Genomic DNA, 144,179 nt, shown 5'->3' on the forward strand with positions numbered 1-144,179 from the left:
TTTTTAAAGCAGTTGGATGGGATTTATAAAATGTTAAAATTACTGAAAGAGTATGGTAATTGTGAATCTTTTTCATATGAATACATTTTGGAATATGAAAATGGGACAGGAAATAATTTTTATTAACCAGCCAATAATTAAGAATCAGAAGCCATGATGCTTGTTTATGAATTCCATTTGAATTTTCTCTAAGCACTTTCTTCATTTATGCTTCATTTATTTCATCTTTTAAGGTACTGTTGATTTTTACCTCTTCTGCTCATGACACTGAATTATGAGGTTTGCATTATAATAGCTCCCCCGAGTTAGTAATAGAATATTAACTATTTTGAGATTGTTACCCTTGTGAAAATACTATTTTAATTGAACAAAGGAAACATTAAAATTACAAAACACAGAGTGGTGGAGTATGGCATATTTTTATATATTTATAGTCTTACTTTTTTTTTTTTTTTTTTTGAGACGGAGTCTCGCTGTCGCCCAGGCTGGAGTGCAGTGGCGCGATCTCGGCTCACTGCATGCTCCGCCCCCCCGGGGTTCACGCCATTCTCCTGCCTCAGCCTCCCAAGTAGCTGGGACTACAGGTGCCCGCCACCTCGCTCAGCTAATTTGTTTTGTATTTTTAGTAGAGACGGGGTTTCACTGTATTAGCCAGGATGGTCTCGATCTCCTGACCTAGTCTTACTTTTTAGTGACATACTCATTACATTTTTACGTGTAATTTTCTTCACAGTTTTAAAAATTAATCACTTTATAAATCAGGTTACTGGTGCCTAATGAAAAATTTCACATTAAAGTTTGAGTTAAGAGGAGTAAATACTAGTTTTTTCTGTCACGTCAAAAATCAGACATATCAGATTTCCATACTGATTTCCAGTGAACTATCTCCTCCTAAAAGGAGGCCTGTAATGAATGAGGGATAAAGCAGGCTGCTTGGTAGGTTGTTCCCAAGGCAAAACTGTGATATAAGTAGGTCTTGGCATCTGCCTGTTCTTATTTCTGGGCTTGTTTCCCATTTTCTTGGTCTCTGCCTCAATTCTCCTTTGGCAGGTAGGAACTTCTTTCCTCTCAGCCTGTCCTCCCTCTCAGTTTTATCAAAACATGGACTAAAGAAGGGCTTTGATTTCAGTCCATTTTACTCTGTGTGAATTGAAGCCAGTGAATTATTTCTCCCATGGTTACTTACATTTGAAGTCTTAGCAACAAATATTGAAGAAAATACTTTCTTCTTTGTAATCTACATTTACATCGTTACTATGTAAAGAAAGCATATTTTTAAGCACAAAATCAAGTCTCCCTTAGTGTCTCCATGATCATGCATTTAATGCTTAAAATGGGTAACGATGACCAGGATCATAGTGAACACTCCTATTCAAAATGCTGGCGGGATAAAAAGAGGAGATACGTGAAGAATTTTGCCTTTGAGAAACAGAGGCATATTTGAGAAATCTTTGGTATTTTCTGAGAAATCAGCATATTTAGTTATGATTGAAACTCTCAAGCTAACTTTCAGATCTTGTTCTCTTGAATTTTATCTTTTTTTTAAAGATGATAAGCAAAAATTTTTATTTTATTTATTACTTTGTAAACTTTTATTTTCAGTTCAGGGGTACATGTGCAGGTTTGTTATATCGGTAAACTTGTGTCTTGGGGGTTTGTTGTACAGATGATTTTGTAACCCAGGCACTGAAATACAAGAGAACCAAGATCTGTATCCTCTTTAGTTGCTTATTTTATTGAATATGTCATTAAGTTTTACTTATATGCTCACTCTTCTCAGAGACAAAGAATGGTGAGTTAGAGTTATATAATATTTAAATAAGAAACATTTAAGAAGAATGACCATGTAAATATGGACCACTTGTTTCTGACGTATAGCTGTCATCTCATGAACTAGACTGTCTCTGATAGGCAAATACATTTCATTGGAAAGGTAAAACACTCTACCTAGAAAATGATTGTTGGAAAATCAAATATGAAATCTGAATTATTTGCAAACCAGAAAGCTCAAGATCTGTGCTCTCACCACTAGTTTAACTCTGCCCCCTTGTGCGTACAGGATGCATTGAGATGGGGCCAATAAGCTTCCTAGAAAACGAGGCAAGTCCAGTGTCTCTCTTTAAAGGATTTGATTAAAATCTCCTAGAGAAATCATTTACAATTTCTATATCTCATAGAATAATTTTATAAGGTATTCATTAAATAGTTTGATAACATTCTATGGAAAAAAATAACCTACATTAAAATTATATTTAGGAATAGAACATCTCTCAAAATTTGTATAAACTTTACACTCTACAATGAAAATGATATCCTCAGGAACAACTTGTGCAACAGACCAATGAATGAAAAGATAAGACATATGAATCTATACCCAGGTGATTTTTGGTATAATTCCCTGTCTTACCTCTATAACATTCTCAAGTATGACTGTACTTGCTAAAATAGAAAACATTTTGACTTAAAATTCTAACTTAACAAAAGAATATTTGTTTTATTCTAATACATTTATTATAGTACTTTAAATACCAAACAACTTTTAAGTACTCATTAAAGTGAACTCTAAAGTACTCAATTAACTTTTAAAGCGAATTGACTTTTTATAGCAAAAACCTTAACAGTGTACTGAAGGGTTTGTGATATATGTAGAAAGAAAACAACAATAGTAGCCAAAGACGGAAGAGACTGCAAATGGAATTAGACTGTTGTAAGACTCTTATGTTATAGGGAAGTGATATAATGTTAATTTAAGACTTACTGTGATAAGTTAAAGATGTATAATGTGATCCCTTAATACATATATAGCCAATAAAAAACCAACAGAGGAGATAGAATAGAATACTAAAATAGTATTTGATTAATCCAAAAGAAAGTAGTGGTGAGGACTAAAAGAATTAAAAAAAAAAAACAGAAGGAATAACAAGAAAACATAGCAAGCTGATAGAATTAAACAAGATTCCACTAATAACTGTGTTCAATTTAAATAGGCTAAAAACTCTGTGTAGAAGGCAGATCGTCAGACTAGGTAAGAAAAGCAACACATAATTATATGCTGCTTATAAGACAGTCCCAATAAATATAAAACAAAGCCAATGGAAAAGTATAAAATACAATACACCATGCAAATTCACACATTATTGCACAAACTAGACTTCAAGGAAATGTGCTTTACTAGAGGTAATGGGGGTCATTTCAGAGTGATAAAAGGATCAATTCATCAGGAACATAAAAACATGAAATGTACACACATAACAGAGATACTATGATATAAAAAATGGCAGAACTTAAAGAGAAACAGAAAAGTTCACAGTAATAGTTGGAGATTTTAGCACTCCACTGTCTATAATAATTAGAAGACGTATATGAAAATAAAAGCATTCAGATTGATGAACACCTATAATGACCAACAACAAAACCATCTAGAACATTGTACTGAATAACTATAGAACACACATTCTTTTCTAATACATGTGAACATTAATCAAGATAGAACACATGACAGATCATAATACAAGTTTTGATAAATATGTAAGCATTGAAATACACAATATGCTATTCTGAACATAAGAAAATTAAATTAGCAATTAATAATAAAATAAATCTAGAAAATAATAAAATATTGGGAAATAAGCAACCACTCTTAAGCAACTAATAGGGTAAAGAAGGAATCACAGGATGAATTAGAAAATATTATGAATTAAATAATATGAAGACACAATATATCAAAATTTATAAGATGCAGCCAAAGCACTACTTAAAGGCAAAATTATGTCTATAAGTATGTAGAGTAAGAAGCTATAAAAATAAGCCATAAAAAAGAAAAAAAATTAAAAATTAAAAATTAAACCCAGAGTTACAAAAATAAGAAGTAATAAATATGAGTAGAGATAAAAAAAAGAGTAAACCATGAATCAAATCAACAAATTTGATATAAAAATAATAAAAGTAAGAACATTCTATATAAATTTATTCTCCCCTGCAAGGAAGAAAAAAAGGAAAGAAAACAAAACACAGAGAAAAAACACAAACTACTAATATAAGGAATGAAAGATAATACTTCACTACCAATCCTGCAAGCAATACAGATAATAGAGGAGTATCATGAATAATTTTGTGCAAATAAATTCAACAATTTAGATGTGATGGAAAAGTTTCCAAAACAAGTATAAGAAGAAATTAAAAATCTATATACCTGTGTCTATTTATAAATTTTTTATAACTGAAAAGTTAAAAATTATCCTTCAAAAAATTGCCTGGCCCATATGGCCTCACAGATTAATTCCTTCAAACAAAACACTCTTCAATTCCTTTCATCAGGACATAGATCCTTAATAACAAAACCTAAAAAGGGAATTACAGGGAAAGGAAATTTTAGACCATTATCTCTCTTGAACTTAGATTCAACAATTCTAAAAAATTTACAAATTAAATCCAGAATACAAATAAATGAATAATTCATCATGACCAACTGGGGTTTATCCCGGGAATGCAAGGTTGGCTTAATATGTCAAAAATCATTCAATGGAATTTACCACACTAATAATAAAAGAAAAGGAAAACATAACCATGTTTATACATGCAATGAAGATATGACAAAACTCAGCACACATTCATGGTTGAAAAGAATTATTTCAGCTTTTCTGTATATTTTAAATATTTTTATTTTTACTTTTTATTTTATTTTTTATTTTTTGAGATGGACTTATTTATTTTTTCACTCTGTCACCCAGGTTGGAGTGCAGTGATGGAATCTCAGCTCACTGAAATCTCTGCCTCCCAGGCTCAAGCGATCCTCCCACCTCAGCCTCCCAAGTACCTGGGACCACAGTCGTGTGCCACCACACCCAGCTAATTTTTTGTATCTTTTTGGTAGAAATGGGGTTTTACCATGTTGCCCGGGCTGGTCTTGAATTCCTGAGCTCAGGCAATCCATCTGCCTTGGCCTGAGCTCAGGCAATCCATCCCAGCCAAAGTGCTGGGATTATAGGCATGAGCCACTGTGCCTGGCCTATTTTAAATATTTTTAAATATACTGTTGTGAAAAAAACTGTAGAGACATGATTATGTACAATATTATAAAAATATAATTATCCTTAATTGATCTATAGATACAATGTAATCCTATTAAAAATCCCAGCAGGGTGTCTGTCTTTTTTAAGAAACTGTTTCTAAAGTTTATTTTAGAAACACATACACACACACAAAAGAACAGGAAGAATGAAAACAAAGAACAAATTTGGAGGACTTACCCTACCTGATTTAACACTTACGATGAGGATATAATAATCAAGACAGTGTGATATTGGTCTAAAGATAGGCATGTAGATTAATGAAACATAATAGAGACTTCAGAAATAGATTGATCCACATATAAATTTCCAAATTTATATAATTTATATTGGTGAATTCATTCACCAAATGAATTCAGTGTGGAAAAGGAACCTTTCAACAAAAAGCTCTGGAGCAGTGGATATCTGTAAGGAAAAATACTAAGCTTCAATTCCTGCCTCATGTAATATATAAAATTAATTAAAATTAATTACAAAGTAAAACAAAAATTGTCTAGAAGAAAACATAGCAGAATATCATTTTGACTTTAAAGTAGGCAAAGTATTCCTAAACGGGGTAAAAAGAGACAGACATGTCTTTTTTCCTATTTTTGTTACAAACTGTAAGTGCTTTTATCCATTTTAATGGCTTGCCTATTCCCAGCATTATGTGGATATTTAGCACAAGCTTTTCACTTATATAACAAAATGCAATTTTACTGCTACCAGATATATTACACTGGAGGTATAATGGTAACACTCAAATAGATATTCAAGGTAATTTTTAAGGAAAAGCAGAGTGAGTTAGAGTGCTTTGGTCAAACTTCCAAGGAGGTGAGACTTGAACCTCCTCTTGCTGCTGTAACAAATGACCACAAACTTAGTGGTTTAAAACACAGATTTATTCTTAAAGTTCTGGGGTCAGAAGTCCAAAATCAGCTAACATCAAGGTGTCAGCAGGGCTGCACTTCTTATGAGGCTCTAGGGGAGAATCTGGTTTCTTCTGGAGGCTGCAGTATTCCTGGCTCATCTTCCCAACCTCAAAGTCAGCAATCACATAGCTTTGTCCTCTGCTTCCATCTGTAAATGTCCTTCTCTGACTGCTTCTCCTGCTTCCTTCTTTCACTAATAGGGATCACTGTGATTACATGGGGCCCACCCAGTTAATCCAGGGTAAACTCCCCTTCTCAAGATTGTTAACAAACATATCTGAAAAGGCCCTTTTCTTGTGTCAGGTGACATAGTCACAGGCTCCAGAAATTGGGGTCCTTATTCTGCTTATCATGTCTGGGTAGAATCAGGATAGCAAGAGAGGAAGCACCTTTTAGATCGTAAAAGAATGAGTGTGGTTTCATTGCAATGAGGAAGCTTTCTACTGGTTTAGAGTCTCACACTGGGAGGTAATGAGAGAATGAATCAGCTGAGGGGTGGTTCGGTGGGCAGCCAGGTAATCAGGAATATTGCTTTCCAGGCACAGCAGTTTTTTTTTTTTTTTTTTTTACTTTTCTGGTCAATGGGAGTATTTTGAAGTTTTTAAAGTGTGGAATCAAAGGTCCTGGAGCTTTATAGCATCTTAGGGGAAGTCGTGACCCCATCCTGTGCCTTCAGGAATATGAAGTGTGATGAAGTTCATTTTAAAGATAAGACCACAAAAGTCTAGCTGTTGCCTTATCTGAGGCATAAATAGGGAGTGTTAGCTAGCCTTGTTACTGCATGAAGAGTGATTCTGGTTTGGAATTGGAGATACAAATCCTCTACATATTACCTTCCAGGGTCATTCATTTGTTAACTTTTCCTTTGGCCTAATAAAGAAGAGATGAAATGTGTCTGGGCTTTTCTGCCAATCAAAACTTCTTGGAGTCACAGATGCCAATTTTAATGACAGTCAATTAGCATGTAATATTTTTATATTCCATGGGAAATAACACTGAACCTTTGAAATCCATCTGAATTCAAGGGGAATTTTTTAGACAACCTGAAAAGAATGCTTGCTTGGTTGTCAGACTCTGAAAAGAATTTAATGCTTGTGAATATTTCCAGCCTTCAACTTTATCTAACAAATTTCTTCTTAATATTGTTATTCTTTGGAGTTCTGTCTCTTTCTTATACCTATTTAAACACCACCTCATATTTTCAGAATTCTCTGTAATAGTATGGCTAACTATGAAGTCTTGCATATTCATGGCTATATATAAGATTTCATTTGATTAAAAATAGAATTGGAAATACAGGGTTAAAGGAACTTATCACTTAAAAGAATTTAGGAATTAATGTCTTTAAGAAAATAGTAAGAAGATTTCATGTTTTTATATAGTTATCCCTTTTGATGCCTTTTTTGGTATGATGTTATTTCAAAGTTGGTTCTGAAATATACACTTTATGATTTTTATATCATTTTTTCTAAATACACATTCATACATTTTGTTTACCATCTTATGAGAGGTATCTGCAATTTTTAACAGGTATAAGTTTAATCACTTATCCACATTGCTCTTATATCCAACAAGCTTTTTATTCTCAGTATTAGCACAATACCTTAAGTAACGTATGTCTCTTGGTTTAACACCAGGTACCATACCTATCAAAACTTCCTTGGTACAGCTACATTTTTCTTTTCCCTGAACACCTTGCAAATGCTACTTTCTACCTACAACCCAAGACACAATTAGTTTCTAAGATACCAGAAACATTGTTGGCAAAACATAACAATCTAGGGAGTTGCTTATTGAAGGATGGATACCTCTACGTTGTTTCCCACAGTGGTGTGGGAAAATAATAGTGCATTAGGTAAGGTTATTGCAATATTGCAGAACTACCAGGGAGATTTTTACCCCTTGATGCTTAATTTTTATTCATTTCAATTCAGGTGAAATAATATCTCTTCAGCATTTGTTGGCACATGAAAGAAGATTAGCATGTAGAAACCTATATATCACTCTGTATTATGAGAAAGGAATAAAGGACTATGTCATTCTTAGGTCCTTGAGCTCTAATGGCAAAATGTGGTAGCAGAAAAAATATGGGCCCCTAATTTTCAGCAGGAATCATTTTTAATAAGTCCATGACAGTGGATCTTCTTCACCCTGCAGTTGAGACTTTGGACCACTCCAGAGAGATGAAGAGGAATGGAGGATTGTTGTTCTTCTGCTGGGGCATTTGCTCACAGCTCCACACATTGTGAACAATCAACTTTCTTTAATGGATGAAAGACAACTAGTAAGGGCCCTGTGACAAAGGATAGCAATGGGCAATGTGGCAGACCAGGAGTAGTGATGGATTATCCATTGAGAAAAGTGATTAGATCAGCTCCTTTAGAGAATGGATTATTGGTACATTTGTTCTGTTTCCAAATCTGTTGTTCCTTGAATTTCTTTAAAGGTGGCTAAAACTGAAAATCACTTTTTTCTTTGAGTCGGAGTTTTTGCTCTGTTGCCCAGGCTGGAGTGCAATGGCACAATCTCGGCTCACTGCAACCTCCACCTCCTGGGTTCAAGAGATTCTTGTGCCTCAGCCTCTCGAGTAGCTGGAATTACAGGTGCCCGCCACCACACCTGGCTAATTTTTGTATTTTTAGTAGAGATGAGGTTTCATCATGTTGGCCAGGCTGGTCTCAAACTTTTGACATCATGTGATCCACCTGCCTTGGCCTCCCAAAGTGCTGAGATTCCAGGCATGAGTCACTATGCCTGGCCAATTGAAAATTACTTTAAGAGAACAATGATCAGCCTAAGACAAATTCAAACCTAGATGCAAACAAAACAAAGTTATACAGTTTTCTCATTAACATAAGCCAGGTGGAGGACTGATCCTTTGGAAATTATTTTCTGTATCATCTGAGTGGCAAAAGTCCCCTTAGAATAGTCAAGGACGTTGATGGATAGTTCCTGAACTTGGGCTTAGAGTTGACTGTCTACAAACTCTAGGTGAAGTTCAAGGTATTTCAGCTAGGTTTGTGTAGTTTGGGGTCTGTAAGTAGTTTCTGAAAACTGGCACAACAGTGGATTATTATCTCTTGGATCTGAAAGCTAAGATGTTGTTAAATGGCTGTGGATGATGTCATTCCACAATAGGGAGCCTGGACTCAGAGTGGAAGGCCTTGACAGTTGAGGGCAGTAGTACTATAGATCAGTGGATTTTGGTAAGGTCTCTGGCAGTGGGGTTCAAGTGACATCTTTCTTTGACAAACTCCATAAATGCTTATCTCACAGACATCCACATGACTGTCTTAATTCCTTCAAGTTTTTGCTTAAGTGTCACCTTGTAATGGTTCTTTATTTAAAATTGTAGCATATTTCCACCCCCTTCACACTCCAGAGGCCTCCAATGCTGCATTCCTTTCTCTCTTTTCCATAGTTCTTATTACCATCTAATATATTATATCATTTAATTATATATTTTGTGTTCTTTAGTTGTGTCTTGATTATAAGCTCCAAAAGGGCAAGGATCATTGTTTTTTTTTTACAGTGCTGAAACTCAAGGAACTTTTTTGTAGTTGGTGTGCAACAAATATCTTTTAAATGAATGAATTAATGGAAGGAGTGAACGTGGTCCTTGATACACTTCAATAATGCTTAAAATAATCATAAACCAACATTAGGCAACACACAAGTGTCCTGCCACTGGAGGGCCCTAGGTAATAACAAAAGTCTCAACAATCTAGCCATTAATATTTTATGTGGGGAGAAACCCAAACTTTTATTTGCTGAAGATTTCCAGCTCATCAAAACTATGGTTAGTATATTTGGCAATTTCATGCATTTGCAATATTTACTTTTTAAATAAATATTTTATCCTTCAACTGAGTTCTTTAATTTTTCCATTTGGAAGGCACAATTTCCAGGTAGAAAATCATTTTTGCATTGAGTACTTTGATTACTAATGTAATGAATATATTTATACCAATTTGTAATTTTAAATAACAACCTTCTTTGGAGCAAAGTTCTTATCTGTAAGATCCATGAAGATCACCACAGTTTGGCTATGAGAGGAGATAGGGTTAATGAAAATTTAACTTTTCCAGAAATTCTGGGAGTTCATATTGGCATATTTTAGGTTGTTAAAGATTTTCTTTATTTAGTTATAACGTGTCAATAATTTCCAGGTTTATCTTATAAATTCATACATATTTTAATATATGACATATGAACATATATATATATACCTATACATATATGATACATGAATACATACTACATGTCTATAGGCAATATATACATATATATGAGTATTTAGTATTAGGGATTTTATTGAGATTTACATTTTCTAATGACTTTAGATTCAATATGAACCTCAGAATTTGCATGGTCAATGTAGTAAGATCATATTTTCCCTTTCTGAGAGTCCCCTAAAAGAAGAAATTAAATTCAAAGATTTAGAAGTGCCATCAATACTTTGCTCAAAAGTTTGACAAATCCATTATTTTTTAATGGAAGTTTTTAGAGCTCCCAACTCAAGAAGTCTTACTTAGGAAGTAAATCAAAAGTTACACATTTCAAACACAGAAAAAAATGAGAAATTTTATGGCAGCCTATTGTGAACCAACCTAGTTTGCGTCAGTGGAGGCTGGAATTGGGACGGTCTAAGTCTCAGGTAAGCCAGGCAAAGATTCACCTGGTGCAAGAGAGACACCACCAACAGAAAATACGTGGTTCCCAGGACACTAAAATGAAAGAAATTCCTCACCAGCAAATGTACCTGTTGGGGTGGCAGGGGCACTTCTGAGGATAGGGCACAGGGCCAGATGGCTGGTTTCACCACCTGCCGATGCCAGGGCACCGTTTTGGATCCCCCATCTTGCTCTCATTGTCTAGGTGTTTTATGACACCTCTTTCCACCATGGGGAGCTTTTTATCCATGTCACACATCTGCAAGGGAAGATACAAAACCTTTTATACTCAATATTTTAAGATAAGTAATCTAACATAGTCTTCCATTTATCATATTTTCCTTTATCCACAGGAAGAAGAGATAGAATTTGGTGCTCTTGTGTTAAACAAAAAAATCTGATTTTCTATACTTTTAGAGTTACAGATGCTAGTTTGAAAACAGCATTTAATTACCATGGAATGCTTTGAGATGGAGTGTGTGTGTGTGTGTGTGTGTGTGTGTGTGTGTGTGTGTGTAGTGGTCCCATTCCAAAGGAGATAACGTTAAATCATTCAAGCCCAAAGAGTTCTAAGGAAACATCCAAGACATCCTAGTGAGGAAATTTTCCTGGTACCAAATGCCAAGCAGAATTTTATTCTTAAAAGATTTTCGGGTTTAAACTTTGACAGGATGTTTGAAATAAATTTACTATTTGGAATTTCATACCCTTCTTGCTCCTTCATAAATAGTCTCTTCTTGTCTTCTCAGCATTGCATTTACTAGCCACAGCAGTTTGGGAGGGCTTACAGTTTAAAAGCTTCAGAGAGGAACACTTTTGCTCAGACTGAACCAGAAATCAAGGACATAGGATAATGTTATGGACAGAATGGTGTCCTCCAACATTTATATGTTGAAGCTCTCACCTCTGTGACTGTATTTGGGGATAGGCCCTTTAAGCTGGTGAAGTTAAACGAGGTCATTAGGATGAGACTCTAACCCAACAGCAGTGGTGTCCTTATAAGAAGGGGAAGAGACACCAGGGGTGTGGCCACAGAGGAAAGACCATGTGAGGACACAGCGAGAAGGCAGCCATCTGCAAGGCAGGGAGAGAGGCCTCAGAAGCCAACTCTGCTGACACCTTGACTGGGGACTTTCTGCCTCCAGAACTGTGCAACAATACATTTTGTTTGAGTCATCCAGTCTGTGGTATTTTGTTGTGGCAGCCCTAGCAGACTAATACAAGTAATAATAAAACATTAACAAGAAGATAGGAAATAGTAGTTATTTCAATATGAGGCCCACTGGTTGTTTGCAAAAATGGCTACACTTTTTTGCAGCTCCTTCCATTAAGAGGTGATGTCTGTTTTTTCACCCCCTGGATGTCTTCTGATTGTTTTTCCAGAATCTCTTTCTGCATCTCCATCCTGTTCTTGCCCTCAGGCACTGACCTGTATAGACCATACCAACAGCTTCTCTGCCCTCTGACTTCTATTGCGTTGGCTGTCAGGGAGCACCAGCAGGTGATGGGAGAGAGACAAGAGGGTGATTAAGGCACCAATTTGCCCAGAAACTTGCCTGCAGAGTCACTATGGGTTGGTTGTATCTCCTAAAGGAAGGTCCTCTCCACCCAGACTTCTACCTGCCTTTGGATTCTGGTAGCTGCCAGCTCCCTTCATCTCTTCAGGCCTAAAGCTGGTAGAGAAGGGATATGGTTTGGCTCTGTGTCCTCACCCAAATCTCGCCTGGAATTGTAATAATCCCCACATGTCAAAGGCAGGACTGGGTGGGCATAATTGAATCATGGGGTGGTTTCCCCCATGCTATTCTCATTATAGTGAATTAGTTCTCATGAGATCTGATGGTTTTATAAGGGCTTTACCCTTCATTTAGAACTCATTCTCTCTCCTGCTGCCCTATGAAGAGGTGTCTTCTGCCATGATTGTAAGTTTCCTGAGGCCTCCCCAGCCATGTGGAACTGAGTCAATTAAACCTCTTTCCTTTATAAATTACCCAGTCTTGGGTATTTTTTCATAGCAATGTAAGAATGGACTAATACATGAAATCTGTTTCTTTCACATCCCAGGGTCCAAAGTACAGCATGAACCATTGCTGTTTCCTTCCCTGCTGCCCAGGTCTTTTAAATTAGTTCTTTTATTAAATTTTCTTCAAATTATCCTTACGTGATTGTCCCATTACTCCCTTGCCTGGACTCTGAGGGATACAACACAAAGACTATCAATCTATTCCACAGAAGAAATCATTTTTTCACCTACCAAATATCACCTGTGGTGGTGGTGGTGGTTTTGTAAGTGGTGGTGGGGTGTGCATACAAGATTAGTATTTGTTTCTTTCTTGGAATTGCAGCACATCAAGTGATAACTTAGCATTTCTTGTCTTGCCTTCCCTGTGTGTATACTTCTGCATGTAAATCTATTTTCAGCCTGGAATAAAACATTTCTTCAAGGCAGACCAGGCTAATTTCATGGGTCAAGAGGCTACCATTCTGTCTTTAAAAAAAGAGCAACTGTCTGACTGCTTCTTACAGTATTTGTGTCAGGTAGGAATTATGCTAACTCTGCTGGTAAAGTACAAAGAAAATCATAAACCAGATGAGGGGTTTACTTTCTAAGTAGTGGGAAGCACAGATTTTAGTCAGTTCAATATTGGTGTGTGTGGTAGATTACAAAATTGGTCACAACTTGTTACAACATTCCCCATCAAAGGAGAGGTTGTATTAGTCCATTCTCACAATTCTACTAAAGACATACCCAAGACTGGGTAATTTATAAAGGAAAGAGGTTTAATTGACTTGCAGTTCCACATGGCTGTGGAGGCCTCACAATCACGGCAGAAGGTGAAGGAGGAGGAAGGTTATGTCTTACATGGCAGCAGGCAAAGAGAGAATGAGAGCCAAGTTAAAGGGGAAACCCCTTATAAAATAATCAGATCTGGTGAGACTTATTCACTACCATGAGAAAAGTATGGGTGAAACTGCCCCCATGAATCAATTATCTCCCACTGGCTCCCTCCCATAACATGTGGGAATTGTGGGAGCTACAATTCAAGACGAGATTTGGGTGGGGACACAGCCAAACCATATCAGAGGTCTATTTCTTCACCCTACAATTCCAGAGTGGCCTTGTGACCAATAGTGTGTGACAGAAGTGACAATAAGCAAGTCCCAAGTGTGAGCCTCAAAGGCTTTGCATACCTCTTCCCTTGGGACTCTCCCACTTGCTGGAGAGAGACCATAAGCAGAGAGGCTTCTATTGTCCTAGCTATCTTAACTGAGGCCATCAAAAACTTGCTAACTCCAGGTGACCTACTAGTTAACTAAAGACCTATGAATGAATGCAGCCAAGATCAATCAACAGTATCCCAGGGTGGAAAAAATCATCTAGTTTAGCCCAGCCCAAACTGTCAAAATGCAGAAGTGGAGCTAAACAAGTGAGTTTGTTTTAATCTAAGTTTTAGGAGTGGTTTGTTATGCAGTAAATCTTGGTATATTATTGTAGTTCATCAGGGCACAAGGCCCTTCCAGTTCACTGTTCTGCCATTCCAAAAGTATCAGCTGTATCCTGATATTCACAAGGAAGCTGCTGGAGTGCTAACCATTACGTTTGTATTCCAGACTGGAGGAAGAGGAGAAAGGCAAGAGGAGTCTCCCACTTGAAAAGATGGCCTCTATTAAAGGAGCTTGCTTAAGAACACCACCCAATGTTTCCCTTATATGTCTCCTTAGCTATGCCTATTTCCAAATAAAATTGAGAAGTATAGTTTTGATAGCTGGGCACATTGCAATCCAAGCCCCACACAGGAGTTCTGTCATTGAGGAACAAAAGGAAAATTGGATATCACTTAGCAGTTAGCAATTTTACTACATTATTGTCATGAACCCTCTGGGATTTTAGGACAGCTTAACTTTGAGTCTGTTGATGAATGACTCTTATTCTATTACATAGAATTCTTGTGTCATAACTAGGTTGGAGTTCTCATATATGCCTTTATCTTATTATTATTTTTCTTTTTGCAAAGTGAAAGCAAGTTTATTAAGACATTAAAGGAATAAAAGAATGGCTACTCCATAGACAGAGCAGCCCCGAGGGCTGCTGGTTGCCTATTTTTATGGTTATTTCTTGATGATATGCTAAACAAGGGGTGGATTATTCATGCCTCCCCTTTTTAGACCATATAGGATAACTTCCTGATGTTGCCATGGCATTTGTAAACTGTCATGGCGCTGGTGGAGTTTAGCGGTGAGGAAGACCAGAGGTCACTGTTGTTGCCATTTTGGTTTTGGTGGGTTTTGGGGCCAGCTCCTTTATTGCAACCTGTTTTATCAGCAAGGTCTTTATGACCTGTATTTTGTGCTGGCCTCCTATCTTATCCTGTAACTTGGAATGCCTTAACTGTCAGAGAGTGCAGTCCAGGTTTCAGCCTCATTTTACCCAGCTCCTATTTAAGATGGAGTTGCTTTGGTTCACACACCTCTGACATTTCCCCCCTTTCTTTTATAAGAGAATCCTTAATCCTAAGGGTTGCAGAGGAACAAAGATCCAACTTCTGTAACTTCTTCAGGCTGAACAGGGGCGATGATATTCCTGCCTACTTATTAAGGTCTCTCATATTCAGGGTAGAGAGGAGCTCATTCAGAAAGCATCAGTATGGCGAGGGCCATTTGTGATTCTTGAGTTTTGACAAGAGGTGATATCTGGAAGATTAATAAGTGTTTAGTTTAAGAAAACATTCAGTAAGCTTTTTCTGGTATTCCTATACAAAGAGTAAAACAGCAATATAGTCCACAAAAGTAAAGCAAAATAAGTTAAGTTATTCCAAGTAAACTAAATTAGAAGGCTTTTTATGAACTGGGCAACTGTTGGAACTAAGCTTATATGGGGTTGTTAACTGATTGTAATGTGCCCAGAATTAGAATACTGATCCAGATTTTTACATTGCCCATCCCTCTTGTTTCTTCTGAGCAGCACTCAGAGATCACTGATTGGTTCACAGGAATAAGCAGGGTTACCCTGAATTGCAGAAACAAACTTAAAAACAACTAACGAGACTAGAATTTAATAACAAGTGTACCACAGTTCTTAAAACATAATATTTCTGTCTCCAGTTTCCCATTTTTACTAAAGACAAATCATAGTAAGACTGACTTGCTTTATTATATTTGGCCTAATTATTTGTATAAAGTGCAGCAAGAATAATTATTTTTCCATAGGCTTTTTAATTGGCTTTGAAGGAACTCTGTTTCATAAGGAATCTCAGATAAGACTTTTTTAAAGTCGAGTCCTGCCATGGGTTTGTACCTTCAAATACCTATGAGTTGGGTAAATTTCTCTCCATTTGAGGTCCCAAGATAACTTGGGGCCCTGGACCTGATAGAAAGTGACATTCTTTACTTACCACAGGTCAGAAACCCCATATGGGGACTGTGTAGGCAAGGTATAAGGCAGTTCCCCAAGGGTCTCTTATTGGCTCTACAAGTCAAGTTTGATTCCTTAAAGGAAAACACACCATTCCAGTGAAAGCCTTGGTAAAATAACCAATTTCTCCAAATTGTGTCCTGTTACAAAAGAAAACAGATTCTTATTGCACCTATGCAAATAACTATATTGCCATAAGTTAAGGATACTCACTAGTTTCCAAATTCCAGAGAAATCAGGTACAGAGAAACAAATATGCTCTAAATTTTGTCCATAGGAGTATACTTTATTCAATTGCTGAAAGCTGTAAATAGCTCAAAAAAAAAAAAAAAAATTAATCCTTGACTCTGAGAAACAAAATAAAGGATCAGCAACATTTTAAGTGAAGTTAAAAAGATTACTTCAGTTTTCTATTGCTTCAGTTAATTCAGTTAACTCATGTTCTATTTGATATTCATGAACATTCCAGCTCTTCATGAGAGTTCTGAAAGTCGTTTCTTCTATTCTAGTGTTACAATTTTCAATTAGAAACCTGCATTTAAGAACACCTGCTAGAGTTCTATAGTTGATTATAAACCACCTTCTAAAGAGGATTAAAACAAGACAACAATTGTCTGTGGATGACAAAATGTTTTAGGACAGTCACTATTGAAGCCACAATTGATAAGGAAATGTAACTTCTGTGGCACACAAAATTTTATATAATTATAATTATTAATAACATATACTAAGTCATATTAGAATTATAGGAGTTTCCCATAACTTTGGAACATATACCAATAACACATTTATGCAAATATAGTTCCAAGAAAGCAAAATACCATTTCACATTTGTTAATGCTTCCTGTGTGATTTTTACACCAAATAAGCCAAATTTAACTTTTACATTAATGTACTATTAATGTTAAACTCAATGTTTAATAAAACCTTATAGACATATTTACCCAATTTTAATGTGTAACTGTAAGGTAAGAGTCTTATAAACCTTTTATAGCCCTTGACATTTTTTTTTTTTTTTTGGAAAGAGCAGATCAGAAAAACCTGTTGTGCTTTTATTCCAATGTTTAATTTATGGAAAAACTGAATAATACCCCCTTTAGCCAATATGTTCACACACAGAATCTCTTACAATTAATTTTTATGAACCTTCCACAACTTGTTTAAATCTTTAGATTACTTTCTTACTTAAAACAACCCTTTAACACCTTAATCTAGGCAGAAAAAAGGTCCGCATTCCCATGACTTCTTATAATCTTTCACCAAAACACATTTTACTTTCTTTACACACTTTGCATGCAAAATTGTTTCTTTAGTAGTTTTAATTACATGTTATAATGTTAACTCTTAGAAACTTTTATTTTTGGTGGAAACCTTAGTAAATTTGAGATTTTAATTATGTACTAGGTGTGGACCCTAGCCTAGGACACACCAAGCATAAGTGCAGATAAGAGCTGACTCTCCAGCATAGCTAGGGGGCATGGCTAACCCTACATGTCCTCAGGCCTCACCTAGAATCTAGTGGCTTTAAGGTAGGTAAATTGAACAATTTTCAAAAGTCAAAGAAACAGTTTGACCTTAAAGCATTTAACAAATCTGATATCTGACTTTAATTTAGACCAAATGTCTACATTTTCAAGACATTTTATTTTGCCAATAATCATTAAAACTGTCTTTATTTCCAAAAGATTACTAAAGTTATGTGAACAAAAAGCATTAAAGCTTCTATTGTTCTGACAAAATATTTGGTTTAAGTGCTTATTTTTCTAAGCCAATTAATGAGAGCTCTTTTATATATAAACGTACAACACATATACATACACAGTCAGAAGATTCAGCACTTGTAAGATTTTTCATTTGCCAGTTTCTTAATTGGATTATGGGCTTCAAGGTGGAGCCCTTGGAAAAACAGGGCCAGGAAAGCGTGTGTTTCTAGGGCTAAATAAGCAGCAAATAAGCAGCTGAAGGCAAAGACAGATCCTCAAAATTCAGGATGTCATTTTAGACTGGCTCCTGAATTCCCAAAAGGAGGGAAATAATATGGGAGAAGACAGTGCAGTGCTTCCACTCTGCATTTCATTTTGCAAGGCAACCCAAAACCAATCAGCCCATTTTGTATCAGCTCATCCTTCATGGGAGTCTCATCTCCTGGGGGTGGGAGGGGTGGGAATGTTTCCTTATCTTCCAGGTGGCCAAGAGCATGCTTCTCTGATCCAAGTGTGCAGAGAGTCAAGTATCCCTTCATAACTACTATTAGCCATGCCGTAAAGTATATTTCCTACCTAGTCATTATACACCAAAGCTCTCTCATAATGTGAAGTAATTTCTGATATCACCCGAATGCAAAGCCATCAGATAACACAATGCAAAACAAAACAGAGCCTTTGATTTTGAGAGGGAGCTATCTGCTTTTAATTCCTGGGGTTTCATGAAGAAAACAGAAGTGTTTTGTTTTGTTTTGTTTTTCCCAAAACGGGGTCTGTGGCACCTCCTCTGTTTTTCCCAAGGACTCCCAGGCTACCAGAAGTTACCTTAGGGCCTCTCATTTGTGCACTAAGAGTGGCAAGAAAAAAAAAAAAAAATGGAGAAAAATAATTCAGCCGACTGAGAAGAAAAAACCTTTTTCCAGAAAAACAAGTTCCAAGAAGAGAAAAGCATAAAGGTCTTTAAAATATATCTATAGCTTGTTTATCCACTTTTAATTAAGCTGATTTTAACCATAGCACTCTTTAATAAAGTCCTTTTAGAATTTAATATGCCAAATGGCAGATGTTTCTGGGTTTCTGGCTTTTGAACTTCACCAAAGGTCACCTGCTAGGTGCTTAGAGAAAGGAAAATTTAAGACAGTCCATGGAGAAGAGACTAGACAAAGATATTAAACCAGAAACTACTTACTTCCCAGGTGGGGAATCGAATTTGGACGCCACTGTGAAAGTGCAAAACCTTAGCTAGTGGGTTATAGCAAGGGGCAGTCTCCATTTCTTTTCCCAGAATGAGTCAGAGTAGCTAATTTTGAGCTTGCAAAGGCTTTTATTTAATATAATTTTTAGAGCTAACTATGACATGAACCCTAAAATTCTTGTTCCCTGAAGGCGGAGACCAAAATTACTGCCACATGGTTAAAAGGTCAAGCTCCCAAGGGCATAAAACAATGTGGAGACTTCATCTAGCTTTTCTGTTTGTTTCAGGGAGCTGAAGCCAAGTTTGTTACTGACCAGTTTGCTGGATTGTCTTGAAAAGTGGGCTTACAGGTGTTCTAAGCCTGTGTTTTATCCTGAAGTACCCCTCGACATGGTAAAACGAATTCATAGCACAAAATACACCAGTTTAGCCTTAGAATTCTTTTTCACATTAATTAAAACTTTACAGAGGAGCTACACACTGTTCTTTTTTTTTTTTTTTCCATTCATCCAACTGTTTGCATGGAGAGAGAGAAGCCAGAAATCTGACTGGTAAGAAATTCTTACCCTTTGCTGGCACGCCAGGCTTCTGGGTTCCCTTTCCCTGAGCAGCCCTAGTGATCCGGCTTGCGGGCTTGCGGCACCATCGGCCTGGGGGCCAAGCTGCACCATAGGGAATATTTTTTTCATTCTGTCCAGAGCAAAATACATGTGATAAAACGTAGACATTAGCTACTCTGCTTAGCACCCAATATCAAACTGGCAAGGCTTAAATTTGCCCCCAGATGGGCCCCTTTATCTTTAATCCCACCTCCAACTTGGAGTTTCAACACGTGGTCTCTGGGCAAGGTGATTGCCCTGAGTAAGAGAAAAGAAAGGCAAAGAAGAGAGAGAAAAGCATTGTCTGTGGCAGGGTGGGGAAGGTGAAATGCCTAGGGAAGCCAGAGAAAAAGATCCACCCATTGCGGTGACACTGAAAATTTTAGGCGGCTGCGGCTGCTATTGTGAAGGGATTTTTTCCCAGCAGTCTCATCAGCTCTCATGCTTCCCCTTTCAGGGAGGAAAATCTCCCCATGTTCCATGATCCTGTACATGCCTAACCCTGTCACCCACAGCCATCAGCAAAGAGTACAAGACAGATTATTCCAAAAAGAATAGCAGTTAACATCCCATAATGCCAAACCTGTTCTTAGCCTAGAGGGACTTCACCGAGAGGGGCCTCTAACCCCCTAAATCTTAGAAGGGACTCTAACCCTCCTAAGTTGGGCCTCTAACCCAAGATCGGTCGAGCGTTGTTGCCTTTTATTAAGAGGGGCCTCTAACCCACTCTGTCGTAGGAGAGACTCTTAACTCCCCTAAGTTGGGTCTCTAACCCAATCTCATTCTTTACTGGGTACTCTATCACTTGCCCAAAGTCATCCAATCAGTGCTGCAGTCTATTTCCTTTGGGTCAGAGGGGTCTTCTTAATATTGTCCCTTTGTGGTTTGTGAGAAAGATGTTACCGGACCCCACCACTCACCCAAAGTTAGCCTTTGGGTTGGGGGTTTCCACAGTATAGTTGCTTCCGTGGTCACCAGAAAAATGTTACTTATTATAAAATAATACACTTCAATTCCTGCCTCATGTGGTGTATAAAATTAATTAAAATTAGTTACAAAATAAAACAAAAATTGTCTAGGAGAAAACATAGCAGAATATAATTTTGACTTTAGAGTAGGTAAAGTATTACTAAACCAGGTAAAAAGAGACAGACATGTTTTTTTTCCTATTTATGTTACAAACCGTAAGTGCTTTTATCCATTTTAATGGCTTGCCTGTTACCAGCATTATGTGGATCTTCAGCACAAGGTTCTCACCCTTTCATGTTTGCTACATGGTTATCCTGCATGTGACTAGCAGACAGCGTGCACCATGGGACTCATCACACGCTTTTCCACACTATCTAACTGGTCACTGCCTGTTCACTGGGTAAGCCCACTGATCACATGCTTGGATGTTCTGGCAATGGAAAATTGCTATAAGAATTTCTAAACACTAACTCTTGATTTCTGTACTTATCTCATTGCAGTGACAAATGGCTCACAGACCAACAAATAGTTCACAGACCAGCAGTATGCTCTGCACCAGGGAAGTTTATAATCTTGTTGGGAAGATAATAACTAAGGAAGGGAAATAATAATTTTTAAGGCAGCATGTAAGAAAGTGGGAGGTGATGTTTCTGTTCTGTCCCCAACGAGCAGACTTATAAACAAGAATCTGGGTGGAGAAGGTGCGTGGGAAGATGATAGGAAGTATCTACCAGAAAGTACCTTTAGGGATGTGGGAATGCGAGGGAGGGAAAGGAAGGATGCCAATTCGAGTGCGTTATTAGCAGGTTATTTATTGCTGTAGGAGATGAATCATGCCAGACCCCTCAGACTATGTAGGGACTGAGTTGTCCCATACAACATACTGACAAAGCTGAAGTATCTGTCCTTCAACTTTCAGATGTCATTGCTTGAGGGTTGCTTTGTTTCCGGGGAATTCTGGAGCAGAAGCACTTCCTCCTGCTGTACATATGATCTGGGCATGTTCCATTGACCACAGAAATCCTTCAGGCAGAGTCACAGCTTCCTGTAGAAATGGTGAGGAGTGAAGGGACATGAGTGGGCATGGTCAGCATCTGCTGATGCCATGTGTTCTATAAATAAACCCTAGGGACAGTGGAGAATATCAAGGGTTATTCGAGAAAGTTTTCTTGGGGGAAGTTTACTTTGAATGTGGCTATAAAGAATGGATACAAACAGAATTTCAGAGAGAGAAAGGCCTAGCACTGGGAATGCAGATAGTGAAACCAACAAGGACAAAGATGGTAGTAAGTAAATAGCCATGGGAGCTACAAAGGAACAGCCTACCCGGAATAGATGTACCATATTGCCTGGAGTAGAGGTGCCACACTGGGGAACATGTGCGGCTTGCATGGTATTGGTTAAAGATGTGTCATGAATGAAACATAAATAATAAAAAATGATAATAATTGCTGACATGGAGTGGGCATTCGTATGTCTCTGCTACTATCATGCCCATGGAGTGGGCATTTATATATGCCTGCTACTGCTGAATGCCTTATTTTCATTGTGTTTTATGTAGTATGCATGAAACTTTATTCCATGACTTCAGGTGTAAGCAATTTTATGGTAAACAATTTTTTAATATAATTTAAATCTACTCCCCAATCTTACTCACTCAGGTTATGGAAAATTCTCTCTTGGTTCTGTTTTATGGGAACTCTTCCCCTTTCTCAGACCACGCCTGAGTCCCAGAACAGAAATTTAGAGATGAGTCTGCTGGCCTTGAATTCACTTTGCTGTGCTCAATTTCCAAGCTCATGGGGCTCCTTGAAGACAAGTAACTCTGATGTTCTGTGTCAAGCACCGGCATAAGAATCTTTGTCAAGGAAAAAGTACTTTGTGGCTTTTCCCATTTAAGGTTCTGAAGGTTTCCTTGTGGAAACCAGGCACTACTCCCACTATTCATGGACCTAAAATGTCCCATTCACCATCTGATATGGTTTGGCTCTGTGTCCCCACCCAAATCTCATCTCAAATTGTAATCTCCATATGTCGAGGGAGGGACTTAGTGGGAGGTGATTGGATCATGGGGGTGATTTCCCCCATGCTGCTGTCATGATAGTGAGTGGGTTCTCACGAGATCTGATGGTTTTATAAGTGGCGGTTTCTGCTGCGCTTTCTCTCTCTCCTGACCCCACTTAAGACGTACCTTACCTCTTCTTAGCCTTCCACCATGATTGTAAGTTTCCAGGGCCTCCCCAACCATGTAGAACTATGAGTCAATTAAACCTCTTTTGTTTATAAATTACCCAGTCTCAGGTAGTATCTTTACAGAAGTGTGAGAACAGACTAATACACTACCCTTTAACCCTAAGGAAGGATTCTCAAAATCTCTTACTTCTATGCTCATCTATTTCTGCCCACTGAGATGCTGAGACATCCTGGGTGTTAGGGGTGCTTGAAAATTTCTGTTTTCACTTCAAAGATCTAAACCACCAAGGAAAGAGCTGCAGAACTCATAGCACAATGTCCATCCAGCTTCTCAGGATAAGAGAGAAGGGCTATCTTTCATTCCATCCAGTGCTCTATATCTATAAATACAAAAACTTTAACTGATATTCAATAGATTGTTTTATAATTGGCACAACAACTCTATGGGACAATATTATAAAGCTCACTAAGGAAATTGAGGCTTAGTGAGGTTTTAAAAATACACCTAAGATTTCGTTGTTTGTTAGTGTGAAGTATGTCTACTTCATGATGTAACACCTAAAAACTACGTATGCGGTCATTTAAATTTCATTGAAAGTCAACTGGAGGCCTTTGCAAATTTTGAAGCACTTGTGCAAGGTTAGGAAAACAGTCTTTTGAAGGTTTTGAAGCATGGAGAGAATGGAGATGTGGAAAATTTTAAAGGAATTGGTTCAGCAATGCACAGATGAGGTTAGGAGCATCAAAACTAGAAGATGTCTCCCACGATGATTCATTGATTACTGAAAGGAACAGAAGAGGAAAGTTGAGAAGAGATAAAGATAGCATAAGATTTTGACATCTGTTCTCCTTATACCCCCATCTGTTTCATTAAAATATTTAAGTTTTTCCTTACATAATTATCACATAAATGGCTGCATGGAGCATTTAAAATCTAATAATCTTGTCATTATGCTCTCAAACTAATTCACTTATAATTACCATTGAATCTGAGATTAAATCTTTCTGATGAACTTTAAGATTAATTTGCTAGTGGAACAAACCCTTTGGAACTTTGACTGCAATTGTGTTACATTTATAGAATGCATTTTAGATGAGGTGGCAGATTTATATTATTGAGATTATCTGTATTGGAACATGATATAATTTCCTATCTTTTCAATTCTTCTTTGATGACTTTCTATAATGTTTAAATTGTTTTCTTTATATCAAGCTTGCACATTTCTCATAAAGTAAATTTCTGTACACTTTATAATAACTGATGCTATTACAAATGGGTTTAATTTCATTATACTATCTGATTATTGCTAATATAAAACAAAGCTATTGATTTGTTAAATTAATGTCGTATTTAACGCCATAATACTGAATAGATTTTATGGGTTCCAAAAGTTTTCCCCGTTTTTTCTGGGTTTTTCTAGATAGGGAAATTATATTATTTTAAAATAATAATTATTTTCTAAGAGTAATACTTATCTTGCCTTGCTTTAGCACATTGGCTAAAAACACAGACAATGTTAAATAATAATGATAGTTAAAAGAAAAACTTTTATAGCAAGTGGAATAAGTCTGATGAAATCTAAGCTATTAGTGATGCAATACTTCAATTTATTGTTTTTGATTAGGTTTGTTGAATAAAGGGCTGTCGTTTGTTTCCAAAACCATAATTCCAAGGCCAGTCACTTCTTTAAGAGGAAACTCATTATGAATGGGAGATGGTTTAATTCTGTAGGATGCTGATGTCTTCAAGAGACAAGATCTCGGTACCTGAAATATCTGTTATTACATGATGTATTGTTGAATGGTTCATTTCCAGATAACTTTTGACTAAGTCATATCTATCTCTACTACTATTAAAAATGTCTCCTTTGGGGGAATGGCATACTAGGAAGATTATACTATCAAAAACAGCAATAAATACAACATACAATTCGTTGTTAAAGGGATTTAGGAGTTAACTCACATTGGGTCCTTATTTCAAGTAGGGTTGCATGATTCATATAGTTCACTTTTATTCTTTGTTATGTACCAAAATAAAATGACATCATTAATGATAATCTGAAAATAATTAGAATTGTGTCACTACTTGCATTCCTTTAGAGAACGAATAGACATATTGGCAGGGAAAGTAATCAGAGGTAGTCCTGGGGAAATGCTAAACGTTGAAAGAGGCAGAGATCTTTACCACCTGAAGTGGAGTCATGTGCTCAGAGGGAGGATGCTGGAGAAGTGAGCCCATTGTGGGTTACTGACACTGGCCAGGAAATGAAACAGGTGTCCAAAATGAAACTTAAAAAAAGGAAAGTTGGCTGTTTGGCTGGGACAGAAATTATATCCCATGATGCAGAAGAAGAAGGCCATCAAAACCACCATGACCAAACCTCCAAAGCTAATGTCAAATGGATAATTGGAAGAATTTTGCCTGATTGGTGTCTTTTCCTTATTTTTCCAAGGACGTACTTTAGCGGTGATCCAAGAAGATTATAAACCTCAGACAAAGTATGCAGGGGTTCTTATCAAATTGATTCTAGATACTTGAGTCTTTCCTTTGGTTTTAGACATGAGCTCCTGAATAGGAGAGTGGCTACTGAGAGCTGAGCTCTGGCTGAGTCTACACGGACACAATCGCTTGATGAAGAAACAGAGGCATTCCTCTGAGAAAAACTGGCATGAACAAGTCGACATAAAGGGAATGGATGATTCAATAAAACGAAAAAGAAATGACTTCAGAACACATAGTAGATATTCAAGAAATGGCTGATGGATGGCATTGAATTAACTTTGGTAAATGAAATACAATCCCACATTGCCTTATGCTAAACAGGTGTTCTCAAGTACTTCAATGGTGCCTGTGAAATCTACCTTTGCTGTAGGATCAAATGTGCACTTCACTTAGCATTGGCCCACAAAGTCTGTTGAGTAGATAACGCACCCTATGCTCTTTGCTAATGTTTTTACCATTTTTGGTCCTTGACAAGACACTTAACTTGTTGTCGTGAGGTAATATTTCATGAGTTGTCAGTGTAACACTCATGACAAAAAAAAGTGTTAATTGTATTTAAATAAAATCATAGAAACATTCTCTTATGGCATGAACCCGGGAGGGGGAACTTGCAGTGAGCTGAGATTGGGCCACTCTACTCCAGCCTGAATGACAGAACGAGACTGTCTCAAAAAAAAAAAAACAAAAAAAAAAAAAGAAAAAGAAAAAGAAAATATTATCTTACACAGACTGTTAAAATTAGTATATCCTGGTAAGCCAATATTTTGGTTATTTAAATATTATATATTGACAATGCATACATTGAGCAAAATTAGCATGATTTTAGTTAGTTTCTGATAGTCCACAAGAATCTTGTGATTTCTTAGATTTTTTTTTTTTTTTTTTTGAGACAGAGTGTCGCTCTGTTGTCCAAGCTGGAGTGCAGTGGTGTGATCTCGGCTAACTGCAACCTCTGCCTCTTGGGTTCAACAGATTCTCCTGCTTCAGCCTCCTGAGGAGCTGGGATTACAGGTTCCTGCTGCCACACCTGGCTAATTTTTATATTTTTAGTAGAGATGGGGTTTCACTATGTTGGCCAGGCTGGTCTTGAACTCCTGAGCTCAAGTGATCCACGCACCTCAGCCTCCCAAAGTGCTGGGATTACAGGCGTGAGCCACTGCACCCGGCCAAGATCCTTATTTTGCAGCAGTAATCATTGTATGACACTACATACAAAATCTAGTCATTTGTAATTTGATTTAACTGTTATTTAAATATAAGGTAAATAGAAAGTTTAATGTATAATTCTGAATTACTTTCCAGAGGGACAAAAAATATCTTAAGGAGGTTGAAATTTTCTTGAAAGAGAAGAATTTCTCAAATGGCTTCACTATAAAGGAGATATATTTTTAGGAAGATGTGTGTCTCAGGGAACATTATAGAAGAGGGATCTTATTTATGATCAAAACAATAAAGCTTTTTTAAACTTTGGAAAGCAAAAGGAGACCCCTGAAGTGGGGAGTGGGCTCTCTGTCCCTGTGGCCTTCACCTTTTTAGCCTCATGGTGCCTTAGAATGAAATCTGCATGAGTCTAGTACAAGAGCAAAAGAGACCAGATACAATTCTCATGACATTAAGAGCATACTGTAGCAAAAATTGGTGGTTCAAACTCTGCAAGGTTTGAAACACTGTCTACATACCAATAAACAGCAGAGCTAAAATATTTAATTAATGCCATACCAGACGCAAACAGCTGCCAAGCTCTTTGCCATCCATAGTTCCAATGCTGCTGTGCTATTATTATATGCTATGCTCTATGCAAATATTTTGTTTTCAATGAAAAGATCCATTTGTAGCAAAAAATGCTTAGCTCACTTTTGAAAGTCCTCTGGCATGCCTCTGGGATAAGCAGCAAAGGGGAAACCTTCAAAGTCCCAAAGCACTTACAAGGAATTTTGTGGAAGCAGATTATGTTATCTCCTCTGTAAGTGAGACTGAAGAAGTGCCATATGACTAAGGTACCTCTCCTGGCTTTTTCCTTTTGAATTATGCACTTGTTGTTGGATTGTCTAACACCCCTTTCTTTTTGAGGATGACTCAGCTCTTTTCAAGGAACTGCTTATTCCTTGGCCAGTGATAATACTCTGCCAATTTACCTATCTTCTACCAGAGGTAACAAAACACAAACCAGGCTGATCAGTCTTTCCTTTAGAATTTTCCACTTGTAACTTGGAAAAGAGTGGTCTTTACTGTCAGGTGGCAAACCAAGAAGATATGTGTCTAGGAGCTGCTCCCAGTCTCAGGGAGAAAACTCACGTGCCGCAGGAGATAATGAAGCTGACAGCTGGTAAGAAGCAGAAACTAGCTCTGGGGCACCCTGTAACCTCAAGCCCCTGATTTCAGCTTTCTGCAGCCCTATCTGATCTTCTCCAGTGATGTGAGGCAACCAATTCCCCTTTTTGCCTAAGTTGATTTTTAACAAAAAACAAAGCAAAACAAAATTTATTTTTAAATGTATTTTGACCTTCTTTTCATACAAAATTTTATTAATCTTCCTTCCAGTCTCAGCTCAAATGTCATCTGCTCCATGAAGATCCATATATCATTTCACACATATCTCCCAGAAATTCTATATTATATATACTTCTAGGTATAACTCTTTGGGCAAACATGTTTGGCACTTAAATTTTTTTTGCTCTGCCATATTGCCTCACAAAAGCTTAGGCCAGTTTTGCTATATAAAGCTAGTTGTTTACACCATTGCCAACATTAGATATTATCAAACCTAAAAATAAATGCAAATTATCAGCAAAAATGATCTTATTGTTTTAATTTCCATTTTCCTGATTTTAGTTTGAAAGTATTCTTGCAAGTGTTTTAACAAGTTTATTTAAAGTGTAAAAATTAGTCTGGGCAAAAATATCATCAAGAAATTTTTTTGTTAAAAGAATAATTGTCTATTGTTGAAAATGTGTAAGAACAAATAAAATAATTTTTAAGGTGTCTGGATATAAGATCAATATGCAAAATCAATGATCAGTGGTTTCAAACTTAGTGGAATGGTATTATCAAAGCAGTAATAAAACTATTTGTCTTTTATTCTACTCATATAATTAATAATTAGTAAACATAGACATACAAAAATGAAATATAGGCACTATACTGCACACAGTAAAATTTACACCTGATGAATTTAACTCTGGAAGTACTTGCTTGGGATAGACAGTGGCCACAAAGATAAACTCACAATGGCAACAGCTCAGATTAGTAAAATCTTAAACTCTCTGCTCCAGAAAACAAACCAACCCCAAATTCCAAAGAGAATCTGATAAAACTATGAACACTCTCTGAGGAAACACACACGCACAGACACACATATGTGCATCTAAACAGATGCATGTACACAACTTTATCACATATAGTATCAGAGATTTCACTGAATAAAAACCCTAAGTTGTCAGAAAATATGTGCACTAGATTGTTAATTATTCTATTGTTCCATTTGGTATTCCTGAGAAGTGAGAAAAAGACATTCCCAGGTGATGGCATTGTTTCTTCCCAGGTTTACAGCACTCCTGTACATATTTGAAACTTGTGCATTCATTTATGACCAACTAAGCCTATTTTAAATGTATGTAATATATATTGCTTAGTTTGTGAGTCCCTAACATGTAGATGGCATTTTTAAATCATTAAAGGGGGAAAGTAGATTGCAAGAAAAGAGTTCTCAGAACCAGGTCCTTGGTCACTCCAGAATCTCCAGATCTTTCAAAGTATAAGAACTCATGAAAGAAGACTTAAAAAGAGGAAAGTTTCTTTGGTACAAGGAAAACCAGGATATTACGGGAGTGTGATGTCATGAAGCTAAAAGAAGAAAGCATTTAAGACCAAAGAAGTGGTCAACTGTGATGAATGTTGCTGAGATGTTAAATAAATCACTTAAATCACTTTTTTTTTAGTATGAAGGTTAAAAGACAAACATATTTAAGGTAATAATACCACAATAATGTAATGGGTAAACAATACAAAAAGACATAAATTGTGACACTAAAACCATAAAATGTGTGTGAGGGGATGGAGTAAAGTTGTTAAATATTTTTATGCAATCAAAGTTAAGGTGTTATCAGCTAAAATAACTTGTTATAACTAGAAGATGTTTTATGTAAGCTTCATGGTAACCACAAAGCAAAAGCCTATAGTAGATGCCCAAAAGATAAGAAGTAAGGAATCAAAGCATAACACTAGAGAAAACTATCTAATCACAAAGAAATACAGAAACAGAAAAAAAAGGAACAAAAGATCTCCTAAACAACCTGAAAACAATGAACAAAATAGCAGTAGTAAGTCCTTATTTACTAATAATTACCTTTAATATAAATGAACCAAATTCTTATAACAAGAAACAGAGTGGCTGAATGGATTACATAAAAAAGGACAAACAAAACCCAACTATATGCTGCTTACAAAAGACTCATTTACCTTTAAGGATGCATATACATTGAAAGTGAAAGTATACAAAAAATTCATGCAAATAAAAACCAAAGGATGTTAAGGGTAGCTACCCTTAGATAGAACAGACTTTAATAAAAATTGGTAAAATAAGACAAAGAAGATAATTATACAATGATAAAGAGGTCAATTCATCAAGAGGATATAACAATTACAAATATATATGTACCTAACACCAGAGCATCTAAATATATAAAGCAAATATTAATAGACCTGGAAGAAGACATAGACTGCAATACAATAACTCTAGGAGACTTCAATCCCTTAAATTTTGACAATGGACAGATCATCGAGACAAAAAATCAATAAGAAAACAATGGACTTAAACTACACTTTAGACCTGATGGACTTAATAGACACATACAGAAAATTCCATCTAGCAGCAGTAGAATACACATTATTTTCAAATGCACACAGAACATTCTTCAGGATAGGTCATATATTAGGCCACAAAACAAGTTTTAGCAAATTTAAGATTAAAATTATAACATATATCTTTTCTGATCACAATGGTATGAAACTAGAGGTCATTAACAGGAAGAATCTCAGAAAATTTACACATGCATGGAAATTAATATGCTCCTGAGCAACCAATGGGCCACAGAAGAAATTAAATGAGAAATTCAAAAATATCTTGAGACAAATGAAAATGAGCACCACATAACAAAACTTACAGGATGTAGCAACAGCAGTTCTAGGAAATTTCATAGCAATAAACATCTACATTAAAAAAGAAAAAAGATCCCAAATAAATAACCTAATGCTACACCTCAAGGAATTAGAAAAAGAAAAAATTAAGCTCAAAGCTAGCAGAAGGAATGAAATAATAAAGATAATGGCAAAATAAATGAGAAAATGTAGTGAATATATACCACATTGGAGTATACCACATGGAATACTACTCAGCCATAAAAAGAAATGAAATAATGGCATTTGCAGCAACCTGGATGGAGTTGGAGACAATTATTCTAAGTGAAGTAACTCAGGAATGGAGAATCAAACAGTATATTCTCACTTGTAAGTGGGAGCTAAGCTATGAGGATGCAAAGGCTTAAGAATGACACAGTGAACTTTGGGAACTTTGGGGGAAGTCTGGAAGGGAGGTAAGGAATAAAAGAATACACAATGGGTACAGTGTACATTGCTTGCATGATAGGAGCATCAAAATCTCAGAAATCATCACTAAAGCACTTATCCATGTAACCAAACACCACCTGTACCCCCAAAGCTATTCAGATAAACCATAATCAGTTAAAAAAAGTAAAATAGGAACACAGAAGCAACTCTTGGATTTGCAACACTGAAGTTATTGCTGACATTGGTAAGAACAATGTCACTGGAGTAGTGAAGATGGTAGGCTATTGTGGTGCATTCAGGGGTTAATGAAAGACAAAGAATTAGAAACAGTGACAATGTACAGATCCTTCCATGAAATTTTGTTTGAAAGTGAAGAGTTAAATGGGGAGGCAGGTAGAAAGAGATGAAAGGACAAAGAAGAGATTTGTTTTTAAAATTAGATATACCAGGGCTTATTTGTGTACTAGTGTGACTTATTCAAAAACAAAGGAGAAATTGATGGGGTAGAAGACTAAATTGCCATAGGATTAAAGTCTTTGAGAAGGTGAGAGATGATGGTATCCACAGCGCTGGTGGAGGAACTGGCCTTAGAGTGGAGACATTCTTTTATATGTAATAAGAGAGAAGACAACATGTCAGGTACACACCACGGAAGATTAGTTAATTCAGAAGTAGAAATAAGAAAATTCACGTTTTTAATAGTTTATGCAATATGAATTATGTTCATCAGCTGAGAGGTATGTGTAAGGAGAAGTGGCAAAGAGTGTTTTGAAAGAAGAAGAAAGTAAGAAATAGCCATTTGGAAAGTGAGAAAGGAAACATATTTGGCAAGTACAGTAGGAATGATGAGTCGTGGTAAATTGTTTTCTGAAATATGTGATCATAAATTTAAAGTGAGACCATACAGCATAGTTTTATAGTTTTATCCAGTAACAGCCACTCCGTTTCAGGGAAGGAATTGGGGGAGTTCTTTTTTTACCTTTTGATTATGAATGGAAGGAGTAGAGTCAAGAAGTTAAGAGTGTTTGTGAAAAGATTACAATGATGGACCATGTAATTTAAATTGGGTAAAAAAAGACATAAAGCTATGCAGATAAACATGGATACAGAAAGGTCATATGCTCAATGGATTTTATATTTTTTTGGAAAGAATTAGCAGTGAAAATGAATGCAGTGTTACCGGAGTCATTATCAAAGAATAAGAGATGTGATTGGGATGTTGATAGATGATGACAGAAGGTTTGCTGAGTGGCAAAGTCAAATGACATAAACTCCCCAGGTAGAGCAAGGTTTGAAGTAAGGAGAAATAAGATGACTTGGAAACAGCAGTGAATAGCATGAAGGAACTTATCCCAATTCCATGAAGGACATGAATAGCCATGTCCAAAAGTCAATGTTGAAAGACATGAACAGCCACTGAACAGCATCCACTAAAGAGGACAGCAAAGGAATTAGTATTGTCAGAGGAAGGCCAGAAGATGAAGGAAATTTTCAGAGAGGTTGAGGACATATAGGAATTTTCAGATAACAGAGCACCAGGCATGGTTCAAGGGCCAAAAGTGAAGACGATTGAAAAGATGGTTCAGGTTCAGGGGAGTACAGAGGCCAAGGATGACCTGGGAGGCTTAGGCTTCTCTGACTGCTGACATCAGGGTTGGTTCGGTCCAGATACCTTGAGGGTAGACAGACAATCAATTCAACCTGGGAGGTCTGTGTCCAAGGCTTTAACGGCTGCAAGCTTCTGTTATGTGGAGGGACAGCCTGGGAGATGGCTGAAAGGCTCCCTTCACAGAGGGCTGATCTTTTAGGCAGCAAAGCGTATAAGACAGTTGGGGTCTCTTGTCTCCTGCAGAAAAGTAGTACAGCAGACCATAGATTGCCTGTTTTGCCAGAAGATATGACTTTGAAATGACCTTTACCCTCCTTCGCTCCCTCTATGTGATTCCAGAACACCAAGTGATAAAGGTTATTGACAAATCTTGGGAAATAATGAACCTCGGCAGTTTCACTCTCTTCAGGTCTCCATTCAGTGTTGTATGCCCAGGTCCCTCCCGCAGGGTGTACTGACATAATCTCCCTCCAGAATCCCCTATGAAATATCACTCCCATAGAGATCCTCTCTGTGAAGAAACTCTTTAGCTCATTTTACTTAGATCTTAATGTCTTTCAGACAGAGACTGCATCTGTGTTACATGCTTTAGAAGTGGCAGTGATAAATCATTCTTTGCTCAAGACCAGCAAGAATCAGTGAGAGAATGCTTTAAAAAAGCAGAGACCAAGTCAGCCAGGAAGATATCTTTGGGTGGAGAATTCCTTCCTCTGTCTGGGAGATTTAAAGAAATGGTAATGGAGAGGAAATTACAAAAGCCCAGGAGCTGATTTTGAAAACTTAAGTTCCATTGCTGGGATTGCTTAGACACAGTCCAAGTGCACTGCTAATCACACAGTCCTGGGGCACATGGCCAAGTGGCAGAACTGAGTGAACTGTTTGCCTTCTGTAGGTTCACAGGATAGAAAAGTCTTCTATGATTGTGCATGTTGAAAAGACCACGTCCTTCAACTCAGTGTATTCTTGACACTCTCTGTCCTTGAGTTCCTGGTGTTATTACTCAAAGGACCCATCAGATTTGTCCAATTTCTCAAACAGCTGCAATTTGTAAGAACCCTGACTGTCACTTTAAGTATTTTCTAATTCTTTCCTCATTATAGAAGCTCGAAAATAATAACCTCTTTTTAATGGGTGCAAATGGGCAGGGTTAGTTTAGAGTCAAGTTATTCGTCATTCTGGTCTCAGTCCTGCTACAAATTAGGTGAATGACTTAGAAGAAAGACACTTTCCTTTGCTGGCTTTGTCTTCTCATCTGTAAAATAAAGGAATTGAACCCTTTCCAGTTCTAACACCCTGTGAACCATAAAATAGAATTCCAAGAGGAGAGAGCAGTTTGTCTCCTGAGCCCCTTAACAAGGAAAATTGTGCCCCACTGGCAATCAAGAAAATAAAAATTTAAAATCAATGTCATTTCAACTTTTGGTCATCAAGATAATAAAGTAAAATAAATGATTGTCTGGGCTGTATTGAGTGCAGGATAAAAGACCCCCAAGTAGCACTGGTGAGAGTGTAAAGTGGAACATCAATTGGAAAGTGATTTAGCAATAGTATCAAGAAAATTAAAGGCATACAAGTCCGACAATTCAACCTTTGAAATATTTACTTATATTTTCTATAATAAATGTACTGATTTATTATAAGCAAAAAAGAACATACAGGAAGTAGAGAAGGGAAGGAAGGAAGGAAGAAAGAAAGGAAGGAAGGATGGAAGGAAGGAAGGAAGGAAGGAAAGAAGGAAGGAAGGAAGGAAGGAAGGAAGGAAGGAAGGAAGGAAGGAAGGAAGGAAATCAGTCTTGGGCCATAGACATCCCATGTATCATGCTGCCTTCTGAATATTTAATTATCCTTACATGGCCACACCTTTTGGGTTATGAATGAATTAAATGCAGTCTTCAATAAAGTGGAAGTATATGTTAGGGCCAGTAGCATATGTATTTAGAGTTTTAAGTATTTTAATAATAATTTTGTGGAAGCTTCTTTATATTTACTAATTCAACAGAAAATATAGAGCATCCACTAAGTGATGAGAATGATCTTCTGTATGCCTGATAGGGCAGTAAAAAATACAGATATTCTCTGCCCCATTTGATATGATATATAAGATAAATGTTGATGAGAAGAACTTGGAGGTTACAGAGTGCTGAGGCAGGGAGCTGCTATTTTTTTTTAGGATGGTCATGGACAATATCTGCAAAGGTGATATTTGAGAGTCTATCTGCATATGGTGATGAGTAATCCATGCACCTATCTAGGGGAAATTATGTGAGGCACAGGGAACAGCACATGCAAAGACTGTGAGCAGGGCATCACTTGGTATGTTTGGGGAATCACCAAGAGGTTAGTGTAGCTGGAATGAAGTGAACAGCAGGGCTGCCACCCCATGGTGTTATACAACCCACGTGAAGGCCACCATATGGTGACTTTCATAGAGACAATAGCAAAAATTGAGATCAGAGATATGTAGGAGGTGCAGAAAAAAAATCAGAGAGTTGCAGGGGTTGCAGATTATGTATGATCATGCAGCTGAGATAAAAAATTTGGATTTTACTCTCAGATGGAAAATCATTGGGGAGTTTTGAGTATAGTAGTGGTGTAATCCAACATAAGTTTCAAAAGAAACTTTATTATGGCTCTATGTTAAGGGTAGACGGTAAGAGAGCAGGTTGACAAGAAGACCTGATAGGCAGCTGTGAAAAACAACCAAGATGTCACATCATGGCAGCTTGGCTAAGGCCGGTTATGGTGAAACTGAAGAGAAAATATCAGATTTGGGATCTGGGTTTCTCATATGTTCTACATAGGCCTGTTGAGTGGATTGGCTTGGTTATGGTCTGTGAGATAGAGGAGTTGAAGTAGACGCTAACCCATTTTTTAGTCTAAACAACTGGTAAAATAGAATTTTTGTTTTTTCATTTACTGAGATGAGAAAGAATGTAAGAATGCAGGATTATTTTTGTTTTCTGTTTTTAATTTTCTTTTTATTTCTTTTATTCTTGGCTGGGTTGAATCAGGAGTACAATTTTTGACATATTAAGTTTGAAATGGATATTAGACATACAAACGGAGTTATTTAATAGGTTTGTGTATATAAATGAATTGGATATGCTCCATTCATTTATTCAAGTCTTTCTTTTGCCTAATGGCATAGTTATAACTTGGTTGTGTTTGGAGTTTGGTTTTGGGTTATATGAGAGAATTTAAATATAATTGTATATCCTTAGGTCCTATGGGATTCAACCTTTAATTGATAAATGCATTTTGTGGTCATGTCAGCATCCTTGATGTATTTAAGAGTGACACATACTGGTACAAAGAAAATTTTATTTTAATTTTTGTTTGAAAAAATGTGTGTACTTCTAAGGGCTTTCTTTCAGATGGAGCAATCCTGTACCCAAGGAGCATTCATTATAATGTTTCAGGTTGAAAAATATACATAAAGTTGTCTACCAAGATTTACCTCATTCAAGAAATGTGTTCATTCTACCATGGGAAGCAGGAGAAAAGGAACCTAATTGCCATCCTGAAGCACTTTACTGAAAATGTGTCCCAACTTTTTTTCAAGTCAATCCAAAGTGAAATCTTTCTTAAAATGAGGAAAAAAAAGCAGATTATGATTTTACTATGAAGTACATCTGGCTGGTTAAGTCAATAGTAAGAGAGAAATGATGATGTTTTTACTTTGCAGGCTTAGCTCATCTTTGATGTTTCCTTTCAGAAAATGGAGTGTCTGCAACCTTTCACATACCTCACAGAGGAAGCAGCTGCAATAGAGGTGGTGCTGGAGGCAGATGAACCCTCACTTGTGATCAGAGGAGTTTGAGGGAAATTGGACATCTCGCCTTTGGAATGTGGCATCTTTTTCTGAATAGGATAGTCATATCCTGTGGGTTTATGCAAAAGCTTAGTAGTTTATGAGGGATTAAGATAAACTAAGTTTACAATATTTTTTAAGATTTTTTTTTTTTTTACTTAAAGGCTGGTAATTGCTACAAATATTTAAATAACATATTGGCATTTATCTAGAGAATATCAAATCATATTCAAACACTCACACTGTAGGACAAGACGAAGGCACCTGCCTCAGGAATTTTTTAGTTGTGAGAGAAAGAAACTCAGTGTCTGAGGCATGGAGGGAGTTTGTTGGCTCACACAACATCAAGTCTAGGGTAGGTAACAGGAGGTGAGGACGGAGCCAGGTGCTTCTACAGCAATGTCCGGAACCTGTATCTCCCCATCTTCTGGCTCTGTGCGTTCTGTCTTGGGTTTATTCTCAGACAGTCCCTTCCTTCATGGTGGAAAAGATGAATCCCAGCAGCTGCAGGCTTATAGTCCATTGGCTAAGCAATCTCAGAGGAAAATGGAGTGCCCCCTTTCCCAGAGTCCTAGGGCAAAACCCAAGACTGTTCTGATTGGCCTGGCTTAGGTTGAATACTCAACCCTGAACCACTCTCTGAGACCCAGGATGGAATTTTGTGATGGAGTGAGCAATGATCACATGCCCACAATTGGAACTGCAGCATTAAAATGAGGATCATTAGCACCTGTACCATAGGAGGAGACTGGGTATTGTATTACAGTTTGCTAGGACTGCTAAAGCCAGATATCATAGATTGAGAGGCTTGAAAAATGGAAATGTATTTTCTCCAGTCCTGGAGGCTAGAAGTCCAAGATCAAGGTTTTTGCAGGTTTGGCTTCTTGTACTGTGGCAGGCATGGAAATGTGCTCCTCACATCCCCCTTCAAAGAAGAATTTGATTCCAGCTGTAGGGAGTGGGGTCACAGGGTGGCCTCCAGCAGCCAGCTCCAGCAGGCTCTGCTGCTGTTGAAAGAGCTGGCTTGGCTACATTTATGTCCTTCCTGGAGATGCCTGAATCCCACGGATTTAAAACTCCTAGAGAATTTTAAAACAAACAAACAAAAAAACTCTAGCTAATTTAGCAAGGTCACAAAATGCAACGTCAAAAATTGAATCTATTCTATTAATACCTATTCATCAACAACAATTAAAAAAAGAAATTAAGAAGCAATGCTTTCCTATCCACCTCCTAGAAACCTAATGGAGGGGCACCAAGTTCTCAAGGTTTGCCCACATCTGGGGGTTTCATCTAATTGAAATTGTTTGGCTAACCACCCATAGACCCTGCCCAAAAAGCAAGGAGGAGTAAATACAAGGAGATGGGGGGTGGGACCAGCAACAACGTGGTGAAAGATATATTCAAACAGATTTTTGTGGCTTTTTTTTTTTTTTAGGTAAAGTACAAAATAACTCACCTCTTGTTTATTCCTAAGAATTCCTCCATAAAATTCACGTTTATGCTAATTTCCCTTAGGGTAGCTAGTCACTGTTCCCTTCTTAGGTTGAGGCTGCTGTATTTTTCAACTTACAATCATTTCTCCATTGCCCAGTTACTTAAAAATGGCTATAGGTCCCTTGGGGGAAGGACCGGGGAATCAATTACCATGTATATTTCCATTAATTTTCAGGGTCCTTCATTCTGGACACCTGAGCACCTATTTAGCCAGTAGATTCTGAGACTGAAAATGCTGACAGGCTGGAGCACTGGGCAAGGGCTCATGGCATTTTATTGGGGTCACTACCCTATCATTAGTCTCCTAATCATTCTTCCTTTGTTTTCCTGCTGCTACAAGTTGAGTAATGCCCTGGACAGATGTCCACTGATATTTGTCCCTCAGGATGCCATGTTCTATTAACAGTCTCCACAAGTATATATGGCTGCCACTCTGGCTTTGCCTGCTATTGCAATAATATGACCTCATGACTTCTGGGTGATTAAATGTCACCACTTGGCCTCTATTGCTACCAGGTCCTGTTTTTCCCTTTACCATCAGTGAGTAGAGTTCTTCCATAACTGTGCCTCTTACCATGAACCCTGGTCTACAAAGGAGAGTGACTGCTGAACTTTTTTTTTTTTATCCAAACTGGTGACTCTCTCTCACCAGTGCATTCCTTATGGTCCTGGTGGATAGTGTATCCTCTGATCTTTTCCATGGAGCTTAATCATCTGGCGGATTATCCCATTATATATATGTATCCATCTCAGCACCTTACTTTTCTAAGCCTTTTAATCACTTGCTACCATCTTCCATGACAATTATGGCATTTAAACTTTCATAGAGGGCCATGGCTTCTTTCAGGATTTTAAGAGTCAACTTTCCTACAAGTTTGCACTATCTCCCTTGGTCTTTGCCTGGTTGGAAAGCATAGCATCTCAGGAGAGCACTACCAGGTCAGTACACCCTTTCTTACCCAGTTTCATATTCTGAATATCTTAATCTAACATTCTCAGAGTCTAGTTCCACACACATGCCTCCTAGATCTTGCCAGTACATGCTGGCTAAATCTTTCAGCTCCCTTAAAGTATAGCCCATTTCCTCCTTCAGCAGGATCAGCTCATCCACAGCTAAGCTATGCTGTGATTTACCCCTATAGACTTACTGGCCCAAATTTGAGGTGGAGGAAGATTTTGAGTGGAGTACCTGTTGTGAGAGGGAGGACTCCGCATTGTCTTCCAGCATGGGATGGAGTGCTAACTCTTGCTAGAGAAGAGTGGATAATTTTTGCATACTCAGACGATTCAAATGAGTGTAGAGAGTCAAAATCTTTGGAGCATCAAACAGATGCGTCCATCTCATGTGTCAGGATCCAAGATTTTCACAGAGTTTCAGATCTAGGCTTATCAGATGTACCTTAGCTGAGGATTTAAAATTCTTTGAAGTTCAGCCATTTGTGTTCTTAATTCCTGGGCTTAATAATCTTCTGCCCTGCTGCTGCAGGAGATGAAAGCTTCTTCATAATAGGTTTTCATTGCCTATTATGATAAGTCAGCTGTTAGTTGTACTCCAGTAGAGCATCAGTGCCACTTAGCAATAGCCCTCCTTTCTTGTTATGTTTATATCTACTGTTTTATCCATGAGTCTGAAAATCCTGATCCATTCCACCCTCTTATCCATTTCCTTCCAACAGCAGACCATTCTAATTTATTACTGGTGAAGGCTCAACATGTGATCCACTTCCACGTGCCTGGGGCTGTCTGTCTTCCACCAAAACCAGCTCAGGATTCTCATTGTCATCTAAGCAATGAATGATTCATCTCCAAAACTTCATCTTATCACCTGATTTTTCAGAACACTGCCAGTATTAACTCCTTGAGGTTGAGCTCTCTGAAAGCAGATGTTGAGACAGAGTTTGTGATACAAAATATTTAATAGAAATTAATCCATGGGAAAATAAGGGGGAAGAAGATCAATTGGGTAGAGGAAGAAGTTGAACTGAGATGCAGGCAGACAAAACATTGGCCCAAACAGCAGGGAGCTCTGGAGTTAACATTGCCCACCTGGGCTAAAATAACCGGGACTTTTTACCTCTGCCTTACTCAGTCACCAGATGCAAGCTGCTTAAAGCAGAATTAGGCAAAGCAACTCTCCATAGATAAGGCATGTCCTGAAGGAATTGATAGCTGGAGGCTCTGTGCCAATCCTATTATCTGCAGCAAGATTTGAAGTCTTTCCTTGAAAGGGGAACTGGGCAGTGCATCTTTGTGTCTGTTACAGATATTGTCTCATAGGTCCCAAGATACTGTTCCTTTTCTTTCTATCTTTTTTTTTTTTTTTTTGAGATGAAGTCTCTCACTTTGTCACTCAGGCTGGAGTGCAGTGGCACAATCTCGGCTCACTGCAGCCTCCATCTCCCATGTTCAAGCACTTCTCCTGCCTTAGCCTCCCAAGTAGCTGGAACTACAGGCTCTTCCTTTCTTTTCTTTTTTTTTTGTGAGCAGCATGGCTGTTTATTTCACCTGGGTGCAGGCGGGCTGAGTCTGAAAACAAAGTCAGCGAAGGGAGATAAGTGTGGGGCAGTTTTATAGGATTTGGGTGGATAAAGGAAAATTACAGTCAAAGGGGGTTGTTCTCTGGCGGACAGAGTGGGGGTCACAAGATGCTCAGTAGGGGAGCTTTTGAGCCAGGATGAGCCAGGAGAAGGAATTTCACAAGACAGTGTCATCAGTTAAGGCAGGAACAGGCAATTTTCACTTCTTTTGTGGTGGAATGTCATCAGTTAAGGCAGGAACGGGCCATCTGGATGTGTACGTGCAGGTCACAGGGGATATGATGGCTTAGCTTGGGCTCAGAGGCCTGACATTCCTGTCTTCTTATATTAATAAGAAAAATAAAATTAAATAGTGGTAAAGTGTTGGGACCATGAAAATTTTTGGGGGTGGTATGGAGAGATAATGGGCGATGTTTCTCAGGGCTGCTTCAAGCAAGATTAGGGGCGGCATGGGAACCTAGAGTGGGGGAGATTAAGCTGAAGGAAGATTTTGTGGTAAGGGGTGATATTGTGGGGTTGTTAAAGAAACATTTGTCATTTAGAATTATTGGTGATGGCCTGGATACAGTTTTGTGTGAATTGAAAAACTAAATGGAATAAGAGGAGAAAAACAGGTATTAAAGGCCTAAGAATTGGGAGGACCTAGGACGTCTAATTAGAGTGCCTAAGGAAATTCAGCATAGTCCGGTCAGCAAAGATTATTTATTTACTTCAAGAGTTTAGAGTGGCAGTTTGGGGATAGCACCAGGAGATATCAGCTGTGATGGCTTGGAGAAACAGTGTAAACTGGCAGTGTAAACAAGAGCAGGGCATGTATGAGTAGTTGAGAACGGTGAATAGGAGTATGACTAGACAGAAGACAGTAGGGATGACAAGTTTTTTGGGGGCACAGTTTAAGTTAGTCTGGTGTCTGGAATGACACTGGGGCCTAATAAAAAGGAGCATCTATACAGGAGCTCAAATGGGCTGTACCCTGTAGCATTCTGAGGACAGGTCTGACTTCTGAGAAGGGAAAGTGGTAAAAGTATTGTCCAGTCCTTTTTAAGGTGGTGGCTGAGCTTGGTGAGGTGTGTTTTTAAAAGACCTTTAGTCCGTTCTACTTAAGGGATATAAAGGTTTCACTGAATACTAAGAGCCTGAAAAACTGCTTGGCTGATTTGACTAATAAAGGTTGGTCTGTTATCAGACTGTATAGAGGTGGGAAGGCTAAACTGAGGAATTATATCTGACAGAAAAGATGACTGCGGTGGCCTTCTGAGACCCTGTAGGAAAGGCCTGTACCTATCCAGTGAAAGTGTCTACCTAGACTAAGAGGTATTTTAGTTTTCTGACTCAGGGAATGTTGAGTAAAGCTAATTTGCCAGTCCTGGGTGGGGGCAAATCCTTGAGCTTGATGTGTAGGGAAGGGAGGGGGCCTGAATAATCCCTGAGGAGTAGTAGAATAGCAGATGGAACACTGAGAAGTTATTTCCTTGAGGATAGATTTCCACGATGGAAAGGAAATGAGAGGTTCTAAGAGGCGGGCTAGTGGCTTGTACTATAGCATAGCCTGCCTTTGCTGGTGTATGGCGATTAGGCCTGGTGGAACGGCCATCAATAAATCAAGTGTGATCAGGGTGAGGAACAGGAAAGAAGGAAATATGGGGAAATGGGGTGAATGTCAGGTGGATCAGAGAGATACAGTCATGGGGGTCAGGTGTGGTATCAGGAATAATGTGGGAGGCTGGATTGAAGTCGGAGGCAGGAACAATGGTAATTGTGGGACTTAACAAAGAGTGAGTACAGCTGAAGGAGCTGGGGAGCAGAAAGTATATGCGTCAGGTGTGAGGAAGGAAATAGATTTTGGAAGTTATGAGAAATGTAGAGAGTGAGTTGCGCATAGTTTGTGATTTTTAGGGCCTCTAAAAGTATTAAAGCAGCAGCAGCTGCTGCACGCAGACATGAGGACTAGGCTAAAACAGTAAGGTCAAGTTGTTTGGACAGAAAGGCTACAGGGTGCGGTCCTGGCTCTTGTGTAAGAATTCTGACCGCACTAACCATGCCTAGGAAGGAAAGGAGTTGTTGTTTTGTAAGGGATTGAGGTTTGGGAGATTAATCGGACACGATCAGCAGGGAGAGCACGTGTGTTTTTATGAGAATTATGCTGAGATAGGTAACAGATAAGGAAGAAATTTGGGCTTGACTGAAGTAATGGGGGCTGTCTGTGAAGCCTTGTGGCAGTACAGCCCAGGTAATTTGCTGAGCCTGATGGGTGTCAGGTCAGTCCAAGTGAAAGCGAAGAGAGGCTGGGATGACAGGTGCAAAGGAATAGTAAAGAAAGCATGTTTGAGATCCAGAACAGAATAATGGATTGAGGGAAGTATTGAGGATAGGAGAGTATATGGGTTTGGCACCATGGGGTGGATAGGCAAAACAATTTGGTTGATAAGGCGCAGATCCTGAACTAACTTGTAAGGCTTGTCTGGTTTTAGGACAGGTAAAATGGGGGAATTGTAAGGGGAGTTTATAGGCTTTAAAAGGCCATGCTGTAGCAGGCGAGTGATAGCAGGCTTTAATCCTTTCAAAGCATGCTGTGGGATGGGATATTGGCATTGAGTGGGATAAGAGTGATTAGGTTTTAATGAGATGGTAAGGGGTGCATGATCGGTCACCTAGGAGGGAGTAGAGGTATCTTATACTTGTGTGTTAAGGTGGGGGTATACAAGAGGAGGATGCAAAGGAGGCTTTGGATTGGGAAGAAGGGCAGCAATGAGATGCAGCTGTAGTCGAGGAATAGTCAGGGAAGCAGATAATTTGGTTAAAGTATCTCGGCCTAATAAGGGAACTGGGCAGGTGGGGATAACTAAAAAAGAGTGCTTAAAAGAGTACTGTCTAAGTTGGCACCAGAGTTGGGGAGTTTTAAGAGGTTTAGAAGCCTGGCTGTCAATATCCACAACAGTTATGGAGGCAAGGGAAACAGGCCCTTGAAAAGAAGGTAAGGTGGAGTGGGTAGCCTCCGTACTGATTAAGAGGGGGATGGACTTACCCTCCACTGTGAGAGTTACCTAAAGCTAGGTGTCTGTGATGGTCTACAGGGCTTCCGAGGCGATCGGGCAGCATCAGTCTTCAGCCGCTAAGCTGAGAAGGAGTCAGTCAGAGAGCCTTGGGCCAGAGTTCGGGGGACTCTGGGAGTGGCTGCCAGGTGAGTTGAACAGTCCGATTTCCAGTGGGGTCCCACACAGATGGGACACGGCTTAGGAGGAATCCTGGGCTGCAGGCATTCCTTGGCCTGGTGGTCAGATTTCTGGCACTTGTAGCAAGCTCCTTGGGGAGGAGGTTCTGGAGGAACGCCTGGCCGCTGCAGTTCAGGCGTTTGGAAGTTCTTGTGTGCTGGAGATGTGGCTGGGGTTTGTCTCACAGTGGAGGCAAGGAATTGCAACTTTTTTCTATTATTATACACCTTGAAGGTGAGGTTAATTAAATCCTGTTGTGGGGTTTGAGGGCCGGAATTTAATTTTTGGAGCTTTATTTAATGTCAGGAGCAGATTGGGTAATAAAATGTATTTTGAGAATAAGATGGCCTTTTGACATTTTAGCGTCTAGGGCTGTAAAGTGTCTCAGGGTTGCTGCCAAACAAGTCATGAACTGGGCTGGATTTTTATATTTGATGAAAAAGAGCCTAAACGCTATCTGATTTGGGATAAAGAAAAAGCAGCATTAACCTTGACTATGCCTTTAGCTCCAGCCACCTTTTTAAGAGTAAATTGCTGGGCAGGTGGGAGAGGGCTAGTCATGGAATGAAACTGTAAGCCGGACCTGGTGTGAGGAGGGGAGGTGATAAAAGGATTATATGGTGGAGGAGCAGAGGCTGAGGAAGAATTGGGACCTAGCTCAGCGTGGCGAGGAGCAGCCTGGGGAGGAGGGGAGAGGTCAGATGGGTCTGTAGAAAAGGAAGATTAGAAAGACTCAGTGATGCTTGGGGTTGGGACTGAGGGGACAGGCAGGAGGGAAAGAAGGAAGATTTGGGATGAGTTGCATTGGGAACAGAGACTAGAGAGGGACCAATGTGTAAAAGAATGCCTGGATGTCAGGCATCTCAGACCATTTGCCCATTTTATGACAAGAATTATTTAGATCTTGTAGGATGGAAAAATTGAAAGTGCCATTTTCCAGCTATTTGGGAATACTGTTGAGTTTGTATTGGGGGTCAAGTGGCATTGCAGAAGAAAATAAGATGCTTAGATTTTAGGTTAGGTGAGAGTTGAAGAGGCTTTAAGTTCTTAAGAACACAGGCTAAGGGAGAAGAAGGAGGAATGGAAGGTGGAAGCTTGCCCATAGTGAAAGAGGCAAGCCCAGAGAAAAGAGACACGGAGAAGGGGTGAGGGTTTCTTACCCTCCAGAAAAGCAGAGAAGGGGTCGGGGCACAGAGATACAAGGTCAGGGTGCAGAAATAAGGGATCGGGGTGCAGAATATTAGAGGTTGGGGCATGGAAATAAGGGATCGGGGCACAGAGATATAAGAGGTTGGGGCACGGAAATAAGGGATTGGGGCACAGAGATATGAGGTTGGGGTACTTGCCCCACCCCCAGAAAAGTGGGACTTGCCACTAAGGGTGAAGAAGTAGTTGGGGGTTTCTTGCCCCACAGAAAGGCAGAGAAGGGGTAGAGACAGAGAGAGAAGGGGTTGGGGTACTTGCCCCTTCCCCAGAAAAGTGGGCTTGATGCTAAGGGTGAAGGACCAAGGCAGGAATCCCTGCATGCTCTGACACCTCTGAAACCTGGGTGAATAATCAGAGAGGCGTCCCTGCAATGATTAAACACCAAGGGAAGGCTGCCTTCCCTAGTCCATGACCAGCGCCGGAGTTTTGGGTCCACAGATAAAACGTGTCTCCTTTGTCTCTACCAGAAAATGAAAGGAATTGAAATTAAAAGAAGGGGGAGATTGAAGTGTGGCTCCAAGATTGAAAGGATAAAGAGGTTGAGGGATAGTGAAGGAGGTTGGAGAAGAGAGTAAAAAGAGGCCGCTTATCGGATTTGAAATTGGTGAGATGTTTCTTGGGCTGGTCGGTCTGGGGACCTGAGGTCGTAGGTGGATCTTTCTCATGGAGCAAAGAGCAGGAGGACAGGGGATTGATCTCCCAAGGGAGGTCCCCCGATCCGAGTCACGGCACCAAATTTCATGTGCGTCCGTGTGAAGAGACCACCAAACAGGCTTTGTGTGAGCAACATGGCTGTTTATTTCACGTGGGTGCAGGCGGGCTGAGTCCGAAAAGAGAGTCAGCCTCTTCCTTTTCTTTAATCTTGCACTGTTTCTATGTGTTGGTTCTTGAGTTCATTGGCTCTTGTGCTATTTATAATCTGCTGTTGAGCCCATGTAGTAAATTTAAAATTTTTATTCCTTTTACTTTGTGTGTTTGAGAATTGCCATTTAAAAAAAAAAAAATCCTGTTTTTTGTTGAGATCCTTTGTTTGCTCACTCATTAAGACCACATTTTCTTCAAATTTTCAAGGATATTTTCCTGTAATTCTTTAAGTATGCTTAAAATAGGTGCTTCCAGTTTTACTGCAAAGTTCAATATCTGGTCCATGTTTTAGGTTTGTTTTTAATGACTGATTTTTTCTTCACTAGAGTTAACACTTAATCCTCTCTTTTTGCATATCAAGTTTTTTTATTGTATAGTAGACTGGATGCTACTTTGTAGGACATCAGAGTCCATTTATCCTTTTTGAAGAACACTGATGTTAGTTCTGTTGCATGGATCAGTTAGTGATTGACTAAATTTTATCTTGGGTAGGCTTAGAATTATGTGTTATTAGAGAAGATCTATAGCAAGACAGAAGTATTTTCCAAGGCCCTCTAAGTTGGTTAGATTCAACCTTCAAACTCTTCCTTTGCAAATCGTGTCGGGGTTTGATTTTAGGCTTCGTTAGAGTGGATTTAAAGTTGACGTCCTTCTGGGACATGGTCCTCCTTCCTGAGGATGGTCCTTTTCTTGTCTCAGCTGGATAATTTTTAAAAATATTTTTATTTATTTTTGTAATTGACACATAATAATTATACATATTTGTGGGGTACATAGTGATGTTTCAACACATAATGTATAGCAATCAGATCAGGATGATTAGCATATCCATCATCTCAAACATTCATTATTTCTTTATGTTGGGGATATTCAATATTCTCCTTTTAGCTATTTGAATCTATATATTGTTAACTATTGTTATCCTACAGTGATATAGAACACCAGAATGTATTTCTTTTATCTAGCCATAATTTTGCACATATTATTTTTGATTTCTAATTTGAAATGCACATGCAATCATACAAAAGACTATTCAGTAATGAAACGTAATCCTCCCTCACATCCTTGTTCCTCAGTTCCTCATTTCCAAGGCTGCCAAGTAAGATTGTTCAAGTCATTTGCTGCACAACGGCACCTGGCTGAGGCAGTGAGTGATGGTTTTAATCTAGCCAGAGCACTGCTGCATAAGCCATAATTCATGGCTCCGATAAAAAGAGTCCTTTTTATTGCTACCACACAAAAGCATTATGCAACAAAGTGGCCACCCTGCTCTTTTCCCCAAGGGCACAACGGTGCCTAGTTTCTTGTATATCCATCCTGACATAGTCTATGTTGTCCAAACATATACCACATACTATACGTATGAAAAAGTTGTTTTAAAAGAATAAAGAAATGGTGATATAGTGGTGACAAAAGGCAATACAGTAGAATCAGAGTTGAAGTATTCCTAGAGAATTCATTCAACGAACCATGGTAAAATTGAATTTGAATGAAGAAAAGAAAATTGGAACAAATAAATCTTAAGGAAAGAAGCTTAAGTGCAATCATTGTTGGATTGTTTTCCACTTGAGTAATCCTCAATTCACATAAATTGTTCAGCAGCTACTGAAATTGGTTGTATCCATTGCCAAGGGAGTTAACATTTGGTACTTCATTCACAATGTTCCCCAAAGCTTAGAAGAGTGTGGAGGCTTGTTTGTGGTCTAGCTACCACTGCAGAAACCTTTAGGATTTTAGTCTGCTGAGAAACCTGAGAATGGGTGTCCCCATGTGAAGACTGACACTTCTATCTCATTCACCCTAATGTCCTTCAAAACAAGAAGAATTGCTCCAGCGGGCAATCCTAGGGCACTCTATCAATTTGTATCCTAATATCTCTATATTCATTCCACCTGGGGTGAAATTTCAACTGGTTCAGAGAAAACAATGATTAAATCAGCAGATAAGTGAAATTATGAAATTTGATTATAAGGATTGCTCTGCCACTCTGCATAACTTCTTTGTTTCTGTTTCATGTTTTGTCTCATTACAGAAGACCCATATTGGTCTTCTTTTGGGTTCCAATGCTTTTGCCTCAGGCTCTTTGTATTTGTTGTTCTTTAAGTTCTGAAGACTCTTCTCTACCCTGAGATTTAATCTGGTGAACTCCCATTTATCTTTCAAGCCTTGGCTTTAATGTTGATCCGGCAAGGCAGGTAAGTGCCCCATCACAGCAGCTTGAACTTCCCCTCTCATTACATCCACCACATTTAAAACTACCTGCTTAAGGCTTGATTTTGACACCAGACCATAAGCTCCATGGGCACAGGGACCATGCCTGTCTTGTGACCACGGTATTGTCATTGCCAAGCACAGTGCCTGGCTCATATTATGCATTCAATAAACCTGTTCAATAGACTGTATCCATTGAGTAGACGGAATTGTAAGTTATTCATGGCCCTACAAAAGGAGAGTTTTTCCCTGTTGAAAAAAAAAAACAGAATTGGGACCAGGTGCAGTGGTTCATGGCTGTAATCTCAGAACTTTCAGAAGCCGAGGTAAGAAGATTGCTTGAGGTTAGGAGTTCGAGAAAAGCCTAGTTAACATAGTGAGACCTCGTCTCCACAAGAAAACAAACGAAAACAAACAAACAAGCAAAAAATGAGCAGGATGTGTTGGCTTTAGTCCAAGCTACTTGGGAAGCTGAGTTGGGAGGATCTCTTGAGCCCAGGTGTTGGAGGCGGCAGTGATCTATGATCGTACAACTGCACTCCATCAGCTAGATGATTTTTAAATTAATTATGGGGTAAACCGATCTTTCCACTCTGGCTGGGCTGAAAATTCAAATGTCTTCCAGTAGTGGTCATCTTCAGTATCTTTCTTTTTTGACCTTGTAGCAGCCAGTCTTCAGTAATTCTCACAGAGTTGACCTGCACGAATGCTGCCCAACCCTTAGCTAGAACTAGTGGGGACATTTTGGTGGATTTTTTGGGGGTATATTTAATCGTGGTAAAATACATTAACATAAATTTACCATTTTAATAATTTTTAAGCATGTAATTTAAGTGGCATTAATTACATTCGCAATGTTGTGAAGCCATCACTACTATTCATTTCCAAAACTTTTATTACCCCAAAGAGAAACCCTTTAACCATTAAGCAATGATTCACATTCTCCTTTCCCCTGGCCCCTGGCAATATCTGTTTATTTTCTATCTCTATGAATTTACATATTCTAAATACTCCTGTAAGTGGAATCATGACAGTATTTGCCCTTTTGTGTCTGGGCTGTTTTACTCAGCATAATGTTCTCAGAGTTCATCCATGTCGTAGCATATATCAGAACTTCGTTTGTTATACCTGAGTAAGATTCTGTTGTATGTATGTATCACATTTTGTTTAACCATCAATCCATTGATGAACACCTGGGTTGCTTCCACCTTTCGGCTATTGTGAATAATTCTGCTACAAACACATGTACAGATATTTCTTTGAGACCCTACTTTAAATTCTTTAGGGTATATACCCATAAGTGGAATTGTTAGATCATATGGTAATTCTACTTTAAGTTTTTGAGGAACCACTCAACTGTTTTCCATAGTGGCTGTGCCATTGCACATTTTCACCAACAGTGCATTAGGGTTCCAAGTTCTCCATGTCTTAGCTAACACTATTTTCTGGTTTTATTTTTAATAATAGCCATCTTAATAGGTGTGAAGTGGTGTTTCACTGTGGTTTTGATTTATATTTCTCTTATAAATAGCAATGTTGAGCATATTTTCATTGGCTCTTTGCATATCTTCTTTGGAGAAATGTCTATTCGAGACTTCGGTCCATTTTCAAAATGGGTTGTATGTTTTTTGTTGTCGAGTTGTATGAGTTTTCTATATATCCTGGATATTAACTCTTTATGAGATATATAATTTGCAAATATTTCCTTCTGTTTCGTGGTTTGTCTTTTTACTCTCTTCATAGTGTGCTTTGGTGCACAAAGATTTTAATTTTGAGAAGTCCTGTTTATCTCTTTTTTGTTTTGTTGCCTGTGCTTTTGGATATCAGATTCAAGAAATCATTGCCCTATGTTTTCTTTTGTGAGTTTTATAGTTTCAGGTCTTACATTAAAGTATTTAACCCATTTTGAGTTAATTTTTATATATGATGTTACGTAAAAGTTATACTTCATTATTTTGTTTATGGATATCCAATTTTCCCACAGCCATTAGTTGAAAAGACTATTGAATAGGGAAGCACCCATGCTGAAAATCATTTGGCCACATACGTGAGGGTTTATGTGTAGGCTCTCTATTGTATTCCATTGGTTTATATGTATTTATGCCAGTACCACACGGTTTTGATTACTGTAGCTATGTTGTAAGTTGTGAAATCAGGAAGTGTAAGATCTCCAATTTTGCTCCTTTTTGTCAAGATTATTTTGGTCATTTGAGGTACCTTGAGTTTTCATATAAATTTTAGAATAGGTTTTCCTATTTCTGCAAAAATATCATTGGGGTTTTGATAGGTATTGCATTAAATGTGTAGAATTATTTGATTAGTATTGTTACCTTAACAATATTAAGTCTTCTAATTCATAAACACGAATGTCTTCCCATTTATTTGTGTGTTCTTTATAATTTTCAGCAGTATTTTACAGTTTTCAGTGTACAAATCTTTTGTCTCCTTAAATAAATTTAGTGCTAAATATTTCATCATCTTTTGAAGCTATTATAATGAAATTGCTTTTTAAATTTGTTTGAATTATTCGTTGTTAGTGTATAAAAATGCAACTGATTTTTGTGTGTTTTATACCCTGGAACTTTCCTGATTTTATTTATTAACTCTAACAGTTGTGTTGTGAAGTCTTTAGGGTTTTTCACTTATAAGATGATGTTATCTGTGAACAGGGATTATTTTATTTATTCCTTTTCAATTTGGATGCCTTTTATTTCTTTTTCTTGTCAAGTTACTCAGGCTAGAATTTCCAATAGTATGTTGAACAGAAGTGGTAGAAGTGGGCATCTTGCCTTGTTTCTGATCTTAGGGAAAAGTTTCAGACTTTCACCAATGTTTATGATGGTAGCTGTGGGATTTTCATATGTAACCTTTATTACGTTGAGGTAGTTTTCTTATTCTGTTTTTTGTGTATTGTTTTTTAATCATGAAAGGGTATAGAACTTCATCAAATGCTTTTTCCTGGATTAATTGAGATGATCACATGTTTTTTCCCTTTATTCTGTTAATGTGGTGTGTTACTTGATTGATTGTCATATGGTAAAAAGCCTCCTTGTATTCCAAGGATAAAACCCAGTTGGTCATGGTATGATCTTTTTACTGCACTAAAGTACTTGGTTTACTAGTATTTTGTTGAGAAATTTTATATCAATATTCATTAAGGATACTGGTCTGTAGTTTTCTTTCTGCTTTTTGGTATCAGGGTAACTCTGCCCTCATATAATGAGTCAGGAAATGTTCCCTCCTCTAATATTTTTGCAAGAGTTTAAGAAGAATTGGTGTTAATTCTGTTTTAAATATTTGATAGAATTCACTAGAAAAGCCATTTGGTCATGGGCTTTTCTTTGTTTGAAGGTTAATTAATTAATCTTCTTACTAATTATGTCTGTTCAGATTTTTATTTCTTTATGATTCAGTCTTGGTAGATTGTATGTTTCTAGGAATTTGTCCATTTCATCCAAGTCATCCAATATCTGTGTCTCATAATACTCTCTTATGTTTCAATGTTTATTTTGAATTTTAGTAATCTGAGACTGCTTTTTTTTTTCATAGCCAGTTAGCTAAAGATTTGTCAATTTTGTCTATCTTTTCAAAGAACTAATTTTTTGTTTCATTGATTTTCTTTAGTTTTCTATTTGTCTATTGTGTTTGGTAACATTTTTTCTTTTTCTTTTTCTTGTTTTATTTTTATTTATTTATTTTTTTTGAGACAAAGTCTTATCTGTCACCCAGGCTGGAGTTCAGTGGCACAATCGCAGCTCACTGCAATCTTGACCTCCCAGGCTCAGGGGATTCTCCTACCTTAGCCTCCTGAGTAGCTGGGACTACAGGTGCATGCCACCATGCCTGGCTAATTTTTGTAGTTTTTGTGAAGATGGGGTTTTACCATGTTGCCCAGGCTGCTCTCGAAGTCCTGGGCTCAAGTGATCTGCCCACCTCAGCCTCCCAAAGTGTTGGGATTAGAGGCACGAGCCACCATGTCTGACTGATTACAATTTTTTACTTAAAGTCTATTTCATCTGATATTAGTATAACCACTCCTGTTGTCTTTGGTTTGTATTTGCACAAAATATCTTTTTATGTCCTTTCACTTTCAACATATGCTTGTCCTTATCTCTTGAATGTCTTGCAGACAGAATATAGTTGAATTTAAAAAAATCCATTCTGTCAATCTATGTCTCTTGATTGGGGAGCTTAATTTATTTATATTTAAAGTAATTATGATAAGGAAGAACTGACTATCTTCATTTTATTATTTGTTTCCTGCATGTCTTCTAGCTTTTTTGTCCTTCATTTCTTGTTGTACTGCCTTCCTTTGTGTTTAGTTGACTTTTATAATGACACTTTTGATTTCCTTCTCATTTTCTTTTGCATATATTTTATAGATATTTTCTTTGTGGTAACCATGGGTATTACAAATAACATCATTTTAAACTGATACCAACTTAACTTCAATCACATACAAAAACTACTACTTCATAGCTTCATGCTTCCCTTTATGTTGTCACTGATTACATCTTTGTATATATGCTATACTTATTAACATAGATTTATAAAGATTTTCATGCCTTTGCTTTTTGAATCTTGCAGAGGCATAAAAAGTAGAGTTATGAACCAAGATTACATTAATAATGGTTTAACATTTGTCCATGTATTAATCTTTACAAGAACTTTATAGATTCATATGGCTTTGAATTGATCTCTAATGTCCCTTAATTTCAACCTGAAGGACTCCCTTTGATATTTCTTGTAAGGCAGTTCTAATTGTAATGAACTCCCTCGTTGTTTGTTTATCTGGGATATCTTTGTCTCACATTTTTGAACAACAGTTTTGCCAGAGGTAGAATTCTCAGTTCACAGTTTTTTCTTTCAGTATTTTATATCATTTTACTGCCTTCTTGTCTGCAAGATTTCTGCTGAAATATCAACTGCTGAGGTCATTGAAGATCCTTTGTTTTGTTACTTTTCTCTTACTGCTTTCATAATTCTATCTTTTCATTGGCATTCAATAGTTTGATTATAATGTGCCTTAGGATAGGGTTTGTCTTCCTTGGGGTTTGCTGAGCTTCTTGTATTTGAATATCCTTGTATTTCTTCATATTTGGAAGTTTTTCATCATTATTGCCTCAAATACATTATCCGTGTCTCTTTTTCTCTATTCTCTTTTGACCACTATAAGATGTACTAGGTCCACTTGATGGTGTCCCGTAAGTCCTTTAGGTTCCCATCACTTTTTAAAATTTGTTTTCCTTTTATTTCTCAGACTAAATAATTTCAAATAAACTCACTTCAAGATCATTGATTCTTTCTTCTGCCTGTTAGAGTCTGATGTTGAACACCTCTAGTGATTTTTAAAAATCAATTATTATGTTTTTCAGCTGTAGAATTTCTATTTGTTTCTTTATAATTTTTCTTCGTTAATATACTCTTCTTTTATAAATCATTTCATAGTTTCCTTTAATTCTTTGTCCATGTTTTCCTTTAGCTCTTTGAGCATATTTAAGATAAGTATTTAAATGTCTTTGTCAAGTAAGTCCAATGCCTGTGTTTCTTCAGGGATGGCTTCTGTAGATTTATTTTGTTTCATAAAACGGGCCTTTTTTGTTTTTCTGCATGCCGTTGAGCTTTTGTTGAAAAGGAGGCATTTGTTAAAAACAGCCACCTATTCCAATCTTTGCAGGCTAGCTCTGGGCAGGGGAAACCCTTTACAAGTCATTCCAACAAAAAAACTTAAAGTCTTCTTAGGCCTTTTTGGGCTTATGTCCCTGAGCTTGTGTTTGTGCTTTTTCCAACCCCTCTCTATACATGGCTGCTTTTAAATGTCTTAATTTCCCCAAGAGTCTCACTTGTGCTCTCACCTCAGCCTTAGCTGTTCTGTTTAATTTTTCAATCAGTAATCTCTTACTTCAGGCATCTAAGGGTCTATAGTTATTTTTTTTCTTTGTTTGCAGTTTTAATAAGCTATGCCTTCTGCTTAACATGACTTTCCGTGGTTTGACATCCCAGCCACTTTTGGGTGTCTGAACTCCAAGTGAGGTGACATAGACACAAATCTCTCAGGTAGCTTATAGACAGGTTAGAACATTGCAAGTTTGCTCCATTCTGCTCTTGCTAGTGGAAGGTAACTGGGGATCAAGCCACCACTTCACCCAAACTGTGCTGTGCCGTGCCAGCTATGAGGTGGAACAAGGACAAGTAAAATACCACCAAATGTCTTACCATTTTGAAGTGGCTTTTTCTTGATTGAGCATTTGCTTCGTTGCCATATGTTGCTTAATGTTTTCATGAAGAAACAATGGCCAGGAAGTTCCTCGTTTGCCATCTTGCTGATATCACCCTCCTACTTTTTTTTTTTTTTAATACAATGGGAACTTGGACCAAAACATGTGGTATCTGAGAAATGATGTTCTTGTCAAAATGAACTCTCAGCTGGTCTAAGAACTAAAATGGATGCTCAGCACATCAGTGGGACACTGAAATTCCTATTTTGAATTGTTACTATGTATTTCCATAGGAGCCTCTGAGAACTGGAAGGGCAAGGGCAAATAGTCTGAAGAAGACTTTCTTTGTCAGGCATTATATTTTCCCAATTAACATTTCCTGCAGACTTCCTGTTAAAAATCGGAAGATTAGACAAAGTTGGCTGACATTGTAACAGTCCCCTGACCTTTCTCTAAACACAGGAAGTAGGACCATCAGTTCGGATTTACATCAATTTATAAACCAGAGTGGATTACTGCTTACTAGGTGTATTGTAGAGGAATTAACTTCTAATTGAGGTGACCCAAAAAGGGAAGCTGTTTCAGCAGAGACCTCTGCCCCAAAATATTGGCTTTTAATGACCAATTTCCTTTCATGTTAACTCACTAGAAGTTGTTAGGTTCCAGAATCTTTTACTCACCTCTTATGCTGGAGAGTAAACTCAGGAGAGAGGATAAACACTAATTAAATTTGCTTTTGTGACAGGGAACTGAGAATGTCATAAGTCTGCTGAAGAATGTCAGAAAGGGAAGAAAACATTGTGTGTTGTTAAAAAATGGAACATTGAAGCAATTAAGCTCTTGACCTTGAAATTCCCTTATTACAGAATAGCTTCTATTGCTAGAGCTCATAAAATGACTGAGGACACAGGTTTATTAGAAATGATAACCACTGGCCGGGCGCGGTGGCTCACGCTTGTAATCCCAGCACTTTGGGAGGCCGAGGCAGGCGGATCACGAGGTCAGGAGATCGAGACCACAGTGAAACCCCGTCTCTACTAAAAATACAAAAAATTAGCCGGGTGTGGTGGTGGGCGCCTGTAGTCCCAGCTACTCAGAGAGGCTGAGGCAGGAGAATGGCGTGAACCCGGGAGGCGGAGCTTGCAGTGAGCCGAGATCGCGCCACTGCACTCCAGCCTGGGCGACAGAGCGAGACTCCGTCTCAAAAAAAAAAAAAAAAAAAAAAAGAAATGATAACCACTGATCCACTGATTATAATTGTTATATGCCTTACGTTTCTCCTGTTTTTGGACAGTTGGTCTCTCCCACTTGCATTTGTGGATTTTGCTAAAACTGACACCCATAGAGTGGCCCATTTAAAAATTGATAAGTAAATTTTTTAAATTGTTTCTATATTTATCAATCCATCTTCTATTTTTCTAGGGTACTTAATAAGCATGTGTCATTTCAATGAAGTCAAGGAACTATTTTCTTGTAGATTTAAGGAAACTATTTTATAGTTGCCACCCATGTAGTAGGACCATCAAATAATGATTGCTCATGCTTAAGGAAGAAAAGGAAGGCTTATTACATTTGAAACAGTCTAAACAAATAATGATAAGATTATTTAAATTCTTTTAAAACATTTGTATAAAGTTGTGGGGTACAAACATGCATATATTGTATAGTGGTGAAGTCAGGGCTTTTAGGGTATCCATCACAGGCACAACATACCTTGTACCCATTAAGTAATGTCTCATCATCCACTCCTCCCACACATATCTCTTCTGAGTCTCCAGTGTTTTTCTCATTCCATACTCTATGTCCATGTCTACACATTATTTTGCTCCCACTTATGAGAACTTGTACTATTTATCTTTCTGTATCTCAGTTGTTTCACTTAAGATAATGGATTACTTAAATTCTAATTATGTTCTTATACTAACCCTTATGTAACTTAAATAAAGAATCACACAAATTGGCATGAGAACTGACTACTAGGTGAAACAATTGATAAATATACTCATGAAACAAACAAGGAGGTACTATGTATAAATATAAATTGGTATGATCTTGCTTTGACACCCTTCTAATTAAATATGATTTTTTTCTTCTCACTAATGCTTATTTTCTCAGATAAGGAAGAAGTAGATATAATAAAGAATGAAGGAAGTATGCCAAATAATTGCTTTATTTTTAATGAGCTTGTAAAATTGAAATTTCAAAGTGCTATATATTTGTCTCAGTGAGGTACATTCTGAATCACAAACAGAATTTTCATTGGAAATCTTTTTTTAAAAAACTGCCACATGGATAAAAATAAATGTCCTTTTGCGTCAGTCACGGCAATAACAATTCAGGATTATAATCAGAAATCTCTTTGTTTGAAAGGAGCCCTGAACACATGCCGATGTTAGCAGATAGAAAGCGTCGGGGGTGTCAGTTTCAGGACGAGCTGTATTAACCCCACCCCCCTCTTGAAAAATTATTTTGATATTACAAAGAGCAAGCCGTTTTCACTGGTGAACACAGTCATCACTGCAATAGCTAAACATACATGGAACACAACAGAGTGGAAAAATAAACATCGATTTCCTTGCTAAAATCAGTAAGTCTGTCTATTCCATTTTGTAAGGGGAAGTCAGTGACTTTTAGTAGGGAGTGTCTCAGGCACGATTGTAACACTTCTTTCTTTAAATCTTATATCCTAAACTCTTAGGTTTGAAAAAGGTAACATTTGTAAAAATGAAACTGCTTTGAAAGTCTACTAGTGTCTTAAAACCCAGGGACATCAGAAGACTCAGAAGTGAATTTTCCATAGTAGCAAGAGCAAACATGTTTGAGTATTGGTAGATTCAATCTTTCCCACCTCCCCTCGCCAGGCAGGTTCCTGGGGTTGGGAATGAGGAAGACTTGTAATCCAAACACATATTTGCTTCCCCAAAAAGTTTTTGTAACAAGATTCCCAAGCTCTGTTGATTGTAGTTTCTGTTAAAGAAAATTTATCTTTAATTAATAAATCTTTGTAGTTTTCTACTAATAGATCCAAGCACCTTGAGAATTTTTCTTATTTCTTTCTTTGAAGCTCAGTGTTTTGCTCCTCATATTCAGGGAAGCAATGTAGGAAAGGCAATGCTGTTTTACAGGTCCCAGGTGAGTTATTTTAAACCAAGAAGGTTATGTGCAGGAAATCTCCTAGTGGGAACTTTTACTGGGATGTTGCATGGGCTTTGATCTCTTTCCTCACTGCTCAGCATAGGGAGAGGCTGCTCCCAGCCCCTGCTGACCCAGCTATGTTCTCAGCCATAGTACTATTTTGATACCTGTAGTTTTCTTGTTCTCGTGAGATAATGTGTTTGCTGGTGGGAAGGGTGAAGGAGCAGGAGGCCGACCTAAGAGTTTTGCTTGAGGTATGAGATTGTGATGTGAAGTCTAGAAGTCAAGTCAGAAGTGAAGTCTAAAAGTCAATAAATATCAGAAACAAGCTTTCAATACTTCTATCCAGGAGTCTATCTTCTACAGAAAATTCAGACCATGGTAAGCAAAGCCCCACAGCTCCATATAATAGAATGGTAGAGTTAGTAACATTAGATGTATTTGAATAATTAAATTTGTTTAAATTAAACTACCCAATCAAGCCTTTGAAAAGATTTTAGAATACCTATATGTCCATTTGTACATCTATCTATCCATTTGTAAGTTTCAAACCTGTCTTAAGAATATATTACTGAAATGTAATAAATAGAGCTAGATGAACTCACATAAAATCATGACAGGAAATCTTTTTTTATAGTTAAGTAATACCTTTAGCTCTTGTTTATACATGGTTGACTTGGAGTGAGTTTTCTCAGTGTTGCAACCTGGGGCAGTTAATAAGGGCCAAATGGAGACAGAAATCCTGCTCAAGAGGAAAGGGGAGATTTCTTAATTACTTCCAGTGCCCAGGAAGAGTTATGAAAACTGGAGAATGGAAGGTAAGATGGTCACCTCACGTGAAGGTGAATGGCTTCTTGGAGGTAGAGAGAAGATGGTTTCTCTTTGGTTTCATTTGTGTAAGTTGGTAATACATTATTTTCAGAATAATTTTCAAAATAATGTCATATACCACTGCAGTGATTTCTAGAAACCACAGCTTCAGTTAGCTATATTTTGAACACATTCATGGCTCTGCTGACTTTGCAACTCTGGAAATTCATTCGCACAAGAAAGTGTGTTTGAAGGGGATATTGGAAACCTCTGGGTACATAATGTAATATGGGAAGAAGAATGCAAAGCTGTTTGTTAAATACATATTTTTTTGTTTCAGGAAAGTTTGTTAGAAGTAGGATTTTATGTACCAAGTTGATTGAAGTTTTTTTTCACTGGCAATAGGCAATGTTTAAGTGTTTACCTTGTCTTAGAATTTCTAATATTAATTTTGAATTGAGTTCTCTTCAGTTTTTCATTCATTCATTCTTTCTTTTTCATGTATTCCTCAAGCATTCCTATGACACTGTTCCCTTGGATAGAACAAAGAAGACCATCCTAGACCATTGGGCTTTTGAGGAGCCCAATGTGCAGTATGTTTGCCGATAAATGATTTATCATAATATATATATGAATAATAATAAAAGGGTTTGACGTACACATTTAATACCAGAAAAATTAGCACAGCAAATCAAGAGGTAAATGAAAGTACAAATTAATCCTAAAGCATGTGCAACTAGCTTGGAAGATTTTTGAAGGCCAAAAAAAATTTTTATTTTGAATTCCCCAGTGCAACTGGAGTATGTTTGGTGGGTATTCAACTGATGCTTGTTGAATTAATTCAACACAATAAAACGTTAAAAGGCAACAGGCCGTAAACTGCTGTCTCGTATGCTTGTTGTTGGGATGTATTGAATTCAGAATGTTTTGACAGAAGTGTAAGCTCTGTGTCATTCTTCTGTTTCCATCCTCCATCTATTTTCAGCTATTTTCATTACATTACCCACATCTCTCAAGAGTTCAATTCTTTCTGCTTTTGTTTCATTATTCTAGACAGGTTTTTGTGCTTTAGAAATGCTCAGCAGAGTACTTTTTAATTCGCTGTTTTTCAAGTAAGATTAATTTTCACATTTCCCCCAGGTTTAGTCTTTAATCTGCTATATTATAGGACTAGAAAAACATAGCAACAATGAGTAGATGAGGTTTTGAATTTCAAGACGTGGAGCCAAGTTGATGGTACAACAGAAGGGAAAAATGTATCTTTCTCACACCAGAAACATCAGTAATGTGTTTTGTGGAAACTTTTAGGTAGCTAGATCCCAAATTTAAACCAAAAACAAAAAAGTAAGCAAGCTAGGGAATCTATGAATAAGTAAGCAGAGGAAATCAGGCTCTGCCATTCTCAGTGGGTTTGTCTGATCTATATATTTCCTCCAATTTTAGGCCCAAATTTCCCCAGAAAGGCACTTTTAAAAAATTGTATAAGCCAAAGTGACTTAATTCTTCAACACCGTTATGTTTGTAACTTGGCAAATGATCATCTCCAGCTCTTTGGAGAAGGTTGTTAAAATTCATCTTTTGAAGAAACCACTTAATTGACTCATTCTAGGAAAAGCAACAACACTTTTTAGTGTAATGAGTTACCTTAGGGACTTTATTATATTTATACTGCATAGAACTTAATCTGAAAGGTTTAAATATAGTTCTTTACACCAAAGAAAATTCCTTAAACACAGTATTTTCTTTTATTAATGCTAAGTGATTGAGAATAGAAGGTGATTGGTCTTTTATTAATGGATGAATTACAAGATTAAAGAAAAGTATCTAAGTAGAATAGCAAATATAGTTAAGTTAGATAGGAACGGGGCCAGGGTTGTGAACACGGTCTTATGGAGGGACATTGTGAACTCTGGACTTTTGTTTCTGAGAAAGCTCTTTTTTGTCATGACCATTGATATCATTCAGCCACTTTTTCTCCTTGTCTAAAGGAGCATGCATCTCCGTGTCGCCTGCCATGCTCTACAGCTACTGGCTTATATCATTGCTTCTTCCTTTCACCCAAAAAATTCCTCAGAACTCTCCACTTCATCATCCTCTATTCACTCTCAATCCATTATAGTCTGACTTTTGCTTTCACTTTCACCCACACATTCATTTCTAGAAAAAAAAGTAGTAAAGAGTATTTTTTAAAAAATTGTGTTTATTTCCCTTTAAGATAGGTGAATTCATCTTAGGAAGTAACTAGTTTTAAATAGTTTTGAATTTTGAACAATTGCCTAGCCGCTGATGTCAATTTAAGGAGAAAATGGCTCTTTAATTTTTTAAATAAGGAAGAAAGAAGCTTCTGCAGAATGAAGAAAATGTCAGGCCTTGGACTTTGACTTAGAAAACCAGCCATGGTATTGCAGAGAAATGATATAAGTTTATTGAGAATCTTAGATCTCTTTGGCAAAGCTTGGAAGAGACAGAATGAAAAGCAATCATCTGACAGCTTATTCCCAGAGCCCACCTTACCTGGCATTTCTGCGGTTTTCCACACTCTTGTCCCTACCTATTTCTAGTAGCCTTCTCCCACTCATCCTCACCCCCACTGACTTTCTTACAGTGTAATTTTATGGTTTTCCACCTGCTCCTTCTCAGTCACCTTCTTGGCTCAATAACTGTCGAGATGTTATTATTCCCCAGTCACTCTTTCCAGACCTGGGCTCTCCTCTGAGCTCAAGACCTATGTTTCCATTTTCTCCATGCAAATCTCAACTTGCTCATCTTTTAGGGACTTTATATTAATAGATTCTAACTAATATTTTACTACTTTCACCTTTCCTGCCCGAACCTGTGTCTCCTGCTGCGTAAACTGCCCCACATAATGGAATTGTATTGCCTCGACACTCTTATTCTCCATACCCAGTCACCCCCAAATCCACTGTCAGATCTTCTTCAGAAATAGCTGTCCAGTCTCTTTCCTCTTATCCACTCACCACCTGTTACCACTCACCACCTGTCACCAGCATGTTTAAATAGTCTCTTGCCTAAGGCCTTTGTTCCTAGTCTCTTTTTCTTCCAACCCTCTTCTAAACATTCTAGAGTGGCTTTCAGTTACTCCAAATCTTAAAGTGGAAACTTTTAGCTTGTCATATAAGAACTTTCAAGATCTGGCCCCAGTCTAGTTGGCCAGCTTCATCTTCTACAGGGTCTTCCTCAGCACCAGTCAAGCATCTTTTGTGATTTCTTGTCAGTTCTTCTACTTGAAAAGACCTCATTAAATACTACTTATTCAAAAAGTGCAGATGGAATGTATATCTCGTTGATGCCCTCCCTCAATCTTTGTTCATTCCAAAGGGATTTGTCCATACCTCTGTTACAAGGGTATAGAAGGCGCTCAGTACATTCCTTCTGCAGCTCAAAGAGGCCTAGATTTGTTACCATATACAGAAAAATTATAGTTGTATATATTCATAGGGTCCCTGGATTTAAAATCCATTGATTTGGCATAGATTCCTGGCTTACCTGTTGGTTATTTGACCATGGATAGGACATGTAAATAGATTTAATAATAAACCACCTGATGAATTTGTGAGAGTTAAATAGAAAAAATTATATTAAATTACTTTATAGATCATAGTATTTTGTAAAAATACATTTTTGTTTACTGTCCACAAAAGTTGATCTGGAATAAATCTGATGCTTCACATCCATTTAAGAATAAGAAAACAGTACAAGTTAACTTTATGATGGTTAGAGATGTGTGTCTTTCCCTCACTTCTGATTTCTATGAAGAGAGATTTTCTTGGTTTCTTTCAATGTCTTTACTTTCTCTAACTGAGGATATGGAATAAATTACCTGATGGATGAATATCAGAATAATAGCTGGTGTGCATTCTAAGCTTAGCTTCACCATTCTTTGTTTTGAGAGCTGTCTTCACAGAGAGGAGGAGTTTTCTTCTGCTTCCCCTCTGTAGAGGATGAAATGTGTGGAGGAAAACCTGTCCACTTGGTCAGCAGACCTAAAGCTATGTCCACCAACCTGGATTTTATCTGTTATGCTGGTAATATAGTTTGGATTTGTGTCCCCACCCAAATTTCAGGTCAAATTGGAGTAGGGACCTGGTTGGAGGTGATTGGGTCATTGGGGTGGATTTCCCGTTGCTGTACTCACAATAGTGTGCGAGTTCTTACAAAATCTGATCATTTAAAAGTATGTAGTGCTTCCCCCGCTCTCTCTCTCCTGCTGCCATGTGAAGAAGGTCCCTGCTTCCCCTTCACCTTCTGCCATAATTGTCAGTTTTGTGAAGACTTCCAGTCATGCTTCCTGTTAAGCCTGCAGAACTGTGAGTCAATTAAACCTCTTTTCTTCATAAATTACCCAGTATCAGGTAGTGTTTTATAGCAGTGTGAGAATGGACTAATGCAGAGAATTGGTACCGAGAGTGGGGTACTGCTATAAAGATAACTGAAACTGTGGAAGTGCCTTTGGAACTGAGTAATGGGCAAGGGTTGGAACAGTTTGGAGGGTTCAGAAGGAGACAGGAAGGTGTGGGAAACTTTGGAACTTCCTAGAAACTTGTTGAATGGTTTTGCCCAAAATGCTGATAGTGATATGGATGATGAAGTCCAAGGTGAGGTGGTCTCAGATGAAGATGAGAAACTTATTGGATACTAGAGTAAAGATCACTGTTGCTATGCTTTAGCAAAGAGATTGGCAGCATTTTGTCCCTGCCCTAGAGATCTTTGAACTTGAGAAAGATGATTTAGGGTATCTGGCAGAAGAAATTTCTAACTAACAAAACATTCAAGATGTGACCTGGCTGTTTTTAAAAGTGTACACTCATGTGTGCACAAGGGGATTTTCTGAAACTGGAACTTATATTTAAAAGGGAAGAAGAGCATAAAAGTTTGGAAAAGTTGCATCCCAGCCATGTGGTAGAAAAGAAAAACCCCTTTTCTGCGGAGAAATTCAAGCCTGCTGCAAAAAATTGCCTAAGTAAAGTGGTACCAAACGTTAATAGCCAAGACAATGGGGGAAATTTTCTCTAGGGCATTTCAGAGACTTTCACAGCAGCCCCTCTCATCACAGGCCCAGAGGGCTCAGAGGAAAAAATGGTTTCCTGGGCCAGGCCCAGGTCCCACCTGCTCTATGCAGCCTCAGGACATGGCACCCTGTGTCCCAGCCACTCCAGCTCCAGCAGTGGCTAAAAAGGACAAAGGTACAGCTTGGACCATTGCTTTAGAAGGTGCAAGCCCCAAGCCTTGGCAGCTTCCATGTGGTGTTGGGCCTGCAGGTGTACAGAAGGCAAGAGTTGAGGTTTGGAAACCTTCATCTAGATTTCAGAGGATGTATGGAAACACTTGGATGTCTAGGCAGAAGTCTGGGGCAAGGATGGAACCTCTACTAGGGCAGTGTGGAGGGGAAATGTGGGGTTGAAGCCCCCACACAGAGTCCCCACTAGGGGGCTGCCTAGTGGATCTGTGAGAAGAGGGCCATCATCCTCCAGACCCCAGAAGGGTAGATCTACGAACAGCTTGCACCATGCACCTGGAAAAGCTGCAGTCACTCAATGCCAGCCCATAAAAGCAGCCATGGGGGCTGTGCCCCTCAGAGCCACAGGGGCAGAGCTGCCCAAAGTCTTAGGAGCCCACTTCTTGCATCAGCATTCCCTGGGTATGAGACATAGAGTCAAAGGAGATTATTGTGGAGTTTTAGGATTTAATGATTGGCCTGCTGGGTTTGAGACTTGCATGGGGCCTGTAACCCCTTTGTTTTGGCCAATTTCTCCCATTTGGACTGAGGGCATTTATCCAATGCCTGTATTCCCATTGTATCTGGAAGCAACTCTTTAAAAACTCTTTCTTGTTTACCACTTATCATAACTATCTCCTTCCTACTATTAGTAAACAATTTTTATGTGAACAATTCTCTTTCTAGGCATGAACAGCTACTTAATTTCATGAAGTTGCATATGTTTATATCATTTATCATACTTTGCTTTTGTTCTTGTTGTTTGTATACAGTAGTTTCTCCTTATCTATGGGTGATACATTCCAGTACCTCCAGTGGATGCCTGAAACTGCAGATATCATCAAACCCTATATATACTGTTTTTTTTTTGATCTGATAATTGAGAGGGCTCCTAGGTGACTAATGAGTAGGTAGTATATACTGTATGAAAATACTGGACAAAGGGATGATTCACATCCCAAGTGGGATGAAGCAGAACAACATGAAATTTCATCATGTTACTCAGAACAATGGCAATTTAAAATTTATGAAATGTTTATTTCTGGAATTTTACATTTAATATTTTTGGACCAGGGTTGACCATGAGTAACAAACTGCAGAAAGTGAAACCACAGCTAAGGGGAGCTATTGTACTTGACTCTTCCTGCCTATGGGATTATATACTCCTGAGCAGGAGACATTGTTATACTCATCATTGCAATCCCCCACAGTGCCTCGAATATGCCAGAGGTTTACTTAATATTTGGTGAATTGAGTATGTAGCTCCACATTAGATTATTAGGCTTAGTGAATATTAGAACTACTGCATTCTTGTATACTTTAAGCCAGTTATTCCTCAATGGGAGATGATTTTGCCCCTAAGGGAACATTTGGTAATATCTGGAGGTGTTTTTCATTTTCACAATTGTGTATGTTTAGGGTCCCATGGTATTTAAAGAGTAGAGTTAAGGGATGCTGCTTAACATTCTACAAGGCACAGGATAGTTCCCTGAAACAAAAAATTATCTGACCCAAATGTTGATGGTGATGAGGTTGAGAAATCCTGCTTTAAAAACAAACAAATATATATCCACAAAAATACCTTTATGGGCCAATATAGTCTTGTACTAATAATAATCAGTATTTTATAATAAATATCACTTAAATAGGGTTCAGCTTTTGAGAAATGCAATTCTGTTATTTGAGGGATTTCTGAAATTAGAAATTTATTTGAGAGTTTTTATAGAGCTTTATTTTCATCATGGTGTAAATTTTATTAACCTCATAGCTCATCTCAACTTATGATATAAGTTCAATAGAGGAATATTTCTCTTGCTTTAAAAATTTGGTTTAATATTTTATAAAAATGATAAACAGATGCCAACCTGGCATATATTTTTAAAAAGTAGTTTCAATGTTTTCAAATATGTTTGAGTTTTATAAATATGATCATAGAATGAAATCTTATGGGTATATTTAGTTTTTTATTATGTATTATTTTGCAATTGAAGAATTAAATGTAAAGGGCATGAAAGAGCATGCTCCAGATAAAGACATAGAAAACAGAGACATAGAGAACATAGAGAATAATACTCTTTACCTTTGCTTAAGACGTAAAATACCCATTTTCTGCTTGATCGATCTTAGGCAAGCTATGGCATTAGGGAAGTAGTGGCAGGATGGTTATGTTGGGAATTGGAGAAGAAGCTGTGTCAAGACTTGTTTAAAGTAGAAAAAGAATTCACCCCTGTGTTCCCCTTCTCTAGTATCTTCCTTCTCAGTTGCTAAGAATGTGGCACAGCCTGTAATGTAGCCTGATTCTTTATCTGGACTGCACGATTCTGTAGTCCACTAATATTTCAGGGAATGCTAGAGTTGTGATATTTCTGCCATCTGCCTGTTGAGACATTGTCATACGATATCTTTTGATGGTTGGATTCATAAGAGAAAGAAATAGGAATTAGTTTTCTACATCATGAGGTTACATTTTCACCTTATCTCTTTCAGTTCGACAGAAGGCAGGGCACATGCGTTTTCTACTCTTCTCTTTATTTAAAAAAATGATGATGATAATAATACCTATCCTACATAACCACTGGTTTCATAAGTGGGTCTTGAAAGCTAACACACTCTACAAATTATGTGAATTATTATTTAAAAAGTACATACTTGAGTTTTGAGGAGAGAAAAAAAAAACTCTTTAAAACTTTTAGAAGCCTCCTCTTTTTCTGACAATATGGCAGTAAGTGAAAATTGTCCTTCTGGAGGATCCTAGAAACTGCTGTGTTGGGTCACAGCTTTTGAAGATAGAGTAAGTTTTTCTGTGAGGAAAAGTTGATAGAATATGTGCTTCCCCCCACGCTTTTTAAACTTCAAAAATAAGACTCTAATTACAGATATCTTTTCCAGATTGAACCACCACTAATTTAACCAAAAACATGTGTGTGTAACAAAAGAACTTGTAAAAGGAACATTTGAGGTTTCACATGGATTTTTGCAAAAGACAAACACAGTAAAATCACAGAATTGGCTGACGGACACTCTGCTATACTAAGGCTATAAAGGTTTTATTGAATCCTTGGGACTTATAATATCCATTCATCCTTTAAGAGAAACGAAAGGTCTTAATCCACAGGGGATCTTTCCACAGCTTACCAGAGAAGCAAATCCTCCCACCTTGAATGACACAGTCTAGGGCTTTCTGGAGCCCAGTGTGATTTGCACATCTGATCTTCATCGATCCCAGTATCAGATGTGCTGTGGAGAGGTCTCAGCCCTGTCATTTAGCATATGACCTGAAATGAAATGAGAACTGGAGTTATTGCTGTATGTTTCTGATTAGGAAATTGCCCATTTTGCAACTCTCATTTCAGAAAGATGCCTAATAATGCCAAGAGTACAAATAGATATTCACCAATCACCAAAAAATATAAGTTTAATTGACTCATATTCAAGATGAATGTGCTCAGAACTAGACACCTAGAGACCGCCTATTAAAACCAGGAAGGCTGACAAATGGAGATGCACTCTACAACCCATGGAAAAGCCCTCAAAGTTTTGTAGTGATATTGAGAAAATTTATTTAATAAGTTGAATTCAGTAAACAGTTCCTTTTCCCTGGTGCAGCCTAGTTACACACTCTTATTTTCTTTGTCCTTTCTCATAAGCTGTTAAGAGAAATTGTTGAGAAGCTGAGCAGACCAATACACTGGACCATGAGACTTAGAGGCCATCAGCTAGCTTAGATAGATAGGCAATATCTGCTGTATTATTACACTACTTGGAAATGAGGAGGGTCATTGTAATGAGAAATATCCTTTGGACTGTTTTGAAACACGGCGATTGAGGGGGAGGAGAAAGGGGAGCTGTTGCTTAGCAGTTATCTATCCCTTTTGTCAATTATAGGGGCCCAGTATATCCACATTCTCACATCTGAGCACAACAGATTCTTCTCAAACAAGAAGAAAAGAGAAAGACCTGTGGACAAACACTATTCTTTTTCTTTTTTAGCAGCTTTATTGAGGTATAATTGGCAAAAATGTATATATTTAGGGTGTACAACATGATGATTTTATATACATACACATTGTGAAATATTTACCACAATCAAGTTAATGAACATATCAATCATGTCACGTAATAACCTTTTTTATTTTGTTGTGAGAACAGAAGACCTAGTCTCTTAGAAATGTCAAATATACACTATAGCATTATTAAGTATAGTCACCATACTGTATGTTAGAGTCCCAGAATGTATTCATCTTATGAATGCAAGGTATTTGGGGATAATGCTTTATTATTTATCTCTCAAATTCTTCTATACTGGTAATAAAAGTAATTGTGAAGCCACCATCTCTAATAATCACTGGTCATCTGGTGATACATACAGCAGTTATTACATAGAATAACATAATTTCTTGTCTAAATACTTTTAGTAAAAAATAATTAATAAATATCTGGGTAAAGGCAGCAAGTAATTCAGGGCCACACACATTTTTCCAATATTAAACAAAACAAAATTTAAAAAGTTAAGCAAAAAAAAGCAGCCAAAAATTTACTAGTAGCAATCAAACCAGGAAAAATACCAAAATTTATGACAAATATTTCTAAAGGTGAAGCCAAGGAAAAAACTCGAAATGTTTCTATGTGGGTTTAAGCCACAGTCAGACCAACAGCCAGAAGCAATACCAATGAAAGAATGATAATTAATAAAATCTTATGAATATGTATCACTATTCTTTAATGTGGAGAGATGTGAGTCAATGAAATGAGTAGGAAATATTGGAAAATTAGAAAAATATTTAAGTATGAAACACCTACATGTCACCGTAAGACCAGAGCAAAGGCAGAGAGGACAGTGAGGGTTTGCAGTTTTCTGGTCCCTTGCTGAATTGGAAGAATGGAAGGAGTCTACATCCATGGTGGGTGGAATGAGCCCCTATGCAGGATTTTTAGTGGAATTTTGGAAGGGAAAGCAGAGTTCATGTCCCTTTTGATGAGTCAACCAACTAGGCCCTTACACTCACCAATTTGTACACTGAAACTTCAAAAAAGTAAATAGACAGCAGTTCCTAGACCTCAAAGTATAGCTTGAGTGGGAAAAGACAAATCAATCCCATATAAGATGAGAAGGAAATGGAAGATAATTCACTTATACCATATTAGAGCTCAAAAGTTCTGCATATTTTGCATAAGCAAGGTGAAAAAATGTCAGGACAAATATGCAAATGTATTAAAGCAAAATGTTTTAAATGGGAAAAAGGGGAGAAAGGAAGGAAGGATGAAGGGAAGGAAAAAAAGATGCAGCAGGCATAACAAAATGGACTCAGTTTGGAAGAAAACACAGACCAAGAAAAAGAAGCGGATTTCCCACAAGTGTCAAAGAAAAATTGAATAAGATTCATTCAATAAAACAGGCCTTAAAGATGATTTTTTTAAAAAAGGTAGAATAATGTTAACATGGAAAGTGAAATAAAGAGATAAAATTGAGAACTAGACAAAACATTACAGAGTTACCAAGTTAACCATAAAGGGAAAGGAATGTAGTAATGGCAAAGAGAAAATCCTTGAGATAATTACTCTGAATTCAGAAAAAAAAGGAGACAAGGAATAATCACAGAGTCGATGAAAAAGATGGAAGGCAGAAATGATACAACATAGGAATAATTGGTTTCCTTTAATTAGGGAACCATACTAATGGAACAGAAATAAGTTTACAGAAAACTTTTCCCCAAAGGAAGGAAGAAATAAACTGTATATTGAAATGACATGTGGTATATAAGAAAAAAATTGATAAAGAAGAATTTACATGGAAACTTCACTTTAAATAAAATCTGAAGACCTTCAATTGCCTCAAAGCCCAAGGTGACACATGTGTCCATTGCCTCTGTGACTTCATCTCATATTTATTCTTGGCAGCACTCACTCTTCACTGGCCATGCTTATCTTCCTTGCTGTCACTGAATACGTCAGTGACAACAACGCCCATGGTCTTTGCATCTACTCCACTTTATGCCTAGAAGGCTCCTCATCAGATACTCACATGCCTGGATTATTTATTACTTTCCCAGTAAGACTTTCCTTGCCTGTTAAAATCGAAACACAGTATTCAGTCATTCTTATCCAACTTTCTCACTTGATTTTCTCCATAGCAATTATCTCCTTCTGATATATTATATAATTTACTTTTTATTTTAGTTTCTCTTTCTCTCTACAATACAAGGTATGTACCCCCAAGGACAAGATTTTGCTTTTGTTTTTGTTTTGTTTTTACTGCTCTTAGTTCTAAAAAATGACTGACATAATATAGATAATTGATAAGTGTTTATTAAATAAATGATGCCTGTGGGTTATTACCTGCTAAAGAAGCAAGTCAGCCATCTCCAGTAAACAAGCAAGAATGAATCAATAAAGACAGTAAAGGCACCAGGACTAAGTCTGGCTGGCAGTGCTGTGCTGGAGCCAGTGTCCCTCGGCTCCTAGAGCCAGCTCTGTGCATCTCTTCTCAACTCTGTGTTCAGTGACATCATACGGTAACCTTAATCAGCCATGACAGCATTCATACCACAGAAATCAGCAAATGCTACAAGTGAGGGCACTTTTCCTAGAGAGCTGGCTATTCAGCCTTTACTAGTATATGGCTGTGTAAATGAAGCAACTAAATATGGAATCAGAGGACTGAAGTTTGAATCCCAGCTCTACTACGTACTAGTTCTCTAATTTGGAAAGATAATTTCCCATGGCTGAGTGTCGGTTTTCTCGACTTTAAAGTGAGAGGGAGGAAACCCGTCATGAAGGTGGTCTGAGATATAACACATAGAAGGGACTTTGGACTCTCTAAGCTCTACTCACTTGGCCTCTCCACTCCATATAGCCCAGGCACCGTTGAAAACCCTCACTGCCTACTCCCTGGATTAGCTGGGCTATCAAGTAATGAGATTTATTTGTATTACATGGTTAGATACAGCTTCCAGTACTTTGTTAACAATTTTGAATTTTAGTCTGTAATTTTGTAGTTTAGCTACAAAATTCTGTAGATAAGACTTTTCTATGTTGTTTTGGAATCAAAATAATACAGATTTCATTAAATAAATTGAGAAGCATTCTCTAATTTTCTGTTCTCTGGGAGAGTTTTTATAAGACTGACTGAAATAATTTTCTTTTGGAATATTTTATAGAACTTGCTTCTGGACCTGGTGGTATTTTGAAAGCTATATTTCTATTGATTTGATTCATTTAAAGGTTACAAAGATACTAAAGGTTTTGTTTTTGTTGATTCAGCTTTGATAAGTTATATTTTCCCAAGAATGTGTATCTTTAATCAAATATTCAAGGCCAATAAACATTCAAAATGTTTTCTCTTTTTTTGACTATATATTTTTTTAAATAGTACAATCTACAGGAAATACCCATGATGTCTAAGGCAGGTAACCTGACTCTAACATTAACAAAATACTGCCTAGCATCAGGAAAATAACTCATGCCAAGTATCAAGAAGTCAGAGTAGTAGAAAACAAGAAGACAAGGTAGATAAAGTACAGTCAAAAACAAAAGGAATGTAACATAACAAAATCAAAATTGCTAAACAGGAAGAGAATATAAAATCTGTAGTTTCCATATTAAAAACAGAAATTATAAAAGTAAATATGCATTACATTTTAAAATAAGGCATATATTTAATTTATTAGTAAAAATGAAGACTGAAGGGTGGGAAACATTATGGCTAAATTTATATTTTTAAATTGATTATGAAATTGGGCTTTTACATGGAATTATCAATTTGGTAGATGCTAAATAACTGTGTGCCTCACTGCTGCTCTTTTATTTGAACTGTTTGTTTGTAACCTCTCTCTTTTTTCACTGTGTTGGTGTTATTTTTTGTTGGTGAATCTTTTTCTTTGTGAGTCTCAATTTTTGATATACATATGGGGAGCTTATGCCATTAAGTGACCATAATAGCATCCCTCTGTGTGTGTATATATAGATATACACACATACACACAGATATATATATACGTGTACACACAGCATGTATATATATATCTTCATGGTAAATCTTTATCACTAAGAATGCTTTAGGGCATAAAGCCTATTTTGTCTGTTACTAAATAGCCATACTAGGTTTATTTTGATTGGTTTTGCCTGGTATATCTGTTCCCCATGCCTTGACTCCAACCTGCCTGTGTTTTAATGCACTGTTACAACACGTAAACCTGGAATTTGTTTTTCCCTTCTCCTGCCATTTCAATTGATTAATATTTTTAAATTCAAATTTTCTCTTTATTTTCCTGGAGTTTACACACGGTATTTCTATCACGTTAGTGGTTACCCTTAAATTGTTAACATTAGTAATTGATTTAACATAGCCTAAAGTTAATCATTATCTTTATTATCTTTTCACATAATGCAAAGACCTTAGAATAGCTTAAAACTAACCAGTCCCTCTTAAGTGTTATTGCTAGCTAGTGCACCATTTCAATCTTTTTAGAGTTCTAAGAACAAGTATTATTATTATTGTTTGAAATAGTATTTGTTTAGATATAACCATGTGTTTACCATTTTCTTTGCTCCTTCTCCTTAGTGGATCTCCACCCTCCCTGCTGGAATCATTTTATTTGCTTATAGTGTACTTTTTAAAAAGTGCATTGTATGTTATGGCATATTCTCTTGTTTTTGTTTCTTGTTTGAAAAGATCTATTTTTTGGTCTTCATTCTTGAATGATAGTTAAGTTAATGGCTATTTTCCCACAGCATTTTAGAGATATTAATTCTCCACGGTCAATCTTCCATTGTTACTGTCGAGCAATCTACTGCCTGTTAAATTCCTTTGTGATTAATCTCCTTTTCTCTCTGACCCTTTTTGCAGTTTTCTCATGGTCAATATATGTAATTGCTCACTGTCATAAATGCCTTCCTGTATAACTAGCCTAAAATATTTTATGTGTTAGGAAGATGATCTTTTCTTAGCCTTATGAAAACTATATTCTATATGGTTATTTGCCATTCCTTTATTAATTGTTTCATTTAGTTAACATTTATGGAATATCCTCTACATTTGTGGAGTTGTTCTAGGTACCAGCAAGAGAGGCAAAAACAAAGCAAAGAAGGCCTGTGCTCTAACAGAGCTTATCTTCCACTTTTAATTAATTCTTACCTCATTTTTCCATAGGCTTTAAAAATATTGGGTTAATTAGCAATTTTCCTTATGTGCTCGATTTTCCACCCCTAATAATTGTTATCTTTCTTGTAAGCCTTCTTAACACCTGCTTTGTAATCTTGAGTCTGCAAAAGTATATTAATGATAAGCAAGGCTCTAATGAGGACTTTGGTGGTCTCAGAGTCAAAAGTTCTCTTTAATTTCAGAGTTACAAAAAAGCACACCAAAGTGGAATTTAGGATACTAGGACTCTTGTTCAAGCTTCAGTGGTTGAGCGGTCTTGAAAAAATTCCTAAACCATTCTGAGTTCTAATTTCCTAAATTCTAAAATGAAGAAGTAGTCTCAATAATTCTTCAAGTTCATCTAGTTCTACTGCTTTACTTTCCAAAGGAGTAGCAAGTAGACACCTTGGATAAGTCCTGAAATTTATCCTCTCCTATTCAGTTGTAAAGAGAAAGAATGCTCTTTGCATAAGAGCATTTGTATCAGGAATGACTTCATTTGCAGGTACAGAAAATCCAGTTTCATGGATAAACGAATAGGAGGTTAGATTTATTATTTCACGTGATAATAAGTCTTAAATAGGCGAGTTCAGGATTAATATAGTTGCTTACATATGTCACAAGGGGCCCAGGCTCCTTCTGCTTTTCTACTTTGCCATCATGAGCAAGAAGCATTTGTTCTCACTGTGGCAGGATGGCAGCCATGCCTCCAAGCCTTTCCTTTCACTTTCAGGCAGCAGAAGAGATAAGAAGAAAAAGCTAAAGAGGCAAAGTGGGCCACAGCAACTGAGTCTATTCCTTTCCTAAAAAGCTTTCTTGGAAATTCTCCCACTGACTTCCATGAACAAATAATTATCCAGAATTTTGTCACATGGCTATTGTTATCTATAAGTAGCCATGAAAATTTTACTATTTTAGTTTTCAGCATTTCTAACAAAGAAAGCTAACACGTACTTAAATCAACAAAGGCATAAGAATGATACAATGGACTTTGGAGACTCGGGGGAAAGGGCAGGAGTGGGATGAGGGATAAAAGACTACAAATGGGGTTCAGTGTATACTCCTTGGGTGATGGGTGCACCAAAATACCACAAATCACTACTAAAGAACTTACTCATCAATCTTTTCTACAATTATGGAAAATTAACATTCAGCATTCTACAAACCTCATGGAGAAATAGACAAATAAGTCATTATGTACTTTGTAATACAATCATCACTAAAATAGAAATAATACACAAGTGAAGCAGCAGTTATAATGATTATCTAAATCTGTGTAGAGGAGATAGGAAGGGCTGCTTAGAGAATATAATCCTTGCACTGAGACTCTTAAGAACATATAAGATCTTCTAGGGAGATAAGATGTGGGAGGGAATTCATGAAGAAGGGAAGGAGCCAAGAACTATTGAATGTGATGTATTAGGAGAGGTGTGATGGATAGAAGGCTGGACAAGAAAGCAAAGGCCACATCATAAAGAGCCTTAGCATATGCCTGATTAAGGAGGTACATTCTGCTGTGTAGGCTATAGGGAAGTTTGAAGAACTTTGAGCAAGGCAAAGAACAAAGGGAGAGAAAGAAAGAGAGATAAAGAAAGCACCCCAATAACATTGTCCAGAATGGATTGGAAGGGGCTGGAAGCCTGTGAGTAGGCTATTGCAATTGTCCTACATGGAATGATGGATGATACCATGAATACCTGGGAGTGGGCAGGTGGGATGTGGATTATTTGGGAAGTAAATTAACTGAATGTTTTGATCAATTCGATATGGAAGGGAGTGAAGAAACTGATTGAGACTCAGATTTTTGGCTGGATATTATTCTCTGAGATAAGGAATTTAGAGGACAGAGTCAGAGTAGCTTAAATGATTGAGAGTAAAGTTTGAAGCAGCCTAAGTTTGAGATATAGACAAGGTAGGAGATGGGGCTTTGGAGGATCTAAGTAGTGATGCACAGACAGCCATTAGATATCCTGTAATTCACTCATTCAATATTCATTAAATATCTATGAGCCAGGCACTAGGCTGGGCAGAGAGGATGTAAGATGATAGAATATAGTTTCCTCAAGGATTTTATTGTTCTACTGGAAAATAGTCATATACCCCTGTAAGCTAAATGAAACCATGTAAATGTTAAGATAAAGGTAAATAAAGAACATGAGGGATAATACATTAATTTGGTTCTTAAAAGGAACACCTAGAATGGAAGTTCATTGGTTTAAGAACATCAACATGGAGGCAATTGATGAACCCATGGGCATTGCTGGGATTGCACAGGGAAACATGTAAGATGAGAAGAGAAAATTACTGAGGTCTGCCTAGAGGTCTCTAACAAGCTTGAGAAAGGAGAGGCAGGACAGAGTGTACTTAACAGCAGGGGTGTTGTTTCAGAAAAGACCAAGATTTGAGTCCCAACTCTGCCTCTTCTGAACGATTACCTTGTAAAACGTAGCCTCTTTAAGGATATTTTATCATTTAAAAAATGAACGTGTTGTTACTAGGTCTGACTCAAAGGGGTATGGAAAGAATTAGAGAAATGATGTTTAAGTCTAGAGCCATATAGTATTTTATGTTAAAATGTTTAAAAATATTTCAAATCTCCAATGAAATTGGAAAACAAGGGTTTAAAGATGAGAATAAAAACAGGGAGACAGTCCTGCCTTGGAAGCTAGGAAATAAAATGACTTCAAAATAGAAGTCAGTAGTCATCTGTGCCAGATATTGCAGCAAGGCTAATATAGTGAGGAATAAAAATTGTCTTTTGGCTTGAGGGATAGAAGGCCATTTTTTGCCTTTAGTGAAAGTGGTTTCTAATGTCTTCTGGGGCCAGTGGTTTGAAGGTGGGTGGAGGGTAAAGACTTGCAAAGAGCAAGACACAATTATTCTTTCAGGAATGTTGGTGCTGAAAGAGGAGGTAGATAGCTTGAGGGAGATGAAGTGTCAAAGAAAGAGCATTGTTTTTCCTCTAAGATGGTAAAAACTGTTTCCTATGTGGATAAGAGAGAATCTGTGAAGAAGAAAATGGTGAAGAAACAGGAAAGAAAAAATACTTGGACTGAGGCCCAGGAGACTGTTGAGGACATGAGGACTGGAGCATTTACCGCTGGGTGAGCTTTGAAGAGGACCTAAGTTAGCAGGGATGGAGAAATTATCTTGATTAGGTCATCTCTGTGGGTTGAGTTTCAGTTTTCATGGAGATAGGTGCTTATTGCCTAATGGGGTCAAGCAGATGGCTTCTATGAATGGAGCTGGCCTGCCTGAGTGCATCTGCAGACATTATGTGAGTGGTAGGGCTTAGATGGAATTAGAGCACTGAGGCTTCTCAGTCCCAGCTGGTTGTACCTTGTAAGAATATTTAGGCCAAAGTTGTGAGACATTCCAGTTTTTCAAAAGAAGCCAAAAGCTTGGATTTTATATGAAATATCCTGATTTTATTTGGGTTCTCATTTAAAGGGAACAAAAAGCCAAGCCCAACAAAACCCACCTGCGTGCTAGACTTGGCCCATGGACCACTAGCTTGTAACTTCTACCACGAGAAGAGAGAATGCAGTGTTGGAGAAAATAGAGACCATAAACAGGAAGCAGACATCCTATCATCTTGGTCAGGAAAGCATAGGTCTCTGAACTAGTAAGGCAAATACACAGACAGGGGCACACGGTCAGAGATCAGGAGACTGAACTATCCGACTCATTTGTTGCTCTAAAGGTGGGTTTAATGGTTGCTGTGAATGAAGACATCAATAAAAATAAGAAGAAAGCCAGTAACAGCCTTCATATTTTAAAGGTGCTTCCCTTCTAATCCCCACCTTGCACTGACACATGTATGCTCAGCCATTCTTGCTTGTGCTCCTCCCCTGACCACTCCAAACACATCCAAGCATCTTCCTCCATTACCACCGGGATTCTTCACTTCTCCTCTTCTCCCTGGTACCAAAGCCCCAAGGGGAGGGTGGGCATAGGAGAGTAGTTTAAATTGGAAAGAAAAAGAGCTTTCAATCCAATCTCATCCCCTTTCCCACCTTATCCTGACCTTAGACCTGTTGGAAAGGATGGCATTTTCCCATATTACAAAAGTAAGTTGCATTCCACTAATATTATAGTCTCCTTGGCTCCATCTCTAACCTGGCAAGCGTGGAAAAAAATGGAAGTTTACATATTGAAAAAAAAAAAACAAACTTCTAGATTAGCTCATGTTTTGTTTGGGAAATGTATGACTCTGCCTGGAGATAGTATAGTAATGCAGTTCCTTTATGGTGTCGGGGGATATTGTGACATTTCCTAAGCATAGTAGCCTCGTGGTTTCTTGGGTGGTAAATGTCTAAAGGAAACTTACAAAAAGTTGTTTTGTAAACTCAACAGAAACTTAAGATAAAAAATGTCATTTTTGGCAGGGCGCGGTGGCTCACGCCTGTAATCCCAGCACTTTGGGAGGCCGAGGCGGGCGGATCACGAGGTCAGGAGATCGAGACCATCCTGGCTAACACGGTGAAACCCCGTCTCTACTAAAAATACAAAAAAATTAGCCGGGCGAGGTGGCGGGCGCTTGCAGTCCCAGCTACCCGTGGGAGGCTGAGGCAGGAGAATGGCGTGAACCATTCTCACTGAGGCGGAGCCTGCAGTGAGCCGAGATCACGCCACTGCACTCCAGCCTGGGTGAGAGAGCGAGACTCCATCTCAAAAAAAAAAAAAATGTCACTTTTGGCTCTAACTGCAATAATTGCTTAGAGAGTACCACACGTGTATTTTTAAAAGGTTTCAGAAGAAAATAATCATTACATGCTGAATTATATGTACAGTTCTTTAGTAAAAAATGTTGTTTTATTGTAGAATGTGGAATAAGAGAAGTGTTCATTTCTCTTCCTGTAGATAAGTATAATTGTGGTAAACCTAAAGTAAGACTGAGGGTATATATTGCCAGGAGCAAAGATATACACAATGGCTGGATGGCACCACCAGGGACCTTCAAAAGCTTTGTGCAAGAGGAAACTGCAGGTGTGCACTCACTGCTGTGCCCTTGGTGACTAGCTCAAAGTCTAGACTATGCAGAGGGCTCCCTAATCATTTTTAAAAGGAAGAAATGGGAGTTATGTGTGAGATACGTATTTTAGTTTGCATATAACTATTTTGTTACTTTACTTTTCAAAGTTTGAATTTTGCCTTAATTAGATTATTTTCTTTATTAGGTTTTTATTTTAAATATATAGTATTGGTACTTCATTGTAGTAACTCAATAAATTTTTGGTGTGTCTACACAGCTCTTCCACATTGAACTAATTTGTTCTGATTTTTTCCACTTAGCTGCTAAAGTCCTTCAACACTGTGCAGATACAGTAAGGACGTATTTTCTAGGAAATTGAAGAGAAGTTTTTAGTCCCCATTGCAACTTTTTCAGTCTCTCTTCTGTAGAACACTAGTATGAGTCAAGATGTTAAAGAGGTCAGCCAAAAAAGTTTATAGTGGCCAAGTAAGTTTAGGAAAGACAGTGTTTTGGGACTAGACATTTGGGAGAGTCTTTTTTTTTTTTCCTCCTCTAACGCAATTCAGCATCGAGAGCCTTGATATATATTAGTTTATTAAGGGCTCTGAAAAATCCTTCAATAAAATAAACCTATTCAGTTTTATTTATCCAAGCACACCCAATTTTTTTGACCGTGGGATCTATTTCTAGTGGTATTAAGTGTTCCATACAAAGAGCTTAGAAAATGTTGCCCTACCCTATACTTCTATAGTTGTGCTAATTCTTAATATATTATAAATCAAATTGAATGTATCATGAAAAAGAAATAAAACTAAAAGAAATTTGGACATCACTTTCTTTCTGATACTTGTAAGGTTTTTATTTATTTTTAAAAAATATACAATGAACTTTAAAGTGTATGAAATGTGTGCAGAGTAGTTAAATGACCTAACAGCGTTCTTTGGTTTCTAATGTATAAATTTCTAAGCCAAAAAGGACACTATGCACCTTGGAAAGTGGAGAAATAGATACAGCAATCCACGTTATTGACCCTTTTCATTTTGTCTGTAATACATTCAAAATTCCCAGGGCTACACTGCATTGTCTTCAGATATAATAAATTCTACTCCGAACGTGAAACGTACAACTCTCTCATATTGGCAGAAAATTGTCTCTTGACATGTTTATATGCCATAGACTCTGAAATGTTTTCGAGATGAGAGAAAATTTGATATTGTCTGTGTCAACATGGTATGGACTGTGCTTTATAAGAAACTGAAATCCAGTTTCTATTAGGTTTACATACATCATTCCACCCTTGGGGAAAGAAATATGTATAGTAAACATATGATCAGAGCTGTTGAGAACTGACAGGTCTTCTTTAATTTGTTTTAAAATCCGAAGGCATACTATATTTCTAAAGAGCCTGAGGCATCCACATTGTAAAAGTTGAGCAGCTAACCTGCAAAACAAATTAATATGTATGACTGGAATTCAGCATTCCATATTTTATTCATACTTCACTCTTCGATGTATTCTGGAAGGTTGGTGATATTATTTTAGGTCTCACTTTTTTGTCATGGAAATGGGGATAACAGAGGGCAGGATATGGATGTGTAAGGCTGATGGTGTCCTCCACAAGAAGAAATTTAGAAAACAAAACATTTTGACTGCATACGCTCTAGAACTGACCTATACAGCTTGGTTTCCTAAGCCTTGAAAAAAATTGAATTCAGGAAGATCATGCTTCTAATGTCTATGAAATGATGACGACATAGATAAGAAACGGCATCTACATGGACCAAGGGATAAGTATAATCAGGCACTATCACATTGATATCTTTTCTCGGTCAGTTCTGAGAAAAGCTGTTAAAAATGAATAACTGCTTATGACATAAGAACAGGAGTACATCCACTGTCAGTGTTTTACACAAAAAGAATAAATAATGCCATAAGGGAGAGAGTTCTTTGGCTCTTTCAATGCCTTTGAACATTGTTGAACATGAGTAGACCTTTGTGAAAATCTAAAATTCCATGGACAAGATTCCAAGATGGTTATTCAAACTACCCAGAAAAAGCTTCCCCTGGTCAGTTCAGCAATAATTAAGTATATATATAAAGATCTTTGGCAGAAAATCTTTATTGGATTATGAAATTAAAATGACAAGTCTGGACAGCCAAGCCTACCCAGCCTCATTGTTGCCTAGGCTGGAGTACAATGGCGTGATCTCGGCTCACCGCAAACTCCTCCTCCCAGGTTCAAGCGATTCTCCTGCCTCAGCCTCCCAAGTAGCTGGGATTACAGGCATGCGCCGCCACACCCGGCTAATTTTGTATTTTTAGTAGAGATGGGGGTTTGTCCATGTTGGTCAGGCTGGTCTCGAACTCCCGACCTCAAGTGACCCGCCCGCCTCAGCCTCCCAAAGAACTGGGATTACAGGCGTGAGCCACCACGCCTGGCCTTGTCTCTTCGCAGTCTTTATAAGCAGGAGTCTAAGGCTTTGAGAGTAACTCTTCAACAGAGAAGCCCCTCTAAGGTTGGTGACCCTTCCTGTTGACAAGGTCACAAAGTTCCTCTCCTTAGGTTATGATATTTGTTCAGAATAGAGTATTTATTTGGTACTTCTGGAATGATGTGGTTACAGAAAAGCCCTGTTGCATGGAATGCTCTGTGTTTCCCGTACTGCTTCCTTTTCCTGGGAATACAGGAAGACCACATTCTCCTAAATCTCTTGCTGTGTAGCTGGGGCAATGAAGCTGGCCACTGTCATGTGCATGTAAGTGATGTTTGCTGCTTCCATGTTTGGTGCTTTAAAACCTCCCATGGGAGCAGTTTGAATCCCTGAATTACCCACCCAGAGCTGCCCAAACTTCATTACATTTTGTGAGAGTAAAAACTAGACTTTTTTTTTTTTTGGTATTATGTCACTAGTTTGTGGTTTTATCTGTTGCAATAACTAGCAATAATTACCCTGAGTAATAAACTCAGAAAACAATCAAATAAGCTGGCAGTCAAGTACTTTCATTAAATTTTGTCCCATTAAATATTTTTATATTGGTTGATCTCATTAATAATGGGGCAAAAGTGTCCACAGGCCACTCATACACTTACCAATAGTCTAGGAATGTGGTATCACATGGAAACAAGCATTAATAGTCTGAATAAACATGTCAAAGGGTGATGGGTTGTTATTTTGTTTACCTTAATGAAAATCTTATTCACAGACAGATTTTTATTTCAGTGTGGCTTAGATTCTTTTAGTCCACTGGCCTCAGGGCTTTTAAAAATGTGCATTATAGGCTGAGTTCTGGGACTTCTGTCCCAGAGAAACGGGACTCTTGTGCAATTCAGCAAGAATACTTAATTTTAAGTATTTACGGCTACTTAGTATTTACTACTAGTGCTTTCTCAGATCTGTCTCGTGCCTCCATATCAATCCATATCAGCCCCACATAGAACCAAGCTACGTTACATTTCTGTTGAGTGATAGAAAAATGTAATTTGAGTCACAGAGGTATTCAAATATATGGATAATTTTCCTGCAGAATAAATACACACTCTTGGGGACACTGGTTCCAGTGGTTCCTACATTCAAATGACACCGTTTGAATGTAGGAACCGATAGATATGTCTGTCCAGCTGATGAGGTGAGGGAGGGCGTGGGCCATGTGGAATCAGCAATGGCCTTGGGACTGGAAAGTCTGCTGCCAAGTTCTTACCTGACAACTACTGTTATGTGACCTTAATATTTATCAGGAATAACTTAGTGTTTGAGAGAGTCAGTGTTCTGATTTGTAAAATGGGGATACAATATCTGGCCAGCTTCCTTCACGTGATTGCTTTAAATTGTAAATAAGTTAATATATGTGAATGTGTTTGGCAAAATGTTATTCCATCCTATTCTTATGGTTAATTTAGGATTATTAGTTAGGAGTCTTGAGCCAAAGCTGGAAAAGCACAAATGTGCATGCCATTCACTTTTTGAGTAGCGACATCGTGGAGGAGCTCTAAGAAGGGAGCAACTCTCACCCCATTCATCCGCAATTGCTCAGAGTTTAGAGTTAAGAGGTTGAAGATCCCCCGCCTGCGGAACTTCGGCAGTGGACTCCTGTGGATATGCTAACGTCAGAGAATAAAACAATATTTTCGCCTCTAGATTAGTCAGCCCTTGAAGATTAAGAAAATAGGCAGACTTCACTGGAGAGGCTTTTAAATAGGGGGAGAAAAAGCATCCCAGATACAGACAGGAATCATGTGACACAGATCATAAAATTTCTCCTGAGCTGGATTTAATTAGAAATTGCTGGAACTATTTGGCATGCAAACAGCTGCTGTCAGATCTGCACAGCATTTCCCAGCCTTGGAACAGCTGTATATAGTTTTTCTTTCTCTTTCCAACTAGACCTATGTAGAAAACCTGTGACGTTCTGGCAAGAGTTTGGAGTTATTCTCATGAGCTAATCAGATCAGCTTAGACAATACATGAAAAAGATTTCAGTGTTTTATATTTAAACAGTCCTTTATCCTCATTTTGTTGAAACTTTCTCAGAATGTTTTCAGCGTGAGCTCGTGAATTTTTTTGAAGGGAAAATACTTCAAAGCACCCTGGAAGCTCTAGCAGTATTGCAGAGGGTCTGTTACACTTTGAGCCGGTACCATTTTAGTGCCCTTAAACTCATGTGAGCTGGAGGCACTCTTTAGCTCAGGCTTTTGGAATGTGCTACTAATTATAATGAGGTGAAGGGGCGAGGGATCTTTGAATTTTGTACTAAAAGGATAGACAATGCTTCTCTTCTTGAACAGTCACCATGCAAATTAATTGTGGTGGTCACAAGGACGAGAAGAGGGTGAATATTTCTGTGTGGTCATCCCCACTACCAGGGGAAACATTAATTTTAAACGCATGCTTCACTGGTGATTAATAGTATTATATAGCCACGCCCAAGGGAGTACAGGGTGTGTGTGTATGTGTGTGCGAATGTGCGCACGTGTGTGCGTGAGTGCATGCACACACAAAAAAGCTGTTCTGAAGAGTTCATGGGACTTTAAGATCTGCTATGGGAGTGGTTCCTACTAGGGAAATTCAAATCCTTTCCCCCAAAATCAACTCTAACAGTGGACAAAATGGTCAAAAACAACCATTTCACAGCACTCTAGAATCTGATCAAAAGCCTGCAACTTACTGAGAAGGGTTTATTCATGAGAACTACTGGATCTTGGTTAAGAACAGAATGAACCTGTGGCTCTATTCCCAGGGGCTATTTCTAGCCTCCCAACTCTGTCAGTGTAGTAGCTTAACCAGGGCAGGCAGAACATTCACAAAACCCTCCAGCTTAACTGTTCCTGCAGAAACGGTGTCTTCATCCTTTCAGGCTGCTGTAATAGGCTAGGAGGTTTATAAACAACACAAATTTATTTCTCTTAGTTCTGGAGGCTGAGAAGATCAAGGACAGGGCACTGACAGATTCATTGTCTTGTGAGGGCACACTTCCTGGTTCAGGGCCCTGAGGGTCCACTTATTGGCAAAGAGGTTCATTTAATTTAGAGCATTGCCAGTTAAAGGTGCAACTTGGTGGTAAGTGAACAGGGAGGACCAGCAGCTCTGTTTGCCTGAGATTGTGAACCCATTTGGGGCAAACAGTATTCAGAACAGGCAGAGAGTCAGCAGAGATTTCTAGGATGGAAGAGAGCTTCAAAGGCTTGCTAAGCTCTGTCCTATGCTGGATTCTGCAGGCCGTATGCATGCACAGCAGAGATCAAAGCAGCTCATGCCACCATGCCACACATCCTTGGCAGATGCATCCTGAATACAGGGGTGCAGGGTAGATGGGAGGGAGCCAGTCATTGGCCCCTTCATTGAAGATTCTTCTATGCACCACTAAAAACTTTGGACTCAATCCAACAGCAGTGAAATGTCACTTGGATTTTGAAAGAATCACTCTAGTAGCCATGTGAAATGGGGAGAAGATGAGAAACTAAAGCTGTATTTCTCAAACTGTGATGCCTTTTCCTTGAATAATAAAACTGTATCAGGATCATCTAGAGAGCCTACCAAAATGCAAATTCCTGCGTTCCAGTTCAGACTTACTGAATTAGAAGCATAATTCAGCAGTTCAGGGGTAGGGCCCAGGAATGGACTTTTTTTTTTTTTTTTTTTTTCGAGACAGAGTCTCGCCGTCGCCCAGGCTGGAGTGCAGTGGCGCGATCTCGGCTCACTGCAGGCTCCGCCTCCTCAGGGTTCACACCATTCTCCTGCCTCAGCCTTCCGAGTAGCTGGGGCTACAGGCCCCCACCACCTCGCCCGGCTAATTTTTTGTATTTTTAGTAGAGACGGGGTTTCACTGTGTTAGCCAGGATGGTCTCAATATCCTGACCTCGTGATCCGCCCGCCTCGGCCTCCCAAAGTGCTGGGAATACAGGCGTGAGCCACCGCGCCCGGCCGGAATGGACATTTTTTACAAACATGGCAGGTGATTGTGATGCATCCTAAGCCAGAAGGTTAAAAACCAGGGAACTGAGAGGCAGAATGTTGGTCCAGGTGACGGAGGAGTTTGAAATTAGGAAGAAAAAAAGAATTGAAGTTTTTGAGCTCAGAGGAAATATCGTAGTAGTGAAGTCGTTCTAACTGTAATGTGCAAAATATGTATACCTTTTGGCAGCTGCAGCTTCCATTTTGAGTGATAAAACATCATAGCTTATTTAGATGCAATTATGAATTATATATGTACCACTAATTCCAATTTACAGTATATGGTCACTAAATTTAAAAATAAGAAGAAATTGTAATTACTAATCGCTAACAATGTGACTATAATTTATCACACAAACAAAGGTGCTTTGAGAATTAAAAGGCAATGCTCAAGTAATTTTAATAATATGACTTTTTGAAGGATTTAGGTACTGGGCTACAAATTAATTTCATTATACTAGTGGACCTATACATTCACAAAAATATTTTAACAAACAGAAATATACAAAGAATAAAGTAACATATAGTCATGTGAATTATATATGTTAAAGAAAACCTTCTTTAAACTACTCACCCAAAGATTTAAAATAGTTTTTGGTTATTCCTGGAATATACCATAGCTCAATCAGTTTTAAAGCATTCTGTAATACCATGTTACTGGTATTTTTCTGAATTTTTAAATTTCAATATAGTCTTATTTTTCTGTAAAATTACGTGTCATCTTATTTGAGGCTATATTTTATGTGACCTTATACAACATTTATATGATAAATTTATATGTTAAGTGTCTATATATATATATACACACACACACATATATATATATAGGGCAAATGCTAATGTGTATGGGTGTCAGGATAATAGGTATATATTGAATGCAGGGAAAGAAAGATCGATGATCACATTGTATGTGACCTGGATACTATTCTTAATAGCTAAGAAGAATATCCATTTTACGACTGAAAATTAAGCCATGGGCAGGGTTGAGAGCAAAGGGTAAGAAACTCAACCAAGTTTCTGCATCCAGTAAGAAGAACCTATAAGTTTTATCCTAGAGTTAATGTTATAAATCACAGTAGAATTTTACCTCTTATTTAAAAGATAACTTTTAATATGTGACAGAATGCATTTTGATAAATGGCCACATTACTATTTCACATCCATTTGCTCTGCTTATGTGTTTTGGAAACTCCTCCCAATGAGAGATGGTATCTCTGTTCCCTCCACTTGTATATGGGCAGACTTGCGATTGACAGCAAAAGTGACAGTATGTGATTTCTAGGTCATAAAAAATATGTCTTCAGTCTGATTCTCTTGAGATTCTCTCCCTTGGAATTCTCTCTTTTGAAGCCCAGGCACCGTATTGTGAGGAGGTGCAAGGGTGCCCCATGGAGAGGCCCGTATGGAAAGGAACTCACAGCACCAGCTTGCCAGCCAGGTGAGTGAGCTATTTAGGTGAAGTCATTCAGCACCAGGTGAGCCACCTGGATAACGCTGCATAGGGCACTGTTGTCTCCATATTTGTCATGAAAATGAGTAATTGATATTTTCAGCTTTTAAATTACAGGATTGCTTCTTATGTAACAATAATGAACAGGAATAGGGTGACTCTGTTTCTAAAGTCAAGTAATTGGCTCTATTCCTTCTTTCCCCTCTAGAGATGACATTTTCTGGCAGTTTGGTATGGTAGTCGGAAGAAAAGCAAGGGCCGTCACCTGATGGAGTATGTTTGGAATATGTGATCCTCTTCCACTGAAGAGTGCATTGTAGGGTCTGACAGCAGAGTTCCTCTCGCTCAATCATGTGAGGCCTGAGTCCAGGGATTTGGTGTCTTCCTCTTGTCCAGGGATTTGGTGTCTTCCCCTTGTCCAGGGACTTGGTGTTTTCCCCTTAAGGCCCCTCCCAAAAGGTTAATACTGAAATGAAGGCCATAATCAGGTTATTAATTTAAGGCATTAAAACAGTGCTTTTCAACTCTGTCACACATTTGGCTCACCTGGGGAGATTTAAAAAGTGCTGATGACTGGATGCTGCTCCCATACCCAAATGATTCTGATTTAATTGGTTTTGGGTGGGGTCTGGGGGTTATGATGTTTTAAAACTTCCCCAGGTGATTATAAATGTGCACCCATGTGTAAGGACCACTTGTTTAGTGCTTAAAAAGAGGATTCTAAAATGAGCAAAAGAGGAAATAAGGATTAATTGATGGAGATGAAAGGAAAGTGCCTGGAGCCTTTGCAGAGTAGTAGAATCCTCCATAGGCATGGAGCAGACACACCTGACAGCAACAACTTAACTGAAGCATACCCTGAGGGTGGCCCTGTGGTCTAAGAAGAATGTGTGTTCAGAGCTCCCAGCTAACGAATCTGGGAGTGGCCAACCCAGAGTTTCATTCCTTATCTATTAGGAGGATCTGAATCCCTAGCTCATCTTGTGAAATGCAGGCTGTACAGGGGATCTAGGCCTATTGTTTTGGGTTAAATGAAAGTGGCCAGGCGGAGGTTGCCAGGGGAGGGGTGCTAAGTGAAAATGCTGTATAAATTACATGCTTTTTGCAAGTGGTTGTGGTTCTCCTGTCCGGCCTGCTGCCACTGAACTGCCCTGTATGTAAGTCTCCTCAATGAACCCTATGTCTTCTTTGTTGGCTCCAGGTCTCTTCTTCATCCTCTAGAAGGTGGTACCATCTCTACCGAAGTTAATAGGGGTCTAGCATGGCAACAAGCAAGGCAGCAGGGCCTCGTGTCTATTTGTGTGGTTCAAGTTGGTTTTCTGAAATGTCCCTGTGGTAGTCATTGGGACAACTCCCCTAAATCCAGTTATCTTCTCCTTCTGAGCTTATATAGATTGAATTTGGGGCCCTGTTATGCTTTAGTGGCGCCATGATACTAGTACTGGACAGTGGGGTGAGAACTGGAGCATTTATTTGCAGGTTTTGGACCCTCCAGAATGTTTTTTTTTCCTTTCTGACATGAACATAAGCAACATTTGAAATGTGGCTGTTCCATCAGCATGGATCACAAGCCATTATACAGAATCAAAAATGACTACCATCCTCTGTCATTTATACGGTGTGAAGGAGAAATAAATCTTTGCTTCAGGCCACTAAGATTTTGGAATTGTTTGTTACTGAAGCATAACCCATAATATACTGACTAGTACAGAATGTGAGCAAAATGAGCATGCATTTTTCTACAGAGAATGAAGAAGAAGAATTCCTATCCTTCTGCAGTCAAGTTATGCCCAGGATTCCTTTAAGGAAAACAAGAGAACAGAAAAAAGACAGAATTTCCAGTTCATGCTTCATGAATTAAAGCAACATGCTTTTGCTTCAAGTCAGAGAACTGAGTATTTTATTTTATTTAGAAACCAGTATTTGGATCCTGGCAGTTTTCCCCTAAGGGTAAATTGGATACTATGCCAAGTTCACACTCATGGAATTAATTGACTGCTCTACTTTCAACATAAGGTATCAAAGCTTTCCACATTAGTGACCCATGTAAAACAAACCTTACCACATGGTCTGTGGTTTTCAAGAAGTCTTCTATTAAATGAACTACTCAATATAAGTTTACTGCAGGGGGTGGGAGGAAACGGAAAAATACGTGCACACTTAGAATGGGCCTTTGTGTGTTTTCTTTTGTCTAATTTTATATCCAAGGGCATTTTTTCAAAACTTTTTGGTATTCAAAAGTCAACATTATTGGCAGAATTTATTTTAGTCACAGGCTTATTCCTAGAGCTGGAGCACAGAAGAAACTAGTTCTTTTAAAAATAAAGCCTACATGTAGAATCCCCATTGTTTGTGCATTTTTGTCCAGTTTACTGAACTTTTGATGGCTGTCTTTGCCATGTAAATGCTTAAGGTTGCCTTCAGGCCCAGCCTGCTTCGTAAACATTCATTCTGTGTCTATTTCCTGTTCAGTTATTTTTTGGGGTCCTCTCTTTCAGGACTGCCTTTGGAGAAGCTTCACATTCACTCCTGAAGGCAGATTCACAGCTATGGCAGAATATCTTGTGGTGTTTACATCTGCATTTTCTACCCAATATTTCCTTTTTTTTCCCTTTTACATTAAAGAAGGCTCACAGACAGGTCTAAGAGCAAGAAAAACCTATGATCTCTGACATTTAGTGGTTAAGTAAACAAGAGGGGTATGGTGTTCAGACAAAATGACCAGAAGCAGGAGGGAAAATGAAGCTTCCCTCTAAACCTACAAAACTACAAAACATGTCCCTGATTGGAGGAAAGATGAAAAGGGGAGACTTTTAAAATATAGTGAATTAATAGAAAATTTGAAGTCTAGTAATGGCAACAGATCAGGAGATGATTTTTGTTGAAAAGACAGTTCATTATTCATAGTTTTTCCCAAAGGGAAGTAGGGGGCCCGAACAGGGCAGGGTTGATCAGGGGGCAGAGAGATGGGGGGAAATGGGGCAAGAGGCTTTATTATCGTTTCTAATGAAGAAACAGGCTAAGCAGGGTAAGCTGGTTTAGGATGGCTAGTTTGAATAATTTTAGCAGGCTCTGGGGCATAAGGGCTGTCTCTGGTGGTCCAGCACTTGGCTCAGGGGTGACTAGGACCAGTGGATAGTGGCCCAGAGTATAAGAGGCCAGCCCAGTAAAAAAGGTGGTTTAGGTATGGGCTCCTTATTGGTTGATTTGTATTTCACAAAGCACACCTATGGGCAAGTTACTTACTGTCTGTAGGTATTGGCTAACCCTGGGAGGAGCGGGGCTAGCAGGACCCCAGATATGACAGCATCAGATACAAAAAATAAAAGCCATTGTTATTACAAGAAGGGTTTTTCTCTCTAATTTTTTTTATATCACTAAGACCTAACACAGATATGCAAAGCCCCAGAGCAGAAAGAGCTGCATTACTTACGTATTGCTGTGTCAAAAATTAACCCAAGAGTTAGCAGCTCAAACCAAAAAAGATTTATGATATCACAGTTTTAGTGGGTCAGGATCTAAATTTGCTTTAACTGGATCCTTTGCTCAGGGCCTCTTACAAGGCCTCTATCAAGGTGTTGGTCATGGCTGCAGTCATCTCGCACCTTGGCTGGGGGGTGATCTGCCGCCAAGCTCATTCACGTGATCACTAGAAGGGTTCAGTTCCCTTGGGCTGTTGGATTGAGGGTTCCTATCTTGCCATGTGGGTGTCTCCCTAGGTCGGCTCACAGCATAGCTGCTGGTTTCCATCAGTGAGCAAGCAAGAGAGCAAGAGAGGGAGAGCAAGATGGAAGCCAGCATTTTCTGTAACCTAATGTCAGAAGTGACAGCCCATCACTTTTGCTGTATCCTGTCTGTTAGAAGTATCAGTAGATCCTTCCCACAGGCAAGGAGAGCATGGATACCAGGCTGCCTCCCACATGCACTAGGGTTTAATTTCTTGGCATTGTATCAGGGAAGCATAGATCCCATGCAGCCTCTCTGCATCAGGACATAAACAAACTTGGAAAGATGCCACTACCCAAGCATAGGACATAAAGTCCCAGTCCCCAGGCCTGATTGCCCACACAAGCCAAAATTATGGATATTTCAGAGAACACCTGAGTGACTTAATAATTAGACCCCTCTCCCTTCCTCCCAAAATATGTCAACCTCTTGAAACTTTGAGATGACATGAGGACTGAGGAGGTGATTCACTAGGGTGACCAAATGTGGATGACACATTTGAGAGTACTTATAATGATATGGTTTGGCTGTATTCCCACCCAAATCACATCTTGAATTGTAGCTCCCATAATCCCCATGTGTCATGGGAGGGACCTGGTGGGAGCTAATCGAATAATAGGGGTGGGTTTTTCCTGTGCTGTTCTCACAATAGTGAATAAGTCTCAGGATATCTGATGGTTTTATAAAGGGTGGTTCCCTGCACAAGCTCTCTTGCCTGACACCATGTAAGATGTGGAGGCTTTGCTCCTCTTTCACTTTCCGCCATGATTTTGAAGCCTGCCCAGTCATGTGGAACTATGAGTCCATTAAACCTCTTTTACTTTATAAATTACCCAGTCTTGGGTATTTCTTAATAGCAGTATGACAATGGACCAATACATATAATTACGCTAGGGTAAGCTAGGACTGTTCCAGGCAAACCAGGACTTGGGATCATCCCAGGACTAACCTGAAGGAAGATGAATTTGTTTCTGACATCCTGCTAAGAGAGGTCTAAAATGGAAATTAAGTTGAGATGTAGAAAATAAAGTCCTGAACTGCAAGCATACCTGCCATGCAAGTCCTTTCCTTTGTAAGAGTTTCATTACTAATCCTTACTGGGAAATATTTGTTGGGAGATGTTGAGGAAGTTGCAAATGTGCCAATATCACATTTGATCACATTAATCACAATAATCACACTTGATCATCCCAGCCATGGTCTGTAGTCCTACTCCCTTGCCAGATAATATCTTTATATCCACCATGCCTGAGTGTGTAGTCATCCCACTCCTTTCTCACTCTAGCTCTACAGTCCCTAGGTTATACAAATGCTTCTGAAGGTAGAGTCAGGTCAGATCAGGACCATTGAGGAGTCCGCATACCCTCCGAGCCATATAGGGAGTGTAGTTGTATCAGGCAGAAAGCTTTGGTTCTCCTTGCTGGTTAGCGCTGGCTAGCACCAGAATCATGTTACAAATCCTTCTAAATTCTTTTCCTTAAGGAGAGATATTTCGTCACCAGGTAAAAACAACGAGTTTATCACCATACAGCCAACAACATAACATCTTTCATTTGCATGTATGTATGTGTAAGACTTTTAAACTGTTCAATCAATAAGAATGAGCAGATGAGGGGTTAAAGGTGAACACAGTTGTGTGCTTAATACAATTTGATGATTTCATAAGCAAATCATCTCAGTCGTCACTCCCAGTACACTTCTTTGGGTAAGAAACAAATACTCGTGATTAATAGTTGTTTGATATGAAAACCCTTTTCAGGGACTTTCATGCTTACGGTTTGTAGATGTGAGACACTTGTATTTTGTACCAATATATATTTTTAAATCCAAGATGTACCAATATATATTTTTAAATCCAAGATATAAAACAAAATAACTTGTTGAAAATCCAAAGGATTTTTTAAATCTAGAGTTTCTTCTTTTTTTTTCTAATACCAGGAGGAATTAGAATCTCCATTAGTGTTTTTGCATATCTCAATTTTTTTTTTTTTTCTGAGATGGAGTCTCACTCTGTCGCCCAGGCTGGAGTGCAGTGGCGCGATCTCGGCTCACTGCAAGCTCCGCCTCCTGGGTTCACACCATTCTTCTGCCTCAGCCTCCCGAGTAACTGGGACTACAGGTGCCCATGACGACACCCAGCTAATTTTTTGTATTTTTAGTAGAGACAGGGTTTCACCGTGTTAGCCGGGATGGTCTCGATCTCCTGACCTCGTGATCTGCCCTCCTCAGCCTCCTAAAGTATTGGGATTACAGGCGTGAGCCAGTGCGCCCGGCCTGTATATCTCTTTCCTAATCTTCAGTCTCACCAGGAAAGTCCCTGCATCTTCTATTGTTTCTTTTCATAAAGATGACACAGCGATAATATTTGTTGGGAGATTTGTGACTGTCCATTATGACTGACATTAATAGACTAGTTTTCTCAATTATTACTTTACTTTTATATTACATCCCATTTCACAGTTTCCTGTGGACATGCTTTTTACACAGCACTAAATCTGCAGAGTTTGTATAAGCCTGTGTCTTTAAACTCTTGACAATTCTGGAGGTATTCAATATTTGCTATAAAGATCCTGAGAGGGGAATGATGCCAAGCATTTTTATGTATTTTTGAGTAGCAGAATTCATAGAGTTTGAGTTCATTTCTTTAAAGGAAATTATCTCCTTTATAAAATATGGATATTGTTTGGTCTTTCATAAGATATTATAAATAGATACCATGTAAAGCATTATTTTCTGTGTCTGACTGAAGTTGGTGCCAGGAGTAGCCTCAGAAAACAGTCCTCAAAATGTGTTTCTGAGATTGAGTTGCTCATAATATTGGGCGAGGACTTGAATAACCTTGTTGTTGGGGGAAATAGGACATCAGTAATCCATGGCATGCAGTTCTATGGTAATAATTCAAATTATTACCAGTGGTAGCATGGGGTGAAATATACATGTGGGGTAGGACATTGGGAGATCAAGTGGCTGTGGCATTTAGGCATTATGGCAGCCATAGTAATTACAAAGGTTGCAGTCACACTTGGTATGACAGAATGGCATTGTTCCATATCCCTTCACTAACCTGCCCCTCCCTCTGGGATGAAGTATATTTCCCATCCCCACTGACTTTGGACTTGGCCACATGTCTTGCTTTGGTCAGAGGAAACTGAGCGAATGAGAGGTAAACAGAGATATTTCTGTAGTTTGAATGTGTCCTCAAAGTTTATGTGTTGAAAACTTAATCTCTAAAATCATATGTTGACTGGAGGTGGGGCCTGTAGGAGGTCATTACAATTAGATAATTAGGTAATTAGAATTAGTCACAAGGATGGGATCTCCACGATGGGACTGGCTCTATAAGAAGAAGAAGGGAGACCTGAGCTGATATACATGTTTGTTCCCTCTCACCATGTGATGCCTTCTGCCACATTATGAAGCAGTAAGAAGGCCCTCACTAGAAGCCAAGCAGATGCAGATGTCATGCTCTTGGACTTCCCAGCCTCCAGGACTATGAACCAAAATAAATGACTTTTCCTTTAAAAATTACCCAGTCTGTTGTATTTTGTTATAGCAAAAGCAAATAGACTAAGATAGGTATTAAATAAATTGTGCAGTATAGCTCACATCTGCACCACCAAGATTACTATTAGAAGAGCTTGTCCTTGCTAGCTACTGATTCTTCAGCCTGGTTCTCAGGATAAGACAATTGGGACAGATATGAGCCTAAGCTAAGGCCAAACACAGCTGAACTTCAGCCCAAACCAAGGTCACTTCAGCTAATCCTCAGACTTGTAGTTGACAAAAGTAAATGCTCTGTTATAAGCCATTGAGTTTGTGGGGGGAGGGGTGGATTCTTACAGGGCATTAGTTGACAACTGACTATCACACCTGGCTTCTTCTTATTGCACTATATATACAAAAAATATCTGTTTAAGAACATGCACGGAGAACCAGAAGCCCCCAGTGATAGTTTTTAAGTAGTCTTTTATCTCCTGCAGACTCAGGGCAGATACAGTGAGCATCAAGCTGTGGTTTGAATGCTTGTGTTCCCCCAACATTCATATGTTGGAATCTAAACCTCCAAGATGATGGCATTAGGAGGTGGCATTTTCAGAAGGTGATTAGATCATGATGGCAAAGCCCTCATGAATGGGATTAATGACCTTAAATAAGTGACCCCAGAGACCTCCCTTGCTCTTCCCACCATGTGAAGACACAGGGAGAAGTTGGCAGCCTGCAACCTGCAAGAGACCCCTTGCCAGAGCCTAACCATGGTGGCATCCAGATCTTAAAGCATCTAGAACTATGAGAAATAAATTTCTGGTTTTTTGTAAGCTATTCCGTCTATGATACTTTCTTATAACAGTTCAATGGACTAAGAGTCTGACTGTAAGGGTTTCAGAGATGCAGGGCCAATTAAATGCTAAAAACTGTCTCTTACTCTAAAGTAGAAATTGATGTGGAGAAGGATTCAGATAGGTAAAAATGACAGTGCATGCTGCCTGCCTGTGCCTGCATACTGAGATCTCCACTGATTGCCTGCTCCATTCTGTCATTCATCCATATTCTGGAAACCCAGCCTTGTCTGCCCTCTGCTTTCCAAACCTCATTCATTATACTTTCTCTCAGAACATGTTTCTTTTCATCATATCCAACCTCTCTCTCTTCTTGTCCAGGATTTTGGTTATATGAGACTGATAGGAGATATTGAGCTATGATTTCTGGCAGCAAGTGAATTTGTCATTGAAAAATCCAAAGCTTGTAAAGGTCCCTTGAGCTCCTTAAGTGTCGGGGCTATGTCTGAACTCATCTTCGAGTTCTTAAGTCTTATACCAGTCTCTGCAACTCACAGGAGCTTATCAATCAGCTCCTGTAAATTTTTCCCCCATGGGGAGAGGAGTTTAACATCTGCTATATTTTTCAAATATATCTGTAAGAAAAGCAAAAAAAAGTTTGCATGACAATAAAGTTTGAGATAAGTCTCTGAAGGGTTAAATACGTGTTATTAAAAACCCCAGATTTGCAAAACCACAATGAGGTACTATCTCAAACCAATCAGAATGGTTATTACTAAAAAGTCAAAACATAACAGATGCTGGTGAGGCTGTGGAGAAAAAGGAACACCTATACACTGTTGGTGGGAGTGTAAATTAGCTCAACCATGTGGAAGACAGCGTGATGATTCCTCAAAGACCTAAAAACAGAGATATCATTTGACCCAGCAATCCCATTACTGGGTATATACCGAAAGGAATATAAATCATTTTCTGATAAAGACACATGCATGCGTATGTTCATTGCAGTACTATTCACAATAGCAAAGACATGAATTCAACCCAAATGCCCATCAATGACAGACTAGATAAAGAAAATGTGTACTTATACGCCATGGAATACTATGCAGCCATAAAAAAACAAGATCATGTCCTTTTGCAGGAACATGGATGGAGCTGGATGCCATTATCCTTAACAAACTTACGCAGGAGCAGAAAATCAAATACAGCATGTTCTCACTTATAAGGGGGAGCTAAATAATGAGAGTACATGGACACAAAGAGGGTAACAACAGACTGTGAGGCCTATTGGTAGGTCGGGGTGGGAGGAGGGAGAGGATTAGGAAAAATAACTAATGAGTACTAGGCTTAATACCTGGGTGATGAAATAATCTGCACAACAAACCCCCATGAAACAAGTTTACCTATATAACAAACCTGCACATGTACCCCTGAACTTAAAATAAAAGTTGAATTAAAAAAAGATAAAGATAGAATTATATTTTCAATAATGGTAGGTTGAGTTACTTAGAGTAACCCCTTCTCTGAAAACAATTAAAATGCTGAGAAACAAAACAAAAGAACCCTCCAGAGTTGGTTGAGTTCCTGGCCCTACTGGACTGCCCTCTCCTCTTCCCCACAACTCTCCCGAAGCATTTATGTAGATGTTGCTCATTCTTCTGCACTCCAGGTGCCTCAGGGTTGGGAAAAAGGAATTTCTTCTCACTTCTTATTGCCACTTCCAAACTATTATGTCTCTACTCTTCACTGCCAAATTTTTGATGATTCAATTTGTCCACAGGAGTAGGAGACAGACTGGAAATGTAGGCTGAGTTAGCGCATAAATGACCCTGTGGGTCGTGCTATGGATTTAGGATTTTATTCTGTAGGGAGCTATTGAAAATGTTGATCAGTGGCATGGCATGATCATATTTGCCTTTTGGAAAGATAATTCTGGTGGTGTGTGAAAGCTGAGTTTGAGGGGGTTCACACAGAGCAGGGAGCAGCTAATACGCAATTCAAACAATTAAGTTCAGGTTTTAATGTGGCATTGAAACTGAAGAAGAGAGGATAGACTCAAAAACTATTGAAGAGGTTCAAAAGCTAGCACTTGTTGTGTTGTAAAGGCTCTTTCAATTCTCACTGATACCTTCTCCCCCCATTCATAGAACTCGTGAGTGTGTGGCTTGGGAGAAGCATCTGCATACCGAAACGGGATCCTCATGTTCTCTAACTTTGTCCATCTCTGAACCCATTGCCACACAGTCTCTATTGAACATCTTCTTCCCTCAGAATGAATTCTCTAACATTTACATTACATGAGTTAAAGTCATATTTAATGTTCTGATAGTTAATCCTCTTCTCTATGAAATATCAGTTGATACTTAGGAAGAGGAAAGCATGTTTTGTGTTAAAGTAAAAAAATGGCAAACACAGTTTCTCATTAGCTAATGAATAGTAAGATGTGTTAAGAGAATATCTCAAAAACGGTCTCTCTCAAATTAAACATTAAATGTAATAGACCAAGAAAATAATGGAAAAGTAATAATTCACTTTGGTTATGTTGTTTATATTACACATGATCAACAGTGTGGAAGTTGCTGTGGTTCATAAATAGTCTCCATATGGTGTCAGATTATTCACTCTGTCTAGCAATCTGCAAACAATTTTCTCACACGATGCCAATTTTTAAACATACTAAATATGAGAGGTTGACCCAAACACATGAATCTGTACACTTTTTTTGAGACAACATAACTTGTCTAATGTCATGGAAATTCACCTCCAGATTTATTCAAAATAGTATTTCTGTATTTATATATGGCTTCATCCTGAAACTGTATCTCTTTTTTTGAAATAACACGGCTTGTCTAATATAGTGGGAATTTACATTCAGATTCATCTGATATTTAAGGTTAAAAAATGCAGGTTCTCAGCAGAACTGATTGTGGTCCTTATTCACATTTTATAGCACCTTGCTGCCCTTGTGGTAGAAATCAGGGAGAACACACCTCAAAGCCAAGGCAAGCGGCAGATCATCCTGATAGGTCCCACTGAGGGGCAAAGATCTTCTCAATGCTGCCGAGTGCCTTGTGGGAATTTGGGAGAAAACCAAGCCTCTATTTGCATGAATAAAATCTCCATATGGCTTCAAGAAGCTGTGCATGTGTGTGTTTTTAGTTTGCTCTTTCCCACGATCATAGGAAGAAGATCATTCTTTAAGAATTTCAGTTTATAACAGCCATGCAGCTGTGGTTTAAAAAAATCAATAGTTTTGTGTGTGTGTGTATATATATATATATATATGTATAAAGAAGGCAGATATTGAAAGAAAACAAGTCAAGGGACAAATAAAATTATGTCAAACAAAACCCAAAAGGTATGTTACTGTAATGACAGAACTTTGGTAACTTTTGCACAACTTACTTTCAAGACCTTCAAGGAAAACTTCAATATAGAAAACCATCATCCTTCCCTCCTTGCTGTACTCTCTCTGTATGGGTGGAAAGGGCTACAGAAAGTCCCTATTGTTATTGTGTGTGTTGTTCACTGTTTTCTATTGTTCCATCCATTCATTCCTCACTACCTACAAGGACCAGCTGTGGCTCTCTAGTCATGAGACAGAATCCACAAGGGACACACATCCCTGAGGCAGGGCTAAGACTAGGGTGAGGAGAGTGAGGTTGCTGGTCTTTGTCCTGTAGTGGGTTGAATAGTGGTCCCCAAGAAGGCTGTCTAAGTCCTAACCCCCTGGAACCTGAGAATGTAACCTTATTTGGTCAAAGTCTTTGCAAATGGAATTAAGCATCTACAGATAAGATCATCCTGGATTAAGAGTGGGCCCTAAATCCAATGTCAGGTGTCCTACCAGAGGAAGGCAGAGGGCAAGCTGACACACAGAGATGCAGGGAGGATGGCCATCTGATTAAAATGAAGCCAGAGATTGGCCTGATGCCACCACAAGCCAATGAACACCAGGAGCCACCAAAAACTGCAGGAAGCAAGGAAAATCCTTTCCTGGCGGCTTCAGAGGGAGTGTGGCCCTGCCAACACCACAATTTCAAATGTCTGGCCCCCAGAACCATGAGAGAATAAATTTCTAATATTTTAACCCACTCAGTTGTTTGTGGTAATTTGTCACGGCAGCCCTTAGAAGCTAATATAGGTACAAAATATAAGAGAGTGCCAAAAAACCCTGTAATCAACAGAAACAACGTTTTGATGCAATCTTTTTTAAAAATTAAAATTAATGTTTAAAAAGCCAAACTCATTATAAACAAAATGTAGAAACTGCAAACAAAGATAACATCCATGAGGTCATAGCAGCGATGGCCATGACCATCCTGGGTGCCCCGGGTGGGCTGACCACAGTAGGTTAATAACTTGGGGCCTTTTAACGGAACTTAAAGAAAAAATGGTTCACCTTTAGTAGAGGCCCAACCCCCCATGGGAGAAGGAGAATAACCATAGCTGCATACAATATCTTTTCTATGCTTCGGGTCCAGCTCTGCCTGGTTCACACACCACAAGACAAAAGCTCTGAAGTGAGCCAAAGCTACAGTAGAGGACTAGTAAAGTTTTTGTCTAACCTCAAGTGCTCTGAGACAGGCTTCGTAGGAGTTATTTCCTCCATGTGGCTACAATTCCCTTTAGGTTTATGGTTCTAGCACCTGCCTTCCTGGCTTCTTCTGCCTCTGACTTCACTGACATACTTCCAGCCCATCTTAGAGTCTGGCTAAGCTGGGAGCTTCAGAAATGAACTGATTCTAAATGGAGGAACAACTGCCTTTGGTGGAAACCAGCTGTTTGTGCTCTTCCATTATCTTCTACTTGGAGCATGAATCTGTCTTCCTGGCCTTCCAAAATCATCACGGGATCTCACTAAAGAATGAGGGTCAGAGCCTGGTGAGCTACCTGACAGGTGGAGGGCCTGCTGTTCAAGAGCAGGCAGTGTTCTTACCATCAGAGGGATGCAACACGTCCACTGATTAAAGGTTGCATCACTCATGTCTAGGGAGACATAGGCTCTACCAAGAGCTCCCTCTCCAATTCTATTCTATTTCTAAGCGCCTACTGAACTCTTCCCATATACCAGGCATTGTGGCAACTCGGAGCAATGGGGAGAGAGAGGAATGGGATGAAGTCACCAAAAAAAGTGAAAATATCTAGTGATAACTCCCAAACCCCCATGGGCAGTGGGCGTACAGGAAAGGAGAAAGAAAGGTCCACATGAGTGACTACACGAGGCTTAGGTAGCCTTATTTCTCCCTAGGACTCTTTCCACCGCTACAAGCTGTTTCCTTGGATTATGCAAAATATGCCAAAGATCTCCCATGGCTCTTTTCTACTTGTGGAGACAAGCAACAAATTCTGTAATGTCTCTATAACTTGTCATTACTTGAAGTCAAGCGACAGAAAGGAATCAAGACCTGCATGACCTTTGCATTCCAATAATCAGTGACTATAACTGACCAGCTTTTTCTATAATACAGCTGCAGGGAATGATTTTCACTTGCGATTTTAGGGCAGGTTTTTTTTTTTTAATGTATGGTGCACACATTTCAATTACTGATGATATCCTGTATTAAAATCTTTGCAGATAACGGTGAGAAATGCAGTAACTAATCTGAACTTTTAAGGCTACGAAGCTGAGTATCCAAGTATCTGGACCTAGTCTTTAATTGCGTGGATGTGACATCAGTTTAGAGAAGGATGTAGCTCACACGGTCCGGGTCAAGAAGGGCTGAGGCAGTTAGGTTCTGAGTCACCGTGGGGGTTGGGGGTGGCTGAAGTGCAGGAAGTGTCATGGTGTCCATGTTTCTGCACAATGTGGGGTTCACTTTTATCTTTCTCTCCAAGCAGAAAATGACTTTTTCTGCCAAAAGAGTTTAAAAATCCATCGTATCACCACAGCCTGCAGCAGACTGATGATCCTACAGAGAGAACACAGCTGTCAGAGCAAGCGAGTGCCGCTTCTCAGAAAGAGACTGAATGAAGCTGCTGGCAGACACAGAGCCCTGAGATCAGAGAGAAATGCAATGAGGAAACACAGCCAGTGCCAGGAGTTTGCATAGAATTTTGGATGAAAGCAAAGCCTTCCATTGAAATAAATTGGTAAATGTTCAGTCCATAAACGATGGACTTTGAGTGCATATATTGGGGTATGTTTACTAAGATTTAATCACACAGGCTCAAAGCTGGAGATGGCCATCTCATATCATCTCATGTTTGATGGGAACAGCCCAGGACACTTTGAACAGGGTCCAGACTCAACCAGCACCACATCTTTAGCCCCAGTAAAAGCTATTCTATGCTCCTTCATGAGGAGGGACTGTGGACTGATATCATGTGATTTAAAATGCATTCTTAAGTAGATAGATAGGAATCTCAGATTGCAAATGCAAGTGCTCTATGACTTCTATTTTTTTAAATGAATGTAATTCTGTTTGGAGCCTCTGCGCCATCAGGTAGTAGAAATTTAATCTCAGACAACTCAAGTTTACGTCTCCATCTCTACCTCTTTTTCTCCAAATCTGTGTCTATATGCTCAGGAGACTGTGTTGTGCTATTCACTAGGCTAGGGGGAGGAAACTGGTTTTCTACCCATCTGGCTGCCCTGTTTTGTCATCCTTTCTGGTCACTAGAGGGCCATCCAAGGTTACTGCTGGTCTCACTCCCCAGGCTTAACACAAGGTCCCCCATCTCTGTTCTTCTATGATTCCAGGGCCATTCCTGGGCATGCTACCCCATCAAACTGCCTCTGCAGCTACCTCCAGGGCCCCTTGGGAATTTTTCCATTGATCATGCTCAACCCAGGGCCATGGCCACACTGACTTTGCCTAGGGCCCCATCTACTTATATGTGCTTGTAGACATTATTACTGCAGGGTCTTGCTACCTCCTCAGAGTTCTCTGGAAAAGACCATGTGACCTTCTCTGCTGTGGATGAGTAGGACAAGAGGGGAAACGGCATAGTCTATGTTCCTCCCTAGAGATCCTCCAGCATCTCATGGCCATCTTTCTGATTCTCTCCTATCCCCAAGGACTAGGAAGATTTTTTTTCCTAGTTGTAGCAAGGGAGGAGCATAGAGCAGATATGCTTTTCCTTAATAGACATTCTCCCAAGTCTACTCTTTGTGCCTTTTCTCTGAGCTTTGAGCTTGTAAAAGCAGGATCAGCTTTTCTTGAGTCCCCTGCTTGGTGCTGCAGCTCCCCTTCTGTGGGTGGTGGTGCAGATGCCTACCTGCCTGAGTGAGAGAATGAAGTTCTCCAATGAACTTCAAATGAAGTTCTAGGTTTAGACAGCCTATCTGGCATCATTCATCTTCTGTGGAAACTACAACCATTTTATTAAAAATTCAGTTTCAAGGCATGCTGACACTTTAAAATGTTAATGAAGCATTGTTGATTGCAGGTATTTCCTTGCAGTCTTCTTCTTTCACTCAGACAGGTAGGCAGCTGCACTGCCGCTCGCAGAAGGGGAGCTGCTGCACCAAGCAGGGGACTCAAGAAAGGCTGGCCCTGGTTTTACAAGCTCAAAGCTTGGTTTAGGCAACCTATCTGGCATCATTAATATAAATATTCCTGGTCTATGCAAATTCTATCTCTTAGAATTAAGATTCTTATGTTTATAATGGGAAAAAATATGAACATTATCTTTTCAGACTTACCTCCTTGAAAGCTATATTTGATATGTAGGTTCATCAACACAATATGAAACATAATCAGAATTTGGTAAGTATCTAATGTCTAAATTCATTCAAATACAGTTTTTTTTTTTTTTTTTGGCTGGGGTTGGGGGGTGGGGATTCAAGTCTAAAGTGAATGAATTACTGGGAATAACAAGTTAAGCCCAAATCTTAAACATTAAAGGTTTCCACCATCTATATGTAGATAAATACATCTTTCTCTTTTAACTAAAAATCCTAATATTGAGTCTATGCAGTATTGAGAAGTTGGTTGTTTAGGAAATTTGCAACTTGTTATTCACTTTGTGGTAAACATAATTTTAACATAGTGACCAAAATTTTATCACTTCCAGAAAACTCTCAAATTTGAGCAAAATAACCTTGTATTTCAAACATTTATGAGGTTCTCTAGATCTAGTTTAAATCAGTCTTGCAGCGTTTTATCATCCTTCTTACAAATTCACTTAACAGAAAGTGGTTTCTAGAGTTGGAAATAGTATTAGAAGTGAAAGCCAATAGAAACTTCAAATGAAATGAAAAAGCAACAAATGTCAAATAAAGTTTAGACTTATTGAAATTGCTCACTAAGTTTCAAAAGGGTTGACAGGCACAGAATTTATCTTGATATAGTTAATGTCCAGCTCTTACCTCCTTGAGGAAAAACTGCCAAATAACCCAATAAACCCTGGACTGCTTACCAGAGGCAGCTTAAAGATTTGCACCTGCAAAGTTAGATAAACATCTTAGATAAAAGGCAAGAGCTTTAATCGTTTCTGCAGGTTTAGGCGCCCCAATTAGGACACTGGTTTAATAACATCTGACCTAAATATGTGACTATCTTGCAAGGGGAATGCACTAAACTTTAGAATAACAGTTGGTTTTATTCTAAAACTGGTTGTTCAGTTTTACAGCTGCCAGTCACCTTTATTCTGCAGGGAAAAAAAAATACAGTTTGCTTTGTGGTACAATGACTGTCAAAATGTGGATTGTAAGTGGAATAATACAGGTCACATCATTCTCTTAATAATCCAGGCCTTTTTATGCCTTCTACTTCCTGAGAATTCTTGAATACATTTTCTCATTTGGTTCTCAGAGGACATGAGTGGTTATGGAAACAGAATTTCAGAGATTACATCACTTGCTCAGGGTCACTGGGGATAATTTATACATGACACCCCACATTGCCCCTCCTCCCCCACCCCATTTCCTTTACCTGATCAGTGTCTTAGCTCAGGCTGCTGTAACAAAATACCGTACACTGAGTGGCTTAAACAATAGACATTTATTCTTCATGGTTCTGGAGGCTAGAAGTCCAAGATTGAGGAGCTAGCAGATTTAGTTGGTGGTGAGGGCTCGCTTCCCAGCTTGCAGATGGCCACCTTCTTGCTGTGTCCTCACAGCGTAGAAAGAGAGATCAGATGTCTCTTCCTCTTCTTACAAGGACACTAATCCCACCCATCATGGGACTCCACCCTCATGACCTCCTCCAAACCTAATCACCTCCCGAAGGCCCCACCTCCTAATTACCATTCACTGAGGGTTAGGGTATATGAATTTGGAGATGGGGGGACATGAACATTAGTTCATAACAATCAGCAACAAATTCCTCCAGAGTGTGACCTCCTTCAGGAAGCCTTCCCTGACTTCTCAGTTTGGTTTGGTTTAGTGGTCCCTGGAGGCAACCCCAGAGAATCTAGATCTTCCTCTATCATAGACTGCACATAGCAGTGGGCCTGAATACTTGAGTTTCTAATAGTGCTTATCCAGGTGGACCTGTGTAGTTCCTTCTCACCTAAAAATGTGGGTCATTGATGCGCAGCACTGCAAATCTAACCCATGATCCTTCCACCCACAGTTCTTCTCTTTTTCTCTATTCTCAGTGACTTTGAAGGCCATGTGTTGAGAGTAGCATGAGTGATGGAACATTTTGAGTTTTGCTTTCCATCAAAAGAAAATACAGTCACACATCACTTAACACTAGGCGTGTGTTCTGAGAAATGTGTTGTTAGGTGATTCTGTCATTTGGTGGACATCAAGGAGTGTACTTACACAAATGTAGATGGCATAGCCTACTACCCACCTAGACTACAGTGTATGGCCTATTGCTCCTAGGCTACACACCTGTAGAGCATGTTACTGTATTGAATATTGTAGGCAACTGTAACACAATGGTAAGTATCTGTGTATCTAAACATATTTAAATATAAAAGTACAGCCAGAATAAGGTATAAAAGATAAAAAATGGTACACCTGTATAGGGCAGCTCTATTATAATCTTATGGTACCATTGTTGTATACATTTTCTGTAGTTGACCAAAATATTGTTATATGGTGCATGATGATACGTAATAGAAAATCCATTTCTTTTCCTAAAAAATAATTTAAATTTTACTGTATCTTTACCAAATGAATTATTGAAACTGACTACAGATGAAGAATTGAAGTTGAATTTTGAGAATATGTTACTTATTTCATTTTAAATAAAAGTTAAAAATGAATATCTTGAGCTTGCTGAAAATACTTAATGATTTCTTCTCCTGCTTACATAAAGATACCTCTTGACTGCAATGTCCTTGTGATTGAGAATCATTAGAACAAAACTTAAGAACAGTTTAGATACACGTTATCCCTTGAGAAGGGCTGTCATCAATCCAATCTAGATTATGTAAATGAACAAACCAGAGACAAGTTTATTTTTCACGTGAAAAACTTTATTGACATGGACAATGTTTATTCAAGCATAAAGGTGTTTTATTCAGGAACCGCTATTTTACTCATAACAAGTGTCATAGTAATTCTTTATATTAATCTTCCCAAAATACATTCTCAATGAGCAATGAGTAATTTCGTAAGTTTTTTGGTTTGTTTGTGCTAGGTTTATTATCATTATATGTATGGAAATGTAATTTTGTGACTATTGAATTTAATAATCAAAGATCAGACTTGTATTTTGTATATTGCTTTTTAATTTTGTTTTTCCAATTATCCATTTTTGTTAATCATTAAAAAACATTAGTCCATGATCGATTAGGGAAAAAAAAAAAACCTAACAGCCAAGTAAAGCAAGTCCTTCCTCACAGCTTAAGAAACAACCAAGGTTCCTGCCTTGGGGCTTATGGTGAGGGCAAGCAGATGATTTGTCTCTTTAGTCCTCAGGAACCAGATTAGTGCCACATCCGGGTAGGACTGATGAGTAGGACACAGTCCTACCCATAGATCCTGAACCATAGCTGCACACGGTGACAGAGTGGGATATTGTGTTTTCTCTGGAGGCCGATGGTGAGCGTGCTTTATGTGTAGGAAGAAGAGTGAAATCATTTGCTGACCAAAAATGGATACTGTTTCAGAGTGCTCAGATAAGAATTGTGTTAATGTCAGCAGGGAAACGAATATCCAGAGGTACACAAGCTGATAACATAACAGTAGTTAACTTTCTTTGAGCTTAGTCTGTGACAGGTTCTAAGCAGGATTTCCCAACCTTGGCACCATTGACATTAGTGGGTGAGGGGAGGCTTTCCTGTACATCGTAGATGTCTAGTAGCATCCTTGGCCTCCACTCCCTCAATTCCAGTAGCATCCCTGCCCCCGTTGTGACGACCAAAAATGTATCCAGACATTGCCACATGACCCCGGGGGGATCATCAGTCCCGGTTGCGAATCACTGGTCTAAGTGCATTGCAATGACGGATCTCTGAGTAGGCGCTGTTACTATCACCTGCATTGTCCAGATGAGGACAATGAGGTGCAGATTAGCTAATGAAGCAGCCGAAGTTCAGGAAGATAAGTGACAGAGCTGGGGCTTGAACAAGCACTTGTCACAGGGACCCAGACTGCTGTGTCTGGGCTGCCTGAGCTCTCCCCACCTTCTATAGCTGAAAGGTGTTAGTGGCTTCAGCCTTTGAATAGCAGGCTTGCTTTGAAGGAAAACATCATAGCTGTGTCTTCTCCGTGACCTACTTTGAAGAATTGAAAGAAATGTTAGTGGTTCTGCAAGGGAACTTAACACTTTCCTTAGAAACTTGCTCTTCTTCTCTTTTCTTTGTCAGCAAAACAGCATCTCCAATGAGCCCATTGCTCAATTCAGAAATTTTAGCTTTCTTCTTTTCCAAAAACCCCTAGCCTATTACAAAGTTGTGGAGTATCATGCCTATAAATTCAGTTATAAAATAATCTGAAGCAATAACCTGTTTTTTCTCATAAAACAACACTGTGGATATTTTCATAGATTATTAAATATTCATCTTCAGTATAACATTTAATGGCAGCATAATATCCCATCTTTGAGAAGTAGCCAATCTAAGTAACTAATTCTCTATTTTGGTGCACTGCAAGTTTTTAATTGCACTGATGCTTCATGTGTCATGATAATTTTGGAATGCACTGCGTGCTTTGTGTGCATCATCTAATTTAATCCTCACAACATTTTTAGATGGGAATTGTCACTGCCATGACCAATTATAAAAAATGTTCAGGAAGTCACCCCATAGCAGATACTCAGCAAGTTTAGGTTTCAATAGCTCCAGGAATCATGCTTCAGCTCACACAGCATTGCTGCACTAAATGAAATTTCTCTATATTCAACTATTAAGATTCAAACAGGAAAAACAATAGAAAACATTTTATCATATTTTTTTCAAGTGTCCAAATCAAGGTAGAATTTTAATAATAACAAGCTCTGGTATTCAGTCTCTCTATACCCTTAATAAAGACAATTGTTGCCATTACACATTCAGAAAAAGAACTTCAATTCTGACACAATTATGTTACTAACCATTAATAATTTAAAATGACATCTGCCTTTGTACCACACTCAAAGAGTTGTCTAAGAATTTTTTTTTGTATCCACAACATTTTATACAGAATTATGACGCATTTGAGGAACATTTTGAGCATTCTCCAATGCTTAGAAGTACAAAAACATGCCTGTAATCCCAGCACCTTGGGAAGCCGAGGCGGGCGGCTCACCTGAGGTCAGGAGTTCGAGTCCAGCCTGGCCAACATGGTGAAACCCCATCTCTACTTTAAAAAAATACAAAAGTTAGCCAGGTGTGATGGTGCGTGCCTGTAGTCCCAGCTACTCAGGAGGCTAAGACAGGAGAATCTCTTGAACCCAGGAGGCGGAGGCTGCATTGAGCCAAGATCACGCCACTGCACTCCAGCCTGGGTGACAGAGCAAGACTCTGTCTCAAAAAAAAAAAAAAAAAAAAAAAGAGAGAAAATGTCTTTTTTTGTATCATTCTTATCACTGAAGTAAGTCATCTAAACATCTTTACTAAATGGTCCTTTGGTCTCAGTGACTGTTTATTCTCCAAAATATTGAAATTTTTCTTCTCCAAAATGTAGTCTCTAATATTGTTTTTCCATTAATATGTATCTGCCTTACTGCCAATTAAAAAATCTGTATACATTATATACTTTATATCTTTAAGGTATAAGGTGTTTTAAATAAAATAGAAAAATAATTGTTTCTATTGTCCCATGTTGTTCTCCTCCTATTTTTGTCTTTTGAGTATCTTTAGCAGTTCAGAGGCAAATGCCATTTGTCCCGTAGTTAGGCTTGAAAAGTTTCATTCTTTTGAAGGACACAGTGATTCAGAAGATTAAAATATTTTATCCTATATTACTGTAGTGATCATATACTTCAACTTGCAGAACAGAAAATTTCACTAAAAATATGAGAAGATCCAAATATTCTAAGCTTAATGAGGGCCATATGTCCAGCAGGAAACAGCTTATTACAATGCTTGCAATAAATAGTCATAAGTACGACCAACCCAGATAGAGAAATAGAATAATACAGAAATGGGGCAATTCTGGGGTCATAGGGTGGGGGATAGGCACAAGGTGCAACCTGGAAAGGCAAACGAGCTTCAATTCAAGGGGTAACTTCCATCATTAGACAGTGGCCGAACAGAACACATGACAAAATAGATTCTAAGGCTGTGCCTGTGTGTGTGGGGAGGGTTTTTGTCATTGATTAGTGATGTCCTCTGAGTAAGAATGGTGGTAGGGATGTTATGAATTCACCCAGTAGAGGATGAGATATGAGAAAGATATTGAAAGGACTTAAATACTAGGAAGCAGCGAGGAGCAGGCAATGAAAATCCCAGGGTATACCTGGAAGTTGGAAGAGACAGCAGACTAAGGGGAAGACGAAGGCACACCGGCCCAGCGAGGATGCAGCACCAACGGAGGCTTATTTGGGCAGTTCCCTCTTGGCCCACAGCCTGCATTTGGATTCCCCTAAAAACACAGATCCCGGCACTACTACACCGCCAGCCAACTCCCAGAACGGGGCCCACATGTGGAGACACAAAGCTATCCTGCCTTCCAGGACCATTCAAGACATTTGAAATCCAGAGTACGTCTCAGCAATATATGTCATAGAATGTTAGAGTAGGAATTTTAAACAGTTTTATTTCTTTTTTAAAAAATTTCTGTTCCAAGTAGCCCCTTAAAAGTAGTGCTTTTTGGGCCGGGCGCGGTGGCTCATGCTTGTAATCCCAGCACTTTGGGAGGCCGAGGCGGGCGGATCACGAGGTCAGGAGATCGAGACCACGGTGAAACCCCGTCTCTACTAAAAATACAAAAAAATTAGCCGGACGTGGTGGCGGGCGCCTGTAGTCCCGGCTACTCGGAGAGGCTGAGACGGGAGAATGGTGTGAACCCGGAAGGCGGAGCTTGCAGTGAGCCGAGATCACGCCACTGCACTCCAGCCTGGGCGACAGAGCGAGACTCCGTCTCGAAAAAAAAAAAAAAAAAAAGTAGTGCTTTTTGGATATATCTTTCTTGCTCTCCATTTTTCTATCTGCTCATTGCCAGTTATTGTTAGGAAACCTGAATGCAGCAGCTCTTTCATCTTTCTAATTTTCTTCTCTTTTATTTTTTATTTGTTATTTCAACAGGTTTTTGGGGAAATATTTTTATTTCAATATCCCCCAAATAACTTTGTAAAACAATTTACCCCTGACATACTGTTTACAATGAAAGCTAAAAAATTCAGTCAAATGATTAAATACTAGCAAAAGATATTATTTCCAATGCATTATAAATATTGACATTTTAAGTAGAAATAAATATTTCACTCTTTTAAATGTATCTAAAAGAATTTAAACTATCTATTGATTTGATACCCATATCATCCATTTTAAGAAAATATGAACAAATTCTTCTTGGAAAACCTGAAAGTCTCTATTTTTTTTCTTTCTTCAACTTGCATTATCATTTTACTTCCTCACAGAATTTCCTTCTAGTATAATATATTTTATGTTTGAAATTTGGTCACCGTGTCCTGCCACTCTACAACAAAATTATAGATATAAATATAAAATCTAGAATGCTTTTATTTCTTGTGACTGTACCTAAAGTTAGTAGAATATCTTCCAGATTATCACTGAAACCATTAATAGTTCCAATTTTATTTTCAATTTCGGTTTACAATTTACCAACATAACATAAATATATTACAAATTTTGAGAAACAATTGTGAAACTTGAGAAGTAAAGTTTTGATGGAAATGCATCTTTTGATGAGTTAGGTGGGAATGCTTTTTAAACATTAGTTAATGGATCCATGGATAAAAAAATGCATATCACTAAAATGAGAGAAAATGTAGCATCAGCTCTACTCTTTTTTATAAATCAGATAGATGCAAAGTATGAGAAATGGTTCTCATGAGTAAATAGAGTATTTTTATTATTGCCTTGCCTGTCAATTCTTTGAATTCCTTCTAACTTGAAAACCCATCTACCACTCAAAGAACTCCTACACCACTGTTTTGAATGAATCCTTTGTTTAGGGCACCCCGGGTTTTCACGGTCTCAGAGCTCCTTATTAAAGTGTGTACCTTCTTGAGTAAAGTGGGAGACAGTAAGTCATGAAGTGGAAAGTAAAACAGGTGAAACTGCCAGGCGTGGTGGCTCACGCCTGTAATTCCAGCACTTTGGGAGGCCAAGGCAGGCAGATCACCTGAGGTCAGGAGTTTGAGACCAGCCTGACCAACAGGGAGAAACCCCGTCTCTGCTAAAAATACAAAATTAGCCGGGTGTGGTGGTGCATGCCTGTAATCTCAGCTACTCAGGAAGCTGAGGCAGGAGGATCACTTGAACCCAGGAGGCGGAGGTTGTGGTGAGCCGAGATCATGCCATTGCACTCCATCCTGGGCAACAAGAGTGAAACTCCGTCTCAAAAAAAAAAACAAAAAAAAAGCGAACCTGTACCCCTATGGGGGATGCATCGTTAGAGAGTTTCCAAGAATTTTAAGGTGAATCTGAAAAATAATTCCCTTAACATCACCTTTGGCTGTGTAAAGTACCCCCAGGGAGGGAGCAGATAGCCCATTATAGAGACCTTTGGTTTAGAGAAGGAAGAGGTTATGGGGAGTTCAGGAAAGTTTCATGGAGAAGTTGGTATTTAAGTGAGCTTCAAAGGGTGAGTGGGATATTAATACTAAAAATCTACTCAAATTAATTTTATACTTTCATTCATAGATGGTACTGCTTATCATCTAAAAATTCCACAGACACACAGAAACCCTATTTGTACATTAATTTACTGTTTGGGAAATATTATAATAATATATTATAAACATAATGATATAAACTATAATGTCTTTTATCACTGAGCATTGAGTCACCCGGGAAAATAAAAACTTTTCTTTAGGTTGTTACAATGGATTGAATGTTTGTGTCCCCCAAAATTCATATGTTGAAATCCAAACCTCCAATGTGATGGCATTTGGAGGTGGGGCCTTTGGGAGGTAATTAGGTCCTGAGGGTGGAGCCCTCATGAATGGAATCACTGCTCTTATAAAGGGGACTCCAGAGACCTCTTTCACCTTCTTTCCACCATGTGAGGAAGCGGTGAGAAGATATTATCTATGAACCATAAAAGAGGTCCTCACCAGACACAGAGTCCTCCAGCACCTTGATCTTGGACTTCCAGCCTCTAGAACTATGAGAAATAAATGTTTGTTGTTTTAAGCCTCCCAGTCTATTGTATTTTGTTATGGCAGCCAGGACTGACTAACACATTGTCTAATGAGTTCAATTGTAAAAATATAATGTGTCAATTAGAAAATTATAAAGAACCAGAATAATCATGACAGAATTGGAACTCGTGACATCAATGAGATTGAGTCTTTTAAATCTAATTCTTAAAATTTTTGGCAGTTATTCCCTATGGCTTTAATACAATGGATATATTAGTAATTACTTTATCATCATTTAGCAAAGTATGAATAATCAAATTAGGATTAGGTAGAATTCTATATAAATGAAAATATCTTTCTCTATAGAACAAGCAATTAACAAATATGCATTGACTTCCAACTCTGTTCAAGTTAAGAAATATATGTGAGGTAATTTCTCTATACTTCTTCCATTGAGTTATTAAAATATTTGATATTAAAAATCTTGTGAAGCAAACTACATTATATTTCAGGGTCACCTCATTAAATTCTTGCAGAAAACCTAAAGTAACTCACAAGTATGTCCCATAAATAATTAATGAATCTTTGAGAGTGCAAAATATAATTAATCTACAAACATTATTGGGCATCCCTTCTAGCACCATGTTAGGAGGTATGTGAGGGTGTGTGTGTGTACACACTTGTGTGTGTGTGTGTTGGTACATCCCCACTCAGAAAGATGGATAAATCAAGGGAACCTACTACTATAGTAAAGGACAGTAGATGTTACCACTTAGGGAAGTACAGATCCTATGGCAGCCAAAAGGTGGAGCATGAATGTCAACTTTGTGGGGAGATAATCATAAAACCCTTTTTGGAAGAGCTAAATCTTGGTTTAGAGAGCCAGGAGGTAAGCAAAAATGCTTGATTTCTTCCTGAAAGTAGAAGGCTTAGACTATGAGATAAGGAGGTCTGGAGTAAAGGCAAGTAGTAGATACATGGGAGTGAGTGGACACACCATAAAAGAGTTTACCACACCCATTATGGTCCATCAGAGAACATCCTCCATGAAAGAGTGTCTGACCAACCCAGGAAGACAAAATGACTAGGCTGGTTGATGTTGCCAGCCTTTGTCAACAGCCACGCCAGAACTAGTGTGACAGGAAAATTAATAGAGGTGCCATGAGGGCAGCAATGGAGGCTATACATGGGCCCAACAGCATGGATTCCCAATTACCAGGGCTGATCTACCTCCTGCTACCACTGGGCCTCCAACCCATCAGCAACAAAGAACAATGGTAAGACCCGATGTCCCTGTTTTTCGAGTGAACAACCAGCTACTTGATAGCAAGTCAACCACACGGGGTACTTTCCATGTGGGAAAGGCCAGCAGTTCACCTTTGCAGGGATACTTATTCTGGCTTTGGGCTTTCATTTCCTGCCCACAAAGCTTCAACCAGCTCCCCTATCCAGGGTTTATGGCATTCCACAGACTTGGAATGTCATCTGATAAAATGTCTCTCCAGGAGATGCATTGCACAGTTTCACTGGACATACTGGGAAATTTTAATCCAAAGGCTAACATGATTGATTCTGATTGTAGAAAAATCATTCTGAAAACACAGTTGAGGCTGAATTGGACAGAAATGAAACTGGATTCAGGGAGAAGAGTTGGAAAGCAACTGAGATGGGATAAGGTTCTGAAATAAGGTAGTGGCAGTGGAAAGGGCTTAGGAGATATTAAGGAGTAGGATTTACAGGACTTGGGGACTGATTAGATAACAGGGTTAGGGAGAGGGAGAAGTTTAAGATAACTCCTGGATCTACACTTCCTTATCATCCTGCTTTTAAAAATTAACCATGGAGGGATAAATTAGACTTCAGTTGATTGACAGAGCTAGAAGAAAAATAACTTGAGAACTATTTTGTCTCCTTGAAATCTAAACCATTTTAATCCCACTTGGGATCAATTCTGTTATTCATTAAAATATGAAACATTATACTTTTTAAAAACTCTGAATAATGAAAGAGGAACTAATTCCCCTTTCACTATTTTATTTTTTTCAAAAAAATATGATACTTGCACATATATATTTGTCTGGATAGAATAAAAAGACCTTCCTTGATTCTTCCTTGTGTAATGTGTGGGCAAAAGGGAAAAGAATGAAAATAGAGGTTACTTTGAATTATTAATGATCTAATCATAACAGCTTAATTCAATCCAGTAAAATCCATTTATTGAGTTTCTATGCCATGTAATGCTCTGGCTGGGTGCTGGGCTGTACCATGCCTATGCCAATTAGAGGCTGCTGAAAATGCAGTGCCCAGTGGGAGCTCCTGAGCTAGACAGAACAGGTGACCAAATGATTTGTCTATGGAATTGCCAGGACAGAGTTACAAAATGAGTCTGAAAGCCTGGAAACAGAGCCTGAGTTACAGAAATTTTTGTGCTCTAGTTTTTTGCACATGTAAATGGATTAAAACTGTGTGATATTTGATTTGGCACACTAGATTTGAAAGTGAAAGATCTACTTTGTGAAAGACTGCTAAATTAGATTCCTGGAAACTTTCCCTGTCACTCTAGCAAGGAGGACTGGGTGATTTCTTACTCTTGTTAATGGATGACTAAGCTCAAGACCTTTGCTTTACATCCTGATGTCTTTAGGTCTAAAATAAACAAACAAATTCAGAAGTAGTTTCTTCTTTAATATAAATCAAAAAAGAAACAGAAAGAAACATCATATATCAATGATGATGTTTCCTAAAAATATATTTAGAATAATTATACAATCTTTAAACTTGCACGTTATTTTTCTTCTTTTAAATAAATATTGATCAGGAATACTATGTAAAGCACAACTCAAAAAAATGCAAACAATGATGCAATATTAGCACATCTTCAACTAAAACAAAATAATTTTATTTTTATTTTTTATCATTTCAGCTTTTATTTTTGATTCAAGGGGTACGTGTGCAGATTTGTTACATGGGTATATTGCTTGATGCTGAGGTTTGGGGTATGACTGATCCTGTCATCCAGGTACTGAACTTAGTACCTGATAGTTTTTCAGTCCTTGCCTCACTCCTGCATCCCTACTTTAGTAGTCCCCTATTGATATCTATTGTTGCCATCTTTATGTCCATAAGTTCCCAATGTTCAGCTCCCACTTATAAGTGAGAATATGTGGTATTTGGTTTTCTGTTCCTGCATTAATGCACTTAAGATAATGACCTCCAGTTGCATTCGTGTTGCCGCAAAGGACATAATTTCATTATTATTATTATTGTTATTATTATTATTTTGGGATGGAATCTCGCTCTGTCGCTAGGCTGGAGCGCAGTGGCGCAATCTCAGCTCACTGCAACCTCCACCTCCTGGGTTCAAGCAATTCTCCTGCCTCAACCTCCTGAGTAGCTGAGACTACAGGTGTGCACCACCATGCCCAGCTAATTTTTGTATTTTTAGTAGAGTTGGGATTTCACCTTGTTGGCCAGGATGGTTTCAATCTCTTGACCTTGTGATCCACCCACCTTGGCCTCCGAAAGTGCTGGGATTACAGGCATGAGCCGCCGCGTCCAGCCAATTTTATTATTTTTTATGGCTGCGTGATATTCCATGGTGTATATGGACCATGTTTTCTTTATCCAATCTGTCATTGATGAGCACCTACATTTATTCCATGTCTTTGCTACTGTGAATAGTGCTGTGATGAACATGTGAGCGCATGTGTCATTTTGGTAGAATGATATATATTCCTTTGGATATATACCCAGTAATGGGATTGCTGGGTGAAATAGTAGTTGTGTTTTAAGTTTTTTGAGAAATCTCCAAACTGCTTTCCACACTGGCTGAACTAATTTACATTCCCATCAGCAGTGTGTAAGTGTTCCCATTTCTCTGCCGCCCCACCAACATCTGTTTTTTTTTTCACCTTTTAATAATAGTCATTCTGAATTGTATGAGACAGTATCTCATTGTGGTTTTGATTTGCATTTCTCTGATGATTAGTGATATTTAGCATTTTTTCATGTTTCTTAGCTGTTTGTATGTCTTCTTTTTAGAGGTGTCTGTTCATGCCTTCGGCCCACTTTTTAATGGGGTTGTTTGTTTTTTGCTTGTTGAATTGTTCACGTTCCTTATAGATTCTGGATATTAGACCTTTGTCAGATGCATAGTTGAAAAATATTTTCTCCCATTCTGTAGGTAGTCTGTTTACGCTGTTGATAGTTACTTTTGCTATGCAGAAGATCTTTAGTTTAATTAGGTCCCACTTTTCATTTTTTCTTTCTGTTGCAATTACTTTTGAGGATTCAGTCATAAATTATTTCCCAAGGCCAATGTTCTGAATGGTGTACCCTAGGTTTTCTTCTAGTGGTCTTATAATTTGAGATCTTACATTTAAATTTTTAATCCATCTTGAGTTAATTTTCGTATATGATGAAAAGTAGGTGTCAAGTTTTATTCTTCTGCATATGTCTAGTCAGCTTTTCCAGCAGCACGTATTAAATAGGGGAGTCCTTTCTCCATTGCTTATTTTTGTCGACTTTGTCAAAGTTCAGATGGACGTAGATGTATGGATTTATTTGTAGTTGCTCTATTTTATTCCATTGTTCTATTATCTTTTTGTACCAGTACTATATTGTTTTGGTTACTGTCACCATATAGTATAGTTTGAAGTCACATAATGTGATCCCTCCAGCTTTGTTCTTTTTGCTTAGGATCGCTTTGGCTATTCAGGCTCCTTTTTGGTTCCATATGAATTTTAGTAAAGTTTTTTCTAATTCTGTGAAAAATGATATTAGTCATTGCATTAAAAAACAGCATTGAATCTGTAGATTGCTTTGGGCAGTGTGGTCATTTTGACACCATTGATTCTTCCTATCTATAAGCATGGAATGGTTTTCCATTTGTCTGCATCATCTATGATCTCTTTCAGCAGTGTTTTGTAGTTCTTCTTGTAGAGAGCTTTCACTTCCTTGGTTAGATGTATTCCTAGGCATTTTATTTGTGTGTGTGTCTATTGTAAATGGCATTGTGTTCTTGACTTGGTTTTCAATTTGAATGTTATTATAGAAAGGTTACTCATTTTTGTACATTGATTTTGTATCCTGAGACTTTACCGAAGTCGTTTATCAGTTCCAGGAGACTTTAAGAGGAGTCTACAGTTTTCTAGATATAGAATCATATTGTCAGTGAAGAGAGATAGTTTGACTTCTTTTTTTCCTATTTGGATGCCTTTTATTTTTTTGTCTTGCCTGACTGCTCTGGTTAGGACTTCCAGTACTATACTGAATAGGAGTGGTGAAAGTAAGCATCCTTGTTTTGTTATAGTTCTCAAGGGGAATACTTCTAGCTTTTACCTGAAGAAAATGGTTTTCATTAACATTTTTATTCAACAATGAACCTTTATCTTTTATTTATTTATAAAACTGTTAAGAGTTTACCATATGTCAGTCACTTGTGTAAGTAATAAGGGTATATCAGTAAGCAATACAGACAAGACCTCTACTTTCAATGTCAGAAACACTTGTTTTCTGTCACATTTAATGGTACTAGGTCTCCTTTTGAACGCAAAAGGAATGAAGATAGCCAACAGTTAGGAAATTATTTTTCTAATTACTTCTGTGATTTTTACCTAGTTTTCATTACTTGCATGAAGCATTCTTTAATCATGAAGCATTCTTTAAGTTCTCTTGGATCATATGGAGATAAAGAAGAAATGGTTCTTACCCTTAAGGATTTTGCCATCTAGTGAAAGTGACCAATCCCAAGATCGTGGAGATAAACTAAGAACTCAGTGTTGCCCTTCATGTGAAGTCTTTATGAAACAAATGTCCCCAAATTACACTCCTTTGACTATACTCTCACCTGGCAATTAGCCTGCATACAGCTAAAAATGCTAAAATAAAGGAGATGGACAACATTTTAAGCATTATCAAGAGTTTCTTTTATGGAAAACCTCCTCTTAATATTACAGAAATTAACGCTTTTAAGAAAATATAAAATAAAATACTAAGTTATGCTATAAATTTAGTAAGCGCTTAATTTTTACAGCCATTATAACAACTTCCTAGGAAAAACTCACAAAACTTGAGATAAGTTTGCCATCAAATCTCTAAGAAGTGGTTGATTGTAAGTGAACATGAGAAAAACTGAGTTCTCTAGAGCAATTGAATTAACTTATGAGGCTGGGAAGACAGCAGAGAGGTTGGCTTATAAGACTGAGAGAGAGGGAATGTCATACCTCTCACATCATAGAGGAGAAAGAGAAAGAGGAATTAATTTATTCTTGCCCGGTTTGGGATCTGAAAGCAAACAGCCATCAAAATGGTCCATAGCTATGGTGAGATATGTTCTTGCACCATTGCCAATAGAAAAAGTGGATAGTTTCCTGTAGCTCCGTTTCATGCCCTGACCCAGAGATGCCTTGAAGAAATGGCAGCCTTTTAGTAGCTACAGAGAAAAGAAGCTAAATAAGTCATGCCAGCAGCACTGGCGAGCTAGTGGCACTATTGCTACACTAAGAATATGATGGCACAAAGACATGTTGGGTGACAGCAGTGTCAAGTGTGCAGATTAATTGAAAACTCTTCATAATTCCATATAGTAGCCAACTGAGGTTTGTGAGATACCACAGAAATTCCACCCAGCTACCTCCCGTGAGTGGGAGGAAAGGGCTTGGGGGTATGAAAGTTCCCAAGGGCGAATTCAAAGTTAAAATATCTTTATATTATCTTATACCAGAGGAGGGGGGAGAAAGAGAGAGAGAGAGAGAGAGAGAGAGAGAAAGAGAAAGAAAGAAAGAAAGAAAGAAAGAAAGAAAGAAAGAAAGAAAGAAAAAGAAAAAATCACACTAGTTGTAACAATATTCATTCATAGACATGAGGAATTGGGAAATTGATTATTAACATCTGCTGTGTTTTTCTCGGAGATCACAGAATAGCTCAGCACCCCCTGAGTTTCTCAGTCTCCCTTTCAGTTAGATTTAGTTCTGGCCGTTGGAATACAGGCAGAAGTAATGGAAGTCACATTTAAGCCTGGCTGATGAATACACCCCTCAACATTATCCAGCTCTTTCCTGCCTTGCCACTGTGACTTAGAAGGATTGACATGGCATAGGGACAGGATGAAAGATGGTGGCCTGTGGTCCTGCATTAGACTTTATGTAGGCAGGAACTAAACCTCTCATGTGTTAAGTTCCTCAAACCTGTCTATTGTGGCAATTGAGGTGGATTACCTGTACAAACACAAGTCCTAGATTTCTGTCATTACTGAGGTAATGGGTTAGAATTGCCACTTCTGACTTTGAGATACCTCTTCAGAAGGCCTTTTTATAATTATTCCCACCATTTCCCAACTTGGAGGATGCCTCTTTTATTAAACTCATAGAAACAAGGGGCTGGACATAAACGCAATGTATTTTATCCCAGTGGTCTCTACTTTCGCTCAAGTATAAGTCTGATTTTAGGCTATACCAAGGAGTTAAAAAAAAAAGTATCTAAAACTGCTAAGTGTATGGCCTAATTGGAGAAAAAAAACCACTCTTACCTTGGAATCTAAAAAAAATCATTGGCAATCCTACAGGACCCTTTCCTTATGTTAGGACACATCCATGTGGTTAATTATCCATATTTATTGTGTAAGGACAGAGATTCTGATCATTTAGGGATGACTTTTATCTTAAAGAGTTTTGCGTGTCAGTCATTAGCATTGCACCTTTTTACAAGTTATTGATGACATACATTTTAGACATTATAGTAGATCCTGGGACAACCAATTATAAAGTTACATCTTTTTATTTGTACAATTTGATCTTGCATTTCAAACTTACATATATGTATATACACACACGTATATATATCTCAGCAAGAACACATGTGATGTAGAATAATAACAGCAATTTATACATGAATAAATAACATCTCCTCCACTCAAACCTGTCACCTTCAGGAAACTATAAATATCTTTTGTATTTTGTTGCCTCTGTAAAAAATATCATTACACTGAAAAGTGGTTGCCCTAATCAACTTTTGGAGCATGTAATAGAGATAATAAGCTTGAAATAGGAAAATGGAATAATTGCATAGCTGACTCTAAAAGTTTATTATGCAATTAGTTACATGCACTAGTTCACTCTTTTAAATTCTAGACTACTACTGTAATTTAAAAAAAAAACTTTGAACACAGAAAGAATAACAAAGCTATAAAACATGTAGATCTGCTTACGACTCAGTGATAACTAACTTAGATGATCAGATGGGTAATAAAATGGGAAGTTTCCCAATAAAACAAACCATTTAACATCAGATAAAGCCTTCTTACAAAGGTAAAAAATTTCAAAATTTTACCTATCAATTTTGATTTTAATAACACAGCCTGAGGATACTTAGTGATTTGCCCATTAGAATGAATCTTTTAGGAGATTTGAATTGGAATAAATATTATAACTTGAATTAATATTATCAAAGTTAATGTCTATTTAATTTCTGGCTTTAAAGGTAACATAAATCATATTTTCATGATCCTTATGGTATCATTTTTTCCAAGGTAAAGCATTCAAAATTAATGATTTTACTTTAGTCAGTGTAGATATAAACTAGGCACAAAATACAGTGCTGATATGATCATGAAACTTTACTTATAAATAAAATAAGGTACTGTAAAGCAGATGGCTGAGTTTAGCTACATTGTAATATATATGATATTTAATCTCACTGTACCTAGAGTTTTCTTGTTTCTAGATTAGCTTTTGTGCTGAAATCACTTAAAGTTATTCCTAGATCTAAAATTGTGTCTTTTCATTAATATACAAAGAATAATATGCACGGAAATCCATTTAGAAGTAAAACATTCATATAGACAAGGCAAATATTAGTTTATCACATCATTCAATAATGATTGCTTACTTTTGTTTCAGACTCATTATATGCATATTAAGCCTTCTTAACAAAATTAAGAAAGTGCATTATAATTAACTCCAATGATAGAAGAGGAAATGATTTAAAGAGATTAAGAATCTTGCCCAAATTCACCCAGCTAGAATTGATAAAATCCAATTTACATTTAATTATGGTTAGTTCATTTGACTTGAGACATTCTGAAAAGCCCAGTTCTTGATATTTTATTTTCTCCCCACTGTCAATGGGTCAAACACTCTCTGCTGGAACTCAGTACCATTCCTGCCTTGCAGGCACTTCTCCATATTGCATGGGCTCAAAGCACCAGACTTCCCTGCCATTAGAGTCCCATTTAGATTCTTCCAATGAGAAGTTCTTAGTGAAATTTGAGAGGCAAAATAGAAGTTTCTATTCTACAGTGGCAAATGGCTATCAATGTTGCCAGTGGCTTTTTGGTGACCTCTTAGAATCATCTATGCAGTGCTATAGAAATAAGAGCTCACTGGGTGACAGTTTTCTAGGATTCCAGCACTTCTGAGCTCCTGCTGCTAGTAGAAGGCTTCTGTGATTTTCACTTCTCTGGTCTTCCCAATTAGAAGCTGTGGAAGCTTCTAATGCCCAGAAATAACAATGGTGGTTTCTAGTTTCCTTACTGAACCTCTCAGGTACAGAATTTGATACGAAAATTGGATATGGATACAGAACCTCCTAGATGGTAAGCTTAAATTGGTTATCTGACTGTGTTATATTTGAAGACAGTAAATGATCTCATGACCAATAAAATAAGGGCTATTGGTAGTTCACAGCATGCAGAGAGAAAGACTTTGCTTAAAATAACATGCTTGCAACTGTGTGACTACTGAAAAGAAAGACGTTGGAAGGCCCAGTGGCTATTCAAATACAATGTTTTAGGGGAAATGATTATTATACAGACTTTGGAATTATTTGACTGCTTCATATTGCAATAGAGAGGTTTGAGTCAGATAATGGCAAGTTTATGGTTCAGAGAAGCAGAGACCTCTATAATGATCCTAAAAATATATCTCTTAGTACTTATAGTTATACAGCCAAGGAATCCAAAACCCAGACTCCAGGTTTGATCCTTAGGCTGTAGAAGCTAAACACCGATTGATTTCTTTTTCATCAGGTCTCTTATGTGAAAATTAAGGATTAGACAAGACTGGGATCTGGAGAACTGGAATGGTAACTTTTGGATGTATCCCAATGACTGAGTATTTTGATCCCATCCTATCACTGAGCCTGCCTTTCCAGAAGCAGCAGCTACTGCTGAGCCAATTCCTCCATCATTTCCCCCTACCTTGCCTAATGATCCTCCAGTGACTTCCCCTGAGACCGTCTCTTGCATAGAGATACTGATTCTCCTTCCATCCCACTCCCAATATCTTTCCTGGCTGCTTGCCCATAATTAGCACAAATTCAGACCCAATAGGAGATAGCACACATACCAAAGTTCTGTGCATTTTTTGCTCATTTATATTAAGAGGAACTCAGGGAATGTGTGTGAGGAACAGATTCTAAGCAACAAAGACCAAGGTATAAGACACTAACATTGATATAGGTTAAATGTATTGATATCCCTGCTCACACTAGAGCTTCTGGATTTAATCTGTGGCTCAAACATCTGAGAGCAACTCTTACAATTTTGTTGTTTGGCTAATTGAAACGTGGACTCAGGGATTTCCTTGAATAAATGAAGTTGAAAGGTAAGAATTTCCTTAGCACAACAGAGAGGAAGGAATTGAAAGGCTAAAGGAAATAGGAGTATTGGAATACACTGGTTATGTGCAATCAATTCATTATCTCTCTTACCATGTGTCTGTGGTAAGACCACAGGAATTTAGAGGCTACCTCTTTCCAAAGACTTTGAGAAAATGCAGTGATGAGGGGAACAAAAGCATCCTTATAGGATTTGTAGTGACTGCTGTCTATAGGTCAGGGATGATGGTGGGAGATACTTCAAGGAATTGAGCTCCTATATTTTAAAAAGGAATAAGGACATCCCAGAATATAGAAGCGACTGATACCACTTAAACACCAGGAACAAGTGAGCATGGTTATAGAAATGGGCAATAGAGTTGGAGCGGTAACCAGATGGTTTAATTGGAAGATATTTGGGGCAGTGGTTAATTGATTATGGTGCCTTTAAAGTTGAAAAAGGTGGGAAGCTTGATCAAGTATTACTTAAAATATATAATCCAAAAATGTCTAGATTTTAATTCAACACAATGGATAGGGATATCCCACCTTCCACTTAATTCTCAGACATGAACAAACTCAAGAAGCAAGAGTGCTTTTTTAATAAATTTATTTTTATTTCAATAGGTTTTTCAGAAACAGGTGGTATTTAATTACATGAATAAGTTCATCAGTGGTGATTTCTGAGATTTTGGTACACCCAACACCCAGGTGGTATACCCTGTGCCCAGTGCAAATTTTTTATCCCTCACCCACATTCTACCCTTTCCCCCAAGTCCTCAAAGTCCACTGTATCATTCTTATGCCTTTGCGTCCTCAAAACTTAGCTCCTAATTATGAGTGAGAACATGCGATGTTTGATTTTCCATTCCTGAGTTACTTTACTTAGAATAATAGTCTCCATTTCCACCCAGGTTGCTGTGAATGTTATTAATTCATTCCTTTTTGTGGCTGAGTAGTATCCCATGGTAAATACATGCCACATTTTCTTTATCCACTTGTTGATTGATGGGCTGGTTCCATATTTTTGCAATTGCAAATTGTGCTGCTATAAACATGCATGTGCAAGTATCTTTTTCTTTAATGACTTCTTTTCCTCTGGGTAGATACCAAGTAGTGGGATTGCTGGGCCAAATGGTAGATCTTTTAGCTCTCTAAGGAATCTCCACACTGTTTTTCATAGTGGTTTTACTAGTTTACTAGTTTACATTCCCACTAATAGTGTAAAAAGTGTTCCCTTTCACCACATCCACACCAACATCTATTATTTTTTATTTTTTCATTATGACCATTCTTGCAGGAGTGACGTGCTATCACATTGTGGTTTTGATTTGCATTTCCCTGACAATTAATGATGTTGAACATTTTTCCATATGCTTGTTGACCAATTGTATCTCTTCTTTTGAGAATTGTCTATTCATGTTCTTAGCCCACTTTTCAATGGGATTTTTTTTTCTTGCTGATTTTTTTGAGTTTCTTGTAGATTCTGGATATTAGTCCTTCATTGGATGTATAGATTGTGAAGATTTTCTCCCACTCTGTGGATTGTCTGTTAACTCTGCTGATTATTTCTTTTGACCGTTAGTGAGATTAACCAAGAAAAGAAGAGAGAAGGTCCAAACAAGCTCAATCAGAAACAAAAGGGGAGATATTACTACTGATACCACAGAAATAAAAAAAATTATTCAAGACTACTATGAACACCTTTACAAGCATAAACTAGAAAACCTAGAAGAGGATAAATTCCTGAAAATATACAACACTCCTAGATTAAACCAGGAAGATATAAAAACTCTGAGCTGACCCATCTGTTGGTGCAACCATCACCCAAGTGGTGTACCCTGTACCCAATGCGAAGTCTTTTATCCCTCACCCATCTTCCCACCCACAAGCAGCGAGATTGAAATGGTAACTTAAAAATTGCCAACAAAAAAAAGTCCAGGATCAGACAGATTCACTGCTGAATTCTATCAGACATTCAGAGAAGAATTGGTACCAATCCTATTGACACTATTCCATAGGATAAAGAGGGAATCCTCCCTAAATCATACTATGAAGCCAGTATCATCCCAATACCAAAACCATGAAAGAACATAACAAAAAATAAAACTACAGACCAATATCCCTGATGAATATAGATGCAAAAATCCTCAACAAAAGACTAGGCAACTGAAGCCAACAGCTTATCAAAAATATAATCCACCATGATCAAGTGGGTTTCAAACCAGGGATTCAGGGATGGTTTAACGTTCACAAGTCAATAAATGTGATACACCATATAAATAGAATTAAAAACAAAAACCACATGATCATCTCAATACATTCAGAAAAAGCATTTGACAAAATCCAGCATCTCTTTATGATTTAAACCCTCAACATAAATGGCATAGAAGGGACATACCTTAAGGTAATAAAAGCCATCTACAACAAACCAACAGCCAACATTATACTGAACAGGGAAAAGTTGAAAGCATTCCCCCTGAGAACTGGAACAAGACAAGAATGTCTACTCTCACCACTTCTATTCAACACAGTACTGGAAGTCCTAGCCAGAGCAATCAGACAAGAAAGAGAAATCAAGGACATTCAAATTGGTAAAGAGGAAGTCAAACTGTCACTGTTTGCTGATGATAGGATTGTATACTTAGAAAACCCTGAAGACTCATCCAAAAAGCTCCTAGAACTGGTAGATGAATTCAGCAAAGTTTCAGGATACAAAATTAATTTACACAAATCTATAGTTCTGCTATACATCAGCGACCAAGCTGAGAATCAAATCAAGAACTCAACCCCTTTTATAATAGCTGCAATAAGATATAAAATAAAATATAAAATAAGATAAAATACTTAGGAATATACCTAAGGAGGTGAAAGAGCTCTACAAGGAAAACTACAAAACACTGCTGAAAGAAGTCATAGACAACACAGACAAATAGAAACATATCCCATGCTCATGGATGGGTATAATCAATATTGTGAAAATGACCATACTGTCAAAAGCAATCTACAGGGCGTGGTGGCGGACGCCTGTTGTCCCAGCTACTTGGAGAGGCTGAGGCAGGAGAATGGCGTGAACCCGGGAGGCGGAGCTTGCAGGCAGCCGAGATTGCGCCACTGCACTCCAGCCTGGGCGACAGAGCGAGACTCTGTCTCAAAAAAAAAAAAATCAATCTACAAACTCAATACAACTTCCATCAAAATACCACCATTATTCTTCACAGAACTAGAAAAAAATCCTAAAATTCATATGGAACCAAAAGGAGTCCACATATACAAACCAAGACTATACAAAAAGAACAATTCTGAAGGCATCACATTACCCAACTTCAAACTATACTATAAGTCCATAGTCCCCAAAACAGCATGGTACTGGTATAAAAATAGGCACATAGACCAATGGAACAGAATAGAGAATCCAGAAATAAAGCCAAATACTTACAGCCCACTGATTTTTGACAAAGCAAACAAAAACATAAAGTGGGAAAAGGACACCCTGTTCAACAAATGGTGCTGGGATAATAGGCAAGCCACAGGTAGAATGAAAGTGGACCCTCATCTCTCACCTTACACAAAAATCAACTCAAGATAGATCAAATATGACCTGAAACTGTGAAAATTCTAGAAGATAACATTGGAAAAACCCTTTTAGACGTTGGCTTAGGTAAAGGCTTCATAACCAAGAACGTAAAAGCAAATGCAACAAAAACAAAGATAAATACATGGGACTTAATTAAACTAAAGAAAAGAATGTTTTGATTGAAGGGAGGCTATGTTTCCTTGAGAGAGACCTTGAGGGACTGACATCCACATTTATGGTAAATCTGTACTCTCACCTTCCCAACAAGACAATTGGCTTTTTGACATGACGACTGTGACTTCGACCGGAGAAATGGACTTATCAGGACACTTGCTGATATTTTTTGGACAGTTGCCTTGAGCTGAAATGAAAATCAAAAGGCAATGCTCTCCCACCAGTCAGAGAGAAGACTTATAGAAATCAATGGGGTTTTGATCTAAGTCTATCTCTTGCATAGATATGGTTTTGCAGTGGATCTGCAAAACCATAGTGGTTATATTCTCTGTTTCTGAATGCATACTTGATTTAGACAAAGTTAGCAACTGGCAGAATTTCCACACAGAGTCAGGGATACTATGCAAGAAAGTGACAAGAGAAAGTCCTACAACCACTACCAGAAACTAAACAAAAGTTAATAACACATTCCTGGGAGAATCGCAGAAATTAATATCACCATAACAGCACTGAAAAATACCAGGGAAATGAGTACTATTCCATCCTCATTTAATTTATCCAACTGGCCTATGGAAACAACTGATAGATCTTGGAGAATGAGTGGATCATTGTAAACTTTAGCAGATATTCACTCTAATTGCAGTGGCTTCTGGCACCTGGTATTCAACTACTGACCCAGAAAATGACTTTTCATCTATACTAATTAATAAAGAAAATTAAAAGCAATTTTCTCTCTATAGGAATAGCAAAACAGATTAGCTGATTTATCTCAGAGCTGTGTTAATTTTCTGGTATCTTTCATAATCTAATCCACAAAACCTTGACTGTTTCACTGACTCACAAAATGTTAAGGCTGTCATTGGGTTGATAACATTATGCAGATAATTCCTGATAAGCAGATGGAGAAAATACTCTGGATGCCTTGCTGAGGAAAGATATAGGGCAAGCATTCTATTAAAAGCCTCCTTGAACATTCTAGTGGCATTATGGCCTGAGAACTTGGAGACATCACATTTTAATGTGAAAGACAGTTTTCTGCACCTTTTACTCCCAAGTCCTGAGAAAGAAGTAAAATACTTGGAAGCTTCTTTGAATTTTAAAGACAACCTCTACTATATTTAAATGTGCTGCTCTGACCCATATACTAAGCATTTCTTTCTTTTTTTTCTTTTTCCATGAATGACTTTCTTTGTTTTTTACTTTACACAGTTTAAAATACAATATGAAATCATTTTTTCTTAAGGCTACCAGCTTGCCCAGGCCTCTCTGTCAACTTCATCTTATGACCACAAATCTAAATGGAGCTTGAATTGTCTACGGTGCATACAGGAATGCTATACGGAGTCACTGACAAGCTCCCATGAGAGATTCACTGTGAAGACTTTATAGCAAAGCCATGCCCTCTTCTGCACATAACTTTTTCCTTTTCAGAAACAACTCCTGATACCGTACTGGGCCCTGCTAAGAATTAATTGCCTGATCATGGGACACTACATGAAAACATGACCATAAAAGGTGTATTTGATATATCAAGTATAGAAGCAGTTTTCTTCAAGTGGAAGTGCACCTACAAGATCAGACTGAAGTAGGTTCCAAAGGCATAAGTAAATTTAGTGTACAGATGACTCCCACTCTCATGAAACCTATTCCTAGTGGACTGCCATTCTCACGAAATACACTCTATCCTCACAGAGAGTTTCCTCTGACCATTGAATAAGGGAGAAAATGATTGCTCTTGCTTTAAGTTGGTTCCACAGGATATGCTGGCACTCTTCACATTCGAATGGCTACAGCTTCACAGCTCTCAGCACATGCCCTCCACACCAGGAGGAAAGAGAAATACTTGTAGGGGAAAGAACTCCCAGCATCTTGTTTTTCATTGTGCATAACAGGAGAATGGCCAGAGATAAATTTCTATACTAATTTATGTGCAGTATCTAACAGTTTGGCCAGATGGTCAATTTTGGAAGAAATTATTCTAGAGGATAGATGACAAGAAGGTGTAAGAATGGAGCTCTCAGAGTGCACAGAGATTATGAAAATGTTTATTTTCCATGGGAATGCTAATTAAAGGTCACTCACTATGAATGTCAATCATCTTTTCTTAGCCACCTCAGTGCTTGCTTTATGGCCCCAGGAACTAAATAGCCATGGTAATAGGATTGAGGTTAGGGCTGGGATCAAAAACATAGGCTTCATCCAATCAAAGATGATTTGGCTGTGATCACTGCTGAGTATTCATCACACCACCAGCAGAAGCCAACACTATGAACCCCTAACATAGTGCCATTTTCCAGGGGAACTAACCAACCATCTGATATTAGGTTGATTACACTGGAATTTTTTATAATGGAGGGGACAGTTATTTCTCCTCACTGGAATAGGTGTTTCCTCTTGATATAGATTAACCTTCCCTTCTGTCAGTGCTTCTACCTGGACCCTTATCTATAGATTTAATGATACTTTATTAACAATCATGTTGATAATGAATTCATCACCCATGAATAAGGAATTAATTCCACAATAATAGAAGCCAGGATGATAGGAAAATGGAATAGCCTATTGAAGACAGTTTTATTTTGGCTTGGAGACAATACCTTGCAGAAGCTAAACCAAATCCCTATGCTTTTGAATATGATATAGTGCTCTTTCTCCTGTAATAGGAAATCACAGCTCTGAGAAACAAGAAGTGGAAGTGGGCATAACTCTTCTCAATATTTTCACTTAAAAAATGACTCTCAAAATTATGCTTGCTCTCCCCTAGCATTGGGCTCTACAGACTCTGAGATCTTGGCTCCCAAGAAAGAAAAGATTCTACCAGAGGGCACATTGAACTTGAAGATCAGATTGCAACCTGGCCACCTTAAACTTCCAATGCCATTGAAATAACAAAGAAGAGAGTTACTGCGCTGACTGGGGTGGCCAATCCTAGTTATCAAGAGGAAATAGGGCTAATGCCATCAGGGAAACAGAAGTATACCAAAAATGCTGGAGGATCATCTGGGTGTGCCTCATATGATTTCTAACACTGTTAATGAAAATCACAGTTACCCAGTGGAGGCAAGACTAATAATGGCTTGGAACACTCAGAAATGAAGCTTTGGATTTCTCTGCCAGGCAAAAGCATACATCCACCTGCGATGCTGATTAAGGACAAAATAAATATAAAATGGGTAATAGAAGTAAGCTTTACGATCAGTTACAGAAGGAAGGACTTTAGTAACTATGCTTATATTCTTTCTTCATATATTTTATATATACATATAATGTATTTATCTCAGCCAAATTATCTTTCTACTTTCTTTTCTACTAGCTTATATAGGGAGTATTGTTAGTCATTAAACGTATGTCTCTGTCTGCAAAATTATAGGACATTGGGTAGGGATTGTGACCAAGACAGAATAAGAATGAATATCCAGAAATGAATGCAGTGGCATTAGGATTATTGTGTCTTGCCTTTTGAGGGAGAGATTGAGCACAACTTTATTAGATTGAGGGATAGTTCTCACATGTTAGTTAAAAGTATAATACTGTTGTTGTTTGGAAATTTAAATAGATGTGTATGGAGAGCTAAACTAGATATTGTGTCTTGATATGTAATATGATCCCTGCTCTTTTAAACTCTGTCTTGTTACATGGGGCTTGACAGTTTGGAAGCTACATTAAGCAGATTTACTAGCCAGTAGGGAATCTGGTTTAAATTCTGCCAGTGAAAGGCATTTGTGTGAGGCTTGGAAGTGGAAGATATAGAGAGGCCATTATTCTCCAGGAGCAGCTGGGCATCTGCAGATGGCTGACGGGGGATTCCGCCTGTGGCTTTCAGGTGTCCTCTTGCAAGGCTGTAGGCAGCATAAATCATTGGTGGAGGCTTATTAGGATCCTCCTACTTTCTTATTTTTTGGTACGCTTTTCAGCTTTCCTGACCTTGCAATAATTGTCTAAGACTGCTTTTCTGTGTTACACGATTTCCTACTTAAAATACCCAGCATGGTAGCTGGTTTTCTGACCAAATCCTGATGGATATCTAGACTGCATCTTTATTTCTATATTTGGCTACTTTGTAAGGTTGTGTGATGTGAATAGCGAAAATAGATGCCTATAAAATATTTCAAAATACATGCCTAAATAAGTGTTTATCTGCAGCATTCTCTTAAAATACAAAGATAGCCCATAAATGGAGTCCCTCTGTATCTGTGGAAGATTGGTTCCGAGACACTCTTATGGGTACCAAAAGCTAAGGATGCTTGAATTGTTTATATAAAATGTATAGTAATTGCATATAATCTATGAACATCCTCTTGTGTACTTTAAATCGTCTCTATATACTTATAATATTTAATGCAGTATAAATGCTATGTAAATAGTAGTTACACTGTATTGTTAAGGAAATAATGGCAAGAAAAAAACTGTATATGTTCAGTACAGATTTTTTTTAATATTTTCAATCAGTGGTTGGTTGAATCCATGGATGCAGAATCTTTGGATACAGAGGGCTGATTGTATATGTAAATATACCATATGTTATGAAATATAGCTCAAGTGGTTCAGCTATAATCAAAACAGAATAGATTTAATTGGGCCGCTCGAACACTCAGCCAACTCATATTTATTATGTTGGTGTTCCAAAATGTTACGCTGCTGAATTTTCTGCCAGTTTAACTTACTGTGACTTTGCCAACATAAATGGGAATAGAAGAAGAGGTTTAGTTGTGTGAAAATCATCACAGAGCCAACCATATGTTTATGCCTTTTCAAAACATTATTATTATAAATTTATTTCTATCTTGCTTGAATTCCATACTCTTCTGCATTGCAAAAGAGGAAGGAAATGAGAGTGATAGCTATTTTCAGCAGGGAAACCATATTTATTTTGTCTTTTAGTTAGACAAGTAAACTCTTCTAATGTGCTTTAGTCAAACTGCCTGGAAAAACTTGGTATTTCTAATGATGTGTCAATGTTGTTTGAGTGACACTGTGTAGATTTAAAAGAACAGAAAAAATTATTTCCAGGATAGAAACCAAATCTCTCAAAATGAGGTAGATTCATTATGGAAAATTGAGAAAATATGTTGAAGAATGAATTGGTCAAGAAAATACCAAATGATTTATAATCAATCCATTCTATTTCTAGGCAATCGTTCTAAAACATCTTTAAAAAGGAAGAAGAAAAGCAACTTTGATGATTCTCATTTAGAGAATAAAGTCTAAGCTCCTTGGCATAGCACACAGACTTCTAGGCCACTCTTCCCTTCCATTCACCCTCCACCACTCCATGGATTGGCACACACCACAGTGCTTCCATGTGAGACTATTTGCTCACCCGGAATATGCTAAGCACTTAGCGCTCCTGCTTGGCCAATACTTGGATCTGAATTCTTTTAGCAGTTTTAAAATATCTCTAGCTGTTTATATGTGTCTCTTCAGCTGGAGTGAGTTCAATAAGTATAGAGATTGTTTTTACATCTGTTTATCAAAGGTGCTTAGCAAATAAATGGTAGATACCAATAAATTGTCGATACATGCCATGAATAAATGTATGGATAAATAATAGTTTTCATTTGAAAAGAATAGGAGGTTTCTTTTGTTCAGGTTCTATGTTTTACAAAAGGAAACTGAGGCCTAGTGAACTTTATTTTGTTCCAACGTACAGCAGTAGCACTGCTGGTACTGGAACAAGGGTGTCTCTGCTTTCCACTCAGAGATCTTTCCACTGTTTCATTCCTGGCTAATTTGGAAAGTTGTTTGAAGGAATTGTGGTTCATTTTCTAACTATTTGCTCTGTAATGCTCCTAACATCCTTGGGGACGTCACTCACACTTTAAAAATAATTGAGGAAAAATACCTATAACTTCAGACATTCAAAGAGCTACATTAGCCTTCTAGTTTTTCACCTGGCTCCTTGCCTGCCTAGCATTTCATCTCTCATAAAACAGCGGGCCCATTGTGGCAATTATTTACAAAGCACAAGCCTCTATATTGGGTATAGACTCTATATTCTATTTCTATATTTGACTTTTCATTTTTGAGTTGTGGGGCTTCTTTATAAATTCTGGATATAAGTCTCTTGTCAGAGAAATAGATGATAGATAATTGATAGAGAAAGAGATAGATATTAATAGATAGCTATTTCCTCCTAGAATATGACTTATCTTTTCATTATCTTCCCAATATTTCTTGAAAAATAGAAGTATTAAATTTGGATGAAGCCTCATTTATACATTTTTTTCTTTTGTAACTCATTCTTTTTGTGTCCGTAAGAAATATTTGCCTATCCCAAGGTCATGAAGATTGTCTCTGATGTTTTCTCTGAGAACATTTATAATTTTTTTCTGTAAAGTTTAGACCTATTTAATTCACATTAAATGAATTTTTTGAATGGTATGAGGCAGAGCTTGATCTTGATTTTCTGTATACTCACTTACTTGTTGCAAAATTACTTTTGAGATTTTCTTTCCCCATTTAGTAGATTTGACATTGTTTTGAAAATCAATTCACCATGTACATGTGGGCCTATGTCTAGACTATCTACTCTGACCCATTGATATATTGGTTTATCATCTTGCCAAACCCACTCTGTCTTGCTTATTGTAGCTGTAAGTCTTTCAAATCAGAAGGCTTACGTCTTGCAATTGTGTTCATCTCTTTCAAGATAGATTTTGCTATTCTAGATCCTTTCCATTTCCATATAAATTTTAGAATCTGCTCACAAAATTATACCATGCAATATGTTGAGTATATAGATCAACTTCAGGACAATAAACGTCTGGGCAATATTGGTTTATGGTCCATGAATGTGAATATTTTTCTCCATTCATTTAAATCTTTATTTCCCTCAGCAATGCTTTATAGTTTTCAGTAGAGAAACTATAAATCTATAGTTTTATAGTTGTTAAATCTATTCCTAAGTATTATGTTTTTGATGCTATATTTTCTTAGTTGAGAAGACAAAATCCTACTATTTTATTTCAAGATTTCTAATTCTCAGTTGCATTCAAACAAATTGTAGAAAAAGTTAATTATTGGACAGTGTTTAGATCTTGGAATGTATTTCCACACTGATGTAACTGTTAGAAAATGATAGTTATTGATCCATGTTAGGCCATCCAAAATGAATTTGGTATTGCTGGAAAAAAATGAGTCATAGACCCATAAATGAATCTGTGTACACATAAATAAATCTGTATTAATATTTGAAAACCCTTCTCTCTCGATAGTTAATTTAGCTTTCCAAATTAGTCATGTGTTGTTTAACTCTTAAGTATCTTTACTGATTAAATGTGTGCTGCTTATTAGCTCTAACACATGACATATGGATGTCAGACAGGACTGGTTATGACAACAGAGACTGCAGCTTATTACTTAAGCCTGCAGTAGACAATATGACTTTTCTACAGAGGTGGAGTGACTAAGGGTAGCTATAATATCTGCAAAGGAAACCAGAGGAGACCAACTGGACAAAGAGGCAGTACAAACTTAGCTACTGTGAGCTAGAATGCAACGGTGTGTTTCATCAAGAGTGGGTAAGCTACAGTTATTTATTGCTTCCTTTATTCACTCAAACTCATAATACATTTGTATTCCAAAGAGCTTGCCAATGGTCACATTTCGTTTTACCTAGATAAACGTAAAGAATCAGTCCTAATATCAAAACCATTCAATTTTCAGAAGAAATAATATACATAATATATTCAGAATACATATCAACACGTAGCAATGACTTTTTATTCATCTTTTGTTTCCCTGAATGTGTAGGTGTTTGAGTTCCTGGTATTTCTTCTTTTACACCAGATAAGGACTGTTTGAAACTATTTCATCATCACCATTCAATTCACTACAGCCATTTTGATTTTCACTCCTCCAAAATGGTATACAAACTGCTGTGTGATCCTGACTATCTTAGGAGAGTCAGAGTACTTGAAATCTATTTTTTTTTTTCCGGAAAAATGGCTATTTATCAAATTCTGAAGATATGTGCTTGAGATACTTTTTTTCCCTTTTTTAGAAGACCAGTGAAGGAAAATCACAATCTATTCCTAGTTTACCTACTTTCTTTATAATTTTTCTTGGTTTTTAAATCTCTTCTCCATTCTAAACTTTTGTATAACTATCCATTTCTTCTACCGTTCCACTGATTGTATATTCAGACTCTGCAGCATACATCTGAAGATAATGATAAAGGCTGGTGGCCTGCCCCTCCTGGGAAGATACTGTAGTCCTCAACTGAGACCTGGGAAAAGAAGAAACCCTGTGTTCTTGTCTGCACCCACCTAGTGGAGTTTCAGTCATTCTTAGCTGGAAGGAGCAAGTGAAGCTGTGGGTTGTGATTCAAATGTTATGTACTCTCAGTGGTCTGTAGAGTTTTTGTAGATTTTCTTGAATTTTTTTTTCACTTGCTGTATGACTTTAGGACAAATTTCCAAGATCTCAAATAGTTTAGTTTTTCTAGTTTTTCACCAGTTATGCTTATTTCTCTGGGAAGTGCATCTACAGAGCTCTTCATGCTACCTGCCCAGAACTAGAATTCTACAGTCCATTTTTAATCCCATCTAGTACCTTTCAAATTTTTAAATATTAAACTGTTCTATCCTAGAGTTTCAATTTTGTTCTTATTTATAGTTACCATTACTCTGGTGGTATCTCCTTCATGTTTTCTCATTATGTTCATATTAAAAAATATTTGAACATCATTATGATAAAAGATTTCACATGTTGTCTGCTAATTCCAACATTGTGGTCATTTCATGGTCTGTTTCTATTGCCTGTTTTTTTCTCTTGGTTGTCAGTCACATTTTTAAGGTTTTCATTTGCATGCCTATTTTTTTCTGTAAGCAAAACATTATGAATATTTTGTTGTAGGACATCTGAAATAGGTAGTCTTTCTTTGAAAGGTGTTGAGTTTTGTTTTGACAACAATTGAATGACTGGAACAGCCTCTTGATCTTATCTCACTTGGTTTATGCTTTGTTAAAGGAGACTTACATTGGATTTGTCCCTTGCCCTAGCATTTTCCTTATTCCCAAAGCATCACTTCTCTTGGGTCTACATTGAATGTCTAAGTTGCTCAGTAGTATATTTCCACTCTGGCATGACTGAAATTACTACATATTAGAGCACTGTATGATCTCTGCATCTCTGTGGCTCTCATTCCAGAAGCCACTCTCTGCTAGGCATCATGTTATATTGCACTGTGCATGCACAGCTTACTCCCAGCCAAGAGGTCAAAGGAAACCTCTGTGCAGATCCAAGGCTCTCTCTTTGCATTTTCTCCTCTTAAGTATGCCAACACACAAGATTTCATCTGACTCAGTAGCAAGGGATTCTTATCTTTGCCTTCTCAACTTAGCCAAATGAATTTTTATGGCTTATGCACTATTTCCCTGTGCAATCATGAAGAAAGTACTCACAGTCTGAATGTTGAAGAAAGTGTGGAATTAATTTGCATATTTTTCTTTTCTCAAGAATCACTGTACTGTGACGCCTGTTGTCCAATGCCAGAAAATGGTTCTATGATATATTTGGATGTTATCATTTTTTATGTTGGGAATGTAAATCTGATAACACTTTCCCCTTCATAACTAGAAGCAGAATTATTGCCTTCTCCTGACTGCTTTTAAAGATATATTAAAACTTATTTATAGATTCTTTAATATTTTCAATCTAGTTTACACCTATCTATATCTCACCTACATGCCAGAAGTTTGCACTATTGTAGTCAATTAACTCTCATTTATAATGTCCTACCCTAATTGAGAAACCACAACAGTTTGTGATTCAGTACTCAATAGTTTACAAGAGAATTCTAGTAGATGCTGCCATGGAGTCTAAAATTCTTCTCATTCTTTCTGTGTAAATCAGCAACTAGGCAAAGTTTGTCTCACCTTAATGCACAAGAGGAGATATCTATCTGGAAGGGACACAGATTTCTGAGAATTTTAAAGAACATAACTTTACTTCAGGAAGTCGGAAATCTGAGAGTGAAGAGACAGTAAAATTATCCAAACAAGTTGTACAAGCAAAGTTGGACCATTAGAAAGGGAAAAATCCCCAACTGAAAGAGAATAAATTTAATGCAGTGTAAACAAATAAGAGACAAATGTTTAGTTAGCATAGCATTGCTACAATGGGGTAAGCTTTATTTATTATTTTGGTTTGACAAAGTATGTTGGAATTGATACTCTCCAGACATCCTAAATGCTAGAAAAATGTTATTAGTGATATAACATATGTGACTTGATCTAAAAAATTCTCTCACTTGTATATGTGTTAAACATATTGCTAAAAAAATGTCAAGTCAATATAATCACACTTCATGGTTAGAAAACATTTCAGCATATGAGTAAGATTGCCTAATAAAATTGCCATTAAATTTGAAATGGAAATGTTAAGCCCACCAAAGCTAACATACCTTCCAAAGGAGTACTTCATCTGTGGCATCTTTGCAAGTGGTATAGACTAGTTGTAATGTCCTCTTTTTTTGTGAATGTGGCAACTTTTACTATCAGTTACTACTTTAAGCACTAGAATTCTCAGGTGAAAGGAGGAGGAGTCTTGCCATGAACCAGTATCTCCTAATGCAATGCTCTACTATGTGACTTTAAATTTCAGTTGGCATACAGATCACCGTCAGGTGATCATTCTTTTGCTCATGTGAGTTGGGTGGACCTAGAGGTAATGAAAACACATGCCTAGCTCTTATCATTTCAATGTTGGGGAAACTCCTCCGCTACATGTGATATCTAAAGCATAGAGTAGGCCAGGCATGGTGGCGCATGCCTATAATCCCAGCACTTTGGGGGCTGAGGCGGGCAGATCATTTGAGGTCAGTAATTTGAGACCAGTCTGGCTGACATGGTGAAACCCTGTCTCTACTAAAAATAAAAAATTAGCCAGGTGTGGTGATGAGTGCCTGTAATCCTAGCTATTCAGGAGGCTGAGGCAGGAGAATTGCTTCATTCCAGAAGGCAGAGGTTGAAGTGAACAAAGATCGTGCCATTGCACTGCAGCCTGGGCAACAGAGTGAGACTCCATCTCAAAACAAACAAACAAAAACAACCAACCCAACAAACAAAATCCAATAAATCCTAGAGTATTCTGACTTAACTAATCACACAGATGTTATAATCACAGGCTAGAAAATTCCATAATGATATGATTGATCAACTCCTGCAAGTTACTGACATTAAGAAACCCAATATTTTAGGAAGTTATTTTCCAGATTGCCCAAGTGCTACTCCTGCATTAAAAGGATATGTACGCCACTGCACTCCAGCCTGAGCAACAGATTGAGACCCTGTTAAACAATAACAACAACAACAACAAAAGGATACATAGATAATATTATCTGAGACTCGTCAATAATTACTTTCACTGGGTAAAAATTAAATAATTATGTGCTCAGCCTATGAAAATAAAAAATTGAGAAGCATGCATTTGGTCAGTTTTTCTGTATGTCTTGCAAATACGTAGTTTAAAGTAACTATCTAATATGTCATTTAGTGCCCCTTAAAAAGGAATTCATCTTTTCTATAATTTAGTTTCTGGGGAAAATGTAGGTTTCTGCAAAGTGTTTGACTTTCTTTTCTTTTTCAGGCAATGAATAATAGATAATTCCGTGTGTGTGTGTGCGTGTGTGTGCGCACATGTTTCCTTATTTGCTTGTTTCACCATATACATATCAGACAAATCAAGGGCCCAGGAGTGATATAGCTCATCTCATATGGCTGGTAGGATCATATGGCTATATGATATTGTGGGAAGAGCAGCAGACATAGAATTAAAGAACTTGGGTTTAAGTTCTTGATTCTGCTTCTCCCAACTTGAAATGTTGAATAAGTTACTTATTCCTCTGGGGCTTTAATTTTCTCATCAGTAATATGTGGCTAATTATACTGATCCCAAAGGATTACTAGAAATTTCAAAGGATCCACATCAGGGAAATTGAATGTTAAATGTTAAATATCAATAATATGCTATTATATAGTAAAAAATATGCAATCCACATTGTACAATGTAAACTGTAAAAGGTTGAGGATATTATTAATTGCTTCCTCTGACATGCTTCTGTTTCTTTTTATTTTATAGAATTGTAGAATTATAGGCTTGGAAAAGACATTGGAGTCATCCACCTCCATGGCCCAAAATATGTAGAACTTTTCAAAAGTACAATATATAAAGAGTGATCAGAAACAGGACATTATCAGTGCTTTAAGTAATCCTAGTTTGTCCCAATACTTGAAAATGTATTCTCATTCATCTCTTCCCACCAAGGATCTTTTAAGAAGCCACAGTTTGTTTCCATAAGCATCAGAGGTTATGAGAGAATATCTCACCACAGCTGTTACCTGGGAACTTGTCACAGAGCCATAAATGTTACCATTCAGCCCATGCAATTTCTAACTGAAATGAGAGGAAACATGACAGAGGCACTGACTGTAGCCTGCTCGGTGGATGTCAACATAAATGCCACCCCTTTAGAGATATCTCTTCTGACTCCCCTATTAAAGTGTACTCTGGTACAAAGAAATCAGAGGACATAACAAGTAGTTTCGAAGTGGGAGACAAAGTAAAATTCAAGAGACTCAAAAAGAGTCATTTAGAGTGATTAGCAAGACAAAGACATAGCTAGAAATCATAATGTTGTCTACATAGCATCAAATATAAATATCCAAATATATTAGGACTACAGAGACACATTGATAAAAACATTTTCTAGAGATGTTCAAGAGCATTAAAATAAATAAGAATATGAGATTGGAATAGAGATATTTAAAGAGTAAAAGAGATAACCAAGGATGCAGCTTTTTATCCTGTAGAAATTACATATTTTCTTCAAATGTACATAATACAGTTATAAACGTTTTTATATACTACAACACAAATAAAAGTATAGTAGGAAACAATTCTACAAAGTACAAATGATATATACCATATATTTTGACTAGACTACATTAAGACCAGAAATTCATAAAAATATCCGCCAACTCAGAAATGTTTACATGGCTTCTCCACTTAATAAATATCATTTTAAAGAGATATTAAATCTATAATTTTTATTTTTAGAATATTACAGAAAAGCATTTCATTTAAAAGTATCAATATGTGAATGTGATGGGTGAATTGACCTAAAAGGCAATAAATTGACCCTCATTAAACATTAACATTGAAGAACCATAACCCTGAAAAAAAAGTTTAAAACTTTGATGTAGCATATTAGATCCTCCAAATTTTTTATTCCCTCTTCATTATGAGAATTAAATATCCATGTGACTTTTGAGTACCTCCTACTACAGCAGACAGCTTATATTTCTTTGCCCCATTGATCTTGAGCTTGCCCTATGATTTTATATCCCAAATGGAATGTTAGTAGAAGTGAAATGAACAATGTTACCACTAATCAGCAGTTCTATACATAAGAAATAGGTAAGACACTAAGTATTAGGTCTGTTCATTATGCAGCAGCATTATTGCAGCAACAGCTGATGAGTATACAGTAATCCCCCCCTTATCCTTGGGGGATATGTTTCTAGACTCCCCAGTGGATGTCAGAAACCAACAGATAGTGTGAAACCTGATTGCCATCAATTGGAACATGTCTCTTTCTGTTCATGTCTTCCACCCACAAACGTAATGCCTTTTCCGTCTTAACTAAGCACTTAAACAGTGTAGCTATAACTTTTGCAGTTAGAGGTGTCACAGCAAAACTAGCATGAATTTATTTTCCTTTCCTCACAGTTTCACAGAGAGAAGATTCATTCTCATAACTGATCTTAGTAACTTCAGAATACAATTTATTTCTTTTCTTATTAAGTGAAGAACTTTTGCTTTTTCATTTAAAGAAAGCACTTTATGGCCTCTCTTTGTCATATCTTAACTGCCAGCATCACTACTCTTGTACTTTGGGGCCATTAGTAAGTAAAATATGTGTTAGTTGAATACAAGCATTGCAATATTGTGACAATCCGATCACTGAGACAGCTACTAAGTGACTAATGGGGCAGGTAGCATGTACAGTGTTGGATACGCAAGACAAAGGGAGGAGGAGTCACACCCCAGGCAGGATGGAACTAGAGGACACAAGATTTCATCATGCTACTCAGAACAATATACAATTTAAAACTTATGAATTGTTTGTTTCTGGAATTTTCCATTTAATAGTTTTGGACCATGATTAACCATGAATAACTGAAATCACAGAAAGTGAACTGTGGATAAGTGGGGACTGTTGTACTCAATCAAAGTTTGTAGGAAATATAGCCAAGAGTGAATGTTTTAAATCATTGAACAAAAGCCTCTTTACTCCACAATTAAAAAAATAAGCAACACAATTAATGAAGACAGATTAAAAGCAAATAAATACATAAATATATACAATTTGAAAATAATGCAATCAAAATAAGTTACAAAATATGAATTTGATTTTTACATATTAAGTAAGCCAAAATTTAACATTTAAAATGTTTAATAGCGATAAAGGTGGTATTTGCAACATTCTACTACTGAAGTTTAAGTTGGTTTAGAGATCTTATGAATGTTTAGCAAACTTATAATCTTTGATTAAATAGTTCATTTTCCAAAGATATTTCCTAAAGAAATGACAGAAATATGAGTTACTTTTAAATAAGGCATATATAATATTATTTTATATGCTAGTGGGACAAAGAAGAGAATTTAATGCCCTACCATAAGGAAATGCTTCAATGAGTGTCATGACACATATATAAAGAAATAATATTTTTGAAACATAAATAGTATATTCAAAGAATTTGTAATGACATAATATATTTGTAATAAAACTTTAACAGCAAAATAAAGATTTTTTAAAATAAAAGTCCAGAAGAAAATGCTCTAAAATATTACCAGTGGCTATTTACTTCCTGTCCTTCAATTTTCCCTTGATTGATTTATAATTGGTTTCTTACCACACTTTGCTACATAGCAATTCTTTTTTGTTATTTTAATTTTTATTTGAGATTCAGGGGGTATTTGTGCAGGTTTGTTAAAGGGTACATTTCATGGCACAGGAGTTTGGGCTTCTAATGATCCCATCACTCAGATAGTTAATATAGTACCCAATAGAAAGGTTTATAAGTGAGAACATGCAATATTTGGCTTTCTGTTCCTGCATTAATTTGCTTAGGATGATGGCTCCAGCTGCATCCATATTGCAAAGGACACGATTTTGTTCTTTTTTATGGCTGTGTAGTATTCCATGGTGTATATGTACCACATTTTCTTTATCCAATCCACCATTGATGTATACCTAGGTGGATTATGTCTTTGCTATTGTTAATAGTGCTGCAATAAACATGAGCACAGGTGTTTTTTGGAATAATGATTTATTTTCCTTTGGGTATATACCCTGTAATGGAATTGCTAGGTCAAATGATAGTTCTAATTTGAGTTCTTTGAGAAATTTCCAACTGTTTTGCACAGGGGCTGAACTAATTTACATTCCCATCCACAGTGTGTGAGTATTCCCTTTTCTCTGCAGCCTCACCAATATCTGTTATTTTATCTAATCCCAAAGCTAGCAGAAGAAAAGAAAAAACTAAAATCAGAGCAGTACTAAAGGAAATTGCCACCCCAAAACCATACAAAGGATCAACAAGATGAAAAGTTTCTTTTTTCAAAGAGGAAATAAGAACAATAGATAATTAGCTAGATTAACAAAGAAAAAATGAGAGAAGATCCAAATAGGCACAATCAGAAATGACAAATGAAACATTACAACTCAGCCCACAGAAGTATAAAAGATCATCGGAGACTATTTCATGTTTTCACATTTCTATGTGAACAAACTAGGAAATCCAGAAGAAATGGATAAATTCCTGGAAACACACACCCTCCCAAGATTGAATCAGGAAGAAATGGAAACCAGGGACAGACCAATAACAATTTCTGAAACTGAATCAAAAATATAAAATCTACCAAAAAAAAAAAAAAAAAAGCCTGGGCCAGATGGATTAACAGCTGAATTCTGCCAAACACACAAATAAGAGATTGGTGCCGGTTCTACTGAAACCATTCCAAAAAATCAAGGAGGAGGGATTCCTCCCTAAGCCTTCCTATGAAACCAGTATCATTCTGATACCAAAATCCAGCAAAGACGCAACAACAAAAAAGAAAACTACAGGTCAATATCCCTGAAGAACACAGATGCAAAAATCCTCAACAAAATACTAGCAAACTGAATCTAGCCGCACATCAAAAGTTAATTTACCATAATCAAGTAGACTTTATTCGTGGGATGCAAGGTTGGTTCAACATACAGAAATCAATAAATGTGATTCACTACATAACAGAATTGAAAACAAAAATTATTCAATATTCTCTTGAAGTGCATTAATAACCTACTTTTCAGATACTAAGGATGCCATTTTCTGAGTTATTATTCTTTTTGAGCTTTTCAAAATCTTTGACATTTTAAGCCTCAACAACTACTTTAAATATCTCAAAGTTTTTTTTTTTTTTTTTTTTTTTTTTTTTTTGCTTTCTGGTAGTGCTTTCCCTTGGGCCTCTTGTCCCTGTAATCAGTTCTCCTTCTTCTTGATTGGCTTCTGTACCCCTGCTTAACTGTAGTGTTCCTACAAGTTTTGGTCCTTGGTTTCTTTTTTCTCAGTGTACAAATTTTCTCTTAAAAAATTATAGCTTAATATTTCTAACCTTCTAATAGAACACACTGTTTTGATTGGAGCCACATAAACCATCTGTTCACTTCTGGAGCCTAGGGTAGAATCAACCATACTTGAAGTACATTAACTGGAAGTGTTGTTCCCTAAAGGGAAACTGAGGAATTGTTATCAAAAGAAAGGGTCATTAACGTTTGGTGTTGTGTTGATGGCAAACACAATGGATCTTCTCAGTGGAGCATTCTTGTCTCCAGGTGTTCTCTACTTAAATTGTCCCCCCCACATACACTCTGTCTTGCCTGGTGGCATCACATTCCTGCACACAACTTGTATGAGTCACAGTTGTAAGCAGAATAGGGGCCTCCTATTAGAATCTAAAGGCTGAAGTTCAAAGTACTTAGTGACTCGTTCCCTAACTACTTTTCCAGCCTTGTACCACCCTCATCCCCCAGGACATGCATACAAACCTTCACTTCAATGACATTGGTAGTACTTTCAGTTCCCCTAACAGGCCCTGCAACCCCCCTGGTCCCATTATTGCATTTGACATGCCATGGGTCTTTTAGGGCCTCATCCAAATTCTACCCTTAAATCATGCCCCTCCCATGGCTTGTATCACAGCCTCATGTTGTGTCAAACACTTATGTATTTACCAGATGCTGAGCCTCTGGAAGAAGTAGGTAAAAATTCATCTCTGTATTCCCCAGAGTAACTTATGCACTACCTTTCAAATAGTCAATAAATGTTTGTTGAAATTGTTGACTTGTGGAATTACGCAGCCTTAGGCTGAAGAGCAGAAGTTGGGATTGGCACAGAGCTCAGTATTTTCAGCATGTAATTTCTTCAGGCTTCTACAGGTGACTGAAGCCTGACAAGATGCTGGGCAGGAAAGGTGATTCAAATTACATATTTAAGGGAAGGTGTAATTTAGCCCATGTGTTGGGATAAAATAAGCAAGCACTCAGAAAGTTCACATAAGAAAGAGGCCCAGTGTCAGCTACAGGGGCCCAGTTGAAGTGTTTTTAAAACCACTTTGCCAACTATTTGGGGGAGTTTCTCTAGTATTAGGAAAGAAAGACTTCCTGGGCAGATTGGAACTCAACTGATTGGTGGTTAGACTCTGAATAAGAGGCACAGAAATTTTCCTACGTTGTAAGCATATCTTTATTTGCATAATGTCCTAACAGCTTGGGTGATACTTGAGATACTTGTGACTTGTGAGGGAAGAATGAAAGTAATCAGAATTTTTTTTTTCTTTGGAAACACAGTCTTGCTCTGTCACCCAGGCTGGACTGCAGTGGTGCGATCTCTGCTCACTACAACCTCCACCTTACAGGTTCAAGTGATTCTCCGGCCTCAGCCTCCCAAATAGCTGAGATTACAGGTGTGCACCACCATGCCCTGCTAAAATTTTTTTTTTTTGTATTTTTAGTAGAGACAGAGTCTCATCATGTTGCCCAGGGTGGTCTCAAACTCCTGAGCTCAAGCAATCTACCCACCTTGGCCTCCGAAAGTGCTAGGATTACAGGCATAAGCCACCACACCTGGCCAAGAAATTTTTATATTAAGTGGTACTTAAAATGCTTGCCTTTTGTCTTATGTCATTTTTACATAACGAAATAGCCATAGCAATTAGCCAAGGGTGGTTAGAAAAGAAATACATTGTGATCATGAAGGTCACATACACATACACCTATGGGGCAGTATCACTTTTTGAAGTAGTAGAAAAAGTATCAAACAGAGGGTGCTAATATGTGGTCTCTAGCTTCAGCAGTAGGACTAACTAGTTCTGTGGCTATGAAAGTATTTCCTAAATGCTCTGATCCTCCCAACATAATCTGAGAATCTGGCCACAGTTGTAAGTGCCTTTAAAGTCATCCTAAACTTTTTGAGATCATGTGATTCTATATTTGATAAGATACTATATTATATGTAAGATATATAAAAATACCAAAAAGGGGTTAGATGAATCTGATAATAGACAGTCAACAATACTCTTCAAGTATTGTTAACTTGGATTTCATGAGTAACAAGATGGGAAGGGCCCAACAAATATCACTTGTCAAATGGAAATGGAATGTTCAAGAACATAGTTGGCCTGCCCCCGTGACATCTGACTTTGAGTAGGGCAGAATCTCAAAACTTTCACAGTTTTTAGCTTCTTGGGCTTCAGGGGCTCAGAAATTTTTATTATCTTGGGGTAGAGGACTAAAAAGAATACATATTGTCCTGTCTTTTAGTTATAAATCTCTGTTCTTGTTTTACTAGAGAAAATAGCCTTCAGTGCTCATGTGAAGAAGCTATTGAACTTGTCCTGGCAGGAGATAATATTTCATTAGACTAGGTAGAAAGAAGTGAGGGACAATCAAGTTTTGAGTATGTTTTAGATATAGAGCAATATAATTCATAGAAACATAAGTTGTGGGATGTTTCAGAAAGAGAAGAACCAGTGGTGATTCCTAGATGTAGGCCTATAATAACCGGGTTGATGGTGGTGCTATTTATTAATATGAGCAAAGATTAGGACCCAGGAGAATTTGAGCGGGAGTGGAGATAATGGCTTTTTTAACACATTAAGTTTGAGTTATCTTTTAAATATCCAAGTGGAAATACTGAGTAAAGAATTGAATATACGAAGTCTAGGGATATGCTTAGAGAAGAATGTGCTTTAAGGAGGGAAGGGTCAACAGTGTCCAATGTTGCTGAGGTTTAAGTATGATGAGTATATGGAATTCAACACAATTTCCATTCGAGAATTGTGGTCATAAATTCAAACTACATTCAGTAAATTTGACTTGTCATTTTCTTCATTAATGTTTACCTATTCAGAAGCAGGTACCATGTAAAAGGATAGGAGGTTTAAACAGGTTGGGTTCCACTACATGAGTGTATTAAAGGGAGAGGGGTAGAAAGGAGAGTTTGCAAGAGTGTGGTTTCACTTGATGTAGCCAGCAATACACATATACTGAATAAGCTACAACTACATCAACTCTTCTGTCCTATGTCATACTCTAGTCCACAGAGAGTGTAATTACCTTCTATTCCATGAGACTTCACACTGACCTATTGCATGGATGATATTATGCTGACTGGACCTTGAGAGCAGGAAGTAAAGGCCACTCGTCCTAAGACACATGATTGCCAGAGGGCAGGAAAAAAAGTTTCATAAAAATTCAAGGGTCTGCCCTTTTCAGCAAGAGTTCCAGGAATCTCGTACTCTGTGGAGTATCAAGATAACTCTTTCAAGGTTAATGACAGGTCATTGCATCTGAACTTTCTAATACTAAGAAGGAGACATAGGGCTTAATGGGCCTTTTAAAATTTTATTAGCAACATATACCTCATTTGTACGTGTGTGGTGACCCATTTACTGAAGTTTCCAAAAAGCTACAAAGTTTGAGTGGAACACAGAATAAGAGAATGCCCTGTAAAATGTCCAGGTTGCTCTGAAAGTTTT

At 37.9% G+C, this 144,179-nt stretch overlaps 1 long non-coding RNA gene across 1 annotated transcript; it reads right to left on the minus strand.

Annotated features, from left to right (window-relative positions):
• Positions 1-10,099: 10,099 nt before the first annotated feature.
• On the minus strand, positions 10,100-85,564 carry LOC105738675. Its single transcript, XR_001114519.1, has 3 exons — positions 85,418-85,564; positions 66,296-66,414; positions 10,100-10,912 (listed from the first exon to the last, which is right to left on the minus strand). It is a non-coding gene; the product is annotated as an uncharacterized LOC105738675 (long non-coding RNA).
• Positions 85,565-144,179: the final 58,615 nt, after the last annotated feature.

The sequence above is a fragment of the Nomascus leucogenys genome, chromosome 6, assembly GCF_006542625.1.
Source record: "Nomascus leucogenys isolate Asia chromosome 6, Asia_NLE_v1, whole genome shotgun sequence".
NCBI lineage: Eukaryota > Metazoa > Chordata > Mammalia > Primates > Hylobatidae > Nomascus > Nomascus leucogenys.